This window comes from Schistocerca americana, chromosome 2, assembly GCF_021461395.2.
Source record: "Schistocerca americana isolate TAMUIC-IGC-003095 chromosome 2, iqSchAmer2.1, whole genome shotgun sequence".
Lineage (NCBI taxonomy): Eukaryota > Metazoa > Arthropoda > Insecta > Orthoptera > Acrididae > Schistocerca > Schistocerca americana.
Genome location: NC_060120.1, coordinates 1,051,033,261 through 1,051,177,439, shown reverse-complemented (window position 1 = coordinate 1,051,177,439; position 144,179 = coordinate 1,051,033,261). Strand labels below are relative to the sequence as shown.

The 144,179-nt window shown below is 41.6% G+C and overlaps 1 protein-coding gene across 1 annotated transcript; it reads right to left on the bottom strand.

Annotated features, from left to right (window-relative positions):
- Window positions 1–52,338: 52,338 nt before the first annotated feature.
- LOC124596459 (thiamin pyrophosphokinase 1) lies at window positions 52,339–99,278 on the bottom strand. The gene is made up of 4 exons (XM_047135593.1): window positions 98,721–99,278; window positions 97,362–97,597; window positions 92,807–93,074; window positions 52,339–52,680 (listed from the first exon to the last, which is right to left on the bottom strand). The coding sequence occupies exons 1-4, from the start codon at window positions 98,869–98,871 to the stop codon at window positions 52,553–52,555; spliced, it is 783 nt and encodes a 260-aa protein (XP_046991549.1). The 5' UTR covers window positions 98,872–99,278; the 3' UTR covers window positions 52,339–52,552.
- Window positions 99,279–144,179: the final 44,901 nt, after the last annotated feature.

Sequence of the window (144,179 nt, the reverse complement as noted above, 5' to 3'; positions counted from 1 at the left end):
TACTGCTTCCCTTATCAAAACTGCTGTTTGCGTTCTGTTGATAACTTTCCAGATGTCTTTCATAGTAGATACTCTGACTGTAGTTATGATTTCCACTCTGAAAACTATTTGTCTGCTTGCTTTGCAGTTTAAATTTCAACGCCCATTCTAATTTTTTCTACAAAGTCCAAAAATTCGTCTATTGAGTTGCTAGGACTGTGCATTAGATCCCACTGCAAATTTTCCCGTAACTGCCTTTTCAACATCGTAATTTCAGTAAGCTCTCGCAATGGACGTTTCACATGCATTAATGTCACAGTTTTACATTTACATTTCGATCGGTTCCCGTATTTAAATGTTGGCCCATTCAGAAACTCATTTTGGAGTCATGTTTGCTTTGCTTCACTCCAGAACTTGTTCAGGAAACTGCTTTCAAATACTTCGTAGGTAGTAAATGTATCACTGTGTATATTTGCCCATGATTGCGGCTCACCTTCCAAATGTCTTTTCATGAATTTTATCTTCGCCTCATCAGACATTCCCCTTATTTTTCCATCCCTGTGTGCTGCTAGAAAATTTATTTGGTGATAATTCCCGTCGTCTCGAAAACAGTTGACTGATCCCGAGTTCATCCACAGAACATTGATCACTGTAGAGGTTTGATGTGCAGCAAAAAAATTCATTTCACTTTGTATTTAATTGATTTGCTTTTTAACTTCACTATTTTCAATTTTAATGCCAGATTCTAATTGTTCCTTTATTTTATCTACCACTTTCTTCCCTTTACCTATTCGAACGGATAAGTTGCTAATAGCCTCTGTCATTTCAGCCATTAGAGCATCTTGCCTTAGAGCCAAGTATCCCAACTTCATTCGAAGTTTTGTCCATTTCATCCCGAATGATTTTTAATTTTCCGTCTATCAATTCCTCGATTCCACTAGCCATTTTACCTGCTTCGTCTTTCACAAGCTATTTTGGATTGAACCAAATCAATTTTTAAATTTGTCACCCATATCGGTTTTAGCAGAATCAATTTTTAAATTTATGACACCCGTATTGGTTTTAAGAGAATAAATTTTGGATCCCAAAACTCTTATCATTTGCATTAATAGCGACATCATGTCTCCTCCAAATTAATCTCCCTTGCCTGATTTCTGACTCTTTGCCCTACTAAATTCACCACCGATCATGCTCTCCTGCTTGGGCTAAGTGGCTCGCTAGTATTTTCGGATCCACGCAAACTGGCTGACTGCTTAATATTAGCGACGTCTATTATTGGCGATTGAACTACAGAACCATACATAATCTCGCTATCACTGGTACTTAGCTTTGTCATGTAGATCCTTCTGCCATGGTATTGCTGCTGATGTTGCAGTTGAAGCCGACGCTGAAGATCTCGTAGCCTCTGCTGTGGTACTGCAACTGCCGCTGCGCGATGAAGCTGCTGCTGGCTGGTACCACGTCCTTTTGATGTCACCTCTTCTTCCGCGTTACTTTTTTCATCACTGCTAAAACTTGGTGCACACAACTGTTGCAAAATTCGTAGCTCAGAGCTCCCACGCAAACTGCCTAAACTGACACAGACTTGGGACCTAGGTGACAGAATGTCATTAACTGTGAGAATTACAATTGTATTTTCACAACTATTAAAGAAAGCTAATATTCAGTCCTGAACTGATCTCATGTTTAACATTTGTGAGGTTCCGCCTATCTAAGTTCAGATAATACTTTTGGGAACACTTTGCAGAATTTGAATCAAATTCTAAAACTTTCCAGAGTTCATATTCCATACCTAACACTTTCCAAAATCCAGTCCTGTTCCAACACTGAGAGGATTCTTATTCCTCAACTAACACTTTTCAAGCTCCTATCCCATTCCAACCCTTTCCAGGATTCTTATACCTCAATTAACACTTTTCGAATTCCTGTTCCGGACGAGCCCCCAATTGCGAGCTAACATCTCAAAGATGTTCGGGCTCACATGCGGTTCCTCTGCGTCAAAATGTCTTGGCTCAAACTCATCTAGGGGTTGAACCGCACGTTGTCACATTACACGCCCTAAATCAGACACTTGTGACTGTTTGGTTAAAATGTATGGCTGAGGGCAAGTTTGTGAAATATTAAATTAATATAGCATATAATAATAAACACATGGTTACTAAAAATATTGGAAATATACAAAGTAGATCCTAAATTGATACAGTTCCTAAACATAGTAATGAAAAATTGGAAAACCACACTTAATATCCAAACAAATTCAAATAATATCACATCACAGCCAATACAGATTAAGCGTGGAATATACCAAGGAGACTAAGTCCTTTCTGGTTCTGCCTTGCTCTGAACCCACTATCCAACATGCTAAATAATACAAATTATGGATATAATATTACTGGAACATACCAACACAAAATCACACATTTGCTATACATGGATGATCTAAAACTACTGGCAGCAACAAATCAACAACTCAACCAATTACTAAAGATAACAGAAGTATTCAGCAATGATATAAATATGGCCTTTGGAACAGACAAATGTAAGAAAAATAGCATAGTCAAGGGAAAACACACTAAACAAGAAGATTACATATTGGATAACCACAGCAACTGCACAGAAGCGATGGAAAAAACAGATGCCTATAAATATCTAGGATAGAGACAAAAAATAGGAATAGATAATGCAAATATTAAAGAACTAAAAGAAAAATATAGACAAAGACTAACAAAAATACTGAAAACAGAATTGACAGCAAGAAACAAGACAAAAGCTATAAATACTTATTCTATACCAATATTGACCTACTCATTTGGAGTAGTGAAATGGAGTAACACAGACCTAGAAGCACTCAGTACACTTACACGATCACAATGCCACAAATATAGAATACGTCACATACATTCAGCAACAGAAAGATTCACATTAAGCAGAAAGGAAGGAGGAAGGGGATTTATCGACATAAAAAACCTACATTATGGACATACATATCTAAAAACACAGATGATGTGACTTACCGAACGAAAGTGCTGGCAGGTCGATAGACACACAAACAAACACAAACGTACACATGAAATTCAAGCTTTCGCAACAAACTGTTGCCTCATCAGGAAAGAGGGAAGGAGAGGGAAAGACGAAAGGATGTGGGTTTTAAGGGAGAGGGTAAGGAGTCGTTCCAATCCCGGGAGCGGAAAGACTTACCGTAGGGGGAAAAAAGGACAGATATACACTCGCACACACACACATATCCATCCACACATACACAGACACAAGCAGACACATCATATGTGTTTTTAGATATATTTTTCCCACGTGGAATGTTTCCCTCTATTATATTCACTACATTATGGACAGGTAGACAATTTAAGAAAATTCTTTACAGAATGAGCAGAAACTAGCAAAATACACAAAGCAATCACTCATATAAATGCATCAGCTACACCATTGCAATTTCATAACCACTTCTACAACCCTTTAGATCACATAACATCAACAGATACGAAGAAAGTAAATTGGAAAAAGAAAGAACTACATGGCAAGCACCCGTATCATCCAACACAGCCACACATCGATCAAGACGCATCCAACACATGGCTAAGAAAAGGCAATATATACAGTGATATGGAAGGATTTATGATTGCAATACAGGATCAAAGAATAAATATTACAGCAAGCATATTATTAAAGATCCCAATACCCCAACAGATAAATGCAAACTTTGCAAACAACAAATAGAAACAGTAGATCACATCACAAGTGGATGTACAATACTAGCAAATACAGAATACACCAGAAGACATGACAATGTAGCAACAATAATACATCAACAACTTGCCATACAACATAAACTAATAAAACAACATAAACTAATAAAACAACACATTTCCACATACAAGTATGCACCACAAAATGTTCTGGAGAATGATGAATACAAATTATACTGGAACAGAACCATTATACAGATAAAAAACCACCACATAACAAACCTGACATCATACTCACCAATAAAAAGAAGAAATTAACACAACTAATCGAAATATCCATACCCAATACAACAAATGTAGAGAAGAAAACAGGAGAAAAATTGAAAAATACATCCAACTGGCTGAGGAAGTCAAGGACATGTGGCATCAGGATAAAGTTGACATTGTACCAATTATACTATCAACTACAGAAGTCATACCACACAATATCCACCAGTACATCAACGCAATACAGCTACATCCAAATGTATATACACAACTACAGAAATCTGTAATTATTGATACATGTTCAATTATCCAAAAGTTTCTAAATGCAATGTAACATATACTGTACAGTTAAAAGGAAGTCACGCCTGATCAAGATCCGCATCACTTTCCATTTTTAATCAGACATAACGTCTGAGAAAGGAAAGAAAGAATAATAATATCGGGAGCTAAATTAATGACCCATAAATAATGTAGGCCACACAGTTGCGATTTGGTTAGAATAATGTTTATTCAGAATGCAAACTAATAGTGAAAGTGGTCGTATTTAGAGTTACTGTTACACTCGAGCGCATATCATTTGACGCAGTTCGATCATTCACAATCTTATCGCGAATTACAAGTTCGATACTCCACCTCGTTAACTATGTGAAAAGGTAGAGTTCATACCAGGCGCACGGCTGCTCATCGCTCAGAGACCAAGTCCCGTGATACTACACAATGTGAAATTTTCTAAGTTGTTTCACTTCCTAGCTGCATAAAGACTGACTGTCTGCTTTCACATCTCAATCTGAACTGTACCCTTTGGTGTCTCCAGCTGAACTGTCCCCTATGGTATCTTGACCAAAACTGCTCTCTGCCCATCTCCGACCGTGTTTTTTGTGCGCCGAACATCCTCGCTCAACTGACTAGCACAGTTCCCTATCCTGAAGCTGTCCATCTGATTGGCTACTACTTATTCTACATTACTTTACATTTTAACATTTTTAAATAATCAAAACTTGACCACTTTCACATTCTAAATAAAGTAACTATACTGTCCATTACATAATACGTGTTAATTTCTTTTACATAAAACCAATACAATTTCCTTCTTAATTATGAATGTCACGGTGAGTAGCCTTGCACCCATGTGCTTCCTGATAAATAAATAAAGAACAAAAGTAATTATTATGCACTAAACTTTACAACAAATATTCTGTTACCTAATGATTCAATAAGGTGTCATTCTGTCATTGTTCAATGTGTTTTGTGTGGAGGAAGTGATGATCTGATGCTCAACTGAAAATACTGATCATTTAAATTTACTGTATCTTTTAAACAAATAAAGTTACAGAGTTGATATTTACAACGTTTCTCAGTTGATTCTATATGAAATGTCGATCGTTAAGATCGACCAAAGTATTTAGATTTTAGCATTCAGGCCTTTGTTACAAAACTTGTTAATTTCACTTTAACAGTAAATCCTAAACTATTCCAGATATGATCAATATTAAAGTTTTATTGGAATCGCCATGAAAATTTATGAAAGATGGCAGATAAAATAACTGTGACTTAATTCCCCGCACTACTACAGAATTAAATAGTTTTCATAAATGTTTCGCTTTATGACCAATCTTAGGTTTGCCATATTTAACACCGCTACATCTCCTTGGACACAAAGTCTTCTACTGGGTTTCTCTATGACGTAGCTTCTCGTCTGTCTCACTCGCACACTACAGTGCTTAGGCCTCAATGGACAATAGACACCTGCGAGTTTCCCCATCTCGTGGTGAATCTGCACCCTTTGTGGCATCCAGTCCTGGACGACAGGGTTCGCTTCACAATTCCTGAAGGCCGATTCTTTCGGCCATATACTTAAATGAGAGTAAATTGCTTGCTAACCCACAGGACAAACACCTTCCTTCTAGCTACCGCCCCATTTCTCTCACCAGGCGTGTTTGCAAGGTGGTGGAACATATGATTCATGCCTGGCTGGTATAGTGGCTCGAGTCTTGCAATTAACTACAGTGTGTATTTTAGCACGCCATTCTGCAGTTGACCATATTGTCACTTGTCAATCCATGTCATGAATGGTTTTCTGTGGAACTACCAGACTGTGGCCATGTTTTTTGATTTGGAGAAAGCCTACGGCACCTGCTAACAGACTGGTATTCTCTGTACTATATACACGTGGGGCTTCTAAGGCCACATGCCCTGTTTCCTTCATGAATTTTTAAAAGACGTGAATTCTGCTTTGTCGGACACCTTTATTCAGGAAAATGGTATACCTCAGGGTACTGTCCCGAGCATCATCCTCTTTGCTGTTGTCCTTAAGGCTCTTATGACCTGTCTCCCACCGGGCATCTCCGCCTCCATTTTCGTTAACGATTTTGCTATCTAATGCCATTCTGCATGGACTTGTCTCATTGACTGTCGTCTTCAGCATTGTCTTGATTGTCTTTACTCATGGAGCATTGACAATGGCTTTTGCTTTTCCACTGACAAAACTTTATGAATTTCTTGGCACAATTGGTTTCTTCCACTGCCACCGCCTTTATATCTTGAGCCTGTTGCTCTTCCATTCATTGAAACTATGAAATTCATGGGTCTTATTCTCGATAGGAAACTTTCTTGGTCCTCTCATGTGTCCTACCTGGCTACCTGCTGTATGCAGACCCTCAGTGTCCTATGTGTCTTCTGCGGTACTTCCTGGGAAGTGGATCGGACCACACTTGCCCATTAGTACTGGTCCCTTGTTCGTTTGAAACTAGGCTAAGGGGTTTTTGTTTTTGCATCTGCATGTCCGTCCATCTTACATTGTCTCAATACAATCCACCATGGTTGAGAGTCTGTATGCAGAAGGTGCCAGACTACTGTCATACCGCTGTGATTTTCTCCTCAGCAGATACGTGTGCCACTTGTCTATCATGCGTGGCCACCCATTCTATGCCTCCTTCTTCGATGACTCCTTTGATCACTAGTATGAGGTGCGTCCCTCTTCTCTTTTACCTTCTGGAGTTCGCTTTCGACTATTGCTCCAGCAGCTTAACTTCACACTACCTGCCATGTCCCCAATGGGTGTGAACCCTTCACCACCTTGGCTTCATGCGGTGGCCCATGTTCACCTTGGACGTCATTGGCCACCTGAGGGCACTACTCCAGCCTCACTCTATCGCCATAGGTTTCTTGACCTTCGCACGGAACACAGTGATGGTAAGTTTGTGTACACTGATGGCTCTCGGACTGATCGTGGTGTCTAGTGTGCCTTTGTCATTGGCACCGATGTTTTTCGTTATCGGCTTCTGGAATACTGCTCAGTATTTACAGTGGAGCTCTTTGCCCTGTATCAGGCCATGCAGCACATCCGACGACACAGGCTTTTCCATTGTGTCCTCTGCTCTGACTCTCTGTGCCCTTCAGAGCCCCTGTGTGCTGTACACAATCCATCCCTTAGTGCAACGGGACCAAGAAAGCTTTCACTTGCTCATTCTCGATGGAACTACTGTGATGTTACTGTGGGTTCCTGGTCATGTTGGTCTGACAGGAAACAACGCTGCTGCCAAGGCTACAGTCCTTGTACCTCGGCCCTGGCTAGTTCTTCCATTTGTTCTGATGATTCTTGTGTTGCCATTAGTCAGCAGGTGTTGTCACTTTGACAAGACCACTGGTCTTCCCTTCATGGAAACAAGCTCCAGGGAATTAAACCTCTCCCAGGGGCTTTGACAACCTCCTCCTGGCCCTCTTGCTGTGAGGATATCATTTTAGCTAGGTTGCAATTTGGGCACTGTTTTTTTAGCCATCACCATTTGTTAAGTGGCGATTCCCCACCAGATGGTGCTCATTGCCCTCAACCTTTGATGTTTATCTTTTCCTGGTGGAATGCCCTTTTTTTAACCACTTACATTCTAATTTATGTTTTCTGTCTGAGTTATCAGCCGTTTTAGCGAACAATATGCTGGTGGATAACTGAGAGATCTGTTTGTGCACGAAATCCTGCACTGGCAACACTTTCGCAATTATGGACGGTGTAGAGGCAGCATGGCTAAATATCTCCGCAGGGGTTTCCAGCTACTTGTTGAGTCCATGCCTTGTCGAGTTGCTGCACTATGCTGGGCAAAACGATGTCTGACACGACATTAGGAGGTATCCGATGACTTTTGTAACCTCAGTGTATATCCTGTGATGATGTACAAGCTCATTTACTTTGAAAGTTTTTTCTATTTTTTTTATAGTGCTATTTGCTGAATGGATGACTCACATAATATATAAAATATATTAATGCACTAACAATATAAGTCTCAGAAAGTGAATGGATTTTGTTCCTTACATTTTTATTAGCATATGATGTTTTGTTCCTGTCTTGCCCTTATGGATTATGAATATTTTGCACTTTTAGATTACACACTGCCATCAACAGGCATTTGAAATGTATATTTAGATGGGTCTTTTTGTACTCTGTCGTCTCTTTAGGGTGCCATGAACATTTATTGATCCCTCTACTAAAGCATGCTGGTTTCTGTTGTAACTGAGACGGTTGGTAAATTCTGAGAGGTTCTGTGCTTAAATGTGTCCATCTGCTGCCCAAGGTGGTGAGTGGCAGTCTATTCTATTTCATTGTTGTCATTTCAGGTCGCTAGTTATATGAAATAGTTGCTGTTTATCTTCGGTGTTATTGCTTGTCATGGAGACTGCTGCTGCTTACCATCAACAAATACAAGTTTTTCATCTTTTACTAGCTAATCAAATAAACATGTGCCTCATTAGCTTGCCCTCAATTTTTTTTTAGAATTAGCAGGGATTCCCAGATTTATTTGGTGGGAACTTGTTGAATACCTTTCCATCAGTGTACGTAACTCCACTGTGAACTCTAGGTGACCAGGCAAAGTCTACATGAAAATTATTTGTAAATAATGGAAAATACAGTATAGAATACTGAGAATGTTATAAAAAGGATAGTTGCTACTCACCATATAGCAGACCGAGTAAGATGGTGCAGTGGTTAGCATACTGGACTCGCATTTGGGAGGACGACGGTTCAAACCCATGTCTGGTCATCCTGATTTAGATTTTCCGTGATTTCCGTAAATCACCTCAAACATATTCCGAGATGGTTCCTTTACAAGGGCATGGCAGACTTCCTTCCCCGTCTTCCCTAATCTGATGGAACTGATGACCTACCTGTCTGGGCCGCTCCCCCATATCATTCAGTCACCCTTCCCCGTCCTTCGTCCTTCCCTAATCCGATGAGACCGATGACCTCACTGTCTGGTCTCCTTCCCCAAAACAACCCCCCCCCCCTCCCCCCTCCACACACACACACACACACACACACACACACACACAAAACCATAGTCTCTGGCTGCCAGGGCCAGACTCGAAATTATTTTTGTGTCTTGAATTGCAATTGCAGATCTCAGGTCAACAAAATGGTGTTAACTATTTAACTATCATTTTAAAAAAAAGTTGGGAAAAAAACATGAAATATAACTGGAACTTTTTTCTTAGTCTCTCTGTTTCTTGGAACTCAATGTCATTGACGAAATTTGCTGTAAGCTTTTACAATTTTCTGTTTCAAATGTATTCCAGTACTTTTTTTTAATCATAGAACAAGGGTAGTAGAAACTTTTGACTCTTGTGTGCTGTATTGCACTCAGCTTCGTGGCACATGGCCAAGGTATTAGTGACAGACAGGCATATACATCTTGCAGCTTCCTGCTTTTGGTCCACTGGGGAACCACGACTAGAAGGCCTCTAACTACAGACAGTATATTCACTGATTGATAATTAACTAATGTATATACTCCATGTAACGCGTTGATATTGAAGAATTGCTTAAGATAGTTATGGATAGGTGACTATGTCAAAGTAACATTGGCTGACACCAGGTTTTGGTTAAACATTACCTCATACATTGAAGTTCTGGTCATACCCCATAATGTGAGACTAGTGTGTCCACACTATTGTCAGACCACAGTAAATAATAACTGCCATCTTCTCTGTAACAGACTACAGTTTCGTTCTTGTTTGCCTGATATCACATAATTGTAACATAATGTGGAAGAGTATGCATTGGCAGTTTCAAGTCATATTTGCTGTGGACACACATGCCATTGTGCTTGTGTAGACTTCTTTTTAGTAATATTCACTCTTCTGGGTGTTGCAACATTTACAAGCTGCAGTGTAGTTGTTTGTTCCCTCTTATGGCTGTGCCATTCTGAGGAAGACAATGAAGCATGTATCGTACAAGGGAAACTCCTCATTGCATCCCCCTCAGTTATTGGTAAGTTAGCTCATTGGATAGACTGTCAAAAACTGAACACAGATCAAATACGAAAAGAGGAAGAAGGTATACTGAACTGTGGGAAAAAGAAGCAAAATAGAAACAGTGAACGGTCCAAGATAAACATTTGATTTGATTCTTTATTGGTCCAGTTTTATCATATTGCACAAATTGTACAATTGATATTGACATGTCAGAGAGTTTATTAATGGCCGATGACTGCTGTATTTAGCTTTTGAGGTGATGGTTTGAGCAACATTTGTTATAGACCTATTACTCCATGCAGCTACACCTAACAACACTGCCTTAACACTGGTGTAGATATTCAGCCTTGCAACTCTAGTGATTTATCTCGGGGTCCAACTGTGCTGTGTCCTATACTTCTTTGGCATCGAACTTCTTTTTTTCCGTACAGATTTCTATAAGTGAAGTGGTATAAAACAAAACATTGCTTCTTTACTTAAATAAAGTATAAATTGGTTCCTGTTAACTTTGTATATTGTCACAAACTTTCATAAACAGTTATACATAACATGGGAAGTTATTACTCCCAAAACCAACTAACACTGCTACCTCAAAGACATTTCATTCACATGTATGTGAATAGTATAAAATAACAATCACTTACATACATCATACTTGCCTTCCTTGGTGGTGGACATCTTCCATGGTACCAGAGCTGCTCTGTTCCTTGTTGCTCCACAGAGATTATAAAGGCTGTCCAGGAGGTAGACTCCACACCTATCAAGTGATACTTTCCCACAGTATGTGCTTGCTCGAGTGTGAGATGTGTAGTGTGCACATATCCCACACCTCCCCTATAGAATTTAAAACACAAACCCACCAACAACACATCAAATTACTACAAAAGTTAACAAAATTTACCAGTTATGTCCTTGATACTCATGACAAAGCACATCTTGTATCCTGTTCTGCAAATTCATAGCCAACTTACCTTTTTTCCATCACGTAGTTCATTGTTTGGTCTTATTTTCCATTTCTACATTGTATAAACCTTTCTCTTTTCCTGTTGTTGGCTCTACCAAAAATAATGCTTTGGGGTGTGGCATTCCCTTGACTCTGTATGGGACAGCATACTTGGGGGGAAAAAAAAAAAAGTTTTACTTGTCCCTTTCTTATGATTTGAACTCGTATGATGGTCATCAATTAGTACTAAATCTCCAATATTAAATTCCAGTATTTGTGCCAGTATGTTATATCATTTCACTCATGAATCCATACTGTCTATTGTGTTTTTCTGCACTTGTTGATGTACCCCTTCTATCACTCTAATATCAGCCTGAGGCCAACTAAACAATTTTATTAAAGGTTCTACTATAAACGGTTTATCCATTATTTCCATAGGTGACAATCCTATTGTGAAATGTGGTAATTCATTAATTATCCCTTGGAATTCGGAAATTAATTGCGGCCAACCTCTATTCCCCGTCCTACACGGCCTAGCAATTTCTTTCAATTATGCATTCTCAAGGGTTACTTTGTGGGTGGTATTTTGAGATTTCCCATGCTAAAAACTCTTTAAAGGCTTTACTCACAAACTGTGGGCCACTGTTTGTCAACAATCTACATGGCTTTCCTATATCCGTGAAATATTCCCATAGACATCTAATCACCATCCCTGTGTTGGCATGCTTAATTGTATAGAATGTAACATATTTAGACCAACACTCAGCTAGTATAAATATTTAAGTTAGCCCCCTCTACTCGTTGGTAACCAGCAAAAGAAATCAGCAGCCATGAGGTCATGTAATCCTTTAGGTAGCGTCAGGTATAACTTCCACATTATCGCTTGTTTGTAGTCTTTCATCTTTTGGCAAGTTTTACGTGTACGTCATAAAGACAGTACTCTTTTACTTAGGTTCTTAAAGTGTGTGTGTGTATTGTGTATTAAACCGGGGACCTCGAAACGACTGAGAGGCTTCGTCTCGCCGTACCCCTCAGTGGCTCACAACCCCACAACAGGCCACAGCAGTCGACCCACCTCACCGCTGCTCCACACCAAACCCAGAGTTATTGTGTGATTTGGCCCCCAGTGGACCCCCCCCCCCCCCTCCCTCCCTCCCTGTCCCCCTGAGAACAACTCATACCAGATGAGTGTAACCACAAATGTTTGCATGGTAGAGTAATTATGGTGTAAGTGTACATGGAGACAGTGTTTGCGCAGTAATCGCCGACATAGTGTGTAACTGAGGCGGAATAAGGGGAAGCAGCCCACATTCACTGAGGTTGATGGAAAACTGCCTTAAAAACCATCCACAGGCTGGCTGGCACACCGGACCTTGACGCTAATCCACCGGGCGGATTTGTGCCGGGGACCAGCATGCCTTCCTGCTCGGGAAGCAGAGCGTTAGACCGCGCGGCTAGGGGGGTGGGCAGTTCTTAAAGTAGTAAAATTCTACCATATGTGAACACATTTTTGTACCCCAAAGTGTCCATACCCTTCATGAATAAATATACTTAATCTCCAAATCCATTTAATTTTTTGCTTCAATAAATTGAATAAATGGATTATTCATGGGTTAATCTCTAATATATATCATAAAGAATCTTGCTAGTCTGACAAATGTTTCAATTATTTCGTACTTTTAGGTTCTGGATGTTCTTCTATGGCTCTTATCCTGTCTGAATCTGCTTTTATTCCACTAAGGTCTACTAAGTGACCTAGAAACTTAAGTTATTCTCTCCCAGAAAATGATTTTGAAAGTCTTTATAGTGATTCCTTTAACACAAAACCTTTCTAATGTTCTAACCAGTAAATTACAATGTTCTTCCCATGTCTTCGACACTAGTAGTATGTCATCTCCATAGATTATTAGTTCTTTCAATAAATCTTTAACCCAGCACAGCATCCGATGCTCTTATGAATACCAATACCGAGATATTTAATCCAAAGGCTAACACTCTGAATTGGTATGACTTAATAAAAACAGTAAATTTCTTTGAAGTCTCGTCAAGTCTGACTTGCCAGTACCCAGATGTGAGATACATCAAGCTAAAATACTTTGCTTGCTCAAACATCGTTAATATTTTGTCTATACTGACTGATCGATCTTTTCCAGGTTCTACATGCTTATTTAAAGAACATGCATCCAACACTACATGTACTCCCTGCCATCGCTTTACGCATTACTAATAATGGGTTACTGTATAAACTAGAACTTCTTTCTATTAATGCTCTTCCTAACATTTTAGTTATCTCTCCTTGTATGGCTGGTCGTATACTTAATGCTACAGAATAGGATTTACAGAAAAAAAGGCAATTTATCTTTGATCTTAAAACTATATACATAGTTACCAAGTACTCCAGGTTTATCTGAGAAAACTTCATCAATATATGGCATAGATCATTTTTCTGTAACTCAGTTAACAGATCAGATTCATAAGCTTTCATCCTAACTAGTTATTCCAACATACTTTGTGTATCCAAAGTGTCTTCTAAATCCATCACAGTGCTCTTTGCTACAAGGCAGATGTTATGTCTTGGTATTATCAGTAATCTTCCCACTAAATGGTATTAGAAATACTTGGTGCAGATATGTACACGTTAATATCTGTGCTGAAAAATCCATTATTACTTTAAGTCTTATCAGCCAGTCGATACCTAGTAACAACTGCAAGTTTACGTTAGGCACTACTAAGCATGTCTGCATAAACATAAAGTTGCTTAATGCTATTGGTAATCGCACTTTGTGCTTAATTTGTCTTTGTTTTCTCCCAGTTATTCTTACTACATACACTCCAGCTACCAACAGTATTGGATACACACTCTGATGTTTTAATACTTCAAACAAAGACTCAGACACAAAAGAAATCTCACTTCCTGAATCTATGCATGCACACATTTCCTGATTGCCAGTTGCTCCTGAAACTATTGGTTTAGTAAACTCCGTACCTGTTTCTTTGTCTTCTTCATCGAGTAACCAATTTCAAAGAGGTGTTACCTCAATGAAGGCAATCAATGTTTTTTTCATATGGTCCTACACTTAGTTGCACACCTCCTGAATCATGACCCCTTCACCATGACGATCGTTTTCCATTACTATTGTTGTTTGGTTTGTTGAAAAAGGCTGCACTACTCTAGCACCTTCCCTTAGGCCACTATTTGCAAATGTGTGTATCAACACTTCATACTCTCTCTTTGTTGTTTAGATTTACTATTCTATTGTTTACCTGACAGTAATTAACCTCAATTTTTTCTGGTATTTAGGGTTAAATTTACCTCTTTCCTGGCACATATCCTCGTGACTTGGATTATTGCACTCATTATTCATCGTATCTAGATTTTCAACCGTGATATACTAATTCCTTTCTCACATTTCAATCTTACCGATATCTTTACTAGACGTACTTCGTCTATTGGGTTATCTAAATACTTGGATCTTGTTAGATAGCATTCTATAGACTTTTTGAAACCATCCCATGAACTGTTACACTCACGTGTAATAATTCTAGTGTCAATTTCTCTTGTATTGTTTTAGACCAATATTTAAGATTGAATTTCTCCAGAAAATTGTCCCACAAGGTAAACTGTTCCAAGTGGGTGTTTCTCCACTCAACACAGCTTCCCCTAACAAATGGCTCATAATGAAATTCTTTCTATAGTCTTCCCACTTTTGTGGTAATGACCTGGAAAATACTCGCAGGAAGTACATTGGATGTGCTTCCTCATCTGGTTTAAACTTTGGAAAGTGCTTATAAAAGTTCATTCCACTTTCCGATTGTAATTCCTCTAATACGGTGTTGCACCAAAATGTTTACCTTTAACTTGACTTTTTGTTAATTCCCTTCTAGTTTCTGCCAGTTCATCCTATAGTCTTTTAAACTCATCCGTGTTATTAGTGACTTCCTCCCTGGAAAGCTGCCCATTTCATACAGTGCATGAAGTCTCCTGACATTTTGGATCTAACTATGCTCGTGTTTTTTCCTCCATACCTGAATGTATCTCGTGTGTATATACAAAATCTCCATTGTCGTTTCTCTGCTTTAAAATTTCTATGTGCGTTTGCGCATCTGACATCTGATCTTCCATATTAACCTGTGTCGACATTTTCCTTGTTCTCACTGGGATAAACAAACTCACAAATATTACTGAAATCCCACACTACACCAACAAAACCAATTTTGAAGTGAAAGACTGGTGTAGCTCACTGTAGTCATACTGCTTGCTGGCAATTATGTGGTCGTCGACAGTTGGTTTAGACTGTCTGCTGGCCTCACGGTAGTGTAGACTGTGTTTGGGTGATGGATGAATTGTCAATGGCTGTGTGCTGTCTGGACATCACTGGCTGCAGCTTCGCGTTTCATCTGTTTGCATGGATGCTCTTAGCCCAGGCACATTTTATAGACCAATTATTCCATACAGCTACACCTAACTCCTTAATACTCCCTTATTAGATTGGTTTAGACATTCAACCTTGAAACTCTTGATTTATCTCAGGGTACAGATACACAGTGCCCTGTTCTTCAGCATCACACTTCTTTCTTCCATGCAGATTTCTATAAGTAAATGGCTATAAAACAAAATATTGCTTCTCTACTTAAAGTACAGATTGGTTTCAGTTAACTCGGTATATTGTCGCAAACTTTCATAAAGAGTTACACATTACATGGGTAGTTACTACGCCCCAGAACCAACTAACATTGCTGTCTCGAAAACATCTCATTAACATGTAAGTGAACAGCATAAAACAATCACTTATATAGATAATATTTGCCTTTCTTGGTGCCAGAGGTCTTCCACGGTACCAGAGTGCCACTCCTTGCTCCATAGAGATTACAAATGCGCTCCAGTAGATAGACTCTGCACCTATCGAGTAATACTTTCCCACAGTATGTAACCTGATGTTTACAAACTAATTGCAATCGTGCACATCTTTACTTTGAGCTCTATATTTGACGTATGTGATATGTACGCTTTCGTGACTGCCTTGTATCTCCACAACGTGCAACACTGACTTTTAAATACTGTGGTGCCATTGTCATGCGGTCACAGAGTTGGACTGCAAAGTGGGAGATCCAGGTTCAAATCTCCCTCAAGCTCAACTCCCCCCCCCCCCCCCCCCCCCCCTACACACACACACACACACACACACACACACACACACACACACACACACACAAAAAAAAAAAAAACTGTCCGGTCACTGACATGTCTGTTCACTGTATTCAAATTTGTGTCTAGTGTTGTGTAATGTCCATTTGCAATAGCAACATGTAATGAAGGGACCTCCAGTACACCTGCGTACCTTCTATTTGTTTTACACATGTAGTACATGTTATGCCTCTTGCGATTCATTTTGGACATTTCGATTCTTGAATTCCTTTGTTGTAACATAGTTCACACTCGTGTATTTGTTGTTTTCATTTCTGTGTGAGGTCTAAGGAGCACCTCACCTACTTTCACTGTTTATCACTTTTACCTGCGACATTAATACATTCTTGCTGTGTGACATATTTTATAACCAATATATAGTATGACAACTGTCAAGACTACAGAAGGAAAACAATCATATCAATGGCCGAATGGACACTTCATAAATTTGTGAGGGGGGAGGAAGGGAGGTTTGAATATGAATCTTCCACTTTGCAGTCCGACACAGTGACCACACAACCACAATGCCATGGTTCTTGAAAGTTTCTCTATGTTTTACATCTTGAGTCTGGACTGTTCACTCTTTCTATTTTGCTTTTTTTTTTCCACAGTGCAGTACACCAACTTGTTTTCATGCTCTGCCAAATCTTATGGTTTTCCTTTTTTATTCTTTGTGGTTGGCTAGATTTCCCTGTCAGGAGGTTGGACAGGTTACAGAATGAACTGAATTGTAAAAAATACATTTGACATGTGATGCAACAGTGTTCAACTTATGTAATTACTAAAGTGCTATGATGAAAATGGTGAAATGTTCCATGACAACAAAACAGTTAATAGATTTACAGTAACATGCAGATGACGCACGCATGGAATATCTTCATATGGCTACCCTTGTTTTAGTATACCGTCGGCATACTGTTGTTTGCTCCTGTACTGCACAAGAATATTTGTGTGGTTAGTGCCACTTTATTTGCTGTACGGACAACTTCCATAATATATAAAAATATATTAACCCTTAGTTGCTAACGTGTCTCATAGCAGGGTGTATAAAATTTCTCAGTGTTTAATTGGCACACATACATTATTAATTTGATCTGAGCTATGCATCATTTGCGATTTGAACTTGTTGCTGTGTGGACATTGCTGGTTCATCTCTGTGATGAGATTGTTTTGCTTGTGCTCACATCAACCACATTCTCACAGGCAGATATTACTGTAAAGGGAATAATTTTCCCTCCTCCTGATAGACTGATATTACTTTAAAAGAGTAGGTTTTTATGTTATACTCCTTACTTTTCAAATATGTCATTATTTATAGGAGGATACTAGTGGAGGGATACCTCATGTCACAGAGAAACAGAAGAATAGTGCAAGTGGCTTTAGATCAGTGATGACTATTCCTCTGATTCTTATGTACTTGAAGAACATCATGTACCAGATTTAGACCATTACAGTGATCCTGAAATAGTAGTGAATGACTGTCCAGAATAGGGGAAATGACGACACCAAAGTCAACACAGCTTATCGTAGCAATTTTAACTGTTTCACTTGGGAGTCCCAGAGTGCCCAATTGTGATACTGAGACACCACACAAAAATACTGGGTGGTTGTAATTAAACTTTTGCTACTTGAAACAAAGTAGAAGGAAAACTATTAACCGTATGGGTGCCCAACTTTATAGGAATGATGTTTAGACTGTGCACTGCAGGATTTGCATTGTTAGTAGTGTTAGTGTCATGACTTGCCATTAGGCACCAATATTGGAATGGTGACCTAAGGTCACTGCAAAGTGGAAGATTCATATTCAAAGCATCAGTGTGCATAACAGTTGCAGACAGTCAACATGGGTGTGCCCAAGATGAGCAGTGCCTTACTCGTAAAGATGTTTTACAAGAACAACAGCAACAGTGTTGCTGCTCTTCACAAGTGTTACATATTGCTTGTGAGGCCACTCAGTTACATTTGGAGAAAACGTAATCACTGGCCAATCATTCCAAACTGCGTGGCCACTGAGATCACCAGATTTGAACAGCTGTGGTTTCTGGCTGTGGCATTAGCTGAAGGACAGAGTTTATCGACTGGACACTAACACACATTGTAGGTTGAAGAAGAGCATAACGAGGGAGGTAGCCAATATCCCACCAGAGATGTTTCAGGTAGCAGTAGAGAAATTGCTAGTGCAGGGGGGCTGCCATGACTGCAGATGGTCATCACATTAGCAACATTAGTAACCTGGAATGTAAACCTGGTATGCAGTTAACAAATGTTATGCTGTCATGTGGAAATTAAAATGTGTTTCTTTGAATGGTTTAGCCACTATCTCTCTTCAGCATGTCCTTACAAATATTTTCACCAAGTTTCATTGTCCTACGATCAGTCATTTTTCATGGGGGCCTTTTCCAGTAGTGAAAGTTTAATTATAACCACTCTGTCTACCAAACCTACTAACCATCAGCAACACCTCCACTTTGACAGCTGCCACCCGTTGCATACCAAGAAGTCCCTGCCATACAGCCTAGCCACCTGTGGTTGTTGCATCTGCAGTGATGGCAGTCCCTCTCGAAAAAGCCTTCACTGACTATAATTATCCTCCCAACCTTGTATGAAAACAAATATCCCATGCCTTATCTTTCCAGTCTCCCACCACCTCCCACAGTCCAGCCACAGAGAAGCATTCCCTTTGTAACTTGGTACCACCCAGGGCTCATACCCCTGTAATAGACCTAGATGCGCGACCTGTCCCATACGTCCTACCACCACCTACTCCAGTCCGTCCACTAACATCACCTATCCCATCAAAGGCAGGGCTAACTGTGAAACCAGTCATATGGTCTACAAGCTAAGCTGCAACCACTGTGTTGCCTTCTATATGGGCATGACTACCAACAAGCTATATGTCCACATGAAAGGCCACTGACAAACTGTGGCCCTCCCTGTTGCTGAACACACTGCCAAACATGATAGCCTTCATTTTAATGACTGCTTTACAGCTTTTCTGAATTGCACAGGTAGGAACTTTCCCTGTAATACATCCTACGTGCCTGTAATCCTCTTGGCCTCAACTTTTGTTAGTCCCTGTCCTCACCCATCCAGCCCCTTCCCTGTTCCCATTCCAGTACTGAACAGCCATCATTCCACCACCACACCCAGTCTTTTTATTTCTCTTTTTCCACTACTTGCGCCCCCCCCCCCCCCCCACCAGCAGCACTTCACTGTCTGCCACCCCCCCCCATACTTTCCCCTCCCTCTACCTGCTTCAGCCCGTGTGTGTGTGTGTGTGTGTGTGTGTGTGTGTGTGTGTGTGTGTGTGTGTGTGTGTGTGTGTGTGTGTGTGGGGGGGGGGGGGGGGGGGGGGGGCTGCTATATTTTATATCTGATGCAAAGTTGGTCCAATAGCTAATAATATAACAGCCTTCTTTCAATGCGCCTGTCTGCTACTTACCACAAGGAAGAGGCACTGAGTGGCAATCTATCCACTTCAATTGTTGTTGCAGCTTTTTTAAAAAAGTATCTGTGGCTGGTTGCACTCTCACTCAACAATATTTAATGGAACAGCAGCCACAGAGTGTAACACAAGATCCTGCATGGACAAAATAATACTAGGAGATTGTATAAAAGGTTCATTGTGGTGGAAGTTAAGCTGTGATTCTTGGCCAGCCCATGTGATGATTTTACTTGACATGAAGCCATTCACCAGAGTAATGTAATGTTGACGAAATTTAATCTGCAAAGAGAATGTCTGGACCAATTGCATCTGAAAAGTTGTGTGTGGTTGCCATAACTAATCTCTTTACCTGTGAGTGTACTAGCTACCACTTTGCTTTCAGATAAATGTTGAGAACACTGTGTGTGCAAAAGTTATCATTAGAGAACTATCTGAAGTGAGGTGAATACATTGTAGTACTCATTATCTGTGCAAGTGGGGATTAAAAGATTGGCATGTCAATATTACACAACAAATCCTGAATCTCTATACTTAAAACTTTCAGTTGTGCATGGTAATATAGCATCCATACCAACCTGAGTGTGTCAAGTTCTGCCAGCAGTTGCTGATGAAAGATCCTCAGTTTTTCCCATTTCTTTAGACAGAACTTTATTCTGCCTCTCTGGGTAAGTGAACTAACAGAACATGAACTGTTATGCATAAAAAAATACTCATCAGAGTACTGAATATCCAGTGTATAATGTTGAGACTGTCTGGTGTGCAATATCTGGGCTACTTTTATTTTGGTCTCCCTGTGTATACAGAAAACAAAGGATGATGTACAGAAAATTAGGCTGAAATATGAAATGGTATCACATAATTCCAAAATGACAGCCCTAAATAATGATCCATCAAGAATACTTCTCCAAGTTGCAAATATACTGCTGCTGTTTGTTCTTAGTTCGTCAACATGGTCAATGTTTCAAGCTGCACATTATTCATTCACATTTTTTAAATATTTTCTCATAATTGGTTATTTCATTATCAAAGCATACAAGAGCTGTGACCAAGCAAGAGAGATGGGGGAAAAAAAAGGTGGGGGGGGGGGGGGGGTGGAGGGGGGGGGGGGGGGATTGCTGTTTAATGCTGTCACAAAATCCTGAACATTTTCCATGCTAATTTTAATTAGGTAGTCTTATAAATAGATAGTAAAGCCAATGCTTCTTTCTGCTTCCTTCCCTCAACTTCTAAATGTAGTAAAAGAGGCTTGTCCTAATATACAGAGTGTTTCATGTGAAGCCTCAGGAAGAATGCAACTTGCTTGGAAGATTTACCAGCTGTTGCTCACCCTGCAGCTGCCACAAGAGGCTCCCCCTGACTGTTCCATGTATGACATGTGCGCTGAGACTAGGGGATTCCCCTGCCCATATGTCGCGGGCCTGTCCTTTGGCAGTAGCACTGTGTTATCGAGTGTACGGGTGTTTTGAGTTTTTTTGTCTAGTTTCCACCTGCTAAACTATACACATAGAAAGATCCAAGAGTATTTCTTGTGATTAACTACGTAAAAACAATCTTGTGGAATGTCAGCTTGTATTCATATGAAAATTTCCCAGTGTGCACGTTCCAGATGACTATGATACACAGATTAGAAAAGAAATTGAGAGACTGGATCAATGTTAGACAGATAAAGGTCTAGAGAACCCAGTGTTTTAACTGAAAAAAAGTGAAGGAGGAGAGGTCTCAAAGAACTCTTGAGAAAATCGCTGCATTGTTCAGCACTTCAGACTAGTGTGTCAGTGGCACCTGCTCACAGAGATGTGCCCAGACTCAAACTGAAACCATATGTTGACTGACTAACTCAGATATTGTTGCTTGACATCATTATTGCTGCTGGCTGTTACAGTCTGTGTATGCTGGGTAAGGTGATCCTGAAATACTATTTTTTTTTCTGATGCAACATGGCTGCATTTGTCATGGTACGTAAATTCACAAAACAAATGATGTTGGAGTTCGCTACATCAAAATTCTCTGCACAAGGTGAAAACAGGAGCATGGTGAGCAGTTGGTGCAAGACGTATTATTGGACCAGTCTTTTTCCCTGAATTGATACCTTTTGATAGGTATGTGAACCATATACTGCATCCTTTGTTTTAAGGAACTAACACCTAATGGCAAGATCCACATTATTTCATGAAGCAAAATGCACCATGATACACTGCCAATGCTACTATGACACTAATATGAACTGTTTTTGATGATAGGATAGCTGACTGGCCTTCTATTTTCCATACCTAGATTTGCGTAATTTTTATCTTTAGGGGATGTTAAAAGATATATGCAAACAATCCCCAGTCATTCAAAGAGTTAAAAGACAGGGTTCAGCTAGTCATTTTCCAAATTTTGACAGCTAATTGTTTGATAATGTGTTCAGAATGTGCCAGGCTGCTCTTGCCACAGATGAATGTCATTCTGAGCAACTGCTGTAAATAAAGGCAAGTTTAATTTAGTCACGATAATGATGGAAGCTGAAGAAAATTAAAATTTGTGCCACTGCTGGGACTTGATCCCGAGTCTCCTTGCTTACTAGGCAAATGTGCTAGCCATTACACCACCTAAACAGTATAGCTAAAATAGCTGCACGGACTACTCTAGTCCAATCCCCTCCTAAAGGAAATTAAATCATCATTGTTTACACTAAACTTGGGAACCACACACAGCCGTCTTGTGGCATATGCAGGGGCAACAGCCGATAAGTGGCATATGCAGGGGCAACAGCCGATAAATGTTCTGTGTGCTTGCTCCCAAGTGTCGTATGTGAGACCCCTGTACATTAAGTAAAATATGTATAATGGCTGGTTATGTATAAGAGGGCCTGATGGCCCTAATTTTGACAGGTTAAATAAAGAACTGAAAGATAATGGAATTGGTAAGTGATTCTTGATATGATATGTTTTACCATTTTATGAATGTTAAAAGGCAATATTCCAAGTTTCTGAGAACAGAAATTGACAGGAAATTACTGTGTTGCCTTAATAAATAACTTTAACAAAGTACACTATTTCTGGTGCAACTATGAAAATATTTATTTATATAGCATACAAAACTGCCTTTTGTATTCTGCCTGCATCACCGTGTACACTTTTACTTTACAGAGTATTTTCATCATTCCTGCCTTTATATTGTAGGATTCATTTTCTACTGTTTACAACAACTTAGACTGTTGCTGATACTAATCACTTGTTAGCAGGTTATTTTACTCAATCACCCTTCCTTCTATCCAAGTTCTGGTTTACTCCATTTTTTACCCCCACCATCAAGTCTAAAGTTTTATTTTCACTTTTACCATTCATGTAGATCTTTTCTACATACTTGTTGTGAGTGAATATCCCCTTTTTGAAAAGTTATTGTCTGACGACATTTATTGCAGCTTGTCATGCTAATCTGTCCTGCGCAAGGCTCTTCATCTTTGTGTAACAACTACAGTCTACATCCACTTAAATCAGCTTACTGTATTTGTCTCCCTCCACAATCTGAAACCCCCACACTTCTCTCAGTCATCAGATTAATTTTTTTTTATGCCTCAAGGACCTCTCTTATCAACCTACCCTCCCTCTTTTAGAGAATTTGTGATGAAGCTCTTTTCTCTGCAGTTTGTTGTAGTATCTCTTCATAAGCTATTCAATCTACCCATCTGATCTTCAGTATTTTTCTGCAACACCACATTTCTAAACCATCTGCAGCAGTTGGTCAAAAATATGGAAACACTGTGAGAAATGCATGCTTGAACATAAATGCAGATCCTAGCCAAGCCTGCAGGTTGCCCTGTTGTATTTACACAGATGACATTCATGGTTAGTGTCCTCAATACGTTGCAAGTATCAGTTGTGGTCAGAAGAGTATTCTGCATAGTTGTGAGCGCTCTACATCTGAGATAAACAAATTCAAATGTGGGAAAATTGTTGGTGCCCATATGGTGGGTCCTTTTGTAACCACAGGAGCCGAAGTGTTTAGAGTTTCAAGAGGCACCTTATCAAAGATTTATACTGCATACAGGGAAAGTAGAAAAACATTGTCCGCTGAGTCTTAATGCAGATGACAGTGTTTGTAGAGTGATAACAATAGACAGTTACTGAAGAGGATTGTGACAATGAATAAGAGGATGACAAATGCGCAAAAGCCACTGCAGAACTGTCAGCACCAAAACAAAATGAATGGGCTAACGTTTTTGATGCCGAATTAAAGCGTGAAGTAGACGTACAAACTTCTCACTTCTTTTATATGAGGTGACTTACTTGAGATTCACAGCTGATCATATTGGCTGGCTGGCTGCTGGAAAACTCTCTCGACTTCTTCTCCGTAGAATGATGCTAGGGCACGGGAATATTTAAGGCCCCCCCCCCTCTCTCTCTCTCTTCCCCCCCCCCCCCCCCCCTTATGAAATAAGTAGATACACAAACTTTACTTTTCGTCAACCAATGGTATATTTGAACTTCATACAGAATAAAATTCTCACTTTCTACATACATATACTCTTCCAGTAAGTAACTCTCTCTGTCCATCATAAATGAATTTAATTACATTTATAAAAGAGTTGGCTTACTTACTATGACTCTACTTCACATGAATCATAAAATAGGTCTTGTCTCTAACAAGCCTGGATTAAGAGTCCACAAGACTACTTTTTCTACTGTTCTTCTTTCACATAACAATAGGCACAGAGCTGCATAAAAACTCCATGGTTCTTCCTCTAAAACATTTATCGATTGCCCGACAAGTACTTGTCGGTGCCATTCGACCGCCGTGCCTACTTTCTTCCCACGATTGATTTTAAACCTGCACACACAAAAATGTGACACGCAGTAGGTAGGATTTTACCATCCCACTCTCGTATCTAGAATATCAAGTGCGAGACGGTAGAAGGCTGAGTGGTTTTAGAATTTACACAGAAATTCTTGAATCGTTACATATTGAATTAAATTCTCAGAAACTATTTCCTGATTTACTTTGTAATTGACACTAGGTTGTTGAGGCCAATTGAAACACTTAATTAAAGGTTCTCCTACAAAAGGTTTGCCTATGTTTTTCATGGCAGTTTTAAGTATGACATAATTTTTCAATTTCCAAATTGATTAGGAAGTAATGAGTTTTAGATACACACAGAAATTATTTCTGTGAAATAGGGATCATGATGGATATTTTCTGTTATTCTCTGAGCCATTTCCTTTACTCTGATGTTCGGATATTGTGCAGACATAAAAATAACTCCAGGTTCTTATGTACGTTTCAATTCTTCCATTCCTATGGATAGCCTAGACCAGGCTCATCCAAGAAATGCGCCTGGCGGGTGCGCCCGTGCCCTGCGGGCGCCAGGCAGTGTAGTTCAGCGCCCCGTCTGCGACTGTGTCGCTAGTGTTGCCATAGGAGCGAGAGAGACAGCTGAGGAGTGAGAGAGACCGCACAGCACTGCTCTGAGCTGGACAGTCCCGTGGTCAGATCCAACGTAAACAAAATAACAGAGGACGCACCTCTGTAAAAGAGGCCGATGAGCGGTAAAACAAGCAAACCATTTACCGTTTAGGTAACAACTAGTGTTCGTGTGGCAGAATTACTGCGAAAAGCTTTAGACAACAATATCCAAAACAAGAATCGAAGAACATCTTAGTTTTTTTTGACCCACAGCAGAGCCATGTTGTCTTAATGTCACAACGACATAACAGTCAATCATCCAGACTGTTGAACCTGCAACCACTGAAAAGGCTGCTGCCCCTCTTCAGGAATCAAACATTTGTCTGGCTTCTCAACAAATACCCCTCTGTTGTGGTTGCACCTCCTGTATGGTTATCTGCATCACTGAGGTGTAGAAGCCAACCCCCAACAGCAAGGTCCATAGTGGGTTCATGAAAATAACTTCCCAAAGAAAGCAGAAGACTGTCTAGTGGCACAGGAAAACAAGAGCATCAGAAATTATCTAATAAAAAAAAATTTGTAAATAAAGTTATGTATGATCATTCCTATTAGAATGCACACTCATCATATGTACAATAGACGTCTTCTGAAAAATATAGCAGTTTCTTAAATGAACTAGAGTCATAAATATTCTATTTTAGAAATAATTTTATGTAAGGGATATAGAGTTTCATTCTTACTGTTAGCAGTTACAAGTAAATATTTTTTGTTATACTTCGGGCTACATCTTTTCGTATCTTTTTTCAGAGTTTAGAAATCGGATCCTTAGTTTGCTGTTTTGTACGTAATAATTTTAACCAATGAAGTTTGAAAACTTATTAGAAAATAGAATTAAGGTTATAAAGCTCTTTAATTCTTACAGTCAACATCATTAAACAAGGGAATTAACATTTTACACTTTTTTCTTTTTCGAGGAAACTGTTTTGTCTGTTTGGTACAATATTCCATGAGACTGATAACCTCAAACAATTAGTCAAATTTTTATCGCCAAGTAATGAACGGTTCTTAGTTTTAGCAAGCTATAAAAGAGAGAAAAGGCGCTCAAAGATATACATGGAACCAAACATTGAGAGAACTTCGGCTGCGTGCTTGTGCAAAAGAGAATATTTTTCTTGTGGAAGACAGCTGTAAAAGTCATCCAAAGTTTTACATATGAGAAAGCAGTCCTTCAGGCAGATATCGCACTGCAGGTCAATCAGCTCTAGTTGAAGCACTTGTGAGACGTCCTATGCCGAAGCGAAAACGGGCGAACAAATATATCTAAGGCCAATTGAAGCTCACTTATCTCCAAAAATCTGTTTTCAAACCATTCTTTTAATTCGCAAATGATTTCAACATAATCTGAAACACCCACATCTTCCTTAACGCTGTCTAGTGCAGGAAAGTGTCCACAATTCTCCTCGCACAATTGATTTCCCACAAAATAAGGTTTTTTTAAATGCTTGAATCGTCTGCACTAAATCAACAACATAGTGATTTCCATGTTGGAGTGAAATGTTCACAGTATTTAAATGACCAGTAAGGTCACTCAAAAAGGCCAAATTCGCCACCAACTCAAGATCACAAAGTAATTCTTCTGGACGTCCTTTCATTTCCAAAAATGTATTTATTTCGTCCCTCAAGGAGAAAAGCTGATGAAGCACCTTTCCTCTGCTCAGCCATCTTACTTCGGCGTGGTAGAGGACGTCTGGGTATTCCACTTCGATATCAGCCAGAAATTCTTTAAATTGGCGATGTGTGAGTCCATGCGAGCGAAGATATTTTAACCGTTCGAAGAACTGTGTCCATAACACTTTTTATGCTGACAGTCTTCGCACAAAGAGCCTCCTGGTGTATCAGACAATGGACTGTCGCGAATAAGGAACAGCCAACCTCAGCCATTTTTGACTTCGCGTAACAGAAATACAGTGCGTATCCCTCGTAGCGCAGGGGCTCCATTCCTTGTTACACTTGTCAGGCGTTCCCATTTTAAACCCATCGGTTTAACACGTTTTCCACGTCTAGAAAAATATCCAAACCTGTGGTTGTGTCTTTTAATGGTATAAGATCGAGAAATTCTTCGGTGACACGCAGTCGACACCTTGAATGAGTATGAAGAGCTGAGATACGTCCGCAACGTCCGCGGACTCGTCAAGAGTGATAGAAAGTGAAATGAAGTTTGCCACTCTCTCCATTAATTGCTGCTCCATATCCGAGATCATATCTTCGACTGTGAGCAACAGTTTGAGGCGAATGAGCTATTTTTTCAAATTTTTCCGTGAGGTCTGGTGGGCAAATATAAGCCGCAGAGTCGACCAGGCAATCCTTCATGAGGTTCCCAGCAGCAAAGGGTTTCCCTGCTTTCCCAATTCTCAGCGATCATCTGTAACTTGGCACAAACTTTGCCCACTTGTTTCCTGCTCGTACCACGGCATAAAAGAACATATAATTTGTACAATTCTGTTTTTAAAACACTTATCACTTTAACAATTAATTGTTTCATTTATTGAAACTCAAATAAAAAACTAACAAAAAAGATTGTTTTAGATGCGTTTTCTCCCAGTTCCACTGAAAAGGACAGCGAAGTGTGGTCACAAAATAAATTTTTATCTATTGCAATATTTGCATTTTAATTAATTGAAAACATAGATCAAACTGCAAAATTTGCTTTCTCATCCATAAAAATTGCGTTTTAATTAATTGAAAACATAGAGCAAACTACAACATATGTTTTCCCATCCATAAAAACACAAAAACAAAGAATGACTCAATGACACTTTGGTGCCCGAGAGAGCGTTTGTGACAGCTTTTCAGAAAGTGGCAAAAAATAACGCACCTGAAACTTTTTCTTGTCTGTGATACGCGATTTAATGCAACCCCAGTATAAAAAGTAACCGAAAAGAAATGTTCCTTGTTGCTGACAATCTGATATTCAATAACTGACACATCAGATTATAAAATATAATTTTATTTATCATTTTTATAAATAATAAAGAGTCATACGATAGGAAACACTTACTTCACTGTAATGCTGCTTGAAATATTCTTTCTGTTCTTCAAGCTTTGACTGGCGTTCCTCTTGCGACAAATTTATGACCTGATCTTCATGACAGATATTAAAGTGCCGTTCAGTCGAGTACTTTTTTTAAATACATGAGGTTCCGATGCCATACTAAACATTTGGCATGATTTTCAACAGCAGTACACAAGAAATTAATTTCCCTCTCGAGTTTAAATAGTACGGACGCGCCGCTCCTTTTTCTTTTTGTCTGCTGCTGCTGACCATTCATCTCGATCCACTGTAGCCTTGTGTCTGTTGACTTAACGGCTTTGTGCCGCTTTTGACTGCTGCTGGTGCAGCGGTCTGTCGTCCGTACGAGAAAAAAAAAGTGTGTGAAATCTTATGGGACTTAACTGCTAAGGTCATCAGTCCCTAAGTTTACACATTACTTAACCTAAATTATGCTAAGGACAAACACACACACCCGTGCTCGAGGGAGGACTTGAACCTCAGCCGGGACCAGCCGCACAGTCCATGACTGCAGCGACCAAGACCGCTCTACTAATGCCGCGCGGCCTGTCGTCCATACGAAGTGCGTGTACGGCGCCATGGCGAGGCTTGGCGGGCGGTCCGCACGGCCAGCTAAGAGACACGGCTCGGCCACTGCGACAACAAACGAATTCACCCGGGGCGCTGGCTGCGGGCGCTAGCGCCTAAGGGGCATAGTTTGGATGAGCCTGGCCTAGACAAAGCACAGGTAAAATATTTTTGGAACCTTTTACGTATTTTATCTTAATATTTTATTCCTGTAGGAATAACCTACTGTGTAATAACCGACTATTCATCAGAAAGGATAAAGCTTGATGATCTGTATGAATATGCATTTCTGATCCCCATACTAGTGTTTGAAATTTTTGAATATTCCATACAATCACCAATAGTTCCTTTCCGGTAGTTGTGTAATTTAGTTCATGCTTATATCTAAAAACAAAGATTCTGTAACTTACCAAACGAAAGCGTTGGTACGTTGATAGAAACAATAACAAACACACACACAAATTTCAAGCTTTCGCAACCCACGGTTGCTTCATCAGGAAAGAGGGAAAGACGAAAGGATGTGGGTTTTAAGGGAGAGGGTAAGGAGTCGTTCCAGTCCTGGGAGCAGAAAGACTTACCTTGGGGGAAAAAGATACAGGCATACACTCTCTCTCTCTCTCTCTCTCTCTCTCTCTCTCTCTCTCTCTCTCTCTCTCGCGCGCACGCACACGTAACACACACAAGCAGACATATGTAAAGGCAAAGATGTTTTTGAATGACAGGTGAGGTATGAGCGGTGGCAACTTGAAATTAGCGTAGGTTGAGGCCTGGTGGGTAACGGGAAGAGAGGATATATTGAAGGGCAAGTTCCCATCTCCGGAGTTCTGATAGGTTGGTGTCAGTGGGAAGTATCCAGATAACCCGGACAGTGAAACACTGTGCCAAGATGTGCTGGCCATGCACCAAGGCACGTTTAGCCACAGGGTGATCCTCATTACCAACAAACGCTGTCTGCCTGTGTCCATTCATGCGAATGGACAGTTTGTTGCTGGTCATTCCCACATAGAATGCGTCACAGTGTAGGCAGGTCAGTTGGTAAATCACGTGGGTGCTTTCACACGTGGCTCTGCCTTTGATCATGTACACCTTCCGGGTTACAGGACAGGAGTAGGTGGTGGTGGGAGGGTGCATGGGACAGGTTTTACACCGGGGGCAGTTACAAGGGTAGGAGCCATAGCGTAGGGAAGGTGGTTTGGGGATTTCATAGGGATGAACTAAGAGGCTACGAAGGTTAGGTGGACAGCGGAAAGACACTCTTGGTAGAGTGGGGAGGATTTTGTGAAGGATGGATCTCATTTCAGGAAGTCATATCCCTGCTGGAGAGCCACATTCAGAGTCTGATCCAGTCACAAATGGGGCACTTTTGGGATTCTTCTGTGGGAGGTTCTGGGTTTGGGAGGATGAGGAAGTGGCTCTTGTTATTTGCTTCTGTACCAGGTCGGGAGGGTAGTTGCGGGATGCGAAAGCTGTTGTCAGGTTGTTGGTGTAATGATTCAGGGATTCCGGACTGGAGCAGATCCGTTTGCCACGAAGATCTAGGCTGTAGGGAAGGGACTGTTTGATGTGGAATGGGTGGCAGCTGTCATAATGGAGGTACTGTTGCTTGTTGGTGGGTTTGATGTGGACGGACGTGTGAAGCTGGCCATTGGACAGATGGAGGTCAACGTCAAGGAAAGTGGCATGGGATTTAGAGTAGGACCAGGTGAATCTCATGGAACCAAAGCAGTTGAGGTTGGAGAGGAAATTCTGGAGTTGTTCTTCACTGTGAGTCCACATCACATCATGAAGATGTCATCAATAAATCTGTACCAAACTTTGGGTTGGCAGGCCTGGGTAACCAAGAAGGCTTCCTCTAAGCGACCTATAAATAGGTTGGCGTACGAGGGGGGCCATCCTGGTACCCATGGCTGTTCCCTTTAATTGTTGGTATGTCTGGCCTTCGAAAGTGAAGAAGTTGTGAGTTAGGATGAAGCTGGCTAAGGTATTGAGGAAAAAGGTTTTAGGTAGGGAGACAGGTGATCGGTATTAAAGGAAGTGCTCCATCGCAGCGAGGTCCTGGACGTGTGGGATATTTGTGTATAAGGAAGTGGCATCAATGGTTACAAGGATGGTTTCAGGGGGTAACAGATTGGGTAAGGATTCCAGGCGTTCGAGAAAGTGGTTGGTGTCTTTGATGAAGGATGGGAGACTGCATGTAATGGGTTGAAGGTGTTGATCTACGTAGGCAGAGATACATTCTCTATCCTCCCACTCCACCAAGAGTGTCTTTCCGCCGTCCACCTAACCTTCGTAACCTCTTTGTTCATCCTTATGAAATCCCCAAACCACCTTCCCTACCCTCTGGCTCCTAGGCTCCTACCCGTGTAACTGCCCCCAGTGTAAAACCTGTCTCATGCACCCTCCCACCACCACCTACTCCAGTCCTGTAACCCGGAAGGTGTACACGATCAAAGGAAGAGCCGCGTGTGACAGCACCCACGTGATTTAGCAACTGACCTGCCTACACTGTGAAGCTTTCTACGTGGGAATGACCAGCAACAAACTGTCCATTCGCATGAATGGACACAGGCAGACAGTGTTTGTTGGTAATGAGGATCACCCTGTGGCTAAACATACCTTGGTGCACGGCCAGCACATCTTGGCACAGTGTTACACCGTCCGGGTTCTCTGGATACTTCCCACTGACACAAACCTATCAGAACTCCGGAGATGGGAACTTTCCCTTCAATATATCCTCTCTTCCCGTTACCCACCAGGCCTCAACCTACGCTAATTTCAAGTTGCCACCGCTCATACCTCACCTGTCATTCAAAAACATCTTTGCCTTTACATATGTCTGCTTGTGTGTGTTACGAGAGAGAGAGAGAGAGAGAGAGAGAGAGAGAGAGAGAGAGAGAGAGAGAGAGAGTATGCCTGTCTCTTTTTCCCCCAAGGTAAGTCTTTCTGCTCCCAGGACTGGAACGACTCCTTACCCTCTCCCTTAAAACCCACATCCTTTCGTCTTTCCCTCTTTCCTGATGAAGCAACCGTGGGTTGCGAAAGCTTGAAATTTGTGTGTGTGTTTGTTATTGTTTCTATCAACGTACCAACACTTTCATTTGGTAAGTTACAGAATCTTTGTTTTTAGATATATTGTTTCCCACGTGGAATGTTTCCATCTATTAGTTCATGCTTCTTTAGACTACGACTAGCAAAAGCTATGATTCTGTGTTCTACATTATTTGGATCCCATTCTCCTTGGAACAATTCTGCAGCAACACCATGACCAGATGCATCTGTCGACAATTTAAATGGTTTGCCCATAACTGGATGATGTAATATGGGTAATTCAACAAGCGCTCTTAATGTTTTCAAACGCGATTTGCACCTCGATCCCATGACCACAGTACTCCCTTTTTTAACAAACGTAAAATTCTTGGGTCATTTAGCTCTTGCCCTCGTACATACTGTCTATAGTATCCGGTGGTGGTGGTTGTTGGGATGTTTAAGGGGGACTAAACAGCGAAGGTCATCAGTCCCCCATTCCAAAATCAGGAGAGCCGAAAATCTACGGAGCAGATAAAAACCAAAGGGGGAGGAGACGTCCCCCCAGGCGCTAAAACAACACAAATGCAGCAAGAAACACTACAGACAAGAACAGGACAGAGGAACACCAGACAGAAAGAAACAGAAGAAAGGAGGATGGCCGAAGACTGGTTGACTGACCATGAGAAAAAAAAGGGAAAGAGTCAACCATCTGACGGCACACCAGAACAGCAACAGACACAAGGACAAAAGACACAGAAAGGGAAAGGCGCAGGACCTCCCTAAATCGAACCATAAAAAGGACTACTACGGATAAAATGTAAAACATTGTCAGCCATGGAGGCATCGTCGGATAAAACCAAAGCCAAAGTGCCCGGGAGATTAAATGATTGCCGGAGTGTGCGCAGTCGAGGACACTCCAGCAAAATGTGGCCGACCGTCAGCCGGGACCCACACCGACACAAGGGGGGATCCTCCTGACGCAACAGATGGCCGTGCGTCAGGTATGTATGGCCGATGCGCAGCCGACACAGGACTACCGAGTCCCTGCGAGAAGCCCGCAGGGAGGAACGCCACACATCGGTCGTCCCCTTGACAGCCCGCAGTTTATTCGGGGCCGTCATGCCACGCCACTCAGCAGCCCACATCCCAATCAGCTTACGGCGCAACACCAGCTGCTGGTCGCGAGCCGTAAGGCCGACCTCCAAAGCCGGGGCGTCGATCGCCCCTTTGGCCAGCCTGTCTACACGTTCGTTCCCTGGGATGCCAACATGACCGGGCGTCCAAACCAAGACCACCGAACGACCAGAACGGGCAATGGCGGAAACAGACTCCTGAATGGAGGACACCAGAGGAGAGGAGGGATAGCAGCGGTCGATGGCCTGAAGGCTGCTCAGGGAGTCACTGCAGATGACGATTGACCTACCTGAGCAGAAACGCATATGCTCAAGAGCGCGCAAGATGGCCACCAGCTCTGCAGTAAAAATACTGCAGCCAGCCGGCAAGGAGCGTTGCTCAACATGGGCAGAGTGAGCAAAGGCGTAGGCAGTGCGACCATCAACCAGGGAACCATCAGTGTAGACAGGCTCACAGCCCGGAAATGATTCGAGGAGCGCAAGAAAACGGCGACGGAGGGCCACAGGCGGAACCGAGTCCTTAGGGCCCTGTGCCAAATCCAGACGGACAGACAGCCGGGACAAACACCAGGGAGGCGTAGATGTACGGACCCAGAAGGGAGGCAGAAGAGGGAATGACCCCGGTTCTGACAGCAGGGACTGGACACGGACAGCTACGGAAAGCCCAGACCTAGGTCGCCGTGCGGGCAGATGGAGGACCATGGCAGGGAAAAGCAGGCGACGATTGGGATGGCCTGGCGAGCAATGGATGTGGACAGCATAGTCGGCGAGCAGACGATGGCGGCGAATCCGCAGCGGGGGAACCCCGGCCTCCACCAGTAGACTATCCACGGGACTAGTGCGAAAAGCGCCAGTTGCAAGCCGAACCCCACAGTGGTGTATGGGGTCTAACAACTTCAACACTGAGGGTGACACAGACCCATAGGCCAGGCTCCCATAATCAAGCCGGGACTGCACAAGGGCTCTGTACAATCGCAGCAGCGTGCAGCAATCTGCACCCCAAGACGTGTGGCTAAGGCAGCGGAGGGCGTTGAGGTGCCGCCAGCATTTTTGCTTTAGCTGAGTAACATGAGGAACCCATGTGAGCCGGGCATCAAACACAAGTCCCAAGAAGCGGCAAGAGTCCACCACTGCAAGCAGGTGGCCGTCGAGGTAAAGTTCAGGATGAGGGTGGACCGTCCGACGCCTGCAGAAGTGCATAACTCGAGTCTTGGCTGCAGAGAACTGAAAACCGTGAGTCAGAGCCCATGATGCTGCCTTCCGAACGGCTACCTGCAGCCTGCGTTCGGCGACTCCCGTAGTCGTGGAGCTAAATGAAATGCAGAAGTCGTCGGCATACAAAGAAGGAGACACCGACGACCCCACAGCTGCAGACAGACCATTAATGGCCACTAGAAATAAGGACACACTCAACACCGAGCCCTGCGGGACCCCATTTTCCTGCGTATAAGAAGAACTAGAGGCGGCACCGACTTGCACCCGGAAAGAGCGGTGCAATAGAAAGGTTTGAAGAAAAGCCGGGAGCCGACCACGAAGACCCCACTCATACAACGTGGCGAGGATGTGATGCCTCCATGTGGTGTCATATGCCTTCCGCAGATCGAAAAATACAGCAACGAGATGCTGACGTCGGGCAAAGGCCGTACGAATAGCAGATTCCAGCCGCACCAAATTGTCCGTGGCAGACCGGCCCCGACGGAAGCCACCCTGGCATGGAGCGAGGAGACCGCGTGACTCAAGGACCCAACACAAACGCCGCCCCACCATACGTTCGAGCAATTTGCACAAAACGTTGGTGAGGGTAATGGGACGATAGCTGTCCACCGCCAGTGGGTCCGCACCGGGCTTCAAGATGGGGACAATAAGACCCTCTCGCCATTGCGACGGGAACACGCCTTCGCTCCAAATGCGATTAAATATCGCGAGAATGTGTCTCTGGCAGTCCCTGGAGAGATGCTTCAGCATCTGCGCGTGGATGCAGTCTGGACCTGGTGCTGTATCAGGGCAATCGGCGAGGGCAGCGAGGAATTCCCTCTCGCTGAAAGGAGCATTGTATTTTTCAGAATGACGCGTGTGGAATGAGAACGGCGTCCGCTCGGCTCGCTCCTTTAGAGAGCGAAAGGCGGGGGGATAGGATGCAGTTGCAGAGCTCTGAGCAAAGTGCGTGGCTAGCCGTTCAGCAATGGCGGCAGCGTCCGTGCAGACAGCGCCGTCCAAGGAGAGCCCAGGGACACCCAGAGGGGTCTGGGAGCCATAAATCCGCCGGATCCGGGACCACACGTGCGAGGACAAGACACGGGAGCCCAGGGAGGAGACGTACCTCTCCCAGCACTCCTGCTTACGCCGTGCAATAAGACGACGGGCGAAGGCACGGAGCCTCTTAAAGGCGATGAGGGTCTCCAGAGACGGGTGCCGCCTATGACGCTGGAGAGCCCGCCTACGGTCGCGAATAGCCTCAGCAATCTCCGGCGACCACCAGGGGACAGCCTTCCGACGAGGGAGGCCAGAGGAACGGGGGATGGCAGCCTCGGCCGCTGAAATGATGGACGTGGTGAAAACACGGACCACCTCGTCAATGTCACCCTGTGGGGGAGACGCAATGGTTACAGCGGAAGTAAAAGCTGGCCAGTCAGCCCTGTGGAGAGCCCAGCGGGGCAAGCGCCCAGAAGAATGACACTGTGGCAGTGACAAATAGATGGGAAAATGGTCACTACCACACAGGTCAGGATGCACCCTCCAGTGGAGGGATGGGACAAGTCCAGGGCTGCAAATAGAGAGATCGATGGCCGAGAACGAGCCATGGGCCACACTGAAATGCGTGGGAGCACCGGTGTTCAAGAGGCTAAGGTCGAGCTGAGTCAACACATGCTCCATGGCCCGACCACGATCATCGGAGACAGTCCCACCCCATAGAGGGTTGTGGGCATTGAAATCGCCCAGCAGCAAAAAAGGTGGCGGCAGTTGTGCTATCAGAGCAGCCAGGACATGCTGCGCGACAGCACCATCAGGTGGAAGGTAAATACTGCAGACGGCGATAGCCTGTGGCGTCCACACCCGAACAGCGACAGCCTCTAAAGCTGTTTGTAGAGGTACAAACTCGCTGTGAAGAGAGTTAAGGACATATATGCAGACGCCACCAGACACCCTTTCATAAGCTGCCCGGTTCTTAAAATAACCCCGATAGCCACGGAGGGCGGGGGTTCGCATTGCTGGAAACCAAGTTTCCTGCAGAGCAATGCAAAGGAAAGGATGACGGCTGATAAGTTGGCGGAGCTCAGCTAGATGGTGGAAAAAACCGCTGCAGTTCCACTGGAGGATGGTATTAGCCATGGATGGGAAAGGCGTGAAGGGGTTGGGGAGGCAGTTTACGCCTCCGGGGCCCCTGCTGCTACGGAGTCACCACCTGGACAACAGCCATCTACTGCATCCGAGGGACCGGCGAGATCCATGTCCTCAGCGGACGCCAGAATCTCCACCTCATCCTCAGACGCAGAGCTTGTAGGAAGCGGTGGAATGGGTGCCACCGCAATGTCGGTAGCCTTGGGGAGTTTCTTCTTCTTCTTCTTCTTCTTCTTCTGCTTCTCGCGCTGCGCCTTGGGTGGTTCAGGCTGGGAGGGCGTCACCGGGTCAGTCTCAGGGACAGACGATGACCGTGTGTCCCTACGACCAGGGACTGGCGGTTGTTTGAGCCACTTGCGGCCGTCGGCTTCGGAACCGGTTGGAGCGTGCGAAGGAAGGTCCCCAAGGGACCCCTTCCTTACGAGAGTAGCCGAAGAAGTCTTACGCTTCTCCGGCTGGGAAGGGGGGACTGATGTCCCCGATGGTTGGGGGGGTGTTGCTCCTGAAGTAGATGGAGCAGGAGCAACAGGAGGTTTAGTGCCCCCCACCATCAAGGGGGCAGGTGTGGGACTTCGACTCTGAGAGCTGACTGGAGCAGATGGAATTGTAGAAGGAGTGACAGTTGCGGCATAAGAAGCTGTCATGCGCACCGGATGAAGCCGATCATATTTCCGCTTCGCCTCAGTGTACGTCAGGCGGTCGAGAGTCTTTATTTCCATGATCTTCCGCTCCTTCTGCAGAATCGGACAGTCTGGCGAGCAAGGCGGATGGTGCGCACCACAGTTCACACAGATTGGAGGCGGCGCACAGGGATGATCAGGATGGGAAGGTCGACCGCAATCGCGACAGACGAGGTCGGACGCACAGCGTGAAGACATGTGGCCGAACTTCCAACACTTGAAGCACCGCATCGGGGGAGGGATATACGGCTTGACATCACAACGGTACACCATCACCTTGACCTTCTCAGGTAACGTGTCACCCTCGAAGGCCAAGATGAAGGCACCGGTGGCAACTTGACGATCCCTCGGACCCCGGTGGACGCGCCGGACGAAATGGACACCTCGGCGCTCCAAGTTGGCGCGCAGCTCGTCGTCGGACTGTAAAAGGAGATCCCTGTGAAAGATAATGCCCTGGACCATGTTAAGACTCTTATGGGGCGTGATAGTGACAGAGACATGCCCCAGCTTAGTATAAGCGAGCAAGGCCCGCGACTGGGCGGAGGATGCCGTTTTGATCAACACCGATCCGGACCGCATCTTGGGACAAGCCCTCCACCTCCCCAAACTTGTCCTCTAAATGCTCTACAAAGAACTGAGGCTTCACGGACATAAAAGATTCCCCGTCATCTCTGGTACAGACGAGATACCGGGGCGAGTATCTTTCGCTCTCAGTCATAGCCCTTCATTCCTCCCATGGTGTGGCCAGGGAGGGGAACGATTTGGGGTCATACACATTAGCCTTGAAGTGAGCCTTGGAACGCTTAGAGACTGCTGACGGCTGGCCGCCAGCGAGAGATGATGTACCACGCTTCATTGCGGGTCATCCGCCCTGATGCCACCTACTCCGACCAAGGGCCCTCCCCACGGGCGCCACCCAGCCACAGCGAAGGCCACCTGGCAGGATGGCCATTGCCGGGAGTCCCGATGCCCCAGGGCGATGGGCATCTACTCCTTGGCATACGTGGGGAGTTAACGGCGCAGGCATCAGTAGAGCGATCCCTGTGTTGTCAGGGGGCTACAACCAAGAGGGTACATGGCGGCCCCACCACAACGGACTGGCTACCGTGCTGGATGTTAGGTGCATAAATGGCCAAGGACGTCGTCGCAGTTAAAAGAAACACTGCAGAGTGCAGCGTGGTAATCGCCCAAGAGATCAAAAACGAGCGGGACACCTTTGCAACGACGAGAAAGACGGCTAAAGGTCTAATTGCACGACGGATACAGTGCACCATGTAAGGCGCCCTTCCCCAATTGGCTCGCTCTTCGGAATAATTTAGAAAGATGGAGGTCAAACCCGAGAGGGGACCATCACATAAGGCCGAAACATGTGAGACTCCTTTTAGTCGCCTCTTACGACAGGCAGGAATACCGCGGGCCTATTCTAACCCCCGAACCCACAGGGGGGATAGTATCCGGCCACACCTATAAATCCTTTTAATTGTCTTACATCCCTGGGGTGCAGACATTCTTTGAGAGCTTTGATGCATTCCGGGTCTGATCTAATTCACTGCCCCTATAATATGACCTACGAACTTAAGTTCTTGGCGCGCAAAAAACGATTTAGACAGCTTCACCGTGATACTTTTCTCTTAAATTTTTTCAGAGTCTTGCACAAGGTTAGACAATTTTCCTCCCAAGTAGCTCATATTAGGACATTGTCTACGTATATTATCAAATCCTTCAATAAATCTCTTCCTAGTGCTTCATCTAATGCATGTATAAATACAGACACAGAGATATGAAGGTTTTTTTACGTCCATCCTTTTAGCAGGAGGTCTCTGGGATGACGGCCATTTACTATCATGACAAAAAATGGAAACACCTACAGCCGTCCTTATGATTTTATTTTATCGCTACCAGTTTAAACGCTTCATTGTGTCATTTTCTGGCTGTTTTTTTGATGCAGTACAGACTGATATGATCTCCATGCATAACCCATTGGCAGTAGATGGTTGGAGTGCTGACCCATTATCTGCTTATCAAGTAATGCTGGCAACTGATGGGTTATGCACGGAGATCATAGCCACCTGTACCGCATCAAAAACAGCCTGAAGATGACCCAATGAGGCGTTGAAACTGGTAGCGACAAAATAAAATAAAATCAGAAGGATGGCTGTAGGTGTTTTTGTTTTTTGTCACGTCAGAGATATTAAGTCCGAATGGCAATACATTCAAATTATATGATTTCCCATCAAACAAAAATGCTGTATACTTTTTGGATTCTGGATGTAATTTTATTTGCCAATATCCCGCAGTCAAATTCATTGTGCTAGCCTTTTTCAAATTTGGATAACAATTCACCAGCATTAATCGGTCAGTCTCTCTCTTTCTCTATATGCCGATTTAATGTACAAGTGTCTAAAACTTACCCCACCTATAGATTTCTTTACGACGACCAGAGGATTATTCATTATGCTGGAACTCTGTTCTATAATATTATCATCAATCATTTTGTTGATTTCATCCTTACCTGCTTCCTTCAAACTCACTGGTATTTCATACGATTTACAAAAGAATGGAGTGTCATCCTTGATTTTGAACTTATAGATATATGTCACCCGGACAGTCTGAAAACACTACTTCATACTCCATTAAAATTTTATATAAATCTTGCCTTTGTTGATCAGTTAATCTTAGGGATTCATTAATTTTGTCTTGTATATCAGTTCTATGTGTTCCTTGATCTTTGGTGACAATTGTGCTGTAGCTGTTTATCGCAGACACTGAGACTCAGGTTTTTGTTTTCCAATGTAACTATCTGTCACAAATGATGTCCAACATCTACTGTTCCTTTACCAAAGCAAAGAAGATTTTTGTCTAAGATTAAGATGACTTTAAAATCTAGTAACCAATCTAAACCAAACAATATATCTCTATTAATATTCTCAACTATTAATAATGTTTGATGAAATACTATATTTCCAATACTGCATTTCATTCGAGTTTCATATTTCACAAGTTTACTTTTTGTTCTTGGTATACCAACTGTGCACACTCCAGTCACTGGCAACAGCAGTAATTGCTGTTTATTCTGTATCGAGTTAAAGAATGTCCCTGCTATTATAGGTCATGGGTTATTAGTGGCTAACCTTGGTTCTTCAAGCAGCAACCATTCCTTTGTGGATATTTTGTGTGTAAAATTAATATACTTATATTGAACAAGGCCTCCTAATGTATTTCCATGACCTGGGCCCCGGCCCTGGTTCCAGATTGAACAACGTTTTCCTCATTATGACTAACTACGGGTTGGTTAACGTAACAAGGTACTACAGTCCCATTTTATGTTTTTAGGTTACTCGGTACAAATTCTTGAGAAGTTACTAGATTTAAATTTGAATGTGGATGTTTCTCTTGATAATTATCGTTAAAATTTTTCTTATTGTAGTGGTATACTTTTGCTAAGTTTGTCTCATGCTTTTTAAAGTTATTCACGCTATTTCTTTTATAACTTGAACTTTCACCTTGGTGTAAAGTTTCATTGCGGTCCTTATTTATCACATCAAGTGTGTCAACAAAAGACAGCTCATCTATCATTTTTCCAACCCCTACATAAGATGTCTTTCCTCTCATATGTGGGCAATCGTCTAATTAAAATACGAACCAACCCCTCCTCTTCCATTGGCTTATCTAAATACATTGCTCGTGTTAAACGCCAATCAAAATATTTCCTCATACTAGCCCAAGTATTATTGTAATATTTTGGGTCCCATAGATCTGATATCAACTTTTCTTGGGCACTGGCAGACCAGTATTTCTCTTTAAATTTCTTTTGAAAGTCCTCCCAAGAGGAAAAATGCTCAATATTTACCATTCCCCAATCTGAGGCTTCCCCTCGAAGGTACCTCAAAGCAAGTTTGATTATCTTATAATCTTCCCAATTTTTTGGTAATGCCTGTTTAAACCTTTTTAAGAAATGGGTCGGATGTACATCTCTGTCTGGCTTAAATTTAGGGATTGTCTATATAACCCTGAATTAGCTCCCCATTGTAAACCAGTCACAGCTTCACTAGTTAATACCACATTAGGTGAAGTTACTCTTCTTTCTACTTTGTCTTGAATAAGATTAAATTCTCTCCACAGGTCTTCTATACCTTTCCTGGTATCATTAAGTATGGAAGAAGGAATAGGTTATATGTCCCCAGATGTCGTTCTCTGGTTAACTTTTCGACCTATAACTTCTTCAAATTATTCCTCCAGACTACTTACAGGTGTACTGACACCTGTAATTTGCAATTGAATAATTGGTATTAATTCATTATTCTTATCTACACTCTTTCAAAGTATTCAGTCCCTGCTTTACAGCATTAAACTTAACATTGCACACATTTTCAAAATGATCCTAACTTTTCATTAATTTCGGATTCCACATTATTACATCTGTACTCAATGTTAAATTCTAACCTTTCTGATAAATTTTGGAAATTGTCAGTCTGTTTCTGACTGAGGTCAGTAAACATTTGATTTACATGAATGGTCGAGGAATTAGTCAATTCATTCTTTAAATCTGATTTTAAATTCTCTACTCTACTACTAAAGGCGTCAAATTCAGTCTTTTAAGTGCACCCGTGCCTTCGCATACATTACTAAACCTACATTTGTCGCTTGATTATTCAGAGTTTCACTCTGGGAATTTAGGGTTTCCCTCTGAGCATTCAAAACTTCACTCAGGGCATTTAACTGAGAATTTACCAAACTTAGTCACACTCTGAGCTTTGATTAAATTTACCAACTCAGCCTAGTCAGGCGTTTTTTTGATAACTCTCATAGCCATAGCTGGTTCTTAAGTGTCTTCAATTTGTTGTATATTGTCCATGCTTTTATATGCGTTAGCCCTAGTAAGCATTTAAAACAAACTTTAAATACTATAATTACACAATACAAGTTCACTGAACAGTATGTATCACTTCTACTAAAGTAATGAAATTTTGTTTCACACTCACCCAGTGTAGCAGTCTCATTGCGTAGGTGAGTGGATATAGAGGCAGGGTCAACACTGGTTAACAGCAGCTGGGGCCAGCAGCATCAGATGTAGGTTGGTTTCTGCATCTGTGTCCCCGCACTGGATCTTCTTGGCTGAAGTGTTCTATACGTATTTCCTCTTAGACAAATGCGTCGAAATCTTCTTTGCTGTTTTATAGTTGTGAATTTTCCATGTCTTCACCATTTTTCATTCAAATTTTGCTTCACTGGGTACTTTAACATATTCCAATGTCTCAGTAAATACCTTGTTGTGTTATGTTTGGTTGTTAGGGCAATGCATAACTTCTCTAGTTTTAGACTTAAAATTCCCGTTTTCTCGGGTCCTTTCACACAGGTCAGCACGTTCTAACGTTTTTGGACATTGATTTAAAGTGTGAAGTAGATGTACAAACTTCTCACTTAGATGAGATTCGCAGCCGATCTTTGCTGGCTAACTGGCTGCTGGAAAAACTCTCCATAGAATGATGCTAGGTACAGGAATATTTAAGCCTCTCTCTCTCTACTTGTGAAATAAGCAGATACATGAACTTTAATTTTAGTCAACCTATGGTATATTTAAACTACATACAGAATAAAATTCTCACTTTCCACATACATATATGACTTCCAGTAAGTCACTCGCTCTGTCCAATGTCAGAAACAAATTTACTTACATTTATAAAAAGAGTTGGCTTCATAACCATGACCACTTCTCATGAATCATAAACTATGTCTTGCCTCTAACAAGGCTGGATTAAAAGTCCATAAGAGTACTTTTTCCAATTGTTCTTGTTTCACATAACAATAGTCAGTGATACAATACGTACAGAGTTTCATATATGCTCCGTCGTTCTTCCTTACACACCACTAACACATCTGTTGATTGTCCAACAGGTACTTTTTGCTGCCGTTCGACTGCCGCATCTACCTTCTTCCCACAACGGATTTTAAACCTGTGCGCGCGCGCGCGCACACGCACACGAGAGGCGCAGTAGGTAGGATATGAAACAAGACTCATCTGACCAAATGACTCTTCTATTGTTCCATAGTCCAGGTTTCATAGCACTGGCACCAACTATTCATATTACAGGCATTTTCATCACTAATGATTACTTCTGGAATCACAGTTCACCCTGAAATTCCCTGTTCATGGAGCTCTGTTGTAGCGATTGTAGAATTTCTCTGTAAATTCTAGAACCACGCAGTCTTCTACCATCTTGAACACAAGATATTGTAGATACAAGTGTGGGATAGTAAAATCCTACCTACTGCACCTCTCATGTGTGCAAGAGACACACACACACACACACACACACACATGCACACATGCGAGAGGCGCAGTAGGTAGGATTTTACCATCCCACACTTGTATCTACAATATCTTGTGTTCAAGACGGTAGAAGGCTGCGTGGTTCTAGAATTTACAGAGAAATTCTACAATCACTACAACAGAGCTCCATGAACAGGGAATTGCAGGGTGAACTGAGATTCCAGAAGTACTCATTAGTGATGAAAATGCCTGTAATATGAATAGTTGGTGCCAGTGCTATGAAACCTGGACTATGGAACAATAGAAGAAAGTCATTTGGTCAGATGAGTTGTTTCATATGTTTATAACTACTGACTGAGTTTACGTCCCAAGAGTGAAGCGTGATGGGGCTTTGGTGATGATTTGGGCAGCCATATTGTGGTATTCCATGGGTTCCATGATTACTCTGAACACTCTCGTTAGTGGCAAGAATTATGTGGCCAGATTGCATGATAAGGTCCATCCTATGGTACAGTGTTTGTTCCCAATGATGATGCTTTGTTCCAAGATGGTAAGAGCCCCTTTTCTCACAGCTTGCATTGTCCAGAACTGGTTTTATCGATTTGAAGATGAACTGTTACATCTCCACTGACCACCACAGTCACCTGAACTCAATATTATTGAGCCGATGTGGTCTACTTTGAAGAGAAATGTGTGTGATCGCTATTCACCTTTGTCTTTATTACCTGGACTTGCCACTATTTCGTAAGAAAACCAGACATTATTTATTTATTATACATTATTTCCCCCCCTGAAGAAACTGCAAAAAGGTGAGAATTTAAGGAGATGGGACCTGGATAAACTGAAAGAACCATAGACTGTAGAGAGTTTCAGGGAGAGCATTAGGGAACGATTGACAAGAATGGGGGAAGAAATACAGTAGAAGAAGAATGGGTAGCTTTGAGAAAGCAGAAGATCAAGTAGGTAAAAAGACGAGGGCTAATAGAAATCCTTGGGTAACAGAAGAGATATTGAATTTCACTGATGAAAGGAGAAAATACAAAAATGCAGTAAAAGAAGCAGGCAAAAAAGAATACAAACATCTCAAAAATGAGATTGACAAGTAGTGCAAAATGGCTAATCAGGGTTGGCTAGAGGACAAATGTAAGGATGTAGAAGCACGTATCACCTTCGGAGAAAAAAGAACCACTTGCATGAATATCAAGAGCTCAGATGAAAACCTGGTTCTAAGCAAAGAAGGGAAAGCAGATAGGCGGAAGGAGTATATAGAGGGTCTATACAAGGGCAATGTTCTTGAGGACAATATTATGGAAATTGTAGAGGAGCAAGAAGATGATGATATGGGAGAGATGATACTGCGTGAAGAGTTTGACAGAGCACTGAAAGACCTAAGTCGAAACAAGGCCCCGGGAGTACACAACATTCCATTAGAACTACTGATACCCTTGGGAGAGCCAGCCATGACAAAACTCTACCATCTGGTGAGCAAGATGTATGAGACTGGCGAAATACCCTCAGACTTCAAGAAGAATATAATAATTCCAATCCCAAAGAAAGCAGGTGCTAACAGATGTGAAAATTACCGAACTATCAGTTTAATAACTCACTGCTTCAAAATACTAACACGAGTTTTTTTACGGACAAATGGAAAACTAGTAGAAGCCGAACTCAGGGAAGATCAGTTTGGATTCCGTAGAAATGTTGGAACACGTGAGGCAATACTGACCCTATGACTTATCTTAGAAGAAAGATTAAGGAATGGCAAACCTACGTTTCTAGCATTTGTAGCCTTAGAGAAAGCTTTTGAAAATGTTGACTGGAATACTATCTTTCAAATTCTGAAGGTGGCAGGGGTAAAATACAGGGAGCGAAAGGCTATATACAATTTGTACAGAAAGCAAATGGCAGTTATAAGAGTCGAGGCGGCATGAAAGGGAAGCAGTGGTCGGGAAAGGAGTGAGACAGGGTTGTATCCTATCCCCGATGTTATTCAATCTGTATATTGAGCAAGCAGTAAAGGAAACAAAAGAAAAACTCGGAGTAGGAATTAAAACCATGAAGAAGAAATAAAAGCTTTGAGGTCTGACGGCATAGGACCTGGAAGAGCAGTTGAACGAAATGGACAGTGTCTTAAAAGGAGGATATAAGATGAACATCAACAAAAGCAAAACAAGGATAATGGAATGTAGTCGAATTAAATCAGATGATTGTGAGGGAATTAGATCAGGAAATGAGACACTTTTAGTAGTAAATGAGTTTTGCTATTTCGGGAGCAAAATAACTGATGATGGTCGAAGTAGAGAGGATATAAAATGTTGTAGACTGGCAATGGCAAGGAAAGCGTTTCTGAAGAAGAGAAATTTGTTAACACCGAGTATAGATTTAAGTGTCAGGAAATCGTTTCTGAAAGTATTTGTATGGAGTGTAGCCATGTATGGAAGTGAAACGTGGACGATAAATAGTTTAGACAAGAATAGAACAGAAGCTTTCAAAATGTGGTGCTACAGAAGAATGCTGAAGATTAGATGGGTAGATCACATAACTAATGAGGAGGTACTGAACAGAATTGGGGAGAAGAGAAATTTGTGGTGGCACAACTTGACTAGAAGAAGGGATCGGTTGGTAGGACATATTCTGAGGCATCAAGGGATCACCAATTTAGTATTGGAGGGCAGTGTGGAGGGTAAAAATCGTAGAGGGAGACCAAGTGATGAATACACTAAGCAGATTCATTAGGATGTAGGTTGCAGTAGGTACTGGGAGATGAAGCTTGCACAGGATAGAGTAGCATGGAGATCTGCATCAAAGCAGTCTCTGGACTGAAGACCACAACAACAACATTATTTATTTATCCATTCCAAGATGACTGGAAGCTGCTTTGAATGCCAGTGGGTTTGCTGCTCTGTATCAGGCATGGTAACATGTTGTGCTTTTGGTTTTACCATATTTTTGTGCAACACTTATTTTATTCTTGTCTGAATCTTTCTTCCATATAAACATTTCACTTCCAAACAAGGCTACATTCCAAATAAATAATCAGTAACCCCTCTGATTTATATCCAGTGTTAAAATATTTTTCTTTGCTTATACAAATAAGAAACTTTGGGAAGTCCAGGATGGAATAACAACACAGAAAGGGTAGACGCTACTCACCACATAGGTGGTGTCGACGTGCTTTAAGGCAACAGTGTCCATCCATATGAGAGTTTTTTTACTTGTTCAGTGTAGCTTTGTCCAAAAGTTGAAATATTTCTAGCATTCTTTTTCTTTTTCCTGCCTGTGACTCAACCCCTATTCAATGTGGTGAGTTGCAATCTGTCCTTTCCATATTGTTATTATTCTCCTCCAGATGTTTCTTGCTATTACCAGTCTGTAGATTGTATCTTCTCCAATTTGGCCATAAGCCATTTTGTTGCTCAAACAGCAAATTTCATACATTTTTAGTTCCTAATTTCCCAATCAAATCACCAAACCACTGTGAAGTGCATGGCACAAGATACTTCACATTATACAACTTATGAGGGCTTCTTTGCAATCCATTTGTGTATGGAATGCAGGAAAAATGATTGCTTAAATGCCTCTGTGCGAGTTGTAATCAAGTCTAATCTTACATTTGCAGCTCTGTGAGAGCTATATGTAGTAACTATTAGTATATTCCTCACCTAATGCTAGTTCTTTAAACTTCTTAAGTAGTCTGTCTCAGGATACTTGGTGCTTATGTTCAAGTGTCTTGCCGTTTCAGATACTTCATTTCCATGAAGCTAGACCATGGGCAAAACTGAACTGTTATCATTTTTGTTGCCCTTCGTATATGTTTACTATTCCCTAATAGTCATATTTTATACTGGTTCCAAACAGTTGAGCAATTTGTAGGATGGGTCCCATGAGTGTTTTGGAAGCAATCTTCTTTATAGACTGATTGCATATCTACACAAATTGCTATACCCAGGCACTTGCACGAGTTGATTTCAGATGTGACTCATTGATATTGTAGACCCAGGATACTATGTTTTCCATTTTGTGAAGTACACAATTTTACATTTCTGAGCATTTAGAGTTTCCGGTCTTTACACAGTTTTGAAATCTTCAAGATCTGACCGAGTATTTGTGCAGCTTCTTTCAGACAGTATTCCAATACAGATAACTGCATCATCTGTACAAAGTCTGAGATTACTATTAATAGTATCTGCCATGTTAATAGCATAATACTATTGACCTGGCTGGTTTCATACACAGACAACGTTAAGTACCTATGGCCAGATGACTCTACTGGCATAGAGTATTTTACTTGCTGGCCACAAAATTGAGAGAACAATGTTAAGTAAGTTAATATAACTTACATAAATTACACGTTGTAAGCAACAACACCAGGAAAGTTGTCTGGGTTGTGAATGTTGTGTGTTTCATGTTGAATCATGGGTGTATGTGTCTGTGAGTTATTCAATATGTATCACAGGCTGGCTGAAGTGGCAGACAAAAGAAAAAATGCACGATCTATACGTTTATTTCGTGCTGCAGTACTTCTTTTGTGAAGCTTAACGCACACTGTGATGCAGCGTTGAGACTGGAAAGTCACACCAATATTCAAGAAAGGTAATAGGAGTAATACACTAATTTACAGGCTCATATCGTTAACACTGATATGCAGCAGGATTTTGGAACATATATTGTGTTCAAACATTATGAATTACCTCGAAGAAAACTGTCTATTGATACACACTCAACATGGGTTTAGAAAACATCATTCCTGTGAAACACAATTAGCTCTATTCACATGAAGTGTCGAGTGCTACTGAAAAAGGATTTCAGATCGCTTCTGTACTTCTGGATTTCCAGAAGGCTTTTGACACTGTACCACACAAGTAGCTTGTAGTAAAATTGCGTGCTTATCGAATATCATCTCAGTTATGTGACTGGATTTGTGATTTCCTGTCAGAGAGGTCACAGTTCGTAGTAATTGACGGATAGTCATCGAGTAAAACAGAAGTAAGTTCTGGCATTCCCAAGGTAATGATGTAGGCCCTTTGCCATTCCTTATCTATAAAAACAATTTGGGAGCCAACCTGAGCAGACACCTTAGGTTGTTTGCAGATGACGCTGTCACCCCAGCTAAAGGTGCCTTGACAGCAGATTCACACTGTCCCAAGTCCCATGATAACTCTCCTAGCTGTCTTGTCAAGATGGGGCTGTTTATAACACTGGAACAGCTGTGAACCTTAGTAGTCCAAGTGAGTAGCAATCCTGCCCAAGTAACAGAGTATATCAAAGTCTGTGACTCAACTTTGGCTATCATTACCCAATTCTCTTTAGGCCAAAATTGTTATGAAAAACCACCTCTTCAGTGCTAAAAGCCACATAAAGTACCCCAAAAACTCTAGCCATCGTTTTCTCAGAAAAAGTTGAGTATTTGCGGATAAGATGATACTTGTGTTCACTTACTTTGACCTCTCTTCCACTGAGTGAAGTTTCATACCTGTGTAAGTGCTGCATCCAAAATGCATTTGAACATATATATATATATATATATATATATATATATAAAAAACAAAGATGAGGTGACTTACCGAACAAAAGCGCTGGCAGGTCGATAGACACACAAACAAACACAAACATACACACAAAATTCAAGCTTTCGCAACAAACTGTTGCCTCATCAGGAAAGAGGGAAGGAGAGGGGAAGACGAAAGGAAGTGGGTTTTAAGGGAGAGGGTAAGGAGTCATTCCAATCCCGGGAGCGGAAAGACTTACCTTAGGGGGAAAAAAGGACATGTATACACTCGCACACACGCACATATCCATCCACACATACAGACACAAGCAGACATATTTAAAGACAAAGAGTTTGGGCAGAGATGTCAGTCGAGGCAGAAGTGTAGAGGCAAAGAAGTTGTTGAAAGACAGGTGAGGTATGAGTGGCGGCAACTTGAAATTAGCGGAGATTGAGGCCTGGCGGATGACGAGAAGAGAGGATATACTGAAGGGCAAGTTCCTATCTCCGGAGTTCGGATAGGTTGGTGTTGGTGGGAAGTATCCAGATAACCCGGACGGTGTAACACTGTGCCAAGATGTGCTGGCTGTGCACCAAGGCATGTTTAGCCACAGGGTGATCCTCATTACCAACAAACACTGTCTGCCTGTGTCCATTCATGCGAATGGACAGTTTGTTGCTGGTCATTCCCACATAGAATGCATCACAGTGTAGGCAGGTCAGTTGGTAAATCACGTGGGTGCTTTCACACGTGGCTCTGCCTCTGATCGTGTACACCTTCCGGGTTACAGGACTGGAGTAGGTGGTGGTGGGAGGGTGCATGGGACAGGTTTTGCATCGGGGGCGGTTACAAGGATAGGAGCCAGAGGGTAGGGAAGGTGGTTTGGGGAATTCATAGGGATGAACTAACAGGTTACGAAGGTTAGGTGGACGGCGGAAAGACACTCTTGGCGGAGTGGGGAGGATTTCATGAAGGATGGATCTCATTTCAGGGCAGGATTTGAGGAAGTCGTATCCCTGCTGGAGAGCCACATTCAGAGTCTGGCCCAGTCCCGGAAAGTATCCTGTCACAAGTGGGGCACTTTCGTGGTTCTTCTGTGGGGGATTCTGGGTTTGAGGGGACGAGGAAGTGGCTCTGGTTATTTGCTTTTGTACCAGGTCGGGAGGGTAGTTGCGGGATGCGAAAGCTGTTGTCAGGTTGTTGGTGTAATGATTCAGGGATTCCGGACTGGAGCAGATTCGTTTGCCACGAAGACCTAGGCTGTAGGGAAGGGACCGTTTGATGTGGAATGGGTGGCAGCTGTCATAATGGAGGTACTGTTGCTTGTTGGTGGGTTTGATGTGGACGGACGTGTGAAGTTGGCCATTGGACAGGTGGAGGTCAACGTCAAGGAAAGTGGCATGGGATTTGGAGTAGGACCAGGTGAAACTGATGGAACCAAAGGAGTTGAGGTTGGAGAGGAAATTCTGGAGTTCTTCTTCACTGTGAGTCCAGATCATGAAGATGTCATCAATAAATCTGTACCAAACTTTGGGTTGGCAGACTTGGGTAACCAAGAAGGCTTCCTCTAAGCGACCCATGAATAGGTTGGCGTACGAGGGGGCCATCCTGGTGCCCATGGCTGTTCCCTTTAATTGTTGGTATGTCTGGCCCTCAAAAGTGAAGAAGTTGTGGGTCAGGATGAAGCTGGCTAAGGTGATGAGGAACGAGGTTTTAGGTAGGGTGGCAGGTGATCGGCGTGAAAGGAAATGCTCCATCGCAGTGAGGCCCTGGACATGCTGAATATTTGTGTATAAGGACGTGGCATCAATGGTTACAAGGATGGTTTCCGGGGGTAACAGACTGGGTAAGGATTCCAGGCGTTCAAGGAAGTGGTTGGTGTCCTTGATGAAGGATGGGAGACTGCATGTAATGGGTTGAAGGTGTTGATCTACGTAGGTAGAGATACGCTCTGTGGGGGCTTGGTAACCAGCTACAATGGGGCGGCCGGGATGATTGGGTTTGTGGATTTTAGGAAGAAGGTAGAAGGCAGGGGTGCGGGGTGTCGGTGGGGTCAGGAGGTTGATGGAGTCAGGTGAAAGGTTTTGCAGGGGGCCTAAGTTTCTGAGGATTCCTTGAAGCTCCGCCTGGACATCAGGAATGGGGTTACCTTGGCAAACTTTGTATGTGGTGTTGTCTGAAAGCTGACGCAGTCCCTCAGCCATATATATATATATATATATATATATATATATATATATCTCAGTACTGTCCGTTGCCACACTGACGATTCCTGGGTATCTCAAGATGTCCGCTACCAACTCCTCTCTTTTATTCAAGTTGCACACAAAGCTCTTTTCTCCAAAATTATTCAGTTCAGTACCTCTTTATCAGTAATATATGACTAACCTACCTAATTGTCCGCATTCTTTCTGCAGCACCCCATTTTAAAATATTCTATTCTCTCCTTGTCAGTATTGTTTATCAGCCAAGTTTCACTCCCAGCACATTTTATCTTTCTATTTTCAGTGTATCCTCCTACTTACAGTCTGTTCTAGTATTGGCACTGATATATCAACTATCTCTTCTGCATTTACAACGTCTCCGGTTTTCTAGTTCTCGTTGTTGTTAGCACTTCATCGTTAATTATTCTCTTGTACTGTTCTATACATGCTTCATTGCAGGTGTCCATCCAATTAGTGCCAAATAGTCTCTTCCTAGCTTTTCATTTTTTTGGTTATGATAGCTACATCTACCACATTTTAAGTGTATGGTTGTATCTGCTACTGTTTGGTAAGAAGTAATTTTGTTTCAAAGGAAAGTTGAAAAATAAGTAAATAAAACCTAATAAATTATGATTATAATAGAGGGAAACATTCCACGTAGGAAAAATATATCTAAAAACAAAGATGATGTGACTTACCAAATGAAAGTGCTGGCAGGTCGACAAACACACAAACATACACACAAAATTCAAGCTTTCGCAACAAACTGTTGCCTCATCAGGAAAGAGGGAAGGAGAGGGAAAGACGAAAGGAAGTGGGTTTTAAGGGAGATGGTAAGGAGTCATTCCAATCCCGGGAGCGGAAAGACTTACCTTAGGGGGAAAAAAGGACGGGTATACACTCGCGCACACACACACGTATCCATCTACACATATATCGTTGTTACTGTTATAAATATATCACTACTACAACATTTTCCTTTCTGGAGGTAAGTACTGGTCAGCAGAGAAGAAATTTTCTTTGTTTATATTTGAGTTTTTACACTATAGGTGTTAAATTTTCCAAATTTTTTTTTTTTTTTTTTTTTTTTTTTTTTTTTTTTTTTTTTTTTTTTTTTTTTTTACAGTATAGCAATTAACATCAAGTTTTGCAGTTCTTACTTACAAAAGACACCATCTCCTCAAACACGCTCTACTATGGAACACACAAACTGTTTCTCATTAAAATGATAGTACAGTCTCCCATAACACCACTGACTTTATAATGAGAAACGACTGCAGATGATATGCTACACTAAACACCAGTTTCTACAGGCTGCTAGTTATCATGATGAAATCATATTCCAGTGCCTACTCTATACAAGACATGGTAATCAGAGAAGGGAAAGAAAATGCAATGAAGTCTCAAACGTAACAAATCAATAACATTTTTGTTTATTTTATAATTCAACATCTCAAGCATAAACATCCTTATATTAACATTCCCAAATTATAGAAGAGCCACAAACTATATATGGCTTACAACTACTGCACTTCCCAAGTACAAAATATACTATGTCATTTGAAAAGAAAACCTTTACCTTTATCATTTCAGTTTAAAGAGTGCAAAAAGCCCAGTGACGGCGTCAACTGACATCATCTTTCTGCAAACCCATTGTCCACAAGAGGAAAGAATCAGTTTTAATAGTAACAACTTCTTCACAGTATTTGTTTGATGTGCTTACACAACCTCCAAATTCCATGGGGGTATCATCTGCAACAGATATGACTGATGTAAAATGTGCAAGCAAGGTAAAGCAAACTCAAAATACTGACTACCACAAGCAGATTGGACAACTAAATGCAAAAATCTAGTACTTTTGAGATTTAACACAAAAAACGTGGATGATGTTCTGAAAGAGGAGAGGTAAAAAGAAATTCACTATTTTCTTTTTTCTGAAACTTCAAGTTGTCTCAACATAATGGAACTCTCAGATGGAAACTGGAAATACTCAGAACATTATTGACAATTATCTTTCCCATATGCAGAAACAGGGCACACTTTTACAATTTTGAAGACAGTTACAACTAGAAACAGTGTATTCCACAATAGTACTAAAATAATAGATGTATTATATCAGAAATTCTGCTACTATACAGAAAAAGTTTTTACAATAAATTGCAAAATGACACCACACTACAATAAGATGTGCATGTAATTCCACAGTCATCACAGCAAAAGGTTTGCAATGCTAAAACAGGCAACTCCATATTAATGATTACTGTGCAATTTACACTTAAGGCCTGGCACATAGTTCATCGAACCACCTTTAAGCTTATTTCTCTGTTCCCCTCTAACAGTAAATGGGAAAAATGAACACTTTAATCTTTCTGTGCGAGCTCCAATTTATCTTGTTTTGTTATGATGATCATTCCTCCCCACGTAGGTGGAGGTCAAAATATTTTCGCACTCCGAGGAGAAAGTTGATGATTGAAATTTCGTAAGATCTTATTGCAATGAAAAATGCCTTTGCTCTAATGACTGCAGTACCAATTCATGCATCATATCCGAGGCGCTCTTTCCCCTATTTTGCGATAGTACAAAATGAGCTGCCCTTCTTTGAACTTTTTTGATGTGCTCTGTCGATCCTACCTGACGCGAATCCCAAACCACACAGCAAGACTCCAGAAGAGAAATTAAAAGCTTAGTATACGCAGTCTCTTTAGTAGACCTGTTGCATTTTCTTAGTGTTCTGCTATAAATCGCAGACATTTGTTTGCTTCACCCACAACATTATTTATGTGGTCATACCAACTTATGTTATTTGCAATTTAACCCCTACGTATTTAATTTAATTACAGCTTTTAGATTTTTGTGATTTATTGTGTAACGGAAATTTAGCCAATTCATTTGGGTACTCATGTGGACAACTTCATGTTTTTCATTATTTTGAGTCAACTGCCACTTTTTTGCACCATACAGATATCTTGTTTTAATCATCTTGCAACTTTATCATCAGATGACTATAAGATGGTAAATAATAGCACCATCTGCAAATCTAAGATTGCTACTCAGATTGTCTCCTATATTGTTTATGTAGATCAAGAACACCAGAGAGCCTGTAACACTTCCTCAGGGAACACTAGATGTTACTTCTGTGTTACTCTATGACTTTCCATTAGTTACTAAGAACTGTGACCTTTCTGACAAGAAATCATGAACCCAGCCACATAACTGGGACAATACTCCATGCATTTTGACCAGAAGTCACGTGTGAGGTACAGTGTCAAAAGCCTTCGGGAAATCTGAAAGTATGGAATCGAATTGACATCTCCAGTCAATAGCACTCATTACTTTGTGACAATAAAGGGCTAGTTGTGCACCACAATAATATTTTCTGAATACATGTTGGCTGTTTATCAATAAATCTCTCTTAGAGATGTTGAAGGACAGTATATATTCCAAAATCCTATTGCAAATCAACAATAGATATGGGCCTGTAATTCTGTGGATTACTAGTATTTTCCTTTCTTGGGTATGGCTGTGATGTGAACAACTTGCTATGCTTTAGGTATGGATATTCCAATCAGTGATTGCATATGATTGCTAAATAAGGAGCTGTTCTATCAGCGTACTCAGAGGAACCTGAGTGGTATACAATTATGACCAGAGGTCTTGCCTTTATTAAGTGATTTAAGCTGCTTTGCTACACCAAAGATATCTACTTCTAACTTACTCATAGTGGCAGTTGTGTTTGGTTTGACTTCTGGAATACTTAGTTCGTTGTCTTTGGTGAAGGAATTTCGGAAAACCATATTTTCTTACTGTCTTAGTGACACTGTCATTAGTAACATCACCACTGTTACTGCACTATGCAGATACTGTGTCTTTCTGTTGGTGTACTTTACATATGACCAGAATCCTTTTGATTTTTTGCCAGATTTCTAGAAAGTTTCATTGTGGAAAGTATTGAAAGTATCTCGCATTGAAGTTTGTGCTACATTTCAAGATTCTGTAAAACTTCACCAATCTTGAGGATTTTGCTTTCTTTTAAATTTGGCATGCTTTATTTGTTGCCTCTGCAATAGTGTTCTGATCTGTTTAGTGTATCATGGTCAATCAGTACCATTCCTTTTTAATTTACTTGGTATATGCCTCAATAGCTGTCAATACTATTTCTTTGAAATTAAACCACTTCCGGTCTACACTTACATACTGAGACTGGAAGACCTCAGGCAAATTTTTATCCGTTTTGTTAAATGTATTTTCATTAATGTTTGGTGGGTTTGGATATTACGGTATTCAGTCTTGCTGCAACAATGTGTATTTGTCATGATGCTCCCTATTTGCTCAGGATTATTTGTTGCTAAGAGGTTAAGTACATTTTCGCAATTATTTACACTTCAAGTGACCTCGTGAGCTAACTGTTCAAAATAATTTTCTTATAATGCATTCAGGACAATTTTGGAAGACTTTTTGCTTCCCTCTGTCTTTACACACGTATTTTCTTCAACATATCGAGAGTAAATTGAAGTTGCCACCAACTACAACTGTATGAGTGAGCTACCTATTTGAAATGAGTTTTCTTTGAACTGCTCAGCGACTGTAAAGTCGGCGAGGTGGTCAGTGAAAGGAGCCAATTATTAATTTATTCCAGTTTTCAAGTATAGCTTATACCCATACTGACCGACAGGAACTATCTACTTCGATTTCACTACAAGGTAAACTACTACTGACAGCAATAAACACTCCACTACCAACTGTATTTCATATATCCTTTCTGAACATGGTTAGGTTTTTTGTAAAAATAACAGCTGGACTTATCTCCAGTTTCAGCCAGATTTCCAAACCTATAATTTGAGATTCTCTGCTTTCTATTAGCACTTTGAGCTCTGGTTCTTTTCAAACGTATAGTGAAAACATTTGTAATGCATCAGATTATTTGTTTTAGTAACAAAAATAAATTTCAAATGTTCCTTTCAGAGTTAAAACAGCACTGTTGGAGTACAATACTTTTCGGACACTGTGTGTGTCAAGACAGCATCTGAATAGAGACACGTTATTCTGCAATTATTACACTCAAGTATTGTGCACGAGCAGCGTGCAACTTTGCATGTGAGTGTGCAAGTATCTTAAATGAAATTTCTGACTGTAATAATCTTTATAACAATGATAGGACAGCATACTCAAGTCAGTATGTCATCACACCAAGATGGGTAAATGATTCCAGCACATGGCTTTGCCCTTGTGATAATTTCTGATGTGTCTTCAAAGTTTAGTCACAAAGATGGCCAACTGGTCATATGTTTGAAGTGCTGAAGCCTGATCATTTGTTCAGTGTTATTATACATAGATAAGCTAGAGTTCATTTTAAATCATTGTGGAAAGGCCTGTGTGTCAGCGCAAATTTTAATTGTTGGCAGTGCAAGACCAATTACTTATTGTTTTTATTTGTGTCACCTATTTTAAATTACAAAGGGCACGAGATAGATTTCTGGTGTTCTAGAAATGGCAAATACGCGCGAAGTTTCTCTTTGCAGTCAGTACTCTATTTGTGACGAGGATTATTGATTCACAATCAGGATTATATTTAACATGATTAACAAAAGTATCATTAGAGGCATGTAAGGGAAGACATCCACCCAATACTGCTGTCTTTGTGTTGTCATCCGAAACAACAGGTGCTACACACAACTGTAATTATCATTCCCACGATAGTGGGAACTGCTGATCAAAAGAGGTCAATGCACCTCTCAATTATATCTGATGATTCATCACAGTTCAGATCTGTTTATTTCTGGCTAACCAATACTACTCCTCAGGCCATTCCTAATTATAATGATAACTCTCAAATACTTACAGTGTGTAAGTACAAGAGCAAAAGAGCAGAGCTATCCTCTAGTGCCAGTTTGACGAGACAGTAAAATATCAGGGTTTGTGGCTTCGCGGTATCTTACAAATATAAGATGGCTGTTGGCATGCTGTCCACCCTGGTTAATGAATAGAGTGGCATCTATATACTCGAGTAACTGGCCACCGACATCCAACCAATACTATTCTGATAAATTTACATTTAGGTTTTGTTGATATAATAGCATTCATCCAGTTACAGTGATAGTCATTTGGTAGTAGTTAATACATTTTCAAATCCACCACCATATTTGCTAAGATACATGTAATACAGATGGGATCAGACAAATTCTTTAGAGAGTTCAGTACATGACCAGTCTGCGTCACAGACTTTTCTACAAACACTTAATATTTTTAAAGGTGTTAACATGTATTACTTTGAGGTTTCTTCAAGAACAGTAGCCATGAAAGCCTATTCTCAAACATATAACCTGGGCACTTCACCAACTCATTAAAATGAAGAATGATATGCTCAGAACCCACATTCCCATTCACTGAAATTGCAACAGACATTTTAAAAATATAATTTATCGCCTTTTTTCTTTACCAAATTCTCCAGTCTGAAGTATCAATTGTAATAGGGTAATTTGGATGCAAGGTGAGACAAGGAGCAGTAAATCAAATTCTTACACAATGATATCATCATTACACACTTCACAACCCTAATTATATTTTATCTAGCAATGCTGATGACCGTGACAGTTAAAATACTCCAGGGGGGGGGGGGGCATAATTATAATGCATAAAATTTGCAGGGAGTGGGTCTTCTGTTTGGTAACACAGAACAGCTGCTCTGCAAGGAAAAGTTTCAAAAAATTGGTGAACTTACATGGGAACCTCAGCTGCTGTATTTTACCTCTGCATATTATCATATGCTTTTATAGTGCCAAAGAACATCAAAGAACATGCCTCTTTGTAGGACAGCTCCCAGCAGAGCACTCTTCAGCAGGTTACGTGGGGTAGAAGAACAGAGACTCAACCAACACTGGAGGATGTTCCTAAGTTTCTGCGTACCAAAAAACCACATTGGGCAGTTGTTGACCATTTAGCTGACAGTTTTTCACACACAAATCTTGAGAAAAATATTAGGTCAATCTTCTGGAGTTTCCTGAGGGTCATCATAGATGCCTCCCATTGTGAGCAACTGGCCATATGTGGATGGAAAGAAGATTAAACATTTCTTTTGATTCCTTGCACAACTGCTCTCATAAAAGTGAGTTCCGATTCCATTGGTGACAGACGTATCACCAGAATCACTACTGAATGGGCAGACAATACTTAGCCTCAGTATTTCTGTTTCAATGCATGCAAATTTGTTTCACTGTAATGACACTCTTGACATGGAGGGAAAGATTTTACATGTGTACATAATGAGAAATATTCAGCAATTTTAACTACTGAAGTTATTTTCTCATTTGTGTGTGTGTGTGTGTGTGTGTGTGTGTGTGTGTGTGTGTGTGTGTGTGTGTGTGTTTTGCTAGCTATATTGTTGATGATGGTCACCACGAGTAAACTATAACAGATTATGCTCCCTTAATTTTTGGAAAAGCTTTACTCTACAATACCCTTCTTAATAGGACCAACTTCCCATGACTAAAAATTTTAGCTTTATTGAAGTATTTTTGCACTGGTGGGTACTTTGTGCATCTTCCTGACATATTTTATGGTTGTCACCAAATGGTACTGCATAAACACATTTTCACACGCTACATAGCAATTATTTCAGTCTTTTTTTTTAAGATGAACTAAAATAAGGGTTATAAAACTAAGTACACAGAGAGAAAGATAAGCGTTTTTGGAAATAATATCCTGCAGAAGATACTTGAGCCAGTTTGTGAGAGAGGAGAATGACGACAAAAGAAAAAGGAGCTAAGGGATATATATTTAATGAACTAGATGATGATGATGCAGAAGCCCAGACAAAGAGCCTGACGTGGGCTGGCTGCTTCTACAGAAGGGATGAGGGATCAAGATTGAAAGAAGTGTCAGAGAAGAAACCCAAATGATGATAACCTTTAGGCCTACCAAAAATAAGAAGGAGAGACCAGGTGGCCAACTGCCAGCAAACTTTCTGTGTTCAGGTACGTATCATCATCGTCATCGTCGTCGTCATCGTCGTCCTCGTCATCGTCGTCGTCGTCGTCATCGTCGTCGTCGTCATCGTCGTCGCCGTCATCGTCGTCGCCGTCATCGTCGTCGCCGTCATCGTCGTCGCCGTCATCGTCGTCGCCGTCATCGTCGTCGCCGTCATCGTCGTCGCCGTCATCGTCGTCGCCGTCATCGTCGTCGCCGTCATCGTCGTCGCCGTCATCGTCGTCGCCGTCATCGTCGTCGCCGTCATCGTCGTCGCCGTCATCGTCGTCGCCGTCATCGTCGTCGCCGTCATCGTCGTCGCCGTCATCGTCGTCGCCGTCATCGTCATCATCATCAAATGTACCTTTTGTTTTCTTTATTTTGTAATTAAAAACACAATCCAAAAAGCAAAAGTGTTTTGTTACCATTTTTTCTGTCTTATGTAACATCTTGTGATTGATGTTAATTCTGCCCACAACCCCACCCAACATCTGGCTAGGAGCACTGTCTCAAGGATTGCCTGCTAACAACTGCTGTGGCTCTACATGTTGAGGTTCGTACAATTCTTGTAATCCACGAAGTTAAAGATAACACCCCTGTTCCTTACCAAAAATGGTCTACAGTCATGCTGCACAGTGTCCATAGGAATGTGCCCAGAGCTTACGGCACACTTGGCTCAAACGTACTGTACTCTGCCACGATTTGTCAAATTAAATGATTGCTTCCTCACAGTAGCAGTGACTTTTTGTTTTGTTTGTAAGTTGCAATTTGTCTCTTAATATACACATGCTAATCATTTATTTACGGTACAAGAGACACATCAAAAATGGGTAATAAATCTTCACTGGTATAAAACAATATTAAGACTACAGTATTTTAACATCAATGTAACTTTTTTGTAAATTGGTGCAATCTGAAGAAAACAACCAGAGTTGTGGCAATACCACTCATGAAAAATTCATCACGTAATGCTCCTTGGCACCATGTCATCCATAAAAATCCGGAAACGAAGCCCATGAATGGCTGCAAATGGTCTCCAAGCAGCCGGACATAACCGTTTCAAGTCAATGACTGGCTCAGTTGGACCAGAGCACCCAAACCAATCAATGTAAACACTGTCCTCACCTTTATGGAGTCATCGCCAGTGTGCACACTGCTGAGCTGACAACTTGAGCTCATCGCTTCGTAGAATCTGCGCCACACTCTAATCCTACCATCAGCTCTTACCAATTGAAATCAGGACTCTTCTCACCAGGCTAATATTCCAGGTCCAACTGATATGGTCATACGCCCAGGAGAGGCGATACAGATGTCAGTTGTTAGCAAAGGCATTTGTGTCCATCGGCTGCCATAGTCCTTAAAACCAAATTTCGCTGCACTGTCCTAACGGACACGTTTGTTGTACGTCTCACTTTGATTTTTGTGGTTATTTTATGCAGCATTGCTTGTCTGTTAACACTGACAACTCAATGCAAATGCAACTGCTCTCTGTCGTTACAGTGAAGGTCACTGACAACTGCATTGTCTTTTTTTTTGTAATGGTTTTAGGGCGCAAAACTGCTACTGTCAGAAGCGCCGATTCTGTGGCTTAGGGAAGGGCAAAAAACCAAATGTTAAATCAGCAGTCATTTCCACAAATACCAACGTGCCCTGGGGTCCAGAGGAATGCCACAGAGACGCCCCACAAGTGGAGCAAGTAGAGGCTGTCCTGAATCTGGTGGACCAGAGGGTGGCTGGGATAAAGAGCTTGAAGGTCGAGAAGAGAGCTGAGCGAATCCGAGCATATAATATATTGCAGCCGCTTATGGCGACATGTATTGGACAGCCTGTAGAACAGTGTAAAGCTCTGCAGTAAAAACCAAACACTGGTCGAGAAGCCAAAATCTATTAAGTGTTGCCAACACTATAGGCACAACAAATGTGGTCTTTGAGACATCAGTGAAAATAAATGTGGCATCCTCCATTTGTGCGCACAGAGCAGCAAATGCCTGACGATAAACTATAGGGGAGTTGGGGGTGGTGGGGTACTATCCTTGGGAAGCTGACAAACGTCACGGAGAATGTAGGTCCACAGATTAAGCTAAGGTGGCGCCGTAGTCCCATTTGTAAAAGAATTTTAGGAAAGTGGGAGGAAAGAGAATGTGGCAGTTGACAGAAGCACATTCCGGGAGGGGGAAGGGCATGTGTCGGATGGGTAGGCATGGAAGACATGACTAGCATAACGACTCAGGACAGCTCTCCGATTGGACAGTGGAGGTTCAGCAGTCTCAGCATAAAGGCTCTCCATAGGGCTGGTGTCAGAAGTTCCAGACACTAAACGCAATCCACGGTGGTGGACTGAGTCGAGACGCTGAAGAATAGACGGCCGTGCAGGGGAGTAAACTACACTTCCATAGTCCAATTTCAAGCACACTAAGGTGTGATATTGGCGGAGGAGGACCACTGACTGCTCCCCAGGAGGTACCACTCAGAACACTGAGGGTGTTGAGGGATCGCGAGCCGAAAGATATTAAACGTGGGAAGAGCAGCACAGTTTTCTGTCAAAAAAAGTTTTGTGACATCTGAAGGGAAGGTCGACAGAGCCTAGGTGTAGGGACAGTGGAGAAAACTGTACGATGCCAAAAATTTACACAGAGGATCTTACTGGGAGAAAAGCGGAAGCCAGTTTTGAAGCTCCATGAGTGGAGGCGATCAAGACATCCTTGAATACGTCGTCCAAGAAGGCTGCTCCGTTGAGAGCCATCATAGACTGTAAAATCACCGACAAAGAGAGAGCCCGAGACATCAGGAAGGAGACAATCCACAACTGGATTTACGGCGATGGCAAACAGTACAACACTCAGCACCAGCACAGAGCCCTGGGGCACCCCATCTTCTTGGGAGAAAGTACGGCAGAGAGTAGTGTTCACACGCACCTTAAATGTGCGCTATGTCATAAATTCATGAAGAAAAACAGGTAGCTGACCTCTAAAGACCCAAGACAACAATGTGCGAAGGATGCCTGTCCTGCAACAGGTATCATATGATCTCTCTCCAGATCAAAAAAATATTGCTACCGTTTGGCGTTTCCTGAGAAAATTGTCCATGATATAAGTGGAGAGAGCAACAAGATGGTCAAACTGCCAGAATGATGCTTTCGGAAACTGCATTGGGCAGGTGTTGAAAGGTTTTGGGACTTCAGCTACCAGCCTAAACGAGAACAGGAATTACTATGGCTTCCCGCCATCTTCTGGGAAAGGTACTGTCGGTACAAATTCGATTATAAAGGCGGAGGAGGTAACGTAGACTACATTATGATAAATTTAGCAACATTTGGATGTTGATGCCACCTGGTCCTGAGGTGGAAAAGCGAGAGGAAGAGAGTGCATGCTGGAGTTCCTGCACAGAGAAAACAGTATTATAGCTTTCGCAATTTTGAAGGGAGAAAGCAGGACATTGCACTTCTGCTGCACATTTCTTCGTGAGAAAGTCTGGCGGGTAATTTGAAGAGTTCGAAACCTCAGCAAAATGTTGACCCAATGAGTTATAAATGGTGACTGGGTCCATTAAGGTATCATGCATGATGGTGAGCCCAGATATCAGGGAGAAACTAGACATGCCGGATAACCGTCCAATTCGACTCTGAACTACAGGTGAGGGAGTGAAGGTGTTAAAGGAGCTGGCAAAGAAGTCCCAGCTTGCCTTCTTGCAATCGCAGAAGGTGCGACGACATCGCGCACGTAATTGCTTATGCCGGATACAGCTGACCTATGTAGGGTGGTGGCAGAAAACGCAAAGAGCATGTCTCCACTTGCATATTGTGTTACAGCATGTCTCGTTCCACCAAGGAACTGGAGGGCACCAGGGGAAAGGGGAGGCATGAAGTATTGAACATTCTGCGGCTGTAAGAATAACTTTCGTAACACGAGTGACCTGATTGTCGATGCTAGGAAATTGACGGTCATCAAATATCACTACAGAGGAGAAAAGTGTCCCATTGGCTTGGGAAAACTTTCTAGCGACTTGTGCGCATAGATGGCAGTTGTGGCTGTAATCGAAGGACACAGGAAATAGTCACTCAAGTGCGTATCAGCAAGAGCGAACCATTCAAAGTGCTGAGCTAGAACAGTACCGACTGAAAGATCGAAATGAGAGAAGGTTGACGTGGAGAAAGACAAAAATGCATGTTCCCAGCATTGAGGCACACAATAGCCGCTTGGTAGAAAAGGTCAATCAATAGGGAGCCTCACGGACAAGGACGTGGAGATCCCCAAAGCAGGTGGTGGGCACTGAAGTCCCCAACCAGCAAATAGGGGGCACAGGAGCAGACCAAGGAGATTGAGGAGATCAGCTGTTGCAATTAGTGTGGGCGATGGATTGTATACAGTACAAAGAGAGAAGGTGTATCCAGAAAGGGAAAGATGTACAGCGACAGCTTGGAAGGAACTGTTTAAGGGGATTGGGTGATAATGGACAGTATCATGGAGAAGAATCATAAGTGGCCAGAGGTCCATCAACAGAGGGGGAGATCAAATCGAACTGATTGGAAATGAGGGAAGACAAAGCGATCATAGGGATGTAGCTTTGTTTCCTGAAGACAAGACAACCGGGAGTAGGATTCATCCCGATTGGAGTGAATTCCATGCATATTTCATTGGATAACTGACATAGGGCAGATAGAAAAAGGAAAAAAATCTCACCACAGTTGCCGTCAACCCAATGACCGCTGACACCTGATGGCATATGGTATGGAATGGCATTCTGCCAAAGGGTTGCTCAGGGGCAGCTCCTGTCGCCAGCAATTGGCTGGTTGATCGGCCACCAGCAATGCGTCTCGGTGACACTGAAGGTGGTCAAGAGCTTCTACCGCCGAGTGGCGCAGTAGATGAGACACGCTGTGGCGGAGGAGGAGAGGAACTATGTTTCTTTTGAGCCTTCTTGGAAGCAGTACATTGAGAGGAGGGATGAATTGATGGTTGGGATGTTCGGGGTACATTTAAAAAAAAAACTTCGAGTAGGCTCTTTTTTGGAAGTCCGGGCATCCAATTCCGGGGCCCATGATTTTTCAGGGGTGAGCCTTAGAGTGAGCAGATGATAGGGTGGGGTGGGGTGGGGTGGGGGGGTGGGGGGGATGTTGAATGGGCAATCTTTTGGGTGGCCGATGCGACTACCGCGGCGCTAAAGGTGAGATTGCAAGTCTGTGTGGCTATCTTCTTAGTAGGTCGAGGAGATGCAGGGACGGTGCCAAATTTAGCCACTGGGCTTTCTATTGGATAATAACTTATGAGCAGCAAATGTATACACCTTTACCTTCACTCTGATTTCCTGAATAATTCTTTCATCTTTGAAAACAGGGCAATCTCTTAGAGGATCGGGGACGGGGAGGGATGTGGGAAAGGAAAGTATGCAGTTCGAAAAGGGAACAGTTGCACTAGCTCAGGGTCCCATGCTCACCATGTGCATATTCACAAAAGAGATGGGGAACCCCTGGGGGCACTGCATTGTCTGTGACGAGACATAATGCTTGACACTGTGGATTGCAAAATATCAAATTCTCTAACGATTTCAGGATTGGAATGTCCCTTGTGAGTAGCTACAATTACTATTCCATGTTCGAAGTCTATTAATTCACATCATGCAACCATAATCACATCAGAAACCATGTCACATGAATAACCAGAGTACAAATGAAAGCTGCGCTAATGTACTGCCCTTTTATAACTTGGGTATGCAATACCACTGCCATCTGTATACGTGCATACAATTATTCCATGCCTTTTGTCACCTCAGTGTATTCTTTATTCCATTCCTAATAATAATATTTTTTCCTTCATTTTGTCTTGTTTTCCGATTGAGGCCTTTACAACTTACTTTCTTGTTTAACGTGAGTTTCATGAAGTATGATTATTCATGAAATTTTCTCAGTTACTGATGACAATACTATAATAATCCCTCTTGGAGATAAATTGCATGAACAGAGATTCAAAGAAACCACATGGAAACACAGAGATTAACAACTCTGAATGTATTGCCACACCACCTCTCAAAGCCCTTTGGTTCCCCTTTTCAGTAAGCATTTTGTTTTATCTGAAAAAAAAATATTTTAAAAGTTATTAGTAATTACTATATCTAGAATGTTGCCCAGTCTAACCAAGGCTTATTTCTAGATTTCTGTTATTTAGTTCTGAAGTCCTAATACTGCCGATTACAAAAATACCCACTTTACGACAGTTCAGTTTGCTAATTATTCAACACACAAATTAGCCAAACATGGGGCGGGGGGGGGGGGGGGGGGGGGGGGGGGGGAGGGGGGGGGTGAAATCCCTGCTGGAGTACATCTAGTATTAACATCTGATAAACAATTAAGATCTATTTGTCTACATGAAAGTCTGGCCTTGTCTAGCATCAACCGTATAATATGAGGGAGAGTCAAATGAAAACCTTAAATATTTTTTTTAATATTATTTATTGTGCAGAAGTGGTACAATGCTGTATCACTTTTCCAACATACTCATCCCAACACTCAATGCAGTCCTCCGGCACTTACATAGTGCATAAATTCCTTTAGAAAAAAATTCTTTTGGTAGTCCGCACAACCACTCATGCACTGCGTGGTGTACCTCTTCATCAGGACAGAACTTCTTTCCTCCCATTGCATTTTTGAGTGGTCCACACATATGGAAATCACTTGGGGGCAAGGTCTGGTGAGTATGGTGGATGAGGAAGACAAAAATGCAAGTATGTGGTTGTTGCAACTGTTGTAGGGACAATGTGGGGCCTTGCATTGTCATGTTGCAAAAGGACACCTCCTGACAGCAATCCACGTCGCTTTGATTTGATTGCAGGCTGCAGATGATTTTTTTAGGAGATCTGTGTATGATGCACTGGTGACAATGGTCCCTCTAGGCATGTAATGCTCCAAAATGATGATGCCTTTTTCATCCCATAAGAGAGTCATCATAACCTTCCCTGCTGATGGTTCTGTTCGAAACTTCTTTGGTTTTGGTGATGAGGAATGGCACCATTCCTTGCTCGCTCTCTTCGTTTCTGGTTGGTGGAAGTGAACCCAGGTTTCGTCCCCAGTAACGATTCTTGCAAGGAAGCCATCGCCTTCTCGTTCAAAGTGCCGAAGAAGTTCTTAAGAAGCATCAACACATCATTCTCTCATATCAGGAGTCAGCTGCTGTGGCACCCATCTTGCAGACGCTTTGTGAAACTGGAGCACATTATGCACAATGTGGTGTGCTGAACCATAACTAATCTGTAAGCATGTTGCAATGTCATTAAGTGTCACTTAGCAGTTTTCCTTCACTATGGCTTCAACTGCTGCAATGTTCTGTGGAGTCACAACCCGTTGTGCCTGACCTGGACGAGGAGCATCTACTGAAAGTCACACCATTTGCGAACTTCCTACTCCATATGTAAACTTGCTGCTGTGACAAACATGCATCACTGTACTGAACCTCCATTTGTCGATGAATTTCCATAGGTTTCACACCTTCACTACGTAAAAACTGACTAACAGAACACTGTTCTTCCCTGGTGCAAGTCACAAGTGGGACGGCCATTTTTATACTGATACTGCGATGGTATGTGTGCATCTGCACTATGCTGCCACGTACAGGCTATTCTGCACACTGTTTGTAGCATGCTTACAAACTTACAGGATAACGGCGCGAAATTTAGATTTGTCATTACAAATTTAAGGTTTTCATTTGACTTGCCCTTTTATCTTACAGTCACTGCAACAAGAAATTTTATTTTTATTTACATGTCAAGTTCCGTAGGACCAAACTGAGGAGTAAATCTCCAAGGTCATGGAACGTGTCAGTATGTGAAATTACAACATAAAAGTAATAACAGATAAAAATAAATGTTTATCAACCCAAAAAAGGCTGTCCATAAGCTTAAGTAAATGTACAATTAATTTGTGCTGTAACCAGTTTCTAGTTAATCTTTATAAAGTTACGCCTATATGAACTGTGTCAACAAATCTGCACTTGCTGTTCACACTGTTAACACCTCTGCTTTAAATATTTGTGTTACTTGCCCCCAAGAGCTATTAATATTCGACAATCTTTTTTTGAACTGTGGTTTATGGAGATCTCTTCTGTAGAAACACAGAATGCTGAATGTGTTATGGAACAGTTCACTAAGCCACTATTTAAGTTCGCTAACTGTGACTGCTAGCATGTTTTGTGTAAACCATGTATCCAGTTAAAAGGAGCTGTTCATTGCAACGTGTTTTGGATGTAATAAATGTGAAGAGATTTCATGATAGCTCAAAGGTACTGAGTCAATCACTGATCCAATCCCAACAGTTAGAGTTAAAGAGAATTTCAATGCTAGCAAGGGAATGTGGTTATCACACCACTAGATGATGATTTGGGTTGAGGGGGCACTCAACATCACGGCCATCAGCACCCTGACAAAAAGTCAACATGCAAATCTCACGGGTGGGGACGAAGGCTGTCCCCACATGCGGAGCAGTTTATAACGTATTAAAGTCTGCCACTCTTCCCCACCAGTTTAGGGATGAGGCCTGACCGTTCACAAAATTTCACTACTCTTAACACTGGGATCGGTATCTGTGAGGATGGTGGACACATCTCCAGCGAGACCAAGGGCTGCCCTAATATCAGTATACAGGACACACGTAGCCACAATATGCTGAACTGAAAGTGGCACGTCACAAACTTCACAGAATGGTGGATCCTCCCGCTGGAGGAGGAAGCTATGTGTGAAAGGGCTATGCCCAATGTGCAGTCTGGTAAGCAAAACCTCCTTCCAGCGGCGAGGCTAAAATGAAGTATGCCAAGCCTTTGTGGTCTATTTGAGCAACCACAGTTTGTTGTCTATCACCTGCAACCATTCAGTCTCCCACTGACGCACAATGCATCTGTCAGAAAATGAGATAACGGCATACAACAGGATAGGACATTGATGGACAGCACCATTCCAACATGCTCCCTTGCCAGCTTTGTCAGTCATGTCGTTACCCTGTATCCCAATGTGGCCAGGGACCCAGCAAAACATTAACTCCTTGCCACGGCTTTGGAGCCGTTGTAAGGAGTCATGGGTGAGCTGAATCAGCAGGTCTACTGTATACATCTGGTGAAGTGCTTGCAGCGTACTAAGAGAGTTGGAACAGACAAGAAAACTCATACGGTGATGTTTGTAAACCCTCTCCAGTGCCATCAGAATGACATAACTCCACATCATAATTTGTAAGTTGTTCTGGAAGACGTACTTTAAAAACCCTATCAGGAAAAACCACAGAACAACTGAGAGCATTCCCCTGCTGGGATCCATCTTTATAAATAACGATGAAACTATGGTACATACTTAAAATAGACAAAAACAAAGTTGTAAAAACGAAATCTGGAGTACAACTTTTCGTATACTGTTTCAAGCTTAAAATCACTTTGGGCCGCTGAAGACACCAAGGCGGCAGTGCGTTCCATTCCTGGGTGTGTATTTTCATGCCCGAGTGAGCCAGATCCTTGGGACAGTCTGTAGCACATATACCAAATGGCTGGGTCGCTTGGGGCCCGATTCCTGAACAGTCATTCGAAGGTGGGTTAGATCACTGAACTAAATGCCAATGACCGAGGTGACACTAAGATTTTCAGCGCCTGGGGAGGCAAAAGGATGCGTCGCCGAATCCAGAGTGGTAGTTCACCAGCCTCTGCATGCAGACTGACTGGGCTGGTCCAAAAGGCTCCATTCGATACCTGAATGCCCTCATGGTGGACAGCACCTAACATCTGGATGTACGAAGGTCGGGCTGATCTGTAGACCACGCTGCCATAGTCTAAGCGTGACCGAACAAATGCCCTATAAAACTACAGGAGATGGGACCTGTCAGCTCCCCACGTTTTTCCGCCAAGGCATTTCAAAATGTTTTACAACCAGAAGCCCTTTGTTCGTAGGTCTTTCAGGTGTGGGAGCCATGTTAGTTTCAAGTCAAATAATACACCCAAAAACTGCACATTGTCTTGAAAATGTAAAATATGGTCCCCCATTGTACGCTCTGATAAGCACGATTAAAACTGACACACATGGTCTTCTCAGGTGAGAACCGAAAACCAGTTGACTGGGTCCAATCAGCTGTAGCTGCCTCATCATATTAAGATCAGAGGAAAAGGAAAGATTGCACAGTCATTCACAAACAGAGAGCATTTGACAGGGCTCCTAACTACAGAGGAAATGCCATTGATAGCGATGGCAAACAATGTGACACTGCCCTGGGGCACACCATTCTCCTGAACATAACAATCAGACATGGCATCACCAATGCAATAATGAAAACACCGGTCCTTGAGAAACGAATGAATCATAAGCGGCAGGCATCCACGTAGTTCCCATTCATGAAGTTGGCAAAGGATGTTGTACCGCCAAGTCGTGTCATATGCTTTTTCGAGGTCAAAAAACATACATACTAAATGGTTTTGGCGTAAGGCGGACTCCTGCATAGCCGTCCCCAGTAGAATTAAGTTGTCAAAAGTGGAATGGTAGCACCTGAAACCACACTGGGAGCAGCTCAGGTGACCTTGGGACTCTAGCATCCAGACGAGGCGGCAGTTGACCATGCTTTCAAGAGTCTTACCTATACAACTGGTAAGGGCGACACTGATAACTGTTAGGGGCACTACGGTCCTTGCCTGGTTTCCAGAATGGAATTAATATTGGCTCCTTCCAAGTCGTGGGGTACTGTCCATCGAAACAGATCTGATTGAAATAAGTGAGGGCACAGGCGACAAAGCATGGTATAATGGATCTCATTAGGTCCTGGAGCAGTGTCTCTGGCTGCAAATAATGTTGATTCCAGTTCCCACATGGAGAATGGAAGGTTGTAGACTTCCTTAATACACGAGAAGAAATTGAGCTTCCTTATCTCTGCAATCTGATGCAATACCTGAACAGCAGGAGCTTGTCTGGATGACGTACTAACAGTAAAGAAGTGTGCATCTAAAACGTGAGTCATGTCTTCTGGTGTGTCCATTATTTGTCAAGGCCGTAAGGGGATGTGGATAATCCTGGCCTGAAACCCACTGTTTTGATTCCCAAGCATGCGCAGCAGAAGTGGATTCCCCTCTAGGAAGCCCTCTTACATTCTTTGAATACTCGCCTTGCATGTGCTCTCGCAGACCTGAAGGCATGAAGATTATCTGTAGTTCTGCAGAGCTGTCCATCTGGCCCTAATGGCCAATCGACAGTCGTCATTCCACCAAGGTACAAGCAGTTGTCTGAGGTGGTTAATAGACCTGGGGATGGACTCCTGTGGCAGCCCTTTGGATCTCACGACTAAAGACTGTTTTACCTAAACAGCCATTAACCACCTCAGCACACAGCACACCTTGAGGTTGAGGTTTTTTTTTTTTTATAGAGGTGTGTACTTTCCTCGCAGTCCAAGCGGTGAAGCCAAGACGCCCATTCTCTGAAACACACAAGATTCCACTGCTGCACTGCATGGTGGTCGCTGAAGTATGACCAGAGGTTATGGCGACAGAGGACTGGTGGCACTTACCAGTCCCCAGCTCAGGAAACCCAGGGTCGCCAAGCCTGTACGTAGCAAACTAATGATGAGTCCCTGAGGGGCACACCACTAGAAGCTTTTGCAACTGCATTTTTACGAGAGTAGTAACAGTTTCCTCTTACTTTACTATTACGGCTCAATGATACTTCCACACTACTGTGTCTAAGGTGTGGTGAGACCAACTTGTAAACAAATACAAAAAGCCAAAAGAACATATAATTACAACACTCCTTCAGGCCAGTTTGAAATAAATTTGAGAAAGAAGCCTCCAGCAGAATACTCATTCATTTTTCACAATACAACTCAGTAAATGATTCCAAGATTGTGTCCTGTAAAGGATTACCTACAAGGAAACTGTTACAGTTATCCAACAGCCCATAAATGTATCCCTATGTTATTACAAAGAACACAGGGTTCAAAATGACAAATTAGCATAAGAATCTAACTAAACTCACAATCAGAATAAGTATATATAACAGCTAAGTTTTCCAGACTGTGCAGTATTGAGCATTTTTATCCTAAACCGAAACAAAAAACACTCACTCAAGGAGTTTGAAGGAATGTTCATAATCTGTAACATCTGTACATCCTACAGGGACCAAAATTCAACCACACCAAATATCTCTCATACGACAGCTGAGCTAGAGTTGGTACACAGCCAGTAGTTTGAATTCTGATCTCAGAAAGTATCATGTCATACTATTTCAAACAAGCAAAAATCTGTTGGGACTTTAAACAAACAACTGTCTCATACAAAACTAAACACCTCATGTAGCATTCACTGTAGTGCAGCAGAACAATGATCATCAATAGAACATTCTTTGACAAACTAATTAAGAAACACATCAAACTTTCAAGGCTATATAGACAGTATCTTATGGTGTGGACTATATGAACCATGGCTGCTTTATTTTGTTTGCAGTCACTCCCTTTTGTCTTACAGAATTACTTTCAGATACAATATGGCTATTGTAAATAATGTATTTAATGAGAAAAAGCAACTAGCAACTGGGTGGGAGGAGGAGACTTAATTGTGAGATGCAGATAATTTCACATTTCTTTAAGGTCTTTTCAGTCACCTGAATTCTTTTACTTTTTAATGGCATTTTAGTCATATATTCAGTAGATAATCAAAATGTAGTTCTTACGACACCATATGTCTCTGAACTGACATATTACTTTACATAAAAAAAGGAGCAATTTTAGAGATTTTTCAGCATTTTCGTAGTTCCGTCCCTTTACACGAACAAACTTGTGACCATTCTTTGTATATATTTACTATTCCTTGTTTGTTCTGTATGGTAAGGGTTTATACACTACCAATATTATAAGGCGAGATGTGCAACTGTTTTGTATGGAGCCCTCTGTCAAGTGACTGCAATTTCTCAGTACCCCGCAGAGAATCAAAGACTGCAACTTGTTTTACCTATGACCGAGCTTATGTCATTGTTCAATATCATATCCCCACAAATTACTACACCCAAATATTTGTATGAGTTGCTGATTACAATTGTGATTCTCTGATATTGTAGCTGTATTCTATTATGTTTCTGCATTTTGTGAAATGCACAATTTATATTTATCAGCACATAAAGCAAGTTGCTCATCTTTGTACCACTTTGAAATCTTATCAAGATCTGACTGAATATGTATACAGCTTGCTTCAGACATTACTTCATAATAACTGCAGCATATATATAATCATCAACTTTGCCCCTTCAAAGTATTCCCCCTCAGATACAATACTCTTGTGCCAAGGTAATCCCACTTAGAAATAATGAACTTGTATCAGCACTTTTTCCAATCTTGCAAGCACTTCTGGAACTCACTTTTCGTTATGGTGGTCAGCTTCTCCAGCTATTCTATTTTTGTCTTATCAGTGGTGGCAAAATTGATGTTCTTTCATGATTCTCTTCAGCCTCAGGAACAGAAAGAAGTCACACGGGGGCCACGTCTGCTGAACACATTAGCCGAAGCAACAAAGGTTTTGTTTCTTGCAAAAAATCATGAACAAACACTGAGGTGCAAACAGGAGCATTATGTGATGCACTTTTCATGAGTGGTTTTGCCACAATTCTGGTTTTCTTCAGATTGCTTCACAAAAACAGCACATAACTTCTAGGTAGCATTACTTATTGTCTGTACAACCATTAGGCAGGAACTCTGTTTGTTTGTTTGTTTTGTTTAAGGCTCCAAAACTAACTAGGGTCATATGCGCTCATGTCAAAACTAGAACATGAAGACAAAGAGAAGTGTTAAAATGATCACACATTAACCTCAATTAATGGACGAGAAGACAGCTAAAAACAGGGATGTGGAGAAAGGTCTATAAAATACACCATAGAGAAATGGAGGTCCTGAACTAAAAAATAAGTGTCCTTCACCACATTGCCATGTAAGACATGGGAGGACCAAGGAAGTTTCTTATCGAGCATGAGCCCAGGAATTTTGTAGTTTCAATGAAGAGAAGAGCAACGGGCCCAAGATGTAAAGTTTGTCTAAGAAACCAACTGCGCTGCCAGAAATTCATACAAACAGTTTTGTTAGTGGAAAAGTGAAAGTCATTGTCGATGCTCCACGAGTGAAGACAATTGAGACGTCACTGAAGATGCTGCTCAAGGAGACGGTCCGTGGAGAAATGCAATAGATGGCAAAATTTTCAATGCAAAGGGAGCCAGTGATGTTCAGTAGGAGACCGGCCATTATAGCATTAATGTTGATAGCAGAGAGGACGACACTCGGGACGGATCCCTGAGGCACAGAATTTTCCTGGATAAAGATGTCCGATGAAGATGTCCGACAAGGCAGAACCCACACGAACCTCAAAAACTCAAGTCTTAAAAATTCCTGAAGTAAATGGGTCATGCTGCCACGGAAGCTGCACATGTAGAGAGTACCGAGAATACAAGTCCTCCAGCAGGTGTCACAGGCTTTCTCCAAATCAAAAAACAGGGCCAGTGTGGGATTTTTGCAGAAAGACACTCATGACATAGGTGGACAAAGTGATAAGATGGTCAACTGCAGAACGGCGCACTTGAAATCCACACTGTGCAGTGGTTAGTTAGTAAATTGTGAGACTCGAGCCACCATACCAGCCGGGCATGAATCATATGTTCCATCACCTTGAAAAAACACCTGGTGAGAGAAATGGGGAAGTAGCTAGAAGGAAGGAGTTTGTCCTTACCAGGCTTAGTTACGGATATGGCAGTGACTTCATGCCAGTGTCTGAGAAACATGTCCTCTGACCAGATGTGGTTGTACATATGAAGCAGCAAATGCTTGCCCACAAGAGAAAGGTGCTACAACATCTGAATGTGAACACCGTCTGGCCCTGGGGCAGAGTATTGGGATGAACTGAGAGCATGATCTAGCTCCCTCGTAGTAAAGGCAGTATTGTGGCACTCATGATTCTGAGAAGAGAAGGGTGTCGCACTAGCCTCTTCCACTCATTTCTGATGGAGGAAGGCAGTGGTAGGAGTTCAAAATCTCTGCAAAATGGTGTCCCAAGGTGTGGGAAATAGCAATAGGGCCCACTATGATATCGTCTGCTACTGTCAGGCCAGAAATTGGGGAATGGATCTTGGTTCCAGAGAGCCATCGCAGGTTGGCCCACACAACTGAAGTGGAACTGTTAAAAGAACTAGTGAATGAAATCCAGGTAGCTTTTTAGCTATCCTGAAGAATGCAACGACACTGTGCACGCAACTGATTAAAGTGAATGCAGTTTACCATCATAGGATGATGGTTAAAAATGGAGAATACATACCCGCAGGTGGATTGCGTCGCAGCATGCCTCAGTCCACCAAGGGACTGGAACACAGCGTGGTAAAGAGGAAGTGCGACGAATGGAACGTTGTACAGTAGTAAGGATAACGTTTGTAAGATATTCTATCTGGTCAACACAACTGGGGAAATTTTGTTCACTGAAGGTCACCACGGAGGATTAAAGCTTCCAGTCGGCCTTAGTAAGCCATTTGGATGCGCACATACGTTGGGCAGGAGTCAGCAAACTGATAGGACACAGGAATGGTTGCTTGAGTATGTGTCGGAGAGGGCGGACTACTCAAGATGATGGACAAGCTGGGCCATGCAGAAGGATAGGTCCAAATGTGAATAGGCATGTGTGGAGTCTGAAAGGAATGTGGGTGCTCCTAGGTTAAGGCAGAGGAGATTAAGTTTATTGAGAAGGTCAGCCAAGAGGGCACCTCTCTGATAGCTTCTGGGACAACCCCATAGGGGGATGGTGAGCATTAAAGTCATCAAGCAGCAGAAAGGGGTGAAGTAGTTGCCCAATAAGGCAGGAACTTGTGAAGCACTATCCTACTGTAATCAAGAAAACAGTGAGAAGAACCTTCAAATATAATTGAACTTTTTGAATTTTTTCAGTTTTGGCTCTATGGGCAGTTTCCACAGAGACGACTGGTCCTTTGTTTCACCAACATTACTGTCATGTTTCTTTTTAAGTTATTTCTTTTATTGGCGACATCCATGACAGCATATGTCATCCTTCTTGTCAAGCAGCCAAATCACAATTTTCATTAGATACTGAACGTGACTGCATTTTTTTTAAAAGGTTGGTGGACTGGGAGCAAGAGCGGACCAAACAACATGGTTATCAGTCCCTCGATCCACGACTGGTGTATCCAAAGGTAGAGACATCGATCAAGAACATTTTCTTATATAGTTGGGCGATTCATAAAAGTAAATGTCAGAAGGCTAAAAACATAATGGACATCTTTTGTACCATCTATAATAAAGCAAGATGAGAGTTAGGGAAGTCAGCAGGTGGATGTCCCCGGAGATCTGCACATGACAGGAAATGTCCCACCCACAGCTGTTAAACCCCTGATCCACTACAGTCAGGGGCACCCACTATTCAGCAAAGTGCCACATTCACTGATTAGAAAATTGGGTGTGATAAAGGATGCAACCCAAATAGAAAAGCAATCACAACAATTGAGTAGAAGTGGGCTGAAAGAGTAGCCTTGTCAAAGATCCTCAGACCTGGCATACAGCGCAAGACGCACCATGCCCAACTACCCTGCCCCTGGGCTAGAGATAGATTAAAACCTTTTACCTCAGAATACAAACCACTCTCTCGGAGAAAACAGACCCGGTTTAACTGCCAGCGAATTGTCTGTCATTATTAAAGGCAATGAGTCTAAGTCCTACTAAGCACAGAGGGTCAAAAGGAGGGGGCATTCCACAAGCACATGAGCTACTGTTTGTACGTTCCACAACCACAAAGTGGGGGGAGGGGGGGGGGGCACTCTACAAAAAATGAAACTATGGGTTAACCTGGTATGACCAATGCAGAGGCAACATAGGAATGTGGATTACTTCTTGGAGAAGTGGAAGGAAGAGCACCACACTGCAGCAGTCTCCTTGTGTGTGTGTGTGTGTGTGTGTGTGTGTGTGTGTGTGTGTGTGTGTGTGTGTGCAGACTATCAGATGGGGCAGCAGCCCATGAGATGCTGCTCCATTTCTGAGCGACAAGGGATCTCATGTGCACCTGCAAATATGCACACCATTGGCAAAGTGAACAGGGAGTGTGTAAGTGCTCCTCTAGCCAAACAGTCTGCCAGTTCATGCCTTAAAATACTCACATAACTCAGGACCCAGAAAAAGACAACTGAGCTTGTCAACTAACTCAAAACAACCTGTCGGATAAAAATTGGCAAATAAAAATTGGTAGGGGGCCTCGAAAGCTCCAGTCATGGAGGGTAACTAAAATGTGATGACACCATGTCGTGTCTTATGCCTTATGAAGGGGAAAAACTGCAATAATGTATAGCCATTTAGAAAAAACCTGTCCCAGTGCTGCTTCTAACCTAAGCAGATGGTTGGTTGTAGATCATTCCTCTCAGAACCACACTGACATGGGGGACAAAGGGCCCGTGATTCGAGAACCCTGTGTAATCTAAGGGCAACCACCATTTTAAGCACCTTACAGAGTATATCAGGCTAATTGTACAGCAACTGTCTAGACACATTAGGTTCCTGCCTGGCTTGGACTGGAACTATGCTATCTCACCATAGTGAGGTAAAGACACTTTGCAGCACTGTTTAAGATCCTGAGGAGATGCCTTTGGGGAACATTCAGGTACTGGATAATCTGTCTGAATTAAATCACGGCCTGGGGCTGTGTTGTTGGCCAAGGCAGGAGCCTGAAGTAGCTTCCAGTCAGTGCAGTGTTCATTACAGGATTTAGCTAGGTGGGGAGTGAAACATAAGGGGATGACTACAGCTTGTCACTTTTGTAGTAGAAAGGCAGCCAAATAGGAAGGGGACGCCAATGCTGTCACAAAATGGGTCACAAGGTGTTCTATTCTGCAAGAACCAATGAATCTGCACTAGTGCCAGCCAGTACGACCAGGCCTGGAGCAGCTGTTGAAATTTAGCGGCCTGTAAGATCATAGAGCTTTGCCCCCACCTGAGATTAAGAGTCATACATCCCCATAAAAAGAGACATAGCACTCTACATCTACATCCATACTCCGCAAGCCACCTAACAGTGTGTGGCAGAGAGTACTTTGAGTACCTCTCTCAGTTCTCCCTTCTATTCCAGTCTAGTATTGTTCATGGAAAGAAAGATTGTTGGTATGCCTCTGTGTGGGCTCTAATCTCTCTGATTTTATCCTCATGGTCTCTTTGCGAGATATACATAGGAGGGAGCAATATACTGCTTGCCTCCTTAGTTCTCGAAACTTCAACAAAAGCCCGTACCGAGCTACTGAGCGTCCCTCTACGTAACGCTTTCGCGATTACTAAATGATCCTGTAATGAAGCGCACTGCTCTCCATTGGATCTTCTCTCTCTCTTCTATCAACCTTATCTGGTACGGATCCCACACTGCTGAGCAATATTCAAGCAGTGGGCAAACAAGTGTACTTTAACCTACTTCCTTAGGATTCTTCCAATGAATCTCAGTCTGGCATCTGCTTTACTGACGATTAATTTTAAATGGTCATTCCATTTTAAATCATTCCTAATGCCTACTCCCAGGTAATTTATGGAATTAACTGCTTCCAGTTGCTGACCTCCTATATTGTAGTTAAATGATAAAGGATTTTTCTTTCTATGTATTCGCAGCACATTACACTTGTCTACATTGAGATTCAATTGCCACTCCCTGCACCATGTGTCAATTTGTTGCAGATTCTCCTGTATTTTAATACAATTTTCCATTGTTACAACCTCTTGATATACTACAGCATCATCCGCAAAAAGCCTCGGTGAACTTCCGATGTTATCCACAAAGTCATATATGTATATTATGAATAGCAACGGCCCTATGACACTCCCCTGTGGCACACCTGAAGTCACTCTTACTTCGGAAGATTTCTATTAATTGAGAAATGACTCAGCACTCCTCCTTATTGTGTTTCATTTAATAGCAAGCCTTAGCTCGAAGTTGCTTAAAAGTGATAAGGCTGGCCTATAAATGATGTCCAACTAACTGCAGGCTCCTCAGCAATCCTGAACAGCTATTGGAGTGTCTTTGGTCCATCAAGGCACTGGCTGACAGTGGATGGGGAGGGGACTGTAAAAAAGGGTAAAAAGCAGTTTCAGCAGCATGGATGATCACCTGAGACACCTTGCCCAACCCTCATCAATCCAATCCAACAGACAGGTGGCAAATGTAACAGCAGAGGTAAGGACACTTGGTTCTGTGAAGTGCCCAATGTGGTAGTCTGTCTGGTCTGTCTGTTGCTGGTAAGGAAATGACAGGACCACTAGGAAGTGGTCACTGCCACGAAGGTAATCGTGTAGCTAGCAATATAGTGAAGCTTCACGATTTGGGCGAAGGTATCATTAGCATGAAGCAGGTGAGAGAAACATCACTGAGGAAGTACACGTAATGGTATGTCAGAAGTTGGTCAAGTAGAAGGCCTCTACCTGATGAAGTGGTACTCACCCACAGGGGGTGGTGTGCATTGTAGTTCCCAAGCTCCTGGGAAAGTTGTTGGATTAATATGGTGAATTCAATATAAGTAAGTGGCCTGCCTGGAGGTAGGTAGACATAAAAAATGGTAATCACTGAAATGATAATGAAATCAAGACTCTAAGATGACGACAGGCATTGAAATACATCAACAGGGACAGATGAAAATGTGTGCCCCAACCGGGTCTCGAACCTAGGATCTCCTGCTTACATGGCAGATGCTCTATCCATCTGAGCCACAGAGGATAGTGCGACTGCAGGGATTTACCCCTTGCATGCTCCCCGTGAGACCAACATTCCCAACTTAATGTCCACACATGACATTCGTAGTGCCCCTGCCCATTACACTCGTTACTCATGGCAGACAATCTTACTGAGTTCCGTAAGAGTTCGGGCAATATGTGTGTGCATCCAGTACAGAATAAGAGGGGTCAATGGCCAGTTAGCCTTAACTATATGAAGATAGTATCTGTTCTTTCGGACATGTCTGAAAGAACAGATACCATCTTCTGATAGGTAATCACTGAGGTCGTTTGCACCCAGACAACTATTACTTCCTATGGGGTATGAAGGGAAATCCATTCACCTACATCTGTACCAACCAAAGTGAAGATCCCCTCCAGAGGACCTCTCGGGAACAGCGAGGTTCTAACAGAATGCACGACAACCACAGAGCATTGGAAAATGGTCATCAGTGAAGCGAGTTTCTTGGAAAGCAATGCAAACTGTAGAAGAGTGGGAAAGAAGAGGATTTAGTTCCAGCAAGTGACAGTAGTACCCATTACAATTCCACTGAATGATCATGCGACTGGCGGCCGGGTTAAATGTGAAAGAGTCAGAAGTGCTGGTCACGCTGCTGGATCACTACCTGTCACCAGTGTGGATGGAACCACATCCACAAGGATCATCTCAGAATCCGACTGTGTGGGAGGACCTGGCGCCTTCAGTGGCACTGGAGACTTGGCCCGATTCTTCTTCTTCTTCTTCTTCTTCTTCTTCTTCTTCTTCATCACTGGTGGGCAAGGTTAATTCAAGGGACTATCCGCACTGACCACTGTGACAGATGATAGACAGCCGGGACTCACAGGCAGTGGCTCCTTCAGTCATTCTTTGGCACTGGTCCTCCGGGTCCGGGGTTGCCAAGGAGAAGGATCCTGAGTGGGAGCCCTGTCACTTGTAGACATTGAAGAAGGAGAGCTCTTCTCCAGTTGGGTATGGGAAGTGGTTCCCAAGGAAAGTACTGTGAGAACCATGGGAGAGGTGAGCGATGGGAGACCTGGTCTGGGAAGGTTTGCAGGAAAGAAGGGGGGGGGGGGGGGGGGAGTGTGCCAGCATTATTGATTATCATGTCCTCAGGATATAGGCATTAATTCTTTTTGTGCCTCAGTAAATGACAGACTATCAAATTCATATTCCTGGATCTTCTGTTGTTCTTGGAAACTGGGCAACGGGGCAACTGAAGGGTCATTTTCTGCGCAGCTGACACACAAAAGTAGATGTTCACAAGAACTACATTCATGGAATGATTATCTGCACCTCTTAGGTAGTGGGACACATGGTTTCCACATCACAACTGTACTGCATGACCTTTACCTTCTCCGGAGGAAATTCCCTCCATAGGCTAAGACAAAGGTGCCTGTACCTGTATGTTTATCCTTAGGCCCTTTTTGTACACATCTGATAAAATGTACACATCACTGGTGGAGATTAGCCCTGAGTTCCCCCATCTGTTTGGAGTGTAAGATCTCTGTGAAAGATGATTCCTTGGACTATGCTCAAAGTTTAGTTGGGGCAACGATCACAGGTACATCACATGGATGATCACATACCAGAAGAGATGTAGATTTGGCAGCAGATGAAGTTTCAGTTAATAACGAACCATCTTGAATTTTCTCCAGACACTCAACATCTGCAAATTTGCCTTCAATGTTTTCAACAAAAAATAAAACAATCCCCATCAGTACAAGCACAAAGTACTGGGTGAAGTATTTTACTCCCAGACATCCAGCTTGTCATCCTTCCCACACTGTAGTGAGCGGAGGAAACATTTATGGTTATATCTAGCTGTGTTATAATAATCTTTCCCATCTTAAGAGACTGCTGGCTGTCATGCATCTGCCAGCAGATTAAAGTTTCATTTGCTTCATGTGTGAATCTTCCGCCACGGTACCACCCACCCCTAATTGTGGTTCTTCCCACGGGCACCAGCCCGCCACAACAATAGTTTACCTAGCCAGTGAAATGTTGTCCACCATCTCCGTGCCCCAGCACATACTCCTTGGCTTGTGGTGAGGATTCTAGCTCAGGCACCAACAGTGCGATCCCTGCATGGTCAGGGGGTTACCACTTGACACACACCCTCCACCTGATAATTGACAGCACTTTTGCTGCTTACTACCAGATTTTAACTGAGGACAGCAGGAAGGAGGTGCAGGTTGGGGAGAGAGAATCTAAGCTTTTTTAGTGCTTTTGTAATCATTTCTCCATCAAATAGTTTTCTGCCTCTGTAAGCTGATTTATCATTGGTAAACATGTACTCCATGAAAAATACCCATTTTTCAAAGCATCACTGTTAGTAAAACTCACTTTTGGTTCATTTTTTAAGCCATACTGAATTTTACTATGAACTGCCTGCAACAATTATTGTAAGTAATAGTTTTGAATCTAAACAGTATCCATTTAGTGTATAAAACTGCATGTGAAATACAATAAAAAAGTAAGTAAGTTGGTTGACTGGCTGACAGGGATATGGGGTGGGGTTAATGATCAAACGAGGTCAGTTGCTCAATCCAAGAGTGGTGTATCTGGAAGTAGAGATGTTCACCGAGAACATTTCCTGATCTAGTCAGGAGATTCATAATGGTAAACGTGAAAAGGCTAAAACATATTGGGCATATTTTGTACCGTTAATAATAAAAGCAAGATGAAGGAGATAGGGAGGTCAATAGGTGAGGATCCCGGAGCTTTGCACAGAACAGGAAACTTCTTACCCACAGCTGTCCCACCCCTGATACGTTACAGTCAAGAGCACACACTATTCAACAAAGTGCCACATCCACAGATTACAAAATTGGGTGTGGCAGAAAGAAGACAAATGAAATAGAAAAACAAAACAGAGTAAAAGAGGAATGAAAGATTAGCCTTGTCAAGGCAGTATGAGACGTCCCATCCCAACCACTCTGCCCCAAAAAAACTTGCATAGAGAAAACCAAGAACCAGTTCAACCATCCACAAATTGCCTGGCAGTCTTAGAGGCAACGAGTCCTGAAGTCCACACTCAGTGCAGAAGGAAAAACAGAGAGGAGAGCGGGGGGGGGGGGGGGCATTCCACCATATATGAGCTACTGTTTGTAAGACTCCACAACCACAATGTGGAAGTAACTTACGAGCACCGTGCTGCAGTAGCCTCCTTGATTGTGCAGATTTAATTAGATGGGGCAGTAGCCCACCAGATGCTGTTCCATTTCCAGGCGAGAAGAGGTCTCACATGCACCCGCAAATCTGCACCTGGGGTCGGCAAAGCAAATGGGGAGAAAGTAAGTGCTCCTCTAGTCAAACAGCCTACTAGTTTGTTCCCTGGGATATTCACGTGATGTGGGAAACAGTGAAAGACAACTGAGCAGGCAGCAAAACGAAGTCAAAAATACAAAAACGAAACAGAAAAAAATGAACGTTATATGCTGATGTCCTGTCTTCTTATCCAATTGAGACTTCATGGCATAGCCACAAAAAAGTCATTTGTCTCACCCAGGTAGGCTCTCACTTTACACTTCGACAATGTGTTAAACTGTCTGGTTCAATGTCGCACAATCTGAGCTGAATGCATTCACTCCATATCCTGTTCGAATGCAATTTATATTCTTCAACTTGGGCTGTGAGAGTACAAAACCAATGGGTATCTGTTGAGTGTCAACAAGATATTGGCTTCAGGTGGAGCATTCGTATTGCAGGTTTCATACCATTTACTGTATGTTGAAGTTGCTATCAGAAGCCTGTGGGGGTAATCGCAAGGGTGGATTTCTGGAACAAAATTTGTTTGCTGTCAAACCTGGGATACCTTCATGGATGGGAAGTGTACGATACCTCTTTTTTTTCAGAAATATTCACTCAATATAACTTCTTCCCTTCTTAACAGAGGATGGCTAAGTGGCAGAGTGTTAGCCAGTACAGTGGAATACTTTTTATGCACCCAGAAATGATTCTCTTGGTTGCACTAAGCCGAAAATTATTTAACTGAAGGGTGTTGAACTATAGACTTCTAGTATACTGCAACAGCTTCGCAGGTCTGAGTTTGCAATTTTACCTGTACTACTTCACTAAGCATCTCTCTGGTGTACAGCTGTGCAAGCTTACTTTGTCTGAGATTCATGAACTAGAACAATGTAGGTATATTTTGCTTCACATGGTAACAGAATCACAAAACAAATGTCAGTGATAAGGTTGTGTGAAAGGAAATCATTATCTTCTAAAGTACCACATCCAGAAAACTTTCTAGCTTTAGACAAGTGTCATATTTTAAAGAATTTGAGATCTCTTTCTCGGAAGAACAGTGTTTGATGGTTAGTAAACGATTTCTGCAATATATGTAAAATGTCTGTATGGACTGCAACCTTCAGAATTATAAAAACCCATCTTTTTCTAGGAAGCACAGTGATCCCAACTAACTTTGAGAAAACAAATGTTGAACATGCTAAGCAGGTAGTTTTGCAAGTAGCTGTTTTGACATGAATGGTTCTAAAAAGACAATGGTAACATTAAGGTACTAGCAGAATTAAAGCAGAGGACAGGTCATGAGTCATGCTTAGATAGCTCAGACAGTAGAGCACATGCCCACAAAAGGTAAAGGTCCTGAGTTCAAGTCTTGCTCCAGCACAGATTTAATCTGCCAGGAAATTTCAAATCAGCAACACTCCGCTGCAGAGCGAAAATTTCATTCTGGAATGGTGCCATTCACAAGAAAGCTTTGTATCTTATTTCTTCAGGATCTACAAAAAATACATGGAGCATGTGTTCAAATGGTACACACTTCATGATGTCAGCAACGCATGACATGGACCAAGCAGTCACAATGGTGACAGGGTACAGTACCTTTCACATGACAACATAAAATTGGAATCTCTACAGAATCAATTTCTTCCAATCTAAGACTCCATTACATCTGTGTCTGAAAAGCAATTCCTCAGTAATGAAACTTATGAAGCCTTAAGACTGACTACCAACTTTACAGTGAATGCACAAAATATTTGCTAAATATTAGATTTCACTTTGTCTTAAGTTGCAATTTGAACAACAATTGTATATAAATGCCTTAATGCACTGTGATTAACAGCTGGTGGTGACATGCTGAGTTACAGGGCAATGACCTTCAGTATGAACAGAATATTAAAAACTGGTTTATCATCAGTATCTTCATGTACCAACAAAGACAAAACAGCAAATTCAGTATCAAAAAATTCACATAAAAAACCACCACCACTTCACAGTGAAGGGGTAAACAAAAAGGAAGTACAGTTGCCTGTTCACATTGTCAACATACTAGCTGCTACATGCAATTTAAGTTTGTGTATATAATAGTTATTGTCTTATGCTCCTATAATTTAATATAATATTCTTAAAAAAATAAAATTTAAATTTTCCAACATAAATCACTTTTTAATAATAATTAAAAACCAATAAATTCTAAATTTGAAAATCTTAAACTAAGCACACTAATAAAGTGTTTTATATTTATTTCCAGATACACACATATATCAAAACGAAGTTCTCCATTGATCATGTTGTAGCCGTGGCTACCTGTACGAGCTAATTTTTGCTTGTTGACAGTACTCTGAAGACCAACATAATTGGTGTTGCTGCTAACACCAATTATTGTTGTGGAGTGAGTTAGTTGCAGTTCAGCTCTTGGCCAACACTGAGTGACCCGACCTTAGGTAGAGCACTCATCAGCACTACTCAGTTGCCCTATTAATGCTTTTACAGCATGTTCATGATGCAATTGGTTGTTGCTTACATTTCAATGTGGAAGCGATAATTAGAAAATTGTGTCACATAGACTGAAATGGTGAATGTTATCAAAAGTATTAATGTTTACCGAGTGACCGAGAGGTTGCCCTAAAATTCCAGGCGAAATTAAATTTTGAGGTCTGGGGATATTCCTCACAAGGCAGAGAGAGAGAGAGAGAGAGAGAGAGAGAGAGAGAGAGAGAGAGAGAGAGAGAGGTAGGTGTGTGTGTTTTTTTTTTTTTTTTTTTTTGGGTAGGGTTTAAGGGTGCTCAACTGCTGAGGTCATTAGCGCCCAGTCACTGGTGTTAGAACACAGGGGATGGGGGGACACCAGAAGGACCTGACAAAGATGCAGATAAAATAAGTAAAAAGGTTAAATGTCTTTGGACAAGCCAGTTAAAGTTATAAAACGCAGAATACGAGCAGCTGCTCGAGCGTCATCAGCTAAAACATCCGGTAAAGTAGATGGCAGGGACAGGATAACACGAAATTGACTAAAACGGGGACATGACAATAAAACATGGCGCACTGTTAATGCCTGACCACAAGGGCACTGCGGGGCTGGGTCACCGGAGAGCAGGTAACAGTGGCTAAACCGGCAATGCCCAATCCGCAACCTGGTCAGAAGGACCTCCTCGCGCCGAGATGGTCGGGAGGATGTTGTCCAAGCAGTTGGGAGCGGTTTTACTGCCCGGAGCTTGTTTCCTTGGAGGGATGACCAAGCATCCCACCATAACGACACAAGCCTCTTACATACATCCCCATGAACGTCAGATGACGGGACACAATGGGAGGCTGGCCGAGGCAGGAAGACTGCAGCCTTGGCTGCAGCATCCGCAGCCTCATTCCCAGGCACTCCTACATGTCCGGGAACCCACAGAAAGCTGACAGAACCACCATTATCAGCGAAAGAATGGAGGGACTGCTGTATCCGTTGAATCAAGGGATGGACCGGATAGGGAGCTCCAAGGCTCTGAAGAGCACTGAGTGAGTCAGAGCAGAGTACATACGATGAATGGCGGTGGCGGCGGGCATACTGAACGGCCTGATGGAGAGCAAAAAGCTCGGCCGTAAAGTTGGAACATTGGTCGAGGAGCCGGTATTTAAAGGTGGCGGCCCCGACGACAAAGGCACAGCCGACACCATCGTCAGTTTTGGAGCCATCGGTGTAAATAAAGGTGTGACCGGCAAGTCGAGCACGAAGTTCGACAAACCGTGAGCAATACACTGCAGCCGGAGTACCCTCCTTCGGGAGTGAGCTGAGGTCGAGATAAATAGGAACCGGAGCCTGGAGCCAAGGTGAAGAAGGACTCGTAAGAGGGGTGGTCGGGCATAGACAACAGCCGGCAGGCATACCGACACAGCAGTACGTCGCGCCGGTAGGTCAATGGTAACTCGGCAGCTTCAGCATAAAGACTCTCGACAGGACTAGTGTAGAAGGCTCCGGTCGCAAGACGTATCCCCCGATGGTGGATGGAGTTGAGCCGGCGTAAGAGGGATGGCCGAGCGGACGAAGCTCCCATAATCCAGCTTCGATCGGACTATGGACCGATACAAGCGAAGCAGGACAGTGCGATCCGCTCCCCAAGATGAACCGCGAAGAACTCTGAGGACATTAAGGGAACGTGTACAACGGGCCGCCAAATAAGAGACATGTGGAGACCAACACAGTTTCCTGTCCAACGTGAGCCCTAGAAACTTAGTTGTGTCCACGAATGGGAGAACAACGGGACCGAGATGTAAGGATGGCGGAAGGAATGCTTTATATCGCCAAAAGTTGATACAAACCGTCTTCTCTTCAGAGAACCGGAAGCCATTTGCCACGCTCCATGAGTAGAGGCTGTCTAGACAACGCTGAAGGCAGCGCTCCAGGAGGCATGTTCTCTGGGCACTGCAGTAGATCGCGAAGTCATCGACAAAGAGAGAGCCCGAGACATTAGGTGGAATGCAATCCATAATTGGATTGATCGCGATGGCAAAAAGGGCTACACTCAAGACGGAGCCCTGAGGCACTCCGTTCTCCTGGAGGAAGACGTCGGACAATACGGAACCCACACGTACCCTAAACTTTCGATCCGTTAAAAAGGAATCAATAAAAAGGGGCAGGCGACCGCGCAGGCCCCACCTGTGCATAGTGCGGAGGATACCTCCTCTCCAACAGGTATCATAAGCCTTCTCCAAGTCAAAGAACACGGCTACCGTTTGGCGCCTTCGCAAAAAGTTGTTCATGATGAATGTCGACAAGGTCACAAGGTGGTCAACAGCGGAGCGGCGGCGACGAAAGCCGCATTGGACATTAGTAAGTAGTCGTCGAGATTCAAGAATCCGGACTAACCGAGCATTAACCATGCGCTCCATCACCTTACAGACACAGCTTGTAAGAGAAATGGGGTGGTAACTAGAAGGAAGGTGTCTATCCTTCCCGGGTTTGGGTATAGGAACAACAACGGCGTCACGCCAACGCATGGGGACTTGACCTTCGGTCCAGACGCGATTGTAGGTACGAAGAAGGAAGCTTTTGCCCGCCGGAGAAAGGTGTGCCAGCATCTGAACGTGAATGGCATCTGGCCCCGGAGCAGAGGACCGGGACAGTGCAAGCGCACGTTCGAGTTCCCGCATAGTAAAGGGGGCATTATAAGTTTCCAGATTCAGCGAGTGGAAGGAAGGTCGCCGAGCCTCTTCTGCCTCTTTCCTGGGGAGGAAGGCTGGATGGTAAAGGGGGGGAGCTTGAAACCTCCGTGAAAAAGCGGCCAAAGGCGTTGGAGACAGCCACAGGATCAACAAGGACCTCATTACCTGAGGTCAGGCCAGGTACTGAGGAGTGGGCCTTAATGCCCGACAGCCGGCGCAGGCTACCCCAAACGACGGAAGAGGGAGTAAAACTGTTAAAGGAGCTGGTGAAAGGGGCCCAACAAGCTTTTTTGCTGTCTTTGATGACTCTACGGCATTGCGCTCGGAGTCGTTTGTATTCAATACAATTCGCCAACGTAGGATGGCGGCGAAAGGTGCGTAAAGCACGTCGTCGAGCACGGATAGCGTCCCTACAAGCCTCGTTCCACCAGGGGACGGAAACGCGACGTGAAGAAGAAGTAGTACGAGGAATGGAACGTTCGGCAGCATTGATGATAACAGCCGTGAGGTATTCGACCTGACTGTCACAACTGAGAAAATCGTGGTCCAGAAAGGTCGCTAGGGAGGAGTAAAGTCCCCAGTCAGCTTTCAGTATGTTCCAGCTCGAAGGACGTGGGGATGGGGTGTGGTGCAGGAGACGAACGACATAGGGGAAGTGGTCGCTCGAATAGGTGTCAGAAAGGACATACCACTCGAACCGACGGGCAAGAGTGATAGAACAGATCGAGAGGTCCAAGTGGGAGTAGGTATGAGTAGAGTCCGAGAGGAAAGTCGGGGCGCCGGTATTGAGGCAGACAAGATTGAGATGGTTGAAGACATCCGCCAAGAGTGAGCCTCGTTGACAGGATGCAGGAGAGCCCCAAAGGGGATGATGGGCATTGAAGTCGCCAAACAATAAGAACGGCAGTGGAAGCGTAACGATCAGGTGCATCATGTCAGCCCGACTAGCAGCAGATGACGGTGGAGTGTAGATGGTACAAACTGAAAAAGTAAAAGCAGAAAGAGTAATGCGGACAGCTATTGCTTGGAGTGGGGTGGTCAATGGGATGGGATGGTAATAGACATCGTCCCGAACGAGCAACATGACCCCACCATGAGCTGGGATACCGTCCATACCGCTCCGAGGTATAGTGGGTAAAGGCAATACAGTCAGTCGGGCGCAACTTGGTTTCCTGGAGACCAAGGACGAGCGGACAGTGCAGGCGGATGAGCAGTTGTAAGTCCTCCCGATTAGATCGAATACCTCTTATGTTCCAATGAAACAACGCCATCGCTAGTCAAAAGGTTGGGGGAACAAGACGGGGGAAAAGCTGGTCACCTCGACGGCCGCGGAGGGCCAGGTTGCGAGGGAACAACGCTACAACCGACGGGAGGCGGATCCGGTTCCATCGACTCGTCGCCAGCTGCGGCCGCTGTCCCTGGTTGTGTAGGAGGGGCCGCATCATTTGCCGACGAAAGGCCGGCGGAGCGCCTGGCAGCAGAGCGTCCCGGCGAAACTGAGGACGGCCGGGAGCAGCGACTCACGGATGGAGCGTCAGATGAAACGCACCGGGGTGGAGAGGGGGATAGAGACTTCTTCTTGGAGGCCTTCTTGGAAGGCCGAGGAGGCACATGGATGGTGGGCTGGACCCGAAGAAGGTCCTCACGCGCGGGGTCCGTTTTGGAACGCCGGACCTCGGAAGCTGGGGTCCGGAACGTTTCCCCGATGGTCGCCTGAGAAGAGGATCGCTTCTCAGGTGGCGTGGGGGGGGGGGGGGGGGGGGGGGGGGGGGGGGAGGGGGAGGAGGAGGAGGAGGAGGAGGAGGAGGAGGAGGAGGAAGGGTGGCCCCTGGGGCAGAGGGGGTGGGGGCCACGGGGGAGGAGGATTTGGAAGGGAGGGATTTGGGAGGCGGAGGCAGAGCCCCCTGATGGGCTGAGGAGGCGGAGGGGGGACAGGATAGGGGTGAGGATACCGCAAAAGGAGTAGACACAACTGAGGCAAACGAAGTGGTCAATGGCACGGGATGGAGGCGGTCGTACTTCTTCCGGGCCTCAGAATAAGAGAGCCGATCCAAAGTTTTGATTTCTTGTATCTTCTTCTCCTTCTGATAGGCGGGGCAGTCTGAGGATCTAGGCGAGTGGACGCCAGGACAATTAACGCACCGAGGCGGTAGGGTGCATGTATGTTCCTCACGAAGAGGACGTCCACAATCGCCACAAAGGGGCTCAGCCTCACACCGTGACGACATGTGCCCAAAGCGCAAACACCTAAAACAGCGCATAGGAGGCGAGACGTAAGGTCGCACGTCACACCGGTAGCACATCACCTTTACCTTCTCCGGGAGAACGTCCCCCTCGAAGGCGAGGATAAAGGCCCCGGTGTCGATGCGACGGTCTTTGGGGCCACGCTGGACTCGCCGGACGAAATGTACGCCTCGGCGCTCCAGGTTGGCCCTGAGCTCCTCATCAGATTGTAGCAGGAGGTCACGATGAAATATAACCCCCTGCATCCGATTTAGTGCCAGATGCGGGACAATGGACACTGGGATGTCCCCTAGGCGGTCGCACGCCTGGAGCGCTGCCGACTGTGTGGCGGAGGTGGTCTTGATAAGAACGGACCCCGAACGCATCTTGCTGAGAGCCTCAATTTCCCCGAAGATGTCCTCAATGTGCTGAACAAAGAACATGGGCTTGGAGGTGGCGAACGTCCCCCCCATCGGTTCGAGAACAGACCAAATAGCGGGGGAAGTACTTCGCCCCAAGCCGGCGGGCCTGCCCTCCTCCCATGGAGTGGCCAAGGGGGAAAGGGCAGGAGAGCCAGAACTAGAAACGGTACCTTTTCTTTTGAAAGACTCGGCCGCAGAGCGACCTGATACATGTTGACGTTTCATCTGCGAAACGTCCGCTCCGATACCACCCACTCCAACCAGGTGCTCTCCCCACGGGCGCCACCCAGCCACAGCAAGGGCCACCTGGCAGGATGACCATTGCTGGGAGTCCTGATGCCCCAAGGAGACGGACATCTACTCCTTGGCCGACGTGGGGAGGGTGCAGCTCAGGTATCGGCAGTACGATCCCTGTGTTGTCAGGGGGCTACAACCTAGAGGGTACATGACAACCCCACCACAATGGGCTGGCTACCGTGCTGGATTTCTGGTGCCATGGAAAGTCCATCATGATCGCTAGTGCAGATGGGGACGCACTATGGGCGTAACTTGGACAACCCATCAGGCGTTTAGGCCCAATTTGAGGAATAGTGGGTATGGTTACAACGCCAGTGCAATGCTGAGTGCCAAGGTCTTAGTGCACTTAGGACCAGTGGTACACCACGTAAGGTGTACTTCCCCAAAAGGCTCATACTTCTGTAGAATTTTGAAAAATGGAGGTCAAACCCCAAGGGGGACCATCACATAGAAGGCCGAAACGGTTGAAACTCCTTTTAGTCGCCTCTTACGACAGGCCGGAACACCTCGGGCCTATTCTTACCCCGGACCCGCAGGGGGGGGGGGGGGGGGGGGGGGGGGTAGGTGTGTGTGTGTGTGTGTGTGTGTGTGTGTGTGTGTGTGTGTGTGTGTGTGTGTGTGTGTGTGTTTTAATCTTTGCTTGTTGACAAAACGCTAGAGACCAGTTATTGTCATGGTGCAAGTTGCAGTTGGGCTCTCAGCCACAATGGAGTGCGCCGAGCTTGGCTATTGCGTTTGTCAGCACTGCTTGATAGCAGTCTTAATGCTTTTACAGCAAGTCCATGCCACAATTGGTCACTGCTTAAGTTTCAATGTGCAAGTGAGCAGTAGCAAGTTGTGTCATGTAGACTGAAATGTTGAATGTTATCCAAAGAGTTACTGCTTATTGAGTGTGAATAAATCATAATTTGTGACCCTTTAACAATCTATGTTCTCACTTAAAACAGTGATCATAGTATCCCTGGATGAATTATTTAATGAGATTGGCTGTATGGAAAGTTTGTTGGGAAAGTAAGGAGAGCTTTAACCTAATATAGCAGGCCTGGAGGAAGACCAACAGGACAGTTAAAATGTCAAATTTAAATGAAATATTAGTAAAGAAGGGAGAAACATTATTGGGAGGGAGGGGGGGGGGGGGGGGGGGGAAGGAGTTGCTTTAACAAAAATTGTTCCACTAGTTGGGGCTGGAAGTATCATGACATAAATGGGTTCAGCTACAAATGACAAATGCATCGCAATATGACAGCTGTGATATGTGTTGTGTATTACATCAACCGTACTATGCAAAGTAAATGACCATGCAAAGTCTGGCACAGTTGTAGCACAGTTAGGTAAGCCCATGCACCATAGCAAGGTTGTACATCAGATGGGAAAAAATCTGCTTCTATTTGCCCTCAGGCAGAAAACCGCATAAAAGGGAATAATTAAATCCCTTTTAAGTGTCGTGAGACTTATACACAATATGTTCAACATGCTGTTCACTGTTTTTAGTCACAAGTTGAACTTACAAAACAGCATGTTTCACAACAGATCAGAGTCTCTCATGGGTAACATTCAGTATGCACAGTGCAATGTGAAATTTCAATTCAGTTATATTTGTAATCAGAGCATTGAACATAGATTCTATCAGGTAACACCCAGTCAGAAGTCTCACAGATTAAGATCAGGTGATCTTGCTAACCAGGATGTTTCTGCAGCAATTGCTTTACTGGCTACACAATGCCAATGATTCAATGATGCTATCAACTCCCATCACACAAATTACCTTTAAAGAATGATGCAGTACCAGCTGATGTGTGACCGGACCTTCATTTGCCCATATTCTGCAATTCTGTGTACTGACCTGTCCTCAGAGATGAAAATGGGCTTCGTATGTCCACAGAATGTTCCATGGCCAGTCAATGCCCACTTCCATGCAAGCAAGAAATTATGGAGCAAACCTTTGTCTAACTCCTGAATATGGGCAATTTTGTATGGGCAGCAATGCAGGATGTTTCACAAAATTTTATGCACAGTGCTTAAAGGCATATCCAATGTTCAGGCAATTCCCCATACATTGCATGTATGCCCATCACCCCCTGATCCTTCCCCACCATCTACTGATGTCTGGACTACTTTCCATACTGCTTTCAAAGCCTGCCTGACAGCATGCAACATGATTTGATCGGGCATGATTCTGGTCAACTTACATAAGAACCCTTCTTTCCACACTATCAGAAATGGTCGTCCAGGAGACAATTACTACAGAAGTCTGGTTTTCTTTTCCCAGAAATGCAGCTGTGATGTATGCCGTCAGGCTTAGAGCCTAGCCTGTGTAGCTCCCGTTTGGTCTGGAACATGCTTGATCTACAGGGACTATTTTTTCCAGGAGTCTCGTACCTATCCTATTTAACAGAAGACTCTCGAAAAGCTCCTAAAGTTTAACACCACCCAAGAAGTGCTATTTGATTGTAACTTTCTGTTTCATCAGAAGATTTGTTCAGTTTCAAGAAAACAATAGTTTAGTAATTTTGAAAGGGTCTGGTAGATGTCCTGATTTCAGGATTGACCTATAAAGTTTGATAAGCCATATTTCAGTGCTCTTCCCTCAACAAATCAGAAACTGAGTGTTATCTCATTAAAACCAAGTGACAGGCCTGTCTTTACATTACATTGGGGAAAAAAATCCACCAAAACTGCAGGAATAAGGTTTTATTGTGTACAAGACAACACTTGGCCTATTCTCTCAACCAACATATAAGAATTCAACAATTAAACAATGAAAAATATAACTTTACAGTACACATCTAAATATAAAACAAAGCTAATCTGAAACTAGTTTCAAAGCTAACAAGTTGATAAAAAATATTAAATCCTAAAAAACGTAGCATTACTTACTTAGGTTCCATTTCAGTCCCGTAGTAGTGACGGAATTGGCCTTTCCACCAATAGGGATTAAGCCACACCACACTTTTTCTGCAACGAGATCAGGTGGGAGAGAAATTTCATGGGAACCTGGCCTCAGCAACCATGTCAGGGAGTCTGACGACAGAAGGTAGACAGGCATAGCACCTTCCACATGTGTCATCTTGAAGAGAGTATTTATGTTGGCAAATATATGGTCCATTCTTCCTGCAGATTGAACCACAGCTACAAGGGCATCCACCTATCACAATAACTGAATGACATATCTCAACAAAGGAGTCATGAATTAGAGGTTAAATTTAGAGACTAATTATTGCAGATTAAGAGTTAAATGTTGATATGTAGTACAGCTTCAAGAAATATAATGTTAGTAACATTAGCACTTGCCCACAATGTACGCATGCATGTGCAAATACACTCGTATGAAAAATCTAGATCTTTAAGCAACATCTCTGATAGAGAAAGTAATAGTCCCAGTCTGAAAAATCTCTTTTTTTTTCCAAGTCCCACCCTTATAAGCCACATTTGCTATCTATCCTTTCAAAATACAGAATATCAGACTTTTAGTCTCTCTTTCACCAATTACAATGTTGGGCTAGTCTTTTTGGATGTACTGATGGATCTTCGGGTCGTGGTGTTTGCCCTTGAAGCTCATGCACAGAGAAGTGTATGTTAGGGCAGCAAAATGTCATTGACCATGCTATATCGCCCACAGGCAGGTGCTTGATAAGCAGTCATAAGACACATGTAAACAAGAACAAAGGTTTATTATAACCCCAGTAGAGAGATTTAATAACAAAGGAAAAACTCTTCTGAATAAGAAATAATACAACTTGTCAGACACCAACACGCACATGCCTGGAACACACAGTGAGACATGAGGACTATGCCACCAACAATCCCTAATGACAAAGGTTGAGCGTTCGGCATAGTTGACTGACAGGTATGTCTCTGTATAGTCATAGGTTCCGCTGTGGTGTCTTCCATCCTTGAGCAAACTGCATCAGAAAACTTGAACGAATGTACAAGGTTCACATTGATAAAGCAGAGTGCACAGCACTGTTGGCCACTAAAGAGTCCAGAAAGAAGGAAAAACCTTAGAAAAAAATCAAAATAATGATATACAGTATAGTACAGGGTGCTTCTGAGAGACTAAAAATAGAAAAAAAAGCACATATTAAGTGAGTTACATTCTTTTGAAACTTTCGAAGCTGTTTCTGAAAATTTAGATTTTCTGTTGCATTTTTCCTTAAATCTCGGAAACCACTTCGAGTAGAGTATTCAAATTTTCAGGGAGTAATAACATAGATATCCAGAGTCTACTGAACTAAAAGAAGAACACAATGTTATCTGTAATTACAATTATTTACATTAACATACAAAAAGTACACCAAATTTTAACCATGTAATTAAAAAAAAATTATTTCCGAAAGCAGTGGCTGAAATACAATTATTGTACTTCAGTAGACTCAGAACATACAGTTTAATGTCTTGTAGAAGTTCCATGTCAATGGCTACAGTGGTTCCTGAAATAATTTAACATTGGCAGGATAGGGCATTCCAACTCCCCTTGAAGGACAGAAACAGTCATCTATCAAAGTTTTAATGAAATTGGGGTTTTGTTTAACAGAATGGTAGTTTTTAATGGTACAGCTGGGGTCAAAAGAGAGACCATCTGAATTTTTTTTACTATCTGGCTTGACTTGCCACATCAGGATGGATAGTCTAGAATCTACTGTGTATCACCAAAGTTTGTACAAGAAGATACTTTGCTTTTCACTCATTCACTAGTGGACACTCCCTTTTCATTAAGAACAACGCTGATCTTAGGCAATAAAGCATTTATGAAATGCTGCACCATTGTGGGAAATTTTTTGTTGATGGAGCCTGACAAACATATGACGGATGGAAGTGGAGAAACATCAGTATCAAAGTACAATATGAATACAGACTCCAAAACCATCTTTGTCAATTATTTCCACCTCTTTCTGAAATAGTATCATGCATTAATATGTCCACAAACACACAAGATATAACCTCTATAAAGGTTAGGCTCTTGCTCCGGCTCTGCTCAGATCACACTGAACACAAAAAAATGACTTTTTACAACTCTACAACCTTAAAAGGGTAGGCCACAATGTTAGGATTTACTTCAAACCTTTTACATATTTAGTAGGCCACTAAAACAACATAATGTGCAAGTAGTAAGGTGCACTAATATGGCAATTCCGAGAAAATCGCAAGCGTAGTTTTTCGCATCTATCGTGTAACTGATTTATCTGTGCATAGGTGCTGGATGTTAGCGTTTGTGGTGGTCAAGTGGTTAGTATTTGAGCTTTGTCAGATGAACGTAGATGAGGTGATGGTTTGACTTCGACTCAAACATTCATTTTTGCAGAACAAGTGTAACTTCTATGATACTAAAAAAAAAGTGCACCTACACTATTCATTCTTGCATTAGCAATGTGTTACTGCTAGGCAGATTAACTGCCAAATGGGGCCTGCCTCTGTGTCTGCAGCTCAAAGTGTTGAGGTGCAGAGTAGTTCTGGGTACCTTATCAGATTGCATATATAAGGGATTCTGCAAAGCATGACAGGCATACATTTTCAGGAAAACTGTGCTTCTTCATTTACTTGTCGATAGTTATAAATATGTTTGTTCTAATAATTAAATTTAATTAAAACAATAAGTAGTCAAATAACATGAAATTCACTAAAACTTCATGCAAACGGACATTTTTTTAATTATATTACCTTTCAAAAATAGATTCAACAAAATGACCAGTGTTGAAAAAATATAAATTAGAATTACGTTTGAGTTAAGAGTCAAATCATTGCCTCATACGTTTGTCTTCCAAAGCTCCAACACTATCCACCTGACTGCCGCAAATGCTAACGTCCAGCACCTACACACACATACATCAGTTACATAATAGATTCGTAAACCTTCTCTTAAATGTGTACAAAGTTCGAAGCAAATCTGTGATCCCAACATTGTGGCCTCCCCCCTGTTAGATTTAGCTGCCCAACCAAATAAACGATTTCACAAGCTTTTAGCATAATATACTCAAATATGTATCTGATTTATGATGCATTTAAGCAAGTAATCTAGATTTAATTCCCATAGTTGAGAAAATAGTAAATCAGCACTACTGTCTCGTCAGTGTAAGAAGATCCCTGACAACTGGCCGTGCATTTCCCAGCTTTCACTGTGAAGCTGAAACAGTTGCAGGTGAAAATAATAGCAGTCTATAGAGCTGTGACAATGTACATATGTTACCATAGAGACCTTTACAAAATTGCATTACATGATGATTGCGGTAGGTGCACAAAGCTGTTGTGCTCAACTTACAGCATCTGTCAGAGATCAGCTTATACTGCCTCGAAAATAGCCACAATCTGTTGTTAGCATACTACACTGAAGTACTGTAGCCTGCCATGTCTGCTGATGTATAACTCTACACATTCTACATGCCTACAGCAATTTTTTGGTACACCACTTGTGAATGAATGAATAAGTGGGCCACTTACATCAATCTTATTAGCTATAGCAACGAAACCAAGACTCCTTCACTTCCTAAATTTGGCAGACAAACTATAATTCAGCTCATCTATCAAACCTTAGGATTCCTGTTGCTACAGCATTGCCAAGAGTTAATACAGGACAACTAGGCCTAATATGTGTTGTGCATTCACTAGGTGCCCTACACACTACCAGAAATAAGTAAGACAGTTCATTTAAGGGCCAGAAATTAAATTTATATATATTACGAATGCACAGTTTCACAGTGATATGTACTGATAAAATTCTCTTGAGCTTCCAGTTGTGTCAAGGGTTCAAAATCCATGAGCTTTCGGCTGAGCACTCCTCAGCCATTATCAAGTAGTGACCGTCTTTTGGTTGCTGCCACCACACTTACATAGCTGTCTGCCTTCTCTGACATCACTGGTGCTCATTCTACCACCATATAAGGTAATGTTTTCACTGCACACCAGCTTCAACCTTCCCATGGCTGAATCCCAAGCTGTACTTAGCTGCAAACAGTCTTCTTTATTTAGCACGATGTTACAAATTTTTTGTCAATCGCTTCTTTAGTTCCTCATCTCAGAAACTATTAGTCCATATAATAACAGATGTCTCTTCAAATGCAATATAATGTGTATTTTCTAAGTCCCGAAGGTGAAAGCATCTCATGTTCCACACAGTGCCATTCAATGGTATGCACAGTTGGTCCTACATAAAACTGTCTATATCCAAATGGTATTTTATATACTCCTGGCGTTCATGGATGTGGCTGAGTGCACAAGAGAATTTTGTCAATATAGATTAGTATAAGTGAAGCATGTAGTCAATAAATATCTAAAATATCATACCTGCAATTGCCTGACAGTTTCAATTAATGAAAGTGTAAAACTTTAAAGCAAAAAACAAATCACATTCATCCCTAACAATTTTTCACACACCTATTATTTGCCTTCATTAATTACAATAGACAAAGTTGCAACGAAAACTGAACAACACATTTACCTTAATTTTCACCTTGCCAAGATGCTCAACAGCAAACAAAGCAGCTTTTGTAAAATCAGTTTTATTCTGATCCGGAGTGACAACAACAGGAACCCCTCTCTTCTTGTAGTAGTCAAGAACACATTCCTCCACAGAATCTAAATCTCCTGTTATGAAATCAGGCAATGAACAGCTTTCTTCTTCACTGAACTTAAACCAACGGTTGGTTCCTCCATCAACCGTAATCCTCAAGGATGCTGAGGTAATGTGAAAATCAAAAGTTTAGATACATGCATCTTGAAAAGAAATCCATTTATCTTATGTACTAAGCATGTTTTGAGGAAATTTACAGTAGTAACAAATACCCTACCAATAGTGATTGGACTCAAGCTGTTGAATCAAAGATAATAAAAAATGTTTTATTTTTCAACATTATGCTTACTAACTTACAGTTTTACAAGTGATAAAGACAGCGATTTCATCACAGAAATAGCATTAAGCCATATGCACCATACAATTAAGATACTGCACGTCTCTCCAGTCCCTTTTTTTTTTTCATAAGCACTAAAAATTATTATGGTAGCCTAATTAGTGATTGTTATTAGTTTCCATTACAGACAAACATTAAAAGTGAGGGCCAAGGGGTGATATTACAACCTTCCCTTCCCCCTACTTCGCCCCGAAATATTGGTTGTTTCGAATATGCATGTAGCCTGAGGTCTATGTAGTGTAGTAGTGTAACAATCTAGTTGTAACTGCATAAACTAGAACAATGTACAGAAGCAGGCAAGGGAGTACAATGTACCACTTCTCAAAAGTAAATACAATAAGTCGTGTGTTAGCAAATACAACCTTACAGAAAATATTATCACTTTCAGTATTATCAGGAAATTTGAAGAAACTAACAGTGCAGTCACTAACAATAGCAGTGTGTACAAGAAAGCTATAAGATGTTTACATAAAAGTTTTCTGGATCCAGATTCCTGGGAGAAAAAAAGTGAAAAGAACACTACATAAGGTTATATAAACAGTGGAGGGGCTACATTGAAGGGCCAGTTGGAGGAAACAAAGCTGCTGCTTCACTTTCAACCTTATCTCAGAATTACAGCACTTCGTTCTCTTATCAATAAATGAAAGAGAATGACCTGCTGGCATAACTAACTTTTTTGTACGATACATGTTCCCTTTTCTATGCCTTCAAAGATGTCAAATTATGTTGTCTTAACTAGTAACATTTTATGGTGCTTCACATTATTTCCAGTGTGATCCACATTTGTGGCCTTGAAATATCTTACATTAATAATTTGTTTAAATAAAATAGTATGACCTAAACTGATATGTCAGCCTTGTCTAAATATCATTTAAAATATTTTTGCTTACCGTTCTGCCACAGAGAAAGCATAGCTGCACGATTGTGTCTTATAGGCTGATTTAAAATCATAACAACATAGCTAAATTTACTTCCGTCCGGTGTCAATATTTTCAATGTATCCCATCGATGCACACTATCTTCCAAGTCAGTCACATTCATGTTACACTGTTGTTTGAGCTGCTACTTGATTCACACATTGTATATTTTACGATCAAATAGAAAAACTTGGCTTTTCTGGGTCATCTACTATCTCAGAATAATTTCTTTACAGCAGCTGCGTTTTGTTGTCATGAAACACTGATGCGCCATATGACACGAATACTCATCACAGGTTCAGATTAAGTTGACAACAAGGAAAACATACTTTTTAAGAACTAAACGCTACAACCCACACGCCGGCTACGGAAGTCACATTGAGCTACCATGCTCTTGAAAGACCGCATTTATGATCAATGGTTTGTGTACGCACGGCTGCCAATGGAGCGCCGATGGAAATCCTTACTGCTCTCCAGGCAGATACAAATTTCTTTCAGAAATAGTCTTCGTAACCATCTCTCTGCATGTCCAATAAATGGAACTTTTATAATGTCTCTTGCAATTTGCATTTGGATGGCTATTCTACAGCAAGGCTGAGGAAGACATTAACACAGTCAAAAATTTTAGACTGTGCAGGGCTGTACAATCTCCGGTTAGCAACCGCTTAAGCGCTATTCTCGGAATAGCGCGGGGGACGCATTGGCCGAACAGGGATTAACTCCTAACCAGAGAATAAAATCTGGATAAAGACCAGTTCACACTGGCCGTCACGTCACGTCATGTCCCGTTCCGTCAAACTATTCCGCAATGCATTTCAAATGGCGGCATCCATATTGGCCGTCTCGTCACGTCACGGCATCGTCTGGTTTTCTCTGGAGGAAAGTTCTCACGGTTGACATCGTCGATACGTTGCTGATTATGTGACCCACAAGCTCATTTCCTCCCAATACACGGCCATGCACAGATCTCCGTATTTCGTTTCTTTGTGACTTTTCTGGTTGATATCAGTTGTTTGTTTTTCGTTAGCTGCTATCAGTTGTTTCGTTTTGTAATATATTTTGTTAAAATTTGTTATACATGACGACGGATTAACTGAAGCAGTGAGACAGCAGTCTGAATGGTACGACATGAGTGTACTGAATTACTTGCCCTCTTCTAGATTTATAAAGTGGATTTTTATAGATAACGGTTTCATATTTAATATTTTACAATGAAATGGATTGCAACATTGCTGCAACGTGACGTGAAAAAGTACTGTTGATAAAATCAGATTGATTAGTAGGTGGAATTTGTCACGTTGTCAAATATTTGTAGTGTTAGATAAAGAAACAGAAGAATGCTGAAGATTATATGGGCAGACCACAACTAATGAGGAGGTATTGAATAGAAGTAGGAAGAAGAGAAACTTGTAGCACAACTTGACTAGAAGAAGGAATCGGTTGGTAGGACATGTTCTAAGACATCAAGGGATCACCAGTTTTATTGGAAGGCAGCATGGAGTGTAAAAATCGTATAAGGACACCAAGAGATGAATACACTAAGCAGATTCAGAGGGATACAGGTTGCAATAGGTACTGGAAGATGAAGATGCTTGCACAGGATAGAGTAGCATGGAGAGCTCCATCAAACCAGCCTCTGGACTGAAGACCACAACAACAACAGATAAAGAAACGCACTGAAACTTCAGACAGTGCAAGTAGTTTATTTTTTAAAAAATGTTAAAATGTGTGTGAAATCTTATGGGACTTAACTGCTAAGGTCATCAGTCCCTAAGCTTACACACTACTTAACCTAAATTATCCTAAGGACAAACACACACACACACCCTTGCCCGAGGGAGGACTCGAACCTCCGCCGGTACCAGCCGCACAGTCCATGACTGCAACGTCTCAGACCGCTCGCCTAATCTCGCTTGGGTCGTTTATTTCAAAATGTATATGTGGTAGACTTATTTATTATTAAGTAGCTCTCTGAATTGTGTGTGAAACAATTTTGCAAGTATCAGTGGTGAAAATTTATGTGGTTTCACTAGCTAACCCCAGTACAAATAACACACATGAACTATCAAAAGCCAAATGCAAGATGTAAAGAAAATCAAGTCTTGAAGGGAAAAACATTGAGGTAGGTATGACTCTTGCACAAACATTTGCACTGGACTATAGAGGCTCGCTTATTCATGAAATGAGATAAACATTCGTTTTATAGATTTGAGCTGCAGTCTCTCAAACAGAATTTGAGTTTTAACATTAATGTAACTTAGCTTGACTTTTATGGTGACTTTCTTTCTACTGCTTTTTGTAAAGCCTCGAAGAAATAATGGCTCTCGTAATTAAAATAGTCAAAACAAGGAACCATCAGTCTTTGATATTTAAAAGAAACAGGTTGCTGGTCTGAAAGGACACATAATACAAGACCACTATTAAAATGTTAGTTAACAGCCACTATCTTTTGTCACTTATCTTCATGTTGATTGCTGTGTAATATTACTACAAAAATACAAACTGTTTTTGACAGAAGCAGTTAGGTCCGATATACCATCATTTTAAATAAAACACCATTATTTTTGATAACTTACTTTATCAACTAAATAATTGTACAGGGTCTGGCAGATTATGCTAAGATGTTCCTCTCAAAACTCTAACAGACAGAACAGAAGAATAACAATTGAGTGGCCGGCCGGAGTGGCCGAATGGTTCTAGGTGCTACAGTCTGGAACCGTGCTACTGCTACAGTTGCTATATGATAAATGATTTATTTAATTTATTAAGCTGCACAATTAAGGTTATGCCAATCATTCTGGAAATTTCTATGGAACAGTAGTGACAGAAGACCGAGCATGTATGAACATGACACAAACAGAAATCATTCCTGGAAAAGAACTACGTTTCAAAACACAGATTGAAACCACATATTTTCAGAATATAATGGAAAATATCAAAGTAAACAGACAAATGATGTATATGAACGATATCATTACACAACATTGGAAAACATATTAGGGTCCACACTCATCAAGTGCTATATGTTGTAGCTAGATTTAGATCAATTTTAATTCTTACTTTAACTGTAGTATTTGATTCACAGATATACCCTTGAGCTCATGTGTTGCTGTGGAGCTTGTGCTGGGCCTCTTCAGTAGTAATTCATCAAATTTTATGGTGACACAAAAGAAACATAGAATACCTGCATAAAGAAATGTATAGTAGAATGTTTAGAATGACAGAAGTACTTAAGCTGAAAACTTTTAAAAGAACGAAGGAAATCATATAAATGACGACAGGAATGCTGTAAAGTACCATAAACTGCGTTAAATTCAAACATTGAAGTTGAACGTAGTGTTCAGTGAAACATGTGTAAGTAGCTAAAACAAAATAAACAAGCGAATACTACGGGCATGAGAAGTAGGGTGGAATTTGCAGGGCGAAATGTTCTCAGAAACGCGACGACAACGCACAGGGCAAGTAACAGCATCCAAAACAGTGGTTGATGCAAAAAGTTCTATCGCTCTGCCACACAGGTCCGCAACAGACGTGTGTGTTGTGGCACTTGTTCTCAAATGAATCGCCAACACCAAGACCACCAGATGGACATTGCTGAGAGCAGATGTTATCCTGCAAAACAAGAGCATTGTAAAAAGAAAAAATTACATGCAAAGCATGAAATGGACATGGATTATCAGAAAAGACTCTTAACAATGATGTCGAATAAGCAGTTAACTTCAGAAACATTAACCTTAGAACAATATTAAGTTTGCCTGGGCACTTAGCAAACACGGCAATTATACTATCTGTTTTATATTTTCCTAGTTATTTCTATGTTAAATGTATGATTTCCTCTTCTATTGATAATCTTGATGTAACAAGCTAAATAATTGACCACATATGACTAAGTATTAAACCTTTTCACACTGTACTGTGGAAAAACTGGCATACAGAAGGTTACTGTGCATATCAGAGACTGTTGAAATATGATCATTGCATGACATCAGCTGTGACGTATTCTACTCGCACTGAGACTATAATAATGCGCCAAGAAGTGCGGCGAGAGAGCCTAAATTTGGTTATTCATATAGATGTAAAAGAGAACTGGTATATGTATATTTTTGAAGAATGTTGTAAACAAACCTTAAAAATAAATAGTTCGACTGTAGTTTGATACTCAGCCTCAATATTTAGGGGGCAGTATAATAGATGTTTTGAGGGAAAAGAAACATTCTGTATAAAATAAATAAACCGAGTATCATCAAAAAATAAATTTATGTATATATGATAGGTGTAAGAGATAATATCTCAGATAATTTTTATTTCTAAAACAAAAGATAAAAACACTCAATTGTTCAAAATGGTTCAAATGGCTCTGAGCACTATGTGACTTAACTTCTGAAGTCATCAGTCCCCTAGAACTTAGAACTACTTGAACATAACTAACCTAAGGACATCAGAATAAAGTTTTCTTTCTCTCCATCTCTTCTTCCTTCCTAGCTGCTGACCTGAAATAAATTATCTTAGACGATTTTGTATGTTTGTAAGCTGTAGACATAGTGTTGTGCTTTACATTCATGGTTTGTGATTCCTTACCTACTTGTCTCTTAATGACTTTGTTCATGCTTTTATATTAAACTTACACAAATCTCTATAATGGTATAATCCAACTATTTTATTTGTTCTAGGATTTTGTAACAAATACGACACAGTATGTGGCATGCAAGCAATGATATATGTGATGGCTCTCGATCTTCCACCATAACTGAGTCCATCAACATGAGATAGAAAATGTGAGGTAGCCAAGGACGTGGAAATGTGGGTTCTCCTATGCCAAGACTGCTTGGTAGCTACAACAGGAAAACACAATTAATTAGCAGGAATACAAAATAAGAAAGTATTTATTACTTAACTTTGTTGTAGCCCATGATCTGTTACTTGACAATTATAGAAGACGCGACTAGACTAAGAGTCTGTAGAATGACATAATTTACAAGTCACAAATCTTGCAGTGACGAATTAATCTGTCGTAATCTTGAATGTCGAATCCGGTGAATTTGAAGACTAACTTGGTACTGGGCTACAAAGACTTTATGGCAGCAATGACTGAGCTGCAGACGACGACTGAGTGTGGCTACGAACTGTAGACTGGCACAACTGCACTACACTCCTGCTACACATGAAGTGACCTAGCAGCGCCTCGTGGCGAGCATAAGTACTGCTACTGGCTGTTTACTCTTTGACTAGCACAGGTGTCTTTTGTTCCGCTTATCGAGAGAATCGCATCTGGCGGATCGATCTCTTAGGCGGCGGTGTGGTCGTATGCCCACTTATCGTTACATCGCTTCAATGCACAAGATTTTGGGTAAACATGCAAAAGTACTTGCACGTCTTTTGTAAATTACAGAGTTCGTTTTACAGTATTGTCAAATTCGTGTTTTTTGATTCTGGCTTTATTTGCTAGGGTAATTAATACATCTCATACCTTGTTGTCATAGGATTCCGGTTATCCAGAAATCTACAGAAGGGGATCCCACGATTCCTCTATATCTAACATAATTTCTGTAGGTGTATAATTGGAGTTATATATTGGCAAATTATTGTAAACATCCTCAAAAAGAGACAAATAGTACACCCACTTGAAATGATTCCACAATATGTAATTTCGCATAAAACGGTTTAGTTCCTTGAATATCCTTTCACATAGATTAGATTGAGGGCTAAATCTTGAGATTGGGATAATTCGGATGACTTTATTTTTCAATAACTCTCCCTATTTGTAACCAGTGTAACATATTGTATTGTCGGAAAGGACGGCGGCAGGTTTGCCAACGCTAGATATATGATCTCTATCTACTCATTGTATTGGCTGTCGCGCATTTCATGACATATAATTTCACATATTTTGAGAAAAGGTCAAACAGAAAAGATATATACTTGACACTGCCTCTACTTCTAGGATATGGTCCACTTATGTCTGTCGCTACAATTTCTTTAGGTTAACTGGTAATAACTGAATCCAATTCTACTTTACAACCTAGACTCTCAGGCTTTGCCTTTTGACAAATAGTACATGTTTTGATAAGTTTGTGAATTTTCCTCCACATGTTTGTGAAATAGCAGTAAGTGTTCAGTTTCTGCAGACATTTCTTTATGCTGTAGTGTTCCCAAGTAAAATGTGTATGCAAGCTGAAATTTGCTTCTGATTCTTGTGGAATGCAGATGCACTATTATTACTGCCTGAACATCTACAGTAGAGTAAGATGTCCTCATATAGTTTATTATGCTTTCCAATAGGATGGTCAGGGTTGTTTGCTATTGTTGATCTTACTTTGTTCCACCTGCTGACAGCCTTCTGCAGTGTTGACATATGCTACACAAGTCTAAATAATACTAACGATAGTGTTCGTCCTGCATCAAAATGTTGCGATAATCATTCATATGTTCCAGATCATCTACATCATGAGATAGTCGCTGAGGTAGAGTTGACAATGTGTCTGTAATTAGGTTGTCTTTACCTTTCATGTATACTATTTCGAACGAGTAGTTCAGCAATGTTGTTGCACATCCTGATAATCGTGGATGTACGAGTTCGCATGTCATTAAAAGGTTAGTACTTGGTAGTCAGTGTATACCTTCACATATCTTTAAAAAGTATAATAGTTAAATCTCTTAACAGCCCATATAATTCTGGAGGTTTCTAACTCAGTGGTTGAATAGGTACATTTGCACCTCTTGGTTATCCCCAGTTCCTATCACTTGAAAAAGACATGATCCAAGCTCTGTGCCTGATGCGTCGCTTGCAATACAGAATTCTTCGTTAAGATTAGGATGACTCAAAATATTTGAGGTTACCAAAGCTTCCTTTACTCTGTTTCAAATCTCATGTATGTTGTTCCATTCAAACGGAAGCATGATTCTTTTTTAAAAGTGCCAGCAAGTGTTTGCTGTTGAGTAATTGACTTAGAACGAAGTGCCTAAAAATGAGGCTAAACCCATAAAAGATTTTAATTTTTTCTGGTACATGGGTAAGGAAAATTCTTAATTGCATCCAGTTTACTATAATCTGATCTAATGAATTCACAACTGATTATGTGTAGCAAGTTCTTAATGTCATTTCGAGCAAATCTGCTTATCTAGGCAAATGTCGATCTGAGTCCCATTGTGCTTCTTAAAACATTTACTTTCTGAGAAGTCAATTGTACTGTCTTTCTCTCTTATTGAATCTATGTCAATAAGGCAATTTAAGACCAGGTTTTCTACAACAAGGAAAGGCCATACTATTGTACTATTTCCTACTCCCATAGTCACAAATATCTGCTTACTTACCCTATTTGGTTTGCATCCAGTTACAGTCAGGATTCGGCATTTTCAAACTGGAAATCGAGGTATCGATCCTAATATAACCATTGTTTATAAAAATCGTGAGATACGTCGATAATCGCCGTTCCCATATGAATGATAACACTCGTCGTTATACCATCTACAAAACCTTTAGTCGTTGCTGGAATGATCTCTTTTACTTGTGATTGGCTTTGAGTATGACCCTCAAGTAGCTCGTTTGTTTAACTTGCATCGTGATTGTACCTAAGTAAAAGTAAGTGTTGTTTGCTTATATCGCAAGTTACACTTGTGTTTGTGTGCTGTTTTTCATTTGGTGAGTCAAATGTGTCTATTATTGTATCATTGTACCCCAGGCATGGCTCATTTACCGCTTAGGGATGAGTTGTGATCTTGTTTAGTTTGTCGAATGTGTGGTTGTTGGAGTGACTTCATGTTGAAAGGTGCGGAGCAAGTAAAATACAATGTTTACTGTGTATGCTTAATAAAAAAAGAATAGTGGTTAACATCTAAGAGTTTATATAAAAATAAAATTTATCGGTAAGGTAGGTTGACATAGCAACATATCAAGTGTGTATAGTGTTTTTTTTACTATGTGTCTATGTATGTGTGTTATTACATTTACATAAAGTCACAATAAAATTAAGATAAAAATCACATCACTTCACTCGCGACCTCCACAATATTTCCAGTCACCGTTTTTTCGTCTTGGAGTGTATGGTGTCGTGTTTTGATTTTCATATTATTGTTGCTCGTTTGACTGTGATTCATTAAATTACTATTTTGCTGTGTAACACTTAGTGGTGGTTGCCAAGGACTTTGCTGGTTATTAAAGCATGAAAAAATCACTATGTCCATAATTCTTACTGTAATATTGTGATTGCAGATTGTTTTGATACAGGGAGCTTTGCATCTTATGTTGACTGCAGTTGTGTTTATTTCCACATAGATGGTTGTTGTTATTGATACTGGCTGCTCGTTTTTTGTTTGGATTGCCTCCATTTGAATGTGTGCCTTTGTTATTACTGTATGCATTCAAATATAGCTGCATGTTTTGCTGTCTCATGCACATGACATTATTCTGTGTGTATGTGGATTAGGTTGGCTAACCTGCACTGTATGCACTTCTGCTGAGGCGTGCCGTAACTGTTATTCCGTGTACTCTGCACGTCTTCATTAGTAACATCAAGTGAACGCAAGACCGAAAGAAACTATTCTACATCATGATCTGGTACCATTGTTAACTTTTTCCTTATGTGGAACAGTAACCGTGTTTTAATACATGGATTATGTCTCTTGAAGACACGGGTTCATCCCAGTAATGTGTCATGTTCAAATACTTTTCAAAGTAACGACGAAGATTAGCTTGCCATGAATTGAACTATTCTGGTTCGAACACCATTTTTCGAAGCATCTCCTGAACCGAAGATGACCAGAATTTGTTCAGAAAAGCTCGCTCGAATTGTTAATAATATGTACAACGATTGGCAACGTTACAGGCCCATGTGGCTGCTTCACCTTGCTTGAATCCGATGACAGATCTTTTGCCTATCTGCCCATCAATTGGGAAATTATTTCTAAAAGTTTCGAGAAAAGCAATTGGATGCACTGTTCTCCCTTTCATGAATGAAGACTTGGAATTGCAAGTATTTTAATAAACTTACATCCTGTAACATTTTTGCTAATATCTTTCTGCCCCCTGATTTAAAATATGCTCTTTTCCCGTATATATTGGAGACGGTATGTTATTTGTATTATTACTATTGATGGCAATACATTTTCATACACTTGTTGCTGAACGGGCTTACAAGAATATCTACAATTAGCGTTGAATCATAACCATTCTGTTCATTTGCACATGGATTACGATTCGTACTTTTCACATGCTCATTAGGTATGTAAACACTTGACTGTTTGTGTATGTGTATGTTGGCTTGTGGTGGAAAATGTGCAATATGGGTATAACTCTTCAAAACTTATTTGACTATATCATTGACAATGGTACCCAAATTATGTTGTAAACAACCATTAAAAAGGTTATCCCTTTCCTCCAGCCAAGTGTGGAGATCTTTATTAATTTGTCTATAGTTGCTGTCGGTTTCTTATTGCAAACTGTCTGTGAAAGTACTTGCTAAGGTATGTATCTACCTTCAGCTCTGTGTCACATGTTTTACAGAAGCATGCACCTCAGCAATTCTAACTACTTATGTGCTGGATGTATCATGATTAGATCACAACTTCTCAACAGATACAAGTAACTTTTGCTGATCTTCATATTTAAACAAATTTTTACAGTTCATTGACCCTGTTGCTCACTAAGTGTTTTAATCTGTGAGTGTAAACCTGTGACCTGACCAGTGAGTCGAGTATTTATTTCGTCAACTTTGGAGTTTAGTGCAGTGCTTCTTTTTTGCAGTGTATTAATTCTGCTTTTATCTCATCATGTCCGGATTTTGAGGTAGTGAGGGCAATTTGTTTATTATTCAGCTCAGTTTGGATTGTGTAGAGATTGTGCAGTTTGATTAAAATGACTATCAGTAGGTCAGTGACGTTTGACGATGGCACAGAGTGTATGATAGCCGTCTCTTCTAATATTAACATGTCATCAAAGGCTCTGACATAGCTTCATTGATCCTTTTAAACATATTTCGTAACAAATTTTCATTATTGTCTACGTTTTATGCAAGTACTGTGATATTCTGTAACACACATGGGTCATTTTCATTATATATAACACTATCCTTGTCAGAATCTGCGTATTCAATCTTATGCTCCATTTTGCTAATTGTGTATTAACCCTCCCTGCACAAAAATTCTATTAATAAAATTTTATTTTGGTAGCAAATGTCTGATACTTAAACATCCCTTGCTACGAAAATTGATAAACTGATTTAAAAAATTTTTTGTCCCATTTTACGAATGATGTAGCCAAATGAAGTCATGTTGTTAGGACAATGTACTACGTTTTATTGTTATACTCTATTGCAGTGTAGGTACCAGTATATGTTATACAAATTTTGAAATGGAAAGTGGTGCATCAACTTCAAACTCAACAACATTTCACATAATACAATCTATGACACATATGCTGCCGCTAAGAATTGCTACACTTTACCTTTCCTGGTTCTTCTCTCATAAATTCTTCTTTTAATTTTCTCTTCAGGTAAATTTTACTTTTCGATTCCAGTGGTTCTCCAAACATCAACATTTTTGTAGCATGAAACAACAAATAAAGTAAGCATTAGCATAGAATTGCAATAGTACTTTCACACATGTCGCCAATAAAGGTTGGTTCATTCGTGAAATGAAAGATTCTTCTTCCTCAAGCTCCTTGTATAGTGTGCTAAATTCCCCTTCTGTACCATGTAATGACATTTTTTTGGATCCATGCAGTTACTTTGTAGTCATCAAGTCTTGAACCAACAACAGGGAACTGACGTACTAGGACATGAATTGATACTATGATATAGTGCATTGATAATGGCTAGGCATTAGCCGAAATTTTCTTAATAAAACCTGAAAGGAAAGGAAAACTGGTTGCTGTGTTCCATCATTTTGAAGTTTCTTTGTGTTGTTTTGCACTTCCATCTCTCTCCTCTATTATACAAGCTATTCCGGCAATATGCAAATCATTTGAGTCCAATAAATGTCATTTTCGTTCTAATATGGACTTCAGCATGCACGTATATAACGTACTGCGTTGTGTATGTACACTTAGCGTGTAAAAGCAATTGAAAATCATCTTGTCAAAATCCCGAAAAGAAGAGCTGAGCGCAGCAGCGCGAGTTGAGATCACATGACTTGAACTGACGTGCCATGCTGTGACTTAATGGACAGTGTGAATACACCTTGATGTGACGGTGTCATGACGAACAGTGTGAATTGACCTTTAACATAACCTGCCATTTATGGCTAGCTAGCGAGCTTAGGGTCAGTTGCACAACCTCCAGATAAATCCAGGGATAGCTAATCGAAGAGTAGGCTAACCACGGGTTAAACTGATGATCATGTTGTATGAGGCCATTTTATTCCCCGATTGGTTATTTCTGGAATAGCGTTCCCATTCAGTTAAGTTGGCAGCAAATGAAGAGTGCTCTGGGTATTTCGCATACTTGATTTCATGTATACTTAGTCATCGCCTCCAGAAATAGCGTATCAGACATGAGTGATAAGCTGTCCAGATCGCAAAACTAATCGCTGGAGGATGTTTTGAGGCTGGTAGATACTATAAATGAGTTAGAGAGTGTAGTAGAAAACACGAAAACTGCTGCAGCGTCATTCAATGAAAAGATTAATGCAAAACATAAAACTAACTTGGTAGGGAACTTATATGTATAACAATATAATGATCTATCTTGAAATTAATGTAAGGATCAGGTATTTTTTGTTTGACCATTAAGAGATCTCCAGAAAAAATATGCAACATTTTATATTTACAGACAACATCACACAGACTGACGGCTATAACAGAGGTACGATTTAAAAAAAATTAATCCCAGAAAAGGTAACATTGTTGGCGTCCCATACATGGAATGTATGTTCCAAAGTGTGTGCAATGAAATAAACGATTTTACAAAATTGATGACAGAACACGACAGTCAGTTCGATTCAGATGTAACACGTCTACACACGACAGTATTTCGTCAAATGTAGGAGGAGGAGGTTAGTGTTTGATGTCACATCGACAAGAGGTCATTAGAGACAGACCACAAGCTCAGATTAGGGGAGGATGGGGAACGAAACAGGCCGTGCCTTTCAAAGGAACCATCCTGGCATTTGTCTGAAGCAATTTAGGGAAATCACGGAAAACCCAAATTGGGTTGGCCGAACGCGCGTCCTCCTGAATGCGAGTCCAGTGTGCTAACGATTGCGCCACCTCACTCAGTCCATCAAATGTAGCTGTGTGGTAGATGATGAATTGTAAATGGGCACATAACACAGAATCAACTGTGCTATGTGAACTACTTTGTGAAGCAGTTGGTCTTTCAAGTCTCTTCAATAAACTGGTACAACACAAACATCATGGAGTTTGATTTGAGTGAACATTCTGAGAGGTGTTACTGGCTAGCTTGCTGTTGTATTTATTTTATTATTAATTATTTAATAGTGATTATTAATTTATTACACCAACAATGGGTGTTCTACAGCCAATACCCATGCTGAATTGTTGAACACTGTGCATCCGCTTTTGCATTTCTCGGGTATATGTAAAACTGTGTCTATGATGTGGTGATTATTAATTACATTCAGGGTATATATATGAAGAATAAGATGCCAACATTTACAATAAGCAGCCATTACCTTTCTTATACTACTGGGATGGAAATGTATGCAACACATCAAACTGGAGGCTGTTATTGTATCTCACCCTAAATGTTTGAGGAACAGTTACTATTTCATACATAATTTTGACTTGTGCAATCATCCCTAGCAGCTATATGTAATCTTGGTGGGTAGCAGAAGCAAATGGAGACATGACAACCTCGCTGCACTCTTTCTTGTTTCCTACAGTCATCTCAGCTTTGAACTGTCAATTTTGTTTTCAGAATAAAAATACCTGTAGTCGAACATGAAAGAATTAGCTGGGGCGCTGGTGCTGCTGCTTCCAAACTAGCTTGACAAGAACCAGAGTACTGTACTTGTTAAAAAAAGAGTGAAATGCTGAAAATTAGGATCAGAAAATAAAAATTAAAACAAATGATACGTTTATTTTCTTTTCTTTTAGCTATACCAGGAACTGAAATTATTAATAGACTGTCTCTTACACTTGTTGTTCAGCGTTAATAATCCTACTGGCTGTCCGCTTGCCAATACCAATGAAGTCTTCAATGGACAGAAGGAAATCACCAGAGGCAAAATACACTCCTGGAAATTGAAATAAGAACACCGTGAATTCATTGTCCCAGGAGGGGGAAACTTTATTGACACATTCCTAGGGTCAGATACATCACATGATCACACTGACAGAACCACAGGCACATAGACACAGGCAACAGAGCATGCACAATGTCGGCACTAGTACAGTGTATATCCACCTTTTGCAGCAATGCAGGCTGCTATTCTCCCATGGAGACGATCGTAGAGATGCTGGATGTAGTCCTGTGGAACGGCTTGCCATGCCATTTCCACCTGGCGCCTCAGTTGGACCAGCGTTCGTGCTGGACGTGCAGACCGCGTGAGACGACGCTTCATCCAGTCCCAAACATGCTCAATGGGGGACAGATCCGGAGATCTTGCTGGCCAGGGTAGTTGACTAACACCTTCTAGAGCACGTTGGGTGGCACGGGATACATGCGGACGTGCATTGTCCTGTTGGAACAGCAAGTTCCCTTGCCGGTCTAGGAATGTTAGAACGATGGGTTCGATGACGGTTTGGATGTACCGTGCACTATTCAATGTCCCCTCGACGATCACCAGTGGTGTACGGCCAGTGTAGGAGATCGCTCCCCACACCATGATGCCGGGTGTTGGCCCTGTGTGCCTCGGTCGTATGCAGTCCTGATTGTGGCGCTCACCTGCACGGCGCCAAACACGCATACGACCATCATTGGCACCAAGGCAGAAGCGACTCTCATCGCTGAAGACGACACGTCTCCATTCGTCCCTCCATTCACGCCTGTCGCGACACCACTGGAGGCGGGCTGCACGATGTTGGGGCGTGAGCGGAAGACGGCCTAACGGTGTGCGGGACCGTAGCCCAGCTTCATGGAGACGGTTGCGAATGGTCCTCGCCGATACCCCAGGAGCAACAGTGTCCCTAATTTGCTGGGAAGTGGCGGTGCGGTCCCCTACGGCACTGCGTAGGATCCTACGGTCTTGGCGTGCATCCGTGCGTCGCTGCGGTCCGGTCCCAGGTCGACGGGCACGTGCACCTTCCGCCGACCACTGGCGACAACATCGATGTACTGTGGAGACCTCACGCCCCACGTGTTGAGCAATTCGGCGGTACGTCCACCCGGCCTCCCGCATGCCCACTATACGCCCTCGCTCAAAGTCCGTCAACTGCACATACGGTTCACGTCCACGCTGTCGCGGCATGCTACCAGTGTTAAAGACTGCGATGGAGCTCCGTATGCCACGGCAAACTGGCTGACACTGACGGCGGCGGTGCACAAATGCTGCGCAGCTAGCGCCATTCGACGGCCAACACCGCGGTTCCTGGTGTGTCCGCTGTGCCGTGCGTGTGGTCATTGCTTGTACAGCCCTCTCGCAGTGTCCGGAGCAAGTATGGTGGGTCTGACACACCGGTGTCAATGTGTTCTTTTTTCCATTTCCAGGAGTGTATTTGAGTGTTCATAATTGCTGGCTCATTGGTGGAACAGAGTCATTTCCAAAAGAAAGAAAGAAAGAATACACAAGACAATTAAAGAGAAGTTTAAAAATATAACTTGCCAAACACATCTTCTACTGTTATAATTATGTAGATTCAATAACTACATATACCTGTTAATCAAAATGACAAGTGGCTATGTTGTTATAACACAAAGATATCAATTACTTTATGTTAAATATAAATGTGGTTATGTGAATGGTACTAATAACAGAGAAATACAACATCTGTCTGCTATAGCTCTCTTAGGAAAATTGCTGTTCATTTCACTGTGTTAAACTTAGCTTGAGTAAGAACAAATCATGTAATTTTTATGGGAATAATGATAGGTGGTGGACAATTTTGTTGCTCTGAAGCATTCATTAAAAGATGGAAAGTTGTTGTCCCAATAGTAGATAAGACTGAAAAATATTTTGTGCTATGGATGTGGCTAAGCGAATTCTGGGCATTAGTGTACTATCAGACTTTTTGTTACATTAAAAACTAGCAGTAAGCCATCAATTTCAGAAAAATGGTACATCACAGTTATCTTCAATTAGCTACAATTTGAAATAAAGGAGGACAGTGGAAATAACCTGATATTCAAGAGAAGTTAAAAGCATAGCATTCTGTGCACTCTTTCCACATGCTACAACTATTCATAGTCAATAACTAGATTCCTGTTCTGCTCTTATATCACACATATGTAGCTGTTTTTTGTGATAAATATGAGTGGGCTTACGAGGATAGTACTAATAACTGAGAAACTCAACAGCTGGGGAAGCATCACCTTTTTTTTTTTTTTTTTAAAAAAAAGGAAAAATGCTAACATTCCTCTTACTCTTATTGTGTTAAACGTAAGTTGAGTAAGCACAAATACTTCACAGGCATCAGTGAATACTAGTTAATAGAAGATAATGTTGTTGCTCTGAAGTATTAATGGGCCTGTGTTCCTAATATTATCACTAAAAGGTGGAAAGTTGTTCTGATACTATTGTGCTGTTTCCAAAAAGGGGCGTTCCCAACAGAAAATAGAGTGGAGCAATATTTGCTGCTGTTGGTGTAATGTGGCTGAGTGAAATTAAGGCATTACAGTTGTATCAAAACGTTTTGTAGGACGAAAAGTCGAAGTTTTGTTTAAAACAGAAAAAGCTATTAATGCAAAGAGAACACATACTGGTGTTGTGGTTTTCCGATTTGGTTAAGTCAATTACGGCGCTGTCTGCTAAATAAAACGAAACAGCTCTTTCCACTACTACAGCAATTGTAAAACATGCCCAAATAAACAATACTATTTTTGGACGAAATGTCATTTTAAAGTGCCTGATTTCCATAAATAACATGATGATGTGCACAGAGCACTGAAATAAATCGCGTGTTACTACAAATAAACAGGATAATTTAAGAAAACAGAGAAATAGCGTGACCGGTCCGTCATATGCTCAGATTCGCACATGCAAGAATGAAAAGAAGAAGCACGGCTTCCTTAGATAAGCAAAACCTGGATGTAAATTCGGAATCGGTGTTCTCTAACTTTCTTCTCCTGATGCTCATGAACAGCTCGGTCACAATATCGTCATCGCTGTCTGCTTCTGTCACTATTCCTGCCATTTTGGAAACATATTCCCTAGTTAAGGGCGAGTTGTACAATATCCAGTTAGTAGTCGGTTAAGCTCTATTCTCGGAATGGTGTTAGAAACGAATTGTATGAACCCGAAATAACACCTAACCGTAGAGTAGACTCGGAATAACTTAACCGGCGATTTATGGCCGATTAGCGAGCTTAACTGGGAATAAGTTTTCCAGATGGTAGGAACAGTGACAGCTGCAGACAACGATATTGAAATTTTGGCTGACTGTTCAGAAGAATAAGAAAGTGAGACGAGGCCTATTCCGAATTCATATCCAGATTTCACTTACCATATCAAAGGAAGCCATACTTCGTCTTTTCAATCACGTACGTGAGAAACTGGAGCATATGAAGGATAGGTGACAACGCTCTGCTGATAAGAGTAATATTGCAAGGCCTGTACCAAAAGTCGTAATCACCAGACCTGTCGAAAATGACAAAATTGTCAGGTTTCGTAAGTCCATTGCAGACAGAGACTGGTTTTGCCAGTGTTATGGTGACACACATTATAGCTTATGTAGTGATTTGTCAGTAAAGCATTTTTGACACAATTTAATGACAGTGTTCCCATAAAGAAATGCAAAGTAAGTGACAAAGGTTTCAAAAGCAACACCACAAATACAAAACCATTGTGGAAGCCATAAACGCACACAACTTCAGCAGTATTCAGAATTTCACCAAGTGCAAAGCCACATGGAAACTAATAAATAGTATTGCTAAAAATGAAAGTAACAAGAAAATTAACACATGTCCCCATAAATTAAATGGTTATTTTATTAAATCAGTTGAGGAAGTAGGATATTCTATTATCAAACCTTATATTAGTTCATCATCCTGAAAATAATAAAATAGCAAAGATCACCAGACAGTGTAGATATATATGACTTATCGTGTAACACACTAAAGAAAGTAACAGATTGTACTGTGTATCCCTTAACATACTGTATAAACAAGTGCATACTGAGATATATTTTCCTGATGAGCTAAAAGTGTCAGTAGTAGTTCCAATACATAAAAAAAGGAGACATTGACTCAACTTCAAGTCTTAGGCCAATTTCTATAGTCCCGGCTTTTTCTAAAGTACTGGAAATGTAATTTACCAACAATTATATGTTTACTTTCAAAATATAGGAATAATTAGTGAATCACAGTATGGCGTTAGGAAAAATTTGTTAACAGTTGATGCTGTAGACTCTGTAGTCAAATACATACATCAACTGTTTGAGAATAAAGGCTTTTCTGAAGCCAATTTTTGTGATCTAAGTAAAACACACAGCAATTCTGGTATATTATTGAAGGTAACAGCTTTAATCTGTCAAAATCGTATCTACAGAACGATAGCTAAATTGTCTGTGTTGGCAAGGAAATGTTGAGAATAGAATAAGTTAAGATAGGTGTTCCCCAACGACCTGTATTGGGCCCTTTCTTGTTCCTAATAATGCTCAATGATCTGCAATCATTTATAACATCAAGTACAGTTCTATATATAGAAGATACAACATTTCTTCATTGCAGTGATGATCTCAGCAGCCTTAAAAGTTGTGTTGCAAAAACAATGTGCCAAGCTTCCAACTGGTTTAAAGCAAATGGCTTCTTGTTGAAAACAACAAAATGCAGTATATGATTTTTAGTATGAAAGACAAGCTTCCATCATATGATCGTAGTTATGGTAAGTTTTTGGGGTGTATTTAGACGATAAATTATCTTGAAGTCAACATGTACAATATTTTTGTGGTAAGCTGTCAAGAGTAATTTATTTGTTAAGGTGACTTATGCATTGTGTACCCAGAAAGCATGCTAGCACTTGATATTGTTCTTTCTTGCAAAGTGTACTAACATGTGGTATTTTTATGCGGGAACTGTAGTTGTGTGCATACTGCAGAAAAATGCTGTTAGGGTAACTACCGGTTCTTCTATAAGCCACACTGTAAACCATTGTATTGTGAACAATAGATAATGACTGTAATAAACTTTTACTTATGTTATGTTTATATTTACACAAAAAAGAAGTTACACAAGCAAAATGCAGAGAAAATGCACATTGTTTCAGTATAAGAGGGAACAGATGCATTTATACCCCATACAACAGGCTATTACAATCACTGATCACTTATGAACTCATGGGGCACAAATTTATTTAATAAGATTCCACAATCTGTACAAGAATTACCAGTACATGCATTCAAACTAATACTGTATAACTAGCTAGTTACCCACTATCCTATGACATAAATGATTATTTCAACTGTACAGTAATATAATACTTTAACACTAAAAAAATCCTAGTCCTCATTTTAATATATCGATTGTATTGTATAATATGTGTGACATTGTCTGTTGTTGTAATGGCTGACTGACAATAAAATTATTATTATTATTCTTTCTCTCATTTCTTAAATAGTATTGTTTATTTGTAATAATATCTGTTTGATTTCAGTATTTTGTGCAATTCATTGTATTATTGATGGAAATCAGGCACACTCAAACGACGATTCGTCGAAAAATAGTCTTGTATATTTGAGCATGTTTTACAATTGTTGTAATAGTGGAAATGACTGTTTCCTTTTATTTAGCAGACAGAGCCATAATTGACTTAACCAAATCGAAAAACCACAGCGTCAGTATGTGTTCTATTTGCTTTAATAGCTTTTTCTGTTTTAAACAAAACATCGACTTTTCGTCCTACAAAACGCTTTGATACAACTGTAGTGTCCTAGTTTCACGCAATCACATTACACCAGTAGCAGGAAATATTGCTCCACTCTATTTTCTGTAGGGAACACCCCTTTTTGAAAACAGCACCGCAGTGTCAGAACAACCTTACACCTTTTAGTGAAAATATTAGGATCACAGACCCATTAATGCTACAGAGCAACAACATTGTGTTCCATTAACTATTATTCACTGATACCTGTGAAGTATTTGTGCTTACTCAGCTTAAGTTTAACACAATAAGATTAAGAGGAAAGTTAGCATTTCCCCCCACTTTTTTTTTTTTTTTAAAAAAGGGGATGCTTCTCCAGCTACAGAACTTACCTATTGTATTTCTCAGTTATTAGCATTATCTACATAACCACATCAATATTTATTATAAAGTAATTATTGTCTTTGTGTTACAAGAACACGGGCACTTGTCACTCACCTAACAGAAACTGAACCTACATAATCATAACAATGGATGGAGTGGCTGCAATATTTTGAAAAATATCTTTTAAATTGTCTCCTGTCATTCTTTTATTTCTTTCAGAAATGACTGTGTTCCATTAATGAACCAACGACTACAGATACTCAAATGTATTTTCTTCTGATGTTTTCCTTCTGTCCATTGGAGAATTCATTGGTACCGGCAAGGGGGTAGCCAGCAGGATTATTAAAAGGATGTGTATGGCACTGGACAACATGCACAAGAGACAGTGTTTTAGATTATTTCAGTCATCTGATGTAACTAAATGAAAATAAAACAAACAAATGTAGATGGATTAACATAATTTTATTATGAAATCATTTATTTTAATGTTTATTTTCTGATCCCAATTTTGAGTTTTTGTTTTTTATTTTTAAACTTGTTTTTTTCCTTATACAGTTCCTTCTACCTTCTATGGTTCATGTTATGCTACTTTTTAAGCAGCAGCATTTGCACCTCTGCTAATTCTTTCATGTTTGACAACAGGTGTTTATTTTGTGAAAACGAAACTGACAGTTCTAAGCTGATATGACTGTACAGTAGGAGGAAGAACATAGTAAAGGTGTCACACCTCCAGTTATCCCCTTCCCTACCAGATTCCATATAGCTGCTAGAGATGATTGCATAAGTCAGAATTATGTATGAAATAGTAACTTTTCCTCAAACACTTAGGGTGAGATACAATAACAACAGCTTAAAGTTCGATATTTACAACAGATATATTTACACTCCAGGATTATAAAAAAGATAATGGTCGCTTGTTGTAATTGTTGGTATCATATTCTTCACATGTACCCTCAATGTAATAATAATAATAATAATAATAATAATAATAATAATCACCACATCATAGAATCTTCCATTACTAGCCAGATTGATTTGACTGAAAATTCTGAAAGGTGCTATTTTCAGTCAGATCAATCTCCATGATGTCTGTGTCATCACAGTTTATTGGAGAGTGAAAAGACCAACCATTTCATAAAGCAGACTGCGTTTCACAATTGCTTCTATATTATGTGCCTACTTACAATTCATCATTACCGTACGGCTACATTTGATGGAATACTAAAAACAAATGGTTCAAATGGCTCTGAGCACTATGGGACTTAACATCTATGGTTATCAGTCCCCTAGAACTTAGAACTACTTAAACCTAACTAACCTAAGGACATCACACAACACCCAGTCATCACGAGGCAGATGGAATACTATCGTTTGTATAAATGTCACATCTGAACTGAACTGACTATGGTGTGCTTCTGTTGACAACTTTACCAAATTGTGTATTTCACCATGCACAATTTGGAAGTTACATTCCACATACGGGGCCCCACCAATCTGTAATCTCTGCTACCTATCCTGGAAATAATATTTAAAGTGTTATTGAAGAAAAAATCATATGTCTATTATAGATGCTGTGGTTATCTATCTGAAGTTGTATGTAAGTGGAAACTTGCTCATTTTCCACCATACATTATTCAGAAATCTAGAAAGATCTTTCACTGGTCAAATAACAAATACCTGACCTTTTACCTTATTTCAAGATAGATCGTTATAGTGCTATACATATAAGCACTGCACCAATTTAGTTAAATATTTTACACTAATACTTTCATTGAATGAGACTGTAGGAGTTGTCATGTTTTCTGCTATACTCTTGAACTCATTTGCATTATCGGCTAGCCTCAAAGTATTCTCAAATGAATAATCATGCATGCAGTCTATTTCTGCAGCTGATGACTAAGTAAATATGAAATGATGTATGCGAAAATACCCAGAGTGCTCTTCAGTTGTTGCCAACTTAACTGGACATGAATGCTGTTCCGGGAAGAAATAACCATAGAATACAATGGCATCGTACATTGCACACTCAGAATTAACCCGTGGTTAACCTATTCCTCAGATAGCTATCCCTGGATTTACCCCGAGATTGTGCAACTGGCCCTGTGGCCATTATTGTGTGCAGGACTGACAACTAAAGAACGATTCACACTGGAAGTCGCAAAGCTAAATGGAACTTAAATGTACACTATGACACATTTCAAATTACACATTCACGTGGAGTGACAATGGAATGGAAGGTTAACATCAAAGATTCTTGGGAGGAACAGAGTTTTGATGTTGAAGCTAGTAGTATGGCAAACTATGATCTGAAACAGTTTGTTGGTGCAGGTTGGCTATGTCAGGGGCAAGTATACATTCAGGGGCAAACCTGTTGTTCCTATTTGATTGACAGGTAATTAACCTATTGTCCTGCTAAGAGGATTAAGAGTCCCTGGGAATAATCCACCCTTTTGATTGACAGGTTATGATTGATGAGTCCTTGACCTCTTGTTCCTTCACCCTGTCCCCCTCCTCCTCCTACCCCCAACCTCTCACGAAATATCGAACCCTCCTGCCCCCCCCCCTCAACGATAAAAACACACTTCTGATATCAATTTGATTGACTAATTAATTAAATCGACCAATTAATTTAATACACCATCTGGAAACCCCCCAGCTCTCCCCTTCCCCTCCCCTCCCGGAAATTGGCTGGAAAAAGACTCACAAGTGGAGGCCGCCAATTGTGAAATTCAGATTCGATTCATACTGCACATGATAAAAGCTCTTTGCCAGAGGTGTAAAGTGGCAAAGCACCAAGATGCACTTCTCAGCCGTTGTCGAGAAAATCGACAGTTAAAAGAAACCGTTGCGGTGAAATGCTCTCAACGATTAATAATTTTCTACAGCGTCGTGGCGCAGTGGTAAGGGCTCGGGTTCGTAGTCCGAAGGTCGCTGGATCGAATTTCGCGTCATGCAACATTTTTTTATTGTTTTTTGTAATGCAAATATATATATATATATATATATATATATATATATATATATATATATATATATATATATATATAATTCCTGGCAATCAGTTGCAACAGTTATGCATATAATAAGTTGTTGAAAGTCGCTTGTCGTGGAAAAATAATACTTGAAATAGAACACAATATCACAAATAATATTCAAGTGGATACGATTTATTGAAAAGTTCGGTATACACTCGCACATAATTAACAATTAGTGACCAGAAGTAGCTGGAGTATCGCACGAACCAGAGTGATAATTATCATAGAAACATGGAAAGCAGAAAACAGCACGATATCGAGCGCATCGTCGATTTCATTAATGTCTATCAGTTCCTCATTATGAACGAGGGTGTTTTCGGCGAGCATTTGCAGCGTATTCTGGAGCATTTCTTCCCCAATTACCATGGCTTCTTCGTTGACTGATGATGACGGTTCTGCTGTGATGCGATTACTGTTACGAAGGAGGCTTTCAAAATACACCAACGCATCTTTCAGTTGTTGTTTCGCCACTTCACTGTATATAGAATCTTCTTCAATCACATCACTTTCATGCGAAGGGCCCGGATCACTCTCTAATTGTACCGCCTCCATTTTTCCGTTTGTTTAACAGGGTGTACCAAAGCTCTCACGTACACACTGATATTCGACGATGTTATAAGTTGCTCTAGGGACCGCATCTACCTTCTTTCGAAGTTAGCGGGCAACTACGCTGTTATGCGGCGGCTGTTTCTGCCCATTCAACATCTGTCCTTCAAGTGTAACGAGCGAGTAACGGAGTTTATATTTCATACCTGCCACAGCAAATTTGTGTTCGTGGGGTCTCTATTCTAATTCGAACGTTTGACTTACACTATACGTATTCGTTTCGGAATATCGTTTCTACGTCTTCCGTTAACTATACGTGGTAAACATTATGAAGACAATTAATAACATTTGTGAAATACAACTTTGTTTGCGGAAAACATAATGATGTTCGAAGTCGCCAGTTTTTCCACGACAAACCACTTTCAACAACTTATTGTATGCATAATTATTGCAAATGATTGCTGGGAATTATATATTTATGTGTGTGTGTGTATACATTTGAATTACAAAAAACAAATAATAAAAAAAGTTGCATGGCGCGAGATTCGATTCTGCGACCTTTGGATTACGAACCCGAGCGCTTACCGCTGCGCCACGACGCTGTAGAAAATTATCAATCGCAGAGAGTATTTCACCGCAACGGTTTCTTTTAACTGTCGATTTTCTCGACAACGGCTGAGAAGTGCATCTTGGTGCTTTGCCACATTACACCTCTGGCTATGAGCTTTTATTATGCGCAGTATGAATCGAATCTGAATTTCACAATTGGCGGCCTCCCCTTGTCAGTTGATCGGTCATGTGGAGGAAAAACCATTTCAGTGCAAGGAATATTGTTTAAAAAATTTAGAGAATGTTTGAAACATTGTTTATTTAAACAATTTACGCAATACAAGGCAGTGTTTGGTATATAGTTTGCTAATTTAGATAAATAATTTGTAGGAAAATTGACTGCTGTGTATGGAATACTGTTTATTTAAACCATGTATAGGTGGACGATTGAAACTTCGTTAAAGTATATGACCGCAATGAAAAAAACCGCCAAGTCAAGAATCATATCCGTGGTGTCCCAAGCCATCGCCCACATCCACGAGACGACCTGTCACAGATATCAAATTGTTAGGCTGATTAATTACATTGATCGTCAGTGTCACATTGCATGCCGAGTAATTTATCTTTTGCAGCATTCGGATTTCAGTCGGATTACACTCACCAGGTAGTTCAAATGGGATTCCCTGGAGGGAAGATGATGTTCTTTTCGAGGAAAACTATTGAGAACCGACATTTGAAGCTGAACACAGAAGGATTCTACCTCTCGCAAAATATATTATGTGTTAGGAATGTGCTATTAAAAACATGATCACACTATGTTACTGTCACCCTGCATCGAGACGGTCTTGGCTCTACAGGCCCTGATAGTGTAACGCTTTCTGGTAGAAATGCTGTATGCGATTTGGAATCAAGTCTTTCCATTCAACCACATACCTGCATTGGATCCTATGCAAATGTCTTTTAATGATTACTGCCGCTAGTTAATAATGTTCGTGAAACTCTCATATCTCGAACCGAGTCACCTTTTTCGAACCTATCTGCTTCAACAAAACTCCAATGTGGTTTTACAAAGCCCGTTTGCATCTCCTAACTACTCCTCAGTGTCTGCCCCGCCATCACTGCAGCTTTGCACACGTGATCGTGCCAATTTAAGTCGTAACTGAGCAGATGTCAGAGAGCACTACCACATTCTACAACCGTAAACAGAGTGGGCTGAGTTAACGCGACAGGACCGTGTTTTGACCACTCGGTGGAAACGGGAACATGTTGTTGTAGCTCCACCAACTGTGTCCGACGTGTAACGTCAGGGCCAAACGAAGCCTGCTCGTCCAACACGAGGTAGTACAAAATACAGTGCGAACAGTTACACTGGTGTTTCTTATTGGGAAAATTAGGAAGACTCCACATCATACAGGTACTGCAGTTCAAAGCAGATCTGCGTCTCTCAGGATTCATTCACGTCTATCACCCAAACATTCTATCATCGTTAGTCTGTACCATCCAACAGAGAAAAATTACGAATGTAAAATCTCCACTGATTTCATCCGACAGAGAACTAGATAAGATTTTTACCACATCCCTCTCTTCCTGTATATCGCAAACAAATACCGTCTGCATGCCGGCGTCGAGCGTATGTGGTGACCCTATTAAATATACAGGTATTGACCCACTGGAGCAGGTGGGCAATGATCGAAATCGCTTGCACAGACCAGTGTAAAGTTTCATCGCCTGTGCTGTGGGAGGACCATATCCCACAGACTTTTAGTCGCAAGGAAGGGTCTCCGTTATGTTGTTTGATACATTCTTTTTTTTTCAGCTGTAACACGCCTTGCACAGTGCCATACATTTTGTTTTTCCCGTCACGACTTCGAGGTCTGTGTCAGGCTCTATACTGACATTAACGCGTTTTGATGCACTGCTTCTCACAGAAAACTAGACGTCGCACAGCGATAGTTGTGTTGCAGCTGCTACCGCAACACACACACACTGGATGATATTAAATAAAAGACAGTCGCAACATATATAAAATGGAAGAATTTTGCAGCATTGTGGAGCCTTTCCAAACTGGTGTCCGAAGGTCATTGACAGCCTCTACATTTAAACTTATGTTTCACAGTGATGGAATAACTGATGGATCAGTGTTCCGTTTCGATTGGTTGAACGTGATCACTGTTTCGGTGCTAGACATCTCTGGAAGGTGTGCCCCCCCCCCCCCCCCCCCCCCCCGCCCACCAAGACTCTTTAACCATCTCAGTCTATCGTCATGTGGCAATCAACAGCATACCAGCGAACGAATGGGATGGAAGAGGCACTGTCGATGCCATGTAATAAGTATCACAGTTGATAGTGCCATCAATTTTAGTGTAATTTCAACACCGACAAATGGCGTGGTAGCACCCTTTCCAATTTCTGTATCATCACTAAACCACCCCTCCTCTGCTTTGCGAATACCATTTAGAATGTAGATAGATGACTGTGCAGTACGTCCAGTGACTGTTAGTTCTCGAACATATACATAAAAGTATACCAGACAGCGATCTACATAGTTCTAGCACTTCGAGCGTAGTGCATTTACAATCTATCTCTATGCAGATGGGAGTCACAGGGCATTCTCGCATTCTTAGGACAAAGTCAGAGACTGAAAGATCTTCTCGTATTGTCTTTGACCAACCGACCCTGCAGCATTGTCACCGATTTAATCTGCAGTTGTCCAGAAGTAGACTGCTACATTCCGTGTCTCGTGAAGGAACAGAGTGAGCTGACTCGCAACTGCTGTACCGCACCCATCCAAGAACACAAGATTCCTCCATACGCGCGAATGTCGAGGAAGTTTGAACCCCTTATGCATGTCGAGTAATAGATTTGAAAGTATTGTGACGTAACAGCCGACGGTTAATAAGAAGAGGAAATGGGAGGTTTTTATGCACGATGGAGCTCCAGGCTGACAGAGTTTGAAGCATTTTACACGAATCGACTGTGCTATCCAAAAATGGTCCAAATGGCTCTAAGCACTATGGGACTTAACAGCTGAGGTCATCAGTCCCCTAAACTTAGAACTACTTAAACCTATCTAACCTAAGGACATCACACACACCCATGTCCGAGGCAGGAATCGAACCTGCGACAGTAACAGCAGCGCATCTCCGGACTGGAGCGCCTAGAACCGCACGGCCACCCCGGCCGGCGACTGTGCTATCAATTCTAAAGTTTTGTTCTAGTGTCTGGGATCAGTATCAAGAAGAAATTGGCAAGAGACAACAAAACGCGGTCCTGTCACTGCAGCTCAACTCACTTGGTGAAAACGCGGTCTTGTCGCATTAACTCAACTCACTCTGTTTCTGCATTGGTTGCAGAAGGTGGTGGATATAATGCACTCCGACTTCTGCTCAGTCCCGACTTAAATTGGAACGATCACATTGAAAAGCGTCAAAGCTTTTCATGTTTTCAATTAAAGGAGATAATTGATTTTAAAACCAGTCTTTAGTTTACTGCAATATATGAATTGTGATGGAGGTGAATTATTGTGTCATTAAGTATCGGTAAAGGGCTATGATTCTTCTCTTTGCAAACTTAGTACACTTTGTGCATGAGAGCTGGGAAGCCCGGCGACCAGGTGGACACAGGTAGTGCGCCCACGGGCGAGCGGCGGTCGCGCGCCCATGTCGGCACGCTTCACAGAGGGCAGGCCCCCAGAGGATTTTTTTTTTCTTTTTTTCTTTTTTGGTCATCAGTCTACTGACTGGTTTGATGCGGCCCGCCACGAATTCCTTTCCTGTGATAACCTCTTCATCTCAGAGTAGCACTTGCAACCTACGACCTCAATTATTTGCTTGACGTATTCCAATCTCTGTCTTCCTCTACAGTTTTTGCCCTCTACAGCTCCCTCTAGTACCATGGAAGTCATTCCCTCATGTCTTAGCAGATGTTCTATCATCCTGTCCCTTCTCCTTATCAGTGTTTCCCACATATTCCTTTCCTCTCCGATTCTGCGTAGAACCTCCTCATTCCTTACCTTATCAGTCCACCTAATTTTCAACATTCGTCTATAGCACCACATCTCAAATGCTTCGATTCTCTTCTGTTCCGGTTTTCCCACAGTCCATGTTTCACTACCATACAATGCTGTACTCCAGACGTACATCCTCAGAAATTTCTTCCTCAAATTAAGGCCGGTATTTGATATTAGTAGACTTCTCTTGGCCAGAAATGCCTTTTTTGCCATAGCGAGTCTGTTTTTGATGTTCTCCTTGCTCCGTCCGTCATTGGTTATTTTACTGCCTAGGTAGCAGAATTCCTTAACTTCATTGACTTCGTGACCATCAATCCTGATGTTAAGTTTCTCGCTGTTCTCATTTCTACTACTTCTCATTAGCTTCGTCTTTCTCCGATTTACTCTCAAACCATACTGTGTACTCATTAGACTGTTCATTCCGTTCAGCAGATCATTTAATTCTTCTTCACTTTCACTCAGGATAGCAATGTCATCAGCGAATCGTATCATTGATATCCTTTCACCTTGTATTTTAATTCCACTCCGGAACCTTTCTTTTATTTCCATCATTGCTTCCTCGATGTACAGATTCTAGAGTAGGGGTGAAAGGCTACAGCCTTGTCTTACACCCTTCTTAATACGAGCACTTCGTTCTTGATCATCCACTCTTATTATTCCCTCTTGGTTGTTGTACATATTGTATATGACCCGTCTCTCCCTATAGCTTACCCCTACTTTTTTCAGAACCTCGAACAGCTTGCACCATTTTATATTGTCGAACGCTTTTTCCAGGTCGACAAATCCTATGAAAGTGCCCTGATTTTTCTTTAGCCTTGCTTCCATTATTAGCCGTAACGTCAGAATTGCCTCTCTCGTCCCTTTACTTTTCCTAAAGCCAAACTGATCGTCACCTGGCGCATTCTCAATTTTCTTTTCCATTCTTCTGTATATTATTCTTGTAAGCAGCTTCGATGCATGAGCTGTTAAGCTGATTGTGCGATAATTCTTGCACTTGTCAGCTCTTGCCGTCTTCGGAATTGTGTGGATGATGCTTTTCCGAAAGTCAGATGGTATATCGTCAGACTCATATATTCTACACACCAACGTGAATAGTCGTTTTGTTGCCACTTCCCCCAATGATTTTAGAAATTCTGATGGAATGTTATCTATCCCTTCTGCCTTATTTGACCGTAAGTCCTCCAAAGCTCTTTTAAATTCCGAATCTAATACTGGATCCCCTATCTCTTCTAAATCGACTCCTGTTTCGTCTTCTATCACATCACACAAATCTTCACCCTCATAGAGGCTTTCAATGTATTCTTTCCACCTATCTGCTCTCTCCTCTGCATTTAACAGTGGAATTCCCGTTGCACTCTTAATGTTACCACCGTTGCTTTTAATGTCACCAAAGGTTGTTTTGACATTCCTGTATGCTGAGTCTGTCCTTCCGACAATCATATCTTTTTCGATGTCTTCACATTTTTCCTGCAGCCATTTCGTCTTAGCTTCCCTGCACTTCCTATTTATTTCATTCCTCAGCGACTTATATTTATGTATTCCTGATTTTCCCGGAACATGTTTGTACCTTCTCCATTCATCAATCAACTGAAGTATTTCTTCTGTTACCCATGGTTTCTTCGCAGCTACCTTCTTTGTACCTATGTATTCCTCCCCAACTTCTGTGATGGCCATTTTTAGAGATGAACATTCCTCTTCAACTGTACTGCCTACTGCGCTCTTCCTTATTGCTGTATCTATAGCGTTAGAGAACTTCAAACGTATCTCGTCATTCCTTAGTACTTCCGTATCCCACTTCTTTGCGTATTGAATCTTCCTGACTAATGTCTTGGACTTCAGCCTACTCTTCATCACTGCTATATTGTGATCTGAGTCCATATCTGCTCCTGGGTACGCCTTACAATCCAGTATCTGATTTCGGAATCTCTGTCTGACCATGATGTAATCTAATTGAAATCTTCCCGTATCTCCCGGCCTTTTCCAAGTATACCTCCTCCTCTTGTGATTCTTGAACAGGGTATTCGCTATTACTAGCTGAAACTTGTTACATAACTCAATTAGTCTTTCTCCTCTTTCATTCCTTGTCCCAAGCCCATATTATCCTGTAACCTTTTCTTCTACTCCTTCCCCTACAACTGCATTCCAGTCGCCCATGATTATTAGATTTTCGTCCCCCTTTATATACTGCATTACCCTTTCAATATCCTCATACACTTTCTCTATCTGTTCATCTTCAACTTGCGACGTCGGCATGTATACCTGAACTATCGTTGTCGGTGTTGGTCTGCTGTCGATTCTGATTAGAACAATCCGGTCACTGAACTGTTCACAGTAACACACCCTCTGCCCTACCTTCCTATTCATAACGAATCCTACACCTGTTATACCATTTTCTGCTGCTGTTGAAATTACCCGATACTAATGTGACCAGAAATCCTTGTCTTCCTTCCACTTCACTTCACTGACCCCTACTATATCTAGATTGAGCCTTTGCATTTCCCTTTTCAGATTTTCTAGTTTCCCTACCACGTTCAAGCTTCTGACATTCCACGCCCCGACTCGTAGAACGTTATCCTTTCGTAGATTATTCAATCTTTTTCTCATGGTAACCTCCCCCTTGGCGGTCCCCTCCCGGAGATCCGAATGGGGGACTATTCCGGAATCTTTTGCCAATGGAGAGATCATCATGACACTTCTTCAATTACAGGCCACATGTCCTGTGGATACACGTTACGTGTCTTTAATGCAGTGGTTTCCATTGCCTTCTGCATCCTCATGTCGTTGATCATTGCTGATTCTTCCGCCTTTAGGGGCAATTTCCCACCCCTAGGACAAGAGAGTGCCCTGAAACTTTATCCGCTCCTCCGCCCTCTTTGACATGGCCGTTGGCAAAATGAGGCTGACTTCTTATGCCGGAAGTCTTCGGCCGCCAATGCTGATTATTTATCAAAATTTAGACAGTGGCGGGGATCGAACCCGGGACCTAAAACGTTCTGATTATGAATCAAAGACGCTACCCCTAGAACCAGAGGATTAGCGACAGGAGAATACGCTGCATATATCAACACGCTTCCAGGGGAAGCCGTGGGCATTCGCACGTGTGCCCGAGGCAGCGGAAACTAGAGCGAAAACAGTTTTGTCACGATTCTAGGTAACGCGGACAGAGTGGCAAGTTGAATAGCAACAACATGACTTGGGTGTCCAAGAATCTCAAGTGGCCCGGGGAATTTTGGCCGTTTCCCGCAAGCGGAACACCTGGGAGCGTAGCGGTAATACTCAAAGGGAGAAGTGTTGGTTTATTTGTATACTCTATCTCACACAGGGTATCGCTCTCTTTTCCTCGCGGAATGCGATGGCAAGGAGGGAGGAAATTTTGAAACGGACCTCTTCATTGCTTGAATCTCATGTTCGCTTTGAAAAATAGTACGAGCTACGTAATTTGCGGAAGGGCGGAGACAAGACGCTGGAGGGGAGAGGCTCCCTCTCTCCAGGTGCGAGGAGCGCACTGGTATTAGGGATTCCGAATTTTGCTTCTGAGGAGGCAGGAGTTCACTCTTGACTGCTTCCGATAAGTTGCAACGATTCTCTTATCGCTTGTGATGAGACAATGCACTTTGCATTCGTTGCAAACAGTGTAGAGAGCAAAGTTTGTTAGATCCAAGTAGGCGAGCTTCACTCACTGTGCGCGTTATCAAGAGCTTAACTCAGGATCATTTTGATTTACTGCATGTCCGATGATGGTAGTACTGTTAGAACAGTTTTGATCTTTGTTTAATGCAGTTTCACGTAGGTTTGCACTTGCTGATGGACACATACCGCCGTTCAGTAATGATAACTTCCAGTAGCAGGTTTCGGTCACTATTTTCAGCATAGGGCATGTTAGACGCAATCAGCTACGTCGCCGGCAGAGTCTTGATGCAGCCGCACGCGATCAGCCGATTCCCACGGCCTCGCCAACCACACTATGAACATGGTAATACAGAAAACGCCAACTTTCCTATCTGCGCATTCTTCTTTCGCTTTATTCAATTTCCTTGCAATATGTTAGATGCTCATATTCAGTATTCACCGTTTGCCCACTAAGAGAGTCATATGTTCAGCTGTTTTTTTTAAAATCCTTCCTCATTTATTACACCAGGTCAACCCGACTCGTGTAATTTATTTAAATGTTAAATTAGAATGAAGTCATACAATGCTCATGTTAAAAGGCAAATATCAGGGCAGGCACCTTATATACGAGTAATTCACTTGTTGTGAGCTCTTGGTGTCAATTCAATTCTATTTTTTTTTTTATACTTTCTACAGTATCTGGTGACCCAATTTTTAAAATTTTTGTTTATCATTATTTGAATAATTTGTGAGTGAATGTTTAATTAATTTGATAATATTTCAATGATTGTTGCACATGCAGTTTAATGCAGCTCCACTGAATAAACCATTTATATGTTGAACAGCACTCCTTGCATTTCATTTATAGAATCTAAATAAAATTCACATTTCTTTCTCCCTCCCACACGTGGTATCTTGCAACATGTGCAAAGCTGCAGACACTGAGGAGCAGTTATAAGATGAAAAAGGGTTGTGTAAAAGCATTTTGGAGTTTTACTGTAGCAGTTAGGTTCGAGAAAGGTAACTCGTTTCGAGATATGAGAGTTTCACGAATATTATTCACTAATGGCTGTAATCATTAAACGATATCTCCATAACATCCAATGCTGGTATGTGGTTGAATGGAAAGACTTGGTTCCAATTCGCATACAGCATTTCTACCAGAAAGGTAACACTATCAGCGACCCCTGTGTGTACCTATAGAACCAAGACCGCTTTTTATGCAGGCCGATGGTAACGTAGTCGTTGTGATCGAGTTTTTAACGGCGCGGTTCTTACAAGTAAGTATGTTGGCGTCGGCAGAATCCTTCCGCGGTCAACTTCTTCGGTGGAGCTACGACAACATGTTCCCATTTCCACCGAGTGGTCAAAGGACGGTCTTGTTGGATTAACGCAGCTCACCCTGTTTCTACACGGATTGCAGAAGGCCATGGATATAGCTCTCCGACTTCCGTTCAGTTGCGACTTAAATTGCGACGGTCACACGGACGAAGCTACAGGGGGGCTGGGGCAGAGGCTGAGGAACAGTTACAAGATACATAGGGGCTGTGTGAAAGCACGTTGGAAGCTTGCTGTAGAAGACAGGTTCAGCCGGCCGAAGTGGCCGAGCGGTTCTAGGCGCTACAGTCTGGAGCCGCGCGACCGCTACGGTCGCAGGTTCGAATCCTGCCTCGGGCATGGATGTGTGTGATGTCCTTAGGTTAGTTAGGTTTAAGTAGTTCTAAGTTCTAGGGACTGATGACCTCAGAAGTTAAGTCCCATAGTGTTCAGAGCCATTTGAACCATTTTTGAAGACAGGTTCGACAAAGTTCACTCGTTTCGAGATATGAGAGTGGCACGAGTATTCTTCTCCGGTGCTGTAATCATTAAAAGACGTCTCCATAGGATCCAACGCAAGTATGTGGTTGAATGGAGAGACTTGATTCCAAATCGCTGACAGCGTTTATATCATAAAGCGTTACACTACCAGAGGCTGTTGTCTGTGCCTGTAGAACCAAGACCGTTTTTTATGCAGCGCGACGGTGAGATGGTGTGATCGTGTTTTTAATAGCGCGGTCGTTACGCCGGTGGTAGAATCCCTCTGTGGTCAGCTTCAGATGTCGGGTCTCAACAGTGTTCCTCAAAAAGAACATCGTCTTCCCTCCAGGGAATCCCATTTGAACTACCTGGTGAGTGTAATCCGACTGTGTAATCTGACGGCTGAAAAAGATAAATTACTCGCCATGTAAAGTGACACTTACGATCAATTTAATTAATTAGCCTAACAATTTGATATCTGTCACATGCTGTCTCGTGGATGTGGGCGATGGCTTTGGACGCCACGGATATGATTTTTGATTTGGCGGTTTTTTTCGTTGCGGCGATATACTTTAACGATGTTTCAATCGTCCAACTATACATGGAGACACAACCAACGTAATAAAATCACATGTATTACCGAATTTATATAAATGATACGTAGTATAAACCTTATATTAACGTTCTCTGTGCTGTTTTCTTAAGAGAGAGTTCGAAAATGAGTAGGCGTCTTGTGAAAGTGGTAGATCTTAGCACTCTATCATGAGCCAACAATGAATGTAATATTCTAGTCCTGTTGTGCAGGACCTGAGAGATAAGAAAAGATATTTTTCTAGTCGATGAAGGAATACTTAGATGGAATAAAGCCTATGACATAGTCCTGTACATAATTTTCACAACAAGATAACGATACTTTAGCTACAAAACAGCGCAAGTATGGTCCGATTTCTTCTATCTTCGAAAATAACCCGTATAAACGGAAGGAACCTACATTTCGCGTGATAGATTGGGGGTGTATGGTTAACAACATTGCTGTCTCGGTTTGGACAAAGTGGGATTTGTAAAGAGGGTGATCTATATCGTGGTGGAATTGTTTCGAACTACCGTATACACCCAAGCTGTAGCTGCTTGTTTCATAGCGCACCACGGCTACCTGCAGCGGTGGTCACCAGGAGCCGGCAACCGGAAGTAACGGATTAGCTCAGCCTGTGACGGGTACAAAGAATGCACCTTCCTGTCTGATGATGCCCACGCCAGCGAGAGCTGGCGAAGTGACCAGTGCGCTGGGTGAGCGCGACAGAAGCGGACGTGTGTGTGTTACGTGAGAGAAGATTCAAAATGATGGACGTTTGCGCTGGATGTATTGATAACACCCGAATTCCTACAGCTCCAATCATCCTGGATGCCCTCCACGGCTGGGGGTGGTGCGCTCTGCACACACGCATGTCGACGACTGCGACTGCGGCCGAAATTTACTCTGACTTCTTTATGACGTCGCTGGGGGTGTAGATGGGGACTGGGGCGCCGCTTGTGGACCTTGGAACAGGATCACGAAGGAATGTGCAAGTCTTACCAACTGTCTCCGACATCTAGCCCTGATACCTTATTCCTACGGATTGGATCATTGTTTAAGTGTGTCGTGTTTAGTGCTTCTCAATACTCTGTCTTGCAGTGGTATTTGCTGTTGTCTCTACTTTATCACGCAGTAGAACCTTCCTCCCTCCTTCCGAATGTAGCAGAGAAAATCAATCTGGGAAGTCTACAGTAATTTTAAAAACCCAGTAGTGACGTCAAATTCCCGATTGATTAATTTATTGTTTCCAATAGTTGTATTGCGTACAAGCATGCATTCGGATGTGGGTCTCTCTCTCCCAGCCAGTGCAGACGGAGGGTATGTTGAGACGTTGTGTTGGAGGAGGGCGCTTACAAGACCTCTGATATACACTACTTGCCATTAAAATTGCTACACCAGCAAGAAATGCAGATGATAAACGGGTATTCATTGGACAAATATATTATACTAGAACTGACATGTGATTACATTTTCACGCCATTTGGATGCATAGATAATGAGAAATCAGTACCCAGAACAACCACCTCTGGCCGTAATAACGGCCTTGATAGGCCTGGGCATTGAGTCAAACAGAGCTTGGATGGCGTGTATAGGTACAGTTGCCCATGCAGCTTCAACACGATACCACAGTTCATCAAGAGTAGAGACTGGCCTATTGTGACGAGCCATTTGCTCGGCCACCATTGACCAGACGTTCTCAGTGGGTGAGAGATCTGGAGAATGTGCTGGCCAGGGCAGCATTCGAACATTTTCTGTATCCAGAAAGGCCCGTACAGGACTGCAACATGCGGTCGTGCATTATCCTGCTGAAATGTAGGGTTCCGCAGGGATCGAATGAAGGTTAGAGCCACGGGTCGTAACACATCTGAAATGTAACGTCCACTGTTCAAAGTGCAGTCAATGCGAACAAGAGGTGACCGAGACGTGTAACCAATGGCACGCCATACCATCACGCCAGGTGATACGCTAGTATGGCGATGACGAATACACGCTTCCAATGTGCGTTCACCGCGATATCGCCAAACACGGATGAGATCATCATGATGCTGTAAACAGAACCTAGATTCATCCGAAAAAATGTCGTTTTGCCTTTCGTGCTCCCAGGTATGTCGTTGAGTACACCATCGCAGGTGCTCCTGTCTGTGAAGCAGCGTCAAGGGTAACCGCAGCCACGGTCTCCGAGCTGATAGTCCATGCTGCTGCAAACGTCATCCAACTGTTCGTGCAGATGGTTGTTGTCTTGCAAACGTCCTCATCTGTTGACTCAGGGATCGAGACGGGGCTGCACGGTCCGTTACAGCCATGCGGATGCCTGTCATCTCGACTGCTAGTGATACGAGGCCGTGATCCAGCACGGCGTTCCGTATTACCCTCCTGAACCCACCGATTCCATATTCTGCTAACAGTCATTGGATCTCGACCAACGCGAGCAGCAATGTCGCGATACGTTAAACCGCAATCGCGATAGGCTACAATCCGATCCTTATTAAGGTCAGAAACGTGATGGTACGCATTTCTCCTCCTTACACGAGGCATCACAAAAACGTTTCACCAGGCAACGCTGGTCAGCTGCTGTTTGTGTATGAGAAATCGGTTGGAAACTTTCCCCATGTCAGCACGTTGTAGGTGTCGCCACCGGCGCCAGCCTTGTGTGAATGCTCTAAAAAGGTAATCATTTGCATATCACAGCATCTTCTTGCTATCGGTTAAATTTCGCGTCTGTAGGACGTCATCTTCGTGGTGTAGCAATTTTAATGGACTGTAGTGTATCTAGTGCTACGACCTAATTGTGACGGGACTTTCATTACTTGATTTGCATAATGTTTGTGTGTGATACTCCACCGTAGAAAATATGTTTTATTATGAAGAAGGATCATTGTAAGGTGGAAGTGAGTGTTTTAAGCGATCTGTGTGACTCCTGCAAATTGGTAAATAATTAATTTGATGGGGTAGTGCAAATGGATTGTTTCACCCTATTTTTTGTATCGAAATTGTATCAGCTTGTACTTTGTCTTCAACATTAGCCAATAGGAATACAATATTCTGAGGAGAGATGCAAACCTTCATGTTCGTGTTTGGAGACGTTGGTTCACACATACAAGCATGGAGTGGCTTCTTAGGAGCGACAGAGACAGGAAGCGCGTCTGGAATTTCTCGATCAACTGATCAGTACCACTTGATGCTGTGTTTCTGGGCAGCGGAATCAAAGGAGGCCGATATCCGGCCATTGGTCGGGGGTATTACTAACGTGATCTGTAATTACGAGCCGGCCGGTGTGGCCGAGCGGTTCTAGGCGCTTCAGTCTGGAACCGCGCGACCGCTACTGTCGCAGGTTCGAATCCTGCCAAGGGCATGGATGTGTCTGATGTCCTTAGGTTAGTTAGGTTTAAGTAGTTCTAAGTTGTATGGGACTGATGACCTCAGATGTTAAGTCCCATAGTGCTCAGAGCCATCTGAACCATTTGTTTTGACCTTCGTTGCTGTGTCCTGACGCACGCACAGGAGATCCCAAACAGTGGCTACTATACCGCACTTCATTCCATTCATGATCTGTAGACCACTTTTGCAGGGTTTAACAGTCAGTGCAAATTGACTGCTGTATGTTTCTCGATCTGTACAAAATAATTTGCCACTCTGATTCTAGTAACTAGTCCGTTTTCCGAAAGTGATGGTGAGTTTCGAAATACGTCATGAATTTTTAGAAATGTAGTTGTTCTGCTTATCCCGTCTGTGGTTAGACACCAGTGTGTTTCGAAAGTGAGGAAAATAAATAATAAGAGCCTTAACATTCTTGACTTCAGCAGCAGATATAAACTAAACCTACTCAGCGTTCCCAAGCGCTATCATAATAAAGAAGCACCGCAATCGTTCAAATATTCCATTCTGCTTCGATTTCCTCACAAATTCTTTAAATAAACCCTATTCCATACAACATCTTGTATCATGTAAATTGTTTAAATAAACAGTATTCCATACACTGCAGTCAATTTCCCTGTAAATTCTTAAACTAAATAAATAAAGTATATTCCAAACACTACCTTGTATCATGTAAATTGTTTAAATAAACCATATTCCTCACACTGTCTACATTGATTAAACATTCTGTACACTGCAATTGGTTTCCTGATAAATTATTTAACTAAATAAATAAACTATATTCCATATACTGCCATAAATAAATAAACAATATTCCACACATTGTCTGAATTGCGTAAAGAATATTCCATACACTGCAACAGATTTCTCTCCAAATGAATGATAAACTGAGTCTTTTTCCCGCCAATTTCCGGGACGGGGAGAGGAGGGGAAGAGCTGGGAGTTTTTCTGGATGGTGGATTTAATTAATTGATCTGTTTAATTAATTAGTCAATCAAATTTATATCATATATGTGTTTTTATTGGTGGGGAGGAGGGATGGGGGAACAACAGGTTAAGGACTTGTCAATCAAAGTGGTAGATTATCCCCAGGGGCTTCATAACCTGTCAATCAAAAGGGTGGATTATCGCCAGGGGATCTTAATCCTCTTAACAGAACAATAGGTTACGTACCTGTCAATCAAATCAGAACAATAGTTTTGCCCCTGAATGTATACTTGCCCCTGATCTAGGTAACCTGCACTAGAAAACCCCTCAGAGCATAGATTGCCCTATTACTCATGCTGTGTGAGTGATAAAGAGGGGATTGGAGTATATTCCTAGAATCATCCTTTAAAGTGGTTCTCGAAACTTTGTAAAAATACTTTCTTGGCATAATTTATTCTGTCTTCAAGAGCCTGCTTGTTCAGTTTCTTTAGCATCTGAGTGACACTCTACTATGGGTGAAAGAAGTCTGTGACCATTCCTTTTCATTTTGCGATTGACGACTGACACTGTTTTAGAGGCGAGAAGTATGCTGGATGTAAGTGAGTGCAACTCGGCAGTAGGGCACAAAGTTGTCCCATTCAGAGAAGCACTTGCAGGCAGAACATGAAGGTATCCACAACAGAGACGCTTTCATGGGTAGAACTCGAAAATGCCCAGATAAACTAGGCGTAGCGGTATGGTACAGAGTGCCACATCTTGGAGTCCTACTTTACTGCTGACGATTCTGTCTGCATGAAGGAGACTGCACGTCTGCACCTTACTGCTTAGTGCATCACAGTTGCCCTTATAGTAAGCACAATTGGCAACACTGGCACAGTAGTTAAATATAATTCACAGTTTTGGAATCCAGGACGATCGCAAGTCTCATCTCCTTTACACTGGTCATGAGTATGTGGTCTTTTGGATTTTAGTCACCAACTTCCAGTTACTGTTCCAACCTAGCATTACAGCGTTTAATAGTCGTCTGTTAACAATGAGCATCAGGAGAGAGTAAATTCTTAGCAGCGGAAGAGGTAATAACTGATAGAGGAGAGACACTGATTTCTATTTAATCTTTAAATAAATTTGGATATAGCTAATTATCATTAATATGTTGATCTCATAAATATATTTATGAGTAAACGTGAATATTGAGTTTAATAATTGTTACTGTTCGACTATTTCTCATACATTAAGTTGTAGGCCTCTAATATACATTCTTTATAATATTATAAATCGGCTCAGAATTATCACCAACATATTTCTCCAGTCAGATAGCGGTAGTCTGAGTGGGATATTTGTTTTGCAGATACCCCACTATAAGAGCTGTGCATAAGGCTATAATTTTTGCATTACACGTTTAACATTGTGAACAAATATTTAGAAGTTAGTTCTTAAATAGATGGCCTGCCACAGTTAATTTAAGAGAGGTAATAGAAATTCGTCACCATCGGATTTTGTAATGTTTAGCATTTTTTTCTGTTCTATTAACAATGCATTTTACATGTGTCGTGCCCATGGCAGTCAGCAGTCCGAATTAAGACCTAAAATTTACCCACAGTTAGAAATTATGTTTTAAATGGTCCAAATCGTACAGATGCTTGTGTGTAAATAATACACTTATATGTACAGATACAGATTATGATGATTGATTTCTCAATTGATAACCCCAGGCAATCTTTGTGAATAAAATATGAAAAATACCTATACTGCAACATTCATTGATAATTTATTAATATGTAAAACACACACACACACACAAACACACACACACACACAGCAACTGCATGTTGTAGGACTTTGACTGCTGGGCTGAATATGAGCTGCAACTTGTACATGAACAATGTGTAACATAGGACTTAGTATTACCCCTTGGAGCAAGCCTTGTGTTCCTTCATATGCTCTGAAGAAAGATTTATCTGGGCAACAAATGTATATTTTTCTCCTGATCAATAGTTTTAGATGCCAGAGGCGAAAATCATAGGCATTTGCAAATGTTATTGCTTCTTTATAAGTAAAATGTAGCAACCACACCATTTAACACTCGAGATGTATCTAACAATAAAGCTACTGTGCAGTTCACAGTAGTTAGTGGAGTACGGGTTTAGATGTGATGTAGATTTTTGTTGGAAACTTTCTGTCCATATCTATCATTAGAATGGTGAAGCATTTTTACCCTTTCTGATTCCATGGTGTGTTTCAGTAAGAAGACTGTGGTGTTCTATACACATTTGAAGGTTTGTCTACTGAAGCCTTTCAAATGTCTTCATCACACAAGTTGATAAGGATATTTGTCCATATAACTTGTTAACTTGTCAGTGTCCTGTCTTTCCCTACCTTCTATGCTAATACTCGAGTACACCACTGATTGCAAAAGATGACTGATTATCGGTATGAATGTAAAAGGTTAAGCTGTTCTTACTCTGGTAAGTTGTATATCTTAACATAATGTAAGTAACCAATTGCCATAGCTGTGTCTCCCAAAAGCTTAAAAACTTTTTGGAATTTTTTAAAAGAAAAAGTGGCACCAAAATGTGCCTATTTACTCCGTGTATTGCACGTGCTTTACAACTGAAGTCTTGTGGTTTCTTTGGTATAGTGAATGGTGCATGTTGTACAGATAACCCTCAATCCATTTTTGGAATGCATTTATCGAGTTTCACTGCTGATAACACTGTGTCTAACCAAGTAATTATGATCAAAAAGTAGATATAAGAAAGGTGTATGATTTCACTTTCATATTTTGAAAGCGTCATGTGAAAATTAGCTCACAGGCACTTTTTTAATCGAATCTACACTTTTTTTAAACTGATCACACTTTTTCTCTTTTTTTATTTTAGTAGTTTCGCTATAAATGTAAGGTAAAATCTATAAACTACAAATATTAAAATAATATACAATACAGAAATGTGTAAGAAAAACTACATTTTAAAAAGTTAGCATGTTAGCAAAATTCACAAAGATACCATTCTTGATACAGTTCTTTCATTTGTATTTTATGAAAACAGTTTTGACGTTTACAGCTTTCTAAGAGGTTTTTTCATCTTTTTTAACACATCTGTCTTGCACACCACGTTCATACCTATGATCTAAAATATTATTAAGTCTCCTACCGCAATTTGTTTCAGTAATTTCTAAATCAAAAGCCAAATATTTCTTATTTGTCTCAATCTCAGACAATTTAGTGAACTCAAACATGTTATTCAACTTTGTAAGCATTTCATTCATATGTAGATGGAGAAAAGAGATGGAAGTACAAAATCATCCCTGCACTTTATGGAGCTTTCTCGTTTTTCCAGACACCTCTGAGCCTCTACTCAAAGATTCTCATATAGCCCACCTCTCTGAATTAACAGAGGTGCTCTACTTTAAGATGTTAGTAAGCGAAGAGTTGATAGTGTAAATGGGTTAACCAAACTGGCAACATTACTCAGTAGAAGCATTACTGTCAAGTCACTTTCCACTTGATAGTTCTATTCAGTATTCAGCACTGTAGATAGTTTTAGGTGTCCTATTTGGATTAAGCTACTAAATTAGAAACCATGCAGGACAAAATTTCAAGACATCTCAAAGCAGTTTGTCTGTTATCAAAAATAACAATTTGAAGTGTATGACAATATATTATACTTAGAAAGTTTACAGAAACTGAATAAAAAGTGAGTTTAACTTAATATAAATTAAGATAAAAATAGAAAAATAGAGGTTTAATTCACATATTAAGTAACACACATTAATTCACACTGCCACTCATAAATGACACACTTGAACCTCAAAGTACCGCAGTTGAAGGTAATTTCTAGTCGATATTTTAATCTGGATAGAGAACTCCAGTTACATGTAAGTTGGGCTGTCAATCTCTGGTTTATAAAATTGATTCTTTGTAGTAGTGTTTTATTTCCAAAGATAATTAAATACTGATCAAATTTATCAGCAGTTGTTTCATCCCTGAAAAATACTACATGGAACACACACGATTTGGTCATACTGCATAGCTTGCAGAGTCAAAGAGCAGAAATATATTTGCGTATTTTTTCAGTCAGATGTCATTTGATTTACAAAAAATCAAAATGCTAACAAAATCTACACAAACAATCCTGTTCCAACCAAATACAGAACAATAACGTAAAATATCATTAAAAGTTACAAAATTTTTTTCTATGTGCTCTTCCTTTCTCGCTCTTAATTAGTTTACAATGAAATATAATCATGCAGTCAAATATTAAATGTTTACACTTTTTAATTACTCATTTTAGTAAAAGGTATCAGGGTCTATAATTTAAGTTTCATATATAACATCATTAAACACAGCACTGAATTTCATAGCTGTTCACTGACTTCCTGTAAGTCATATTTGTAACATAGGTGCTATATGAATTTACACTGAATTGTAATAATTAGTGATATTTAACTAAAAATTATTCTTATCAGTTAGTCTAGAAACTTTAGGAATGTGTAGCTCATGAAATGAAACCAGCATCTAAGGATTTGGAGGCCTATTTTGTTTTAATTCAAGTTCATACTCAAATTAATCTTTTACAATTGGAACTCTAATTTCCATACTTACTACAACAATTTTTCATTCTACAGGAAGACTTTCAACATCTTCTCTCTCGTTATTTGTATATTCTTATTACTGATGATAGTTTTCAGGAACTGCATTCCACATAAAAGATGTAGCTAGCTTACCATCTCATGTAGTTTCTTGAAGTCTTCAAAGAATCTTTCTAGTTTTCCTCTTTGTTCTTTTGTGTAATCGTTTTACCATTGTTTACAATACACCTTTTCCAAACTTATCTTTTAAGAATCATCTGGAGTTAAACAAAGATCAGTGGTTGAAGAAATAAAAGGATGTTCAGTTTTAGGAGGAATGTTATGTCATTGCCTTATAGTTATGAAATCAAGCATTTTGCAACTATTTTTTAGATTTTGTGTCTTATGAAGTTAATCTGCCCCGCTAGTTTCAGTACCACCTTCCATATACATGTATCCATATTGTTAAAATAACAGAGGGTACATGGCTTCAAATAGCATTTGTATGCTCCAAACTGACAGTAATACAAAGCATATGCCAGATGATCTTATGTATGAACTCTTTGGAGATGCACAGGCACCATACAGGATCATAGTGACTACTCCCATCGTACGCCTTTGCATACTAGATAATACTGTCATATTACTACTTGTGACTTACCACACCAATGATTCATAGTTTTGAAAAGGGTGTTTGTCTCATAAATCTCAACCACTACCTGGCACGTACAGTACATGCAAAAATGCTTTTATTGTAACTTCACACTCACTGCCTTGGTTATACCAATTGGTGATCTGGATAGAATGTTTGTCTTTCCATTAGCATAGGTAACTAAGAACTGAAATTCTTGAGCAATCAAGCCCCACCTTGACAATCACTTGTTCTTCAGTTTAATTATCGTCAAGAATTAAGGCCATATGGTGTACAAAGACCCTGGTTTTGTGTCTGAACAAATAGAATCTAAGCTCCTCAAAGGCTCAAACCACATACAGCGCCTCCAACTCAGTTATGAAGTAGTTTCATTCGTATTTACTGGGAATTCTGGTACCAACCGCAGTGGTTTTGTGCACCATATTCGCTCCTTCTTTGCGCTGTATTTGTATTGAAATATGACAATCCTAAGGCCAGTGTAGGCGCTGTCTGTTGCCATACAGAAGTCATGTTCCAAGCTTGGGTTCGACAAGATTCGTGTCTGCGTTAATGTTGCCTTTAAAGATTGTAATTCGCATACGACTGGGCCATCCTATACCTAGGGGGCTTCTTCCCCATCAGTTGATATAATCGAGCAGTGGGCATTGATTTGACACAAATAATTTTTTTAATGAAAATTTACCTCCAAGAAAATCACGCATAGCATTTTATTATTTCTCTATGACTTCAGCTTTCTCGGGGTTAGTTTCAATTCATTTGGCCAAGATTATATGGCCGAGGAACTAAACTCACGACGAACCAAAATATGATTTTGTGATATTAGCTGTGTCACCGTGCTCTTTAAAATCACGCAGAACCTCAGCCAAAGTCTGATTATGCAGCTCTCAGGTCGGTTCGGCTATTAACAGATCATCGATATAAATCGTCACATGTTCCTTTAAGGTAAGCCTCAGAATGCTATCGAAACCTCTAATGAAAGTGGCAGAAGACACGTTAAGTTCGAAGTGAAGTCAGATGAAGTGGTAGCACCTGCCAAATGGGAGGAAGGCTGTGTATATCCTGCGTTCAGGGTGCAATGTGATCTACCAGAAACTGTACCTAAGATCGATGGAGGAGAAAACCTTTACTCAAGGAATGTTTTGTACCAATTTCTGTATATTCCTGGCCGTTCAGTCTCAGGCTCTATAAAAGTGTTAATTTGCCATTAGTCGAGCATCGATCATATCGATTTGTCTTGTTTTTCCACAATGCAAAGAGGGTTGTGGTAAGTGGACGTTACAGGCTCTATTGTTCCTTTGTCAAGCATTCGACTAATTTCCAAAAACATTCGTCATTGACACGGGAGTGGTATTGCATGTGATGACACAAATAATGTTTTGTGTTCTTTGATGATAAACTTATACATGAAGTCCTTAATGGTACCAATTTTAGGCCAAAAGATCACTGTGTTGGCCCTAATATAGTTCATAGCTTTGCACTCTTGTTCTCCGCAATGCCCTCTACACTGTTGCACTTGTCTTCGATAGATTATTGTACATGCGCCTGTCTTTCTTTCTCGTCTGACCCACGTAAGACGGATTTGTAACGTCGTGGGGGTTGCATCTTCCTAATCCTGTTTGTTATGACAACTGAGTTTCAAGCAGCTTGCAGGAATTTTGGCCTGGATCATGTGTCCCTCAAACTTGAAGATACAAACATCATGTTTTCGCAGGATGACCTTGTCCCTGACTAGGTCTGTAATTGCTTCTTGATAACCTAAAAAGTCTACTCCAAAGATGAGATTGATGGCGAGGTGGGGCGACAGGAGGAAGTTGCTTTCGAATGAATGTCCTTTACATTTTACTTCAAATCTTCCCTATGAGTGCGCCCTTAATTTTGGTCTTACTCAGACTGCTATACATGGTTGGTATGTAGTGTCGGATATTGCAGTAACCTGATAGCCGCTGTCGCTGTCGAGAATGTTCGTCAGCATGTGCTTTCCCACTGTAACTTTTAGTATAGGGTGCACGTCTTCTTTAATGGGCTCGCTTGTCTCTTCGGGTAAGTTTTGACTAAGATCTTTGTACTCCAGAAGGTTTATCCGACTTGGTCCGATATATTGAGTGGGCACATTTTCAGTTGATGTCCCCCTCGTGTACCGTCAATCCTCTCTGTTCCTCAGTGGCATTTACACCACACAGCTCAGCGATTACCATCTGTCGATTGTTCGAGTTTCGCTTCCTCCAGTTCTGATTGTGATGGCAGCTATCATGGTTGTTCCTGTTCCTATTCACATTGTTATTCCATGAATCTTGCCTATATCTTTGCGCTCCTTCGAGTTGTCGTGCGTTATCCCCATAACTACCACCTCCAGTACATCTAGGATCGTATTTTCGACTATCCTAGTCTGATGCGTCCTGTCTGAAACCGCATGCCTTGCTTTGGTATTGAATGCTTCAAACGCATAATCCAACTGGCGCAATGTATTTTTGAAGCTCTCAATGTTGTCTCCACAACGTCC

Coding starts and splice junctions, on each gene's coding strand:
- LOC124596459 (XM_047135593.1), bottom strand. CDS start 98,871: ATGAATGTGACTGACTTGGAAGATAGTGTGCATCGATGGGATACATTG. Junction 93,075..97,361: donor TTGGCAAGGTGAAAATTAAG/GTAAATGTGTTG, acceptor TTATTGTGATAG/GTGGATGCCCTTGTAGCTGT. Junction 52,681..92,806: donor GGGACTGAAATGGAACCTAA/GTAAGTAATGCT, acceptor TATCTGTTGCAG/ATGATACCCCCATGGAATTT.